The sequence below is a fragment of the Falco punctatus genome, assembly GCF_963210335.1.
Source record: "Falco punctatus genome assembly, chromosome: 2".
Lineage (NCBI taxonomy): Eukaryota > Metazoa > Chordata > Aves > Falconiformes > Falconidae > Falco > Falco punctatus.
The window spans coordinates 19,118,885-19,263,063 of NC_137581.1; the positions used below are offsets into that span (position 1 = coordinate 19,118,885).

The 144,179-nt window shown below is 40.5% G+C and overlaps 3 protein-coding genes and 1 long non-coding RNA gene across 10 annotated transcripts; 1 reads left to right on the top strand and 3 right to left on the bottom strand.

The window, feature by feature from the left end:
- Nucleotides 1–605: 605 nt before the first annotated feature.
- LOC308059609 (uncharacterized protein) lies at nt 606–26,764 on the bottom strand. The gene is made up of 5 exons (XM_080377208.1): nt 26,656–26,764; nt 24,737–24,829; nt 20,903–21,022; nt 20,685–20,762; nt 606–20,133 (listed from the first exon to the last, which is right to left on the bottom strand). The coding sequence occupies exons 1-5, from the start codon at nt 26,743–26,745 to the stop codon at nt 20,068–20,070; spliced, it is 447 nt and encodes a 148-aa protein (XP_080233334.1). The 5' UTR covers nt 26,746–26,764; the 3' UTR covers nt 606–20,067.
- On the top strand, nt 22,868–68,545 carry ZC3H12C (zinc finger CCCH-type containing 12C). Of its 6 annotated transcripts, none has more exons than XM_080377182.1 (6): nt 22,868–26,515; nt 48,011–48,777; nt 61,149–61,288; nt 64,098–64,332; nt 65,223–65,329; nt 66,088–68,545. In XM_080377182.1, the coding sequence occupies exons 1-6, from the start codon at nt 26,471–26,473 to the stop codon at nt 67,482–67,484; spliced, it is 2,691 nt and encodes an 896-aa protein (XP_080233308.1). In that variant the 5' UTR covers nt 22,868–26,470; the 3' UTR covers nt 67,485–68,545. The 6 variants fall into 6 exon arrangements, with proteins under 6 accessions (XP_080233308.1, XP_080233312.1, XP_080233311.1 ...); XM_080377186.1 differs by lacking the exon at nt 22,868–26,515 and adding an exon at nt 26,532–26,668; XM_080377185.1 differs by lacking the exon at nt 22,868–26,515 and adding an exon at nt 26,769–27,103.
- A 2,467-nt stretch (nt 68,546–71,012) lies between these two features.
- On the bottom strand, nt 71,013–79,792 carry LOC308059612. The gene is made up of 2 exons (XR_013926330.1): nt 78,979–79,792; nt 71,013–78,191 (listed from the first exon to the last, which is right to left on the bottom strand). It is a non-coding gene; the product is annotated as an uncharacterized lncRNA (long non-coding RNA).
- A 9,006-nt stretch (nt 79,793–88,798) lies between these two features.
- RDX (radixin) lies at nt 88,799–130,407 on the bottom strand. Of its 2 annotated transcripts, none has more exons than XM_080377195.1 (14): nt 130,120–130,407; nt 122,295–122,363; nt 111,962–112,045; nt 106,802–106,897; nt 104,348–104,622; nt 100,396–100,479; nt 99,776–99,922; nt 98,217–98,313; nt 97,409–97,572; nt 96,638–96,768; nt 94,341–94,501; nt 93,268–93,360; nt 92,192–92,434; nt 88,799–91,207 (listed from the first exon to the last, which is right to left on the bottom strand). In XM_080377195.1, exons 2-14 carry the CDS (start codon nt 122,304–122,306, stop codon nt 91,043–91,045), a joined length of 1,752 nt encoding a protein of 583 aa, XP_080233321.1. In that variant the 5' UTR covers nt 122,307–122,363; nt 130,120–130,407; the 3' UTR covers nt 88,799–91,042. The 2 variants fall into 2 exon arrangements, with proteins under 2 accessions (XP_080233321.1, XP_080233322.1); XM_080377196.1 differs by lacking the exon at nt 130,120–130,407 and adding an exon at nt 123,056–123,079.
- Between the last annotated feature and the right edge of the window lie 13,772 nt (nt 130,408–144,179).

Below are 144,179 nucleotides of genomic sequence, written 5' to 3' on the forward strand. Positions count from 1 at the left end.
AATCCACAAAGTCATCCCTTAAGCTCTTAATATTCATGTCTCTTCCACTGAATCTCAGTTGTGCATGCTCTGACCTCAGTGTGAAGCATTTAGGATTAATGTCCACATTTTAAAGAGCAGTCACTATTTTGGTGACCTATTCTTGCCCTACTGGAGGGCCAGCTTGAGAAAGTGGACCTGAAACTGGATACAAGGCCTGATTTTCAGGTGGCACAGAGCCTCCCTCTCCAAGAATCGGACAATTTTTTCTTGATTTTTCTGATGGAAGACTAATCCAAGAGTATCTGTTTCTGACTGACTGTTCCTGCATCCTCATTTTTATTCCAGGATGGGTTAGAGAGCAGTGGGAAAAAGCAGGAAAGCCTCAGAGGAGAAACTGAGTGGCTTGTTTTTACCCACCAGCCCATAAAGTCTCTCAAAATCTTCCAAATCTCATCAACTCTTTCAATCTCTGTTCACTCAGGAGACAGCAGAGTCCCTTCGTACCTGAGGGCAAGAACATTGCCTCATCTGCTCTCCCTGCCAAGCTGTTCTGCACCGAAAAGGCCCATCAGCCATCACCTCAGGTATGCAAGGGAATGGTATATTATGGGAATACTGCAGCTTATGGGAATGCTGCAGCTTTCAGTGTTACAGGAGTAGCGGCTCTCTACAGGCTTTGAGGCAGACAGCAAGCTGGCCAAGTCCTGAGCTGTCTGAGGCTATATATATATGTATATATATATACATATACTATAACCAAAGAGAAAAAAGCACTCCCCACCAAAAACTGAGCCTGGCATCAGAAAGGTGATGTTCCCATCAGCTACTAGCAGCAATGGGGGGGGGGGGGGGGGGGGGCGGGGGGCGGGGAGCGGGCAGAAAGATCATTGAAAAGAAGTGGTGTCTGATGGAGCTTTCAGACTTACACATTGAAATAATAAGACTAATAGGCTATACGTCTTTCCAAATACAGGTACTTCTGTTTAAGAGAGACTTTTTGGAATCATAGGTAGTAGGTTTCTCCTTCATCTCATTGAAGAAAATCTTAAGCCCTGGATATGAGACTATATCATAAGCAGCCTTAATCAACTTAGTAACACAATCCTATTCTCTGAACCTGATAAAACACAGTTAGTGAAGACAAGCCCCCTGTTGCTTCTGTTTTGAAATAATCAGACTTCTTAACATACCATTTGGAAAACTGGAATTGCTTTTGTTGTGGATCATAAGTGCAAAATTTTGTCACTACAGTTGGGATGTGAGGGCAAAATGATCAGAAGATATTGCAAATCCAGAAGATAATGTAAAAGATATACCTAGCAAAAGGGAGATCTCTCCCTGCCATAGGTAGAATTTTACATACTCATTGGAAAGGAGTCGAGAAATAATTCTGCAGTAAAAGACTTATTGGCACCAAATAAAAAAGGACAAATAGAAACACAAACTTTGAAACCCCAAGTATGTATATTTAAATTCTTAGAGGGGTTGCTTGCCAGAGCCAAATTTAATATTCAAGGTCAAAAGAAAACTTGTACAGAAAATCTCTATCTAAGCCAAGATTGCTCATTAATCTGATTGATAGGAAAAATAGCATGGGAAGGAAGAAGTATGCCCTTTTCCTCCTTAGCATAAGATCAGTACATTTAGCCATCAATGTTTCTGGAGTTTTAATTCAGCTGAATGAAAGGAATTGACTTTTAGAGGTTGGGAGTTGGCACAATCGTCAAATCCAGCAATTTTAGCCAAGGTGTCAAGGTGCATACTTAAGAAACAAGATGTCCCAAATCATTTGTCAGCTTTGAAAGGTGCTGGCGAAGATTTGCATTCTAGCATTTCATCATTCCAAAGACTCCTAAAATGCTTTGTAACCCTAATGAAATGTAGGGTACAGTTGGTAACCACTGCCCATTTCTTAGTACTTCTGTTATGTTTTTTTATTTAAACCAATAACCCTGGATTTGTAAAGGGAACCCTTTTTTTCCAAAGTGGAAAATTAAGGTTCTTGGTGCCATCAAAAAGAAGCTACAAGTTCGTATGACTGAAAAACAATGTCCTTTCAGGAGATTCACACCTCACTCTAAAATCTCTAAAATCAGAGGTGATAATCGAAATACAATCCATTACATATGGTTCATTGGACTGGAAAATAAATGTTAAAATCACACTTAGAGAAAAGTTAATAACTGATAGAAGAACAAATTGTAAGCTTTCTGCATTTGGCAAACTTGTTTCACTATTAAACAGTCTCCAGAGATGCTGAAGTCCAAACTAGCTGCTCCACTAGCACCTTTAAAACTAAGACCATTTTATTGAAGTCTTGAAATGCAAGATATTGATACAAGTAATGAAGTACAATTAAGACAACTGCAGAAAGAGTGGCAGTAATTGGTAACGATATGCGCAGTGGTACTTGTCAGTCTTGAGTTCTGCTCCAGATGAAATGAGTAAGATAATAGGCTGAGTACCCTGCTAAACTATGCAGAAATTAGTAACCAGACCAGCATTAGTTACTCAGCGCACAGATAGAAAGGCACGTAATTTTAAATGGTCTCTCCACGTCTTTCAATTCATTAATACAATTTTAAATGTCAGGCTTATTACTGAAGCCTCAATTTTGCTGACAATAGGCCTTTACTTAAAATCACAGCAGATGAACCAATTTTCTAAGTACAGACCAAAAGGCTCCAGAGCTGTTGCAAATGTTGCTACAGATTTTGGACTTTGGAAGTATTCATGTCACATAAGCTGTCTAAAAGCTAGGTGCCTAGCCTCGGTTAATGGTTAAGTTCCCTCCCTAGTCAATGGGGGAAGTGAATCACCCTTCGAAATGCCTTTCTCTGCCTCTCTGGCCATTGATGGAGGCTGTTTCATAAGCTTAGCCTGGTCCTTACTTCTAGATGACTGAAGGTAGGTGAAGCGAAGCCTGCCTGCCATGACTTCAGTGCCTCACAGACAGGTACAGGTCCCACAGGTGTGGAGAAAATGTCCCAGGTGACGTTGCGCCTGGTGACATGGATTTCTCCAGCATCCCTGCAGTATATGAAGGGAAACTGCCACTAATCAGTCAGCAGTTTTGAGTACCTCATCTCCTATATTTGGCACTTCACATGATACCATGTTGCCAACACTGACTTTTCAGCTGTAACCAGCACATGTGCAAAAAACAGATGGAATTAACTGCGTAATGGAAATACTGGGTTTAGAAATAACTGTTTGTTAGAAGAAGCCAGGTTTCGGAGTTAATAATATAACAGGAAATCAACCTAGCGAGATAGATGAGATACATAATCAGTGAAGCCGTGTTGATTGAAATAGTACTTTAATAACTTCCACTTTTTAAACGCTGTCACAAACAAATCAATGGATGTCAGTCAATTTATGATCCTTGTGGTTAGAAATTAGTTCCTGGGAAATGGCTGCAATGTCTTAGCATGAATACACAGTATTAAATAATTATTCAATGTGAAGGAATGCTCTTCACCAGTACTGCCAACAACCCTGAACATTGCTTTGCCTAAGTAAAGAATATAAGTTGTGGTCCATAATTATCTTATTTTTGCCGCCTTTGTTCAAATGTGAGGATGTACTCTGCAGTCACAACAGGGTTCATTTAGTGAAAGTGCCTCTGGGTTTACCAGCTGATGCCCCTTCTCAAGGTATGGTTAGCTAAGGCGATAAGGGTAGTTAACCCAAGGTAGCAAACAGTTGCAGATCATCCATGTACTTAAGAGATGCCTACACGTGAGTTAGACACCTAGGGCATACTGTGGTCAGCAGAGATACGGGACTCAGTTCAGACAGGTGTTTAGTGCCCTCTCTGGTCCCCAGCTTCTCTTACAGAAGTTCCTGTGCCACATGCACCAGCCCACATGGATGTCTTGGATACTCAAGGACAGGACATCTCAGTCAGCACTAGGCACCTATGTGCAGACAGCTGGATTGAATTCTGAGCAAGTGCAGACAGCAGACCCCAGAGAATAATTCTGTTCACCTTGATGTATTTACCCACTGCTCGGCTCTGTTTTCCATACATGAATGCTGTTTGGGATGCCATGGGACACCCAAGACATCCACATGCAGCTGGAAGATGCCCCCATGACCTACAAGGGACCATGGCCTGCTGGAGGCCAGGCAGCTTAAATGACATTATGTGCAGGCACACAACCAGGCATGCAAGTCTCTAGTGCCTGCTGCTGAGCAGCTCCCTCCGTCCCAGGGATGTTTCAGCTGGGATGCCATTACCCGTGATGGGGTCCTCAGCACTAGTGCTCTCAGCCCCTTATATTTAGATTTGATAATCTCAAACTGAGTCCTGTCCTGAATGCTGAACAGTTATGTCTTGTCTTTTACTATTTTGCTGAAGAAGCTGGAGTAGCCTCTGTGGAGTTTTATTTCTTAAGAGCTTAGCAATACTCATGGGTCTAAAAGGCCTGGAGAAGTTTTCTTTTCCACTCTTCGCATAGATGCAGGGAACATCAAGAGAAATGGATAGTGCCCGCAGCTCTCATGCAGAGGACTCTGAGGCTAACTCTCCATGATGTCACCTCTCCTCCCTGACCTACCCTCCTTTCCCCCAGCACGTTAATCAGATCAGCCTTCACTACCCTGTCCCAATCTCACCTGAAAGGCATCTGCCTCTTACTCCATGTGCTGCAAAATCAGGGTGCAGAAGAAGAACAGCAAAATACAAGGAGGGAAGGGACAGCACATCAAGGAGTTGTTTTGTGAGGTTGATGACTCTGCTAAATTCATTCTTGCTGTAATCCCACTACATGTAATAAACTGCAGAGACAAACTCACCCCAATGCCCATGGGCTCTCATAAGTTGCCTCCTACGGGCCCAACCCAAAGGCTATGGAAATCAATGCATCTCCTTCCTGTCACTTCAATGATCTTGAAATGACCTTGTCATCATTTCTTCTGCTTCCTGTCTTTTCTCCTCTGTTTTCCCTCTGCTGCAAAATTTTACTGCCTTAAATGTGTCGTGAATTATGGCAACCAGCTACTCAAATCTGATTCTTTCAGGAGTCTGTATTATGTTCTGCCAGATAATCCATCTGTGCAAATCAACCTGAAAACAGGAATTTAGCCCTGCAGAAATTAAGCTGAGAGAAAACAGAAAGAAACTACCATTTGAAATGTAGATCTGCTACTGAAATTTTAAAAAGGTGTGGCCATGATCTCAGTTAATCTGTTCCACCTGTGACACTCTCCTATAAATAATAGTATTCTCTCTGGGTTTGCATGTCTTCATAAATCTACTGCAAGTGGACTGTGTCAAAGTTTAGCTACAAATGCTAAAATTTGTTATTCATCTATTGAACCAGCCTCAAGTGACGCTTTCTCTTCTTATTTTGAACTTAAGGTGGCTGGACCAGTCTTATACCTGAGTAAAAGGCTAAGTCACATCCCGTGTTCCTCCTACCATGGGGGACATGCCAGCTGATGCATCCAGCCACAACACAGCCAGCTAATTTGTATTTTCCAGATAACCACAAGGCATGATAATGACTTTGAATTAGTACAGCTGGGGACTTAGCTATGATTTAGCCAAACCTAGATGAAAAGTGCTGCCCTTCTTTCCCAGCCTCCTGTGTTTAACCACATTTCAACTAAGACAACAAAAACAGAAACAGCAAAAAAACCCAACAAAATCAGAAAAATAATTTCTGTTTTTCCTTAGCATAATGGATATACTTCCAAATGTCCATAATTCCCATTTACAGATATACATATAAAGAAAATGATGCACTGCTCAGGAAAGGGTATGGATAGAGAGAAGGACAGCATGAAGAGAAGCCAGACTCTTGCAAAAAGACATAAATCATCCCGGGAGCAAATAAATGGTAAGTGAGCTGGCAGGAAAGCCGTGGAAGATAATCACAACCAGCTCAGAGCAGGTGAGGCCTCAGCTGACCCCTGCCCACTCCCATTGTCCTCAAAAACATATTGGAGAAACATGTTTGAGGGATGACACAGTTTACAGTTCATTTTCCCTTGGGTAAAAGGACAACTAGGTGACCTGCAAGGAGCCATCTAGCCCTTTTTTTCCCCAACTATAATTCTCAGCCATGTAGGAAACTGACACAAGAAAAGGGGCCAGTGCATCCAATATCACACCTGGGTTCCCATCTAGGAATCAGGAGTATGGCATGTCCCATGACGTCCACAGCTTTGACACTACTAGCAAAAACACCTGTTTAAAAGGATACTGATTCTGTTTCCATTTAAAACAAACAGCAGCTGGTTTCCTATGCTCTTTCATACAACCTAAAAAGTAATCGTTTAGTGGCTTCTTCAATAAAGGCATGGAAGATTTCTTTGGCTGAAAGCTGTTAAATATTGGAGTTGATTTACAATGAAAGCCACGAGTAGAAAGCAAGCTCTGTTGCACTGATTTCTCAGAACATAGCAAGGAGCATCTCCTATGACCAGGCTGAGAGTTTGCAGACTTGAGAACTAAGGTATGTTGCATAAATAACCTGGAGTTTCCTATGCTGCTATACCCAGGTAAATACTCAGTAATTTCACTGATTTCAACAGAGATCGAAGTTAATCTAACTAATCCATGTTAGAGCTTTATCTGTATTAGATGGAAGTCCACTACAGTAATTTTCTTGGAAGGACCATAGGATCAAGCCTTTGTACTCTTCCTGAGTCAGAATCTGTCCAGGACACTTAAACTTAGATTTTCGCTCAGGATGTTGCACATAGTACACATAACTGCACAATGGACACCTGGGATACAAGTCTCATTCTCTTAATGGTTAAAAACTGGCCTTTTACTGCCTCCTGTAAAAAATATTGACTCATTTATTAAATTACTGTTATTAGGGCTGTCAGATACCAGTAAATGACTGAGATGGTTTTTTTCACCTTTGCATCCTATTTCATTGCTGCCATGCAACACATGCCTTTGCATACCAACTGAATGAGGAAGCGTTGCACATTGTAGCAGCAAGGAATTGTTTCTTTGTTTAAGGGACACTGCTCAGTGAGGAGACCAGGAGTTTGTAAGGTAATTAATGACTATCCTTTACTTTGAGTCCTCAGCTTTACCTGATTAGCTTGGGGAGACAGTAAACAGGGCAGTGAGTGTTTCTCTGCTTTATCTCAACAAAAATGTAAGTGGGTTCACTGGAAGGCTTAACCAAAGGGGTTGAAGACTTTTTATCCCCCAAGATGCCCATTTATCTCAGTCCTCTCAAGACACAGTAATTTTAGAAATGACTAGGTTTCTGATCCCAGTTCCACTATTAATGGGAATTTGTCTGCATCTCAAAAGCTGCCAGCTTCAATCAGCAGGCTGGGACGAAGGGTGAAAGGGCAGCACCAGACAAGCATCATGGCTAGCCTGCTGCCAGTACGTGAGACGGCTGGCTAATGCTAGCTCACATATTCGCCCTGTACAGCCATCACTCCCAAAGCTGTTTGACAGACACATTTTCGGACAGACCAAAACCATCACAGCCCCTCCAGAAGGACTCTGTGAAATAAAAATTAAGCCCTATACATCATCTTGTCGACTACAAATTTATATTACTTGGGCTTTGTGAGTAAACAGAGCATCAACCACTGAGGTGTCATTCTGCATCAACTCCTGAGCAGTCAGTGCTTCACAGATTGCCACTCAGTAGGTGATACGATACTGTTCGTTATGTTCAGTGGGAAATGACAACACATTTTTCATAGTACTTGAATGTGATTTGTCCACAGTACAAGTACATGGTGAACACTGCAATTGCCATTTCTCACTAATTATGCGGAAAAATCCACCAAGGGAAAAATAAACTCCTGCAATAGCTTCTTAGCTAACAAGAAAAGGACATGAAAGGTAAATGTACATCTCTAGAAATAAATAGAATATTCCATCCATAAAGAAGCAGAACTACTACCAGCAAATTGTTTTTTACCCTCAAGGGCTTTGAAGAAAGAAAAGGGAAGGTTAGATTCACAGCAAAGTGCAGGGTACTGAGTCACTGCACAGAGCACAAGGAATTGTACCCAAGGCATTGCTGCTGAGGCAAAGCTACTTGTATTTAAGGTTGATTGAACAGGACAACAAACAAGGATATGTTCAGGTGCTCTGATTCCTACAACGGGGTATGCAAGCAAGGCTTTTGAGGGGTGGCATTCAGGTGGCACTACACCAGAGATGTCAATAGTTCTGGTTCAGAAAGAGGATTGAAAATAACATTAATTAAGGTCTTAGCTATGTTATTAACTTTGTGCCCGTAATTTCAAGGACAAAATGTTTGGACTGAATTTCCCTTCTCTTGCCTACTGTTTCTACAAATTAGGTCTGGTTATCACACAAGTACTGACCACAGGAGCATTCAGAGGTGTTAAATGCAAGCAGAGTTCAGATTTGCTGCTGGAACTGACCCACCTGGAGAGGAGTTCAGCTAATAGAAAAGCTATGTTTCATAATGGGGGAAAAAAAGATTATTATACAGCTTTTAGGGCTCACCCATTTTCCATTTCATTTTCACAATTTTCTTAGCCAAAAAACCCAAACACATAATAAATGACAATCCATTTTAAAAAAAAATGTACCATTTTTTGACATCTTTAAGTGGCATATTTTTAGAAGATGAGTGATTAGCACTAGTTTTATTCATTAATAGAGTTAGTGGAAAAGAAACAACCTGACGTCTTTGGCCCCAATCACCAGGGTCCTCTTCAGGGCATTGCACTCTCCTAAGTTAATTTGGAGTTTATCTGAAATGGTCTTTCAGGTCTAGCTAGCAGGATGCACTATAAAGTGGATTGGGACCAAGCCCGTGCAGGACACCAACTAACAGCAGGTCTAACCCTGACATATACAAGCCAAAATGTCTGCAACAGGCTAACAGTAATCATCAGCCAAGACATAAGAAAGAACATAATTTTCTGGGCATCTTAACTACTCTCAGGGGGGAAAAAAACCCTATCCTGGACCAATTTTAAATGTAAGGTGAGTACTTGCTATCAACATTGTTCTCACACCAAATCTAAAACACAGCACTGCACCGGCTACTAAGAAGAAAATTAACTCCATCCCAGCTGAAACTAGGACACACAAGCAATCCCACCAACGAGTCAGGAAGGAGGAGCTACCACAAACACCCTGATGCTCTTTAATGCCTCCTCAGATTTGCACAGAGCTACAAGACTGCTCCTTAAGTCCCTCATCCTCAGCCCTGCTTCTCTGAGCTTGCTAAAATAGACTTTGCTGCCTGTTTTTGCTTTTCCTCTCTGCTTTCCGAACTCACCTAAAGGTCTGGGAGTGGGGTCTCCACCCTCAATTGTGGCTGAAGTCCCTGGTGTCAGCTGCCACGCTGTTATCCCAGCTCCTGCCCATTCCCGGCTCAGAGCCCTGGGGTCAGCAGTCGGGTAAGAAGCTTGGTCTTTAGTGCAAATCAACCCCATTTCTAACTCTTGCCATGGGGGAATAAAGTATAGAGATGTGGGGAGGGAGGGCCAGAAAGGAAAATAAATGGGTATTTTAAAGAAAACAGCACCAATGGGCACAGGGTGCAGGGGGTGTGTGGTAGGGCACGGAATCTGAGTCACAACTTTTCAGCAACTGAATCTGGTAATTTTGTGAACATCCTTACCCTCACCTCACCTCTGTTGAGCTGCTGCCCTTCAAGATAATCACTTTAAAAGGGCTACTAGCAACTAGTCCCTGCTGAGTACGAGGGATGGGCAATCTGCTGCGCCAGAGACCAAGGAAGCTGATGAGCAGAGCCCCCATGGCACACAGAGAGCTGGAGCTCAGGGCCATGACATCCAGGAGCTCAGGGCTATGACATCTTGCAGAACAGAAGAGAGAGAGGCTTCAGACCCCTGTTCCTCCAGCCCATGCTTCAGCCTGAGCCAAGATGCTTCAGATACCTGATTAGCGGCATCTTGCTCTGGCTCCTGCAATTCTTTGCTGGCACATTTGACCTTTAATTTGGAAAGGAAACATTCAGTCTGGCCTTCTACCTTGGAAAGGATGCTGGCATCTGCCACATATTTTCACTTGGAAGAGAAAGTAATTCCTGGTCTCTTTAATACAGTAGATAGCTGGGGTGACCCATGGGACAAGCTAGATGGATATTTTAGGAATGGTGATTCTTAACTAAAAGCTCAGCTTGGAGGGGCTTTCCATGTTTGTGAGCCTGCAGGTAGTTTGGTATTTATTTAGCTGCTAGTATGTGTGAGTTCCTCTGACACTAAACAAGCTCCAGCACATTCAGGGCTTTAAATATTCCTCCCAGACCACGGTACCGCCTTTGACCTTAAGGGAGCTGGAGCATGCCTGCTTACAGCACGAGTCCAGAATGTCCTTCAGCAGAGGACATCTTCCATCACATAGCACCCAGGAGCAGCGAGGGCCCTGGAAGCTCATGCCAGGGTCACAAAAGGGCTTTGAGAGGACATTATCCATGAACCAGGCACTGTACTGGGAAGGGAGACAATACAGAGCAGAGCACGGCCACCAAGCAAACATACCGTCACTTGGCACAATCAAGTGTTGCTGGTTTTAAGCTGATTAAGACCTAATGAGTTATAATAATGAAGCCATAAAAGCTCTGGTGTATGGCACGTCACCGTTTGGTCTGTGCCTGCATGATCAGGGGCAGCCTTTGGGCCAGCAGAGATGGAACAGCGCGTTGTATTCTTCCAGTCAGGCTATGTGTTAAAAGTACTGCAGGAGATACCAAAAGGACTCCCTGGATGCAGAAGGAGCTGCTTTTTGGATGGCAGCACACTGCCTGTTTTTAAAGAGGGCCTTACAAATGCTTTTCCTGATGTCAAACAGGGAAACAAAGAACAACAACAGGTAGGAACAAGAGGCTCGCTCACTCCCAAAAGCAATTAAAACATTCATGTGCTTTGCAATATATTAATACATGCGCTGGATGGCACAGTTATTTTCCTCCTATCTTTGGGGAGGATGGCTTAGATGCATTTACTTCTCCATGCTTTTTGAGCATCACCTATGCTGAGCATGCAAGAACATTAAAGTAGGACAAGAAATGCAGAGATTCAATAAATACAGTGATACAGTGCTCCAGTTAAGAGTGCTTAAGTAGTCCTTGTAGCCACATTTTCTGAGCATCTCTCAGCCTTTTCTCAATGTGTTCATTCTCATAGCACTTCCGTAATACTTTCTAAACCTGTGTGACACAGGAATATATAAATACAGGTAGTAAGTCATTTGACTCTCTATCCATTACACCACATCTGTACAAGTAAATAAAACAGCTTCGGGACTATTATCTGACCAACTGGCACAGCACAGCCTACATCCATGTAGATACCCTCTATCCTAAAACAGAGCAGCCTCGTCCAAACTGCCTGCAGGGCACAGTCCCCAGCCTGTGCTAAACCAGGCTTTGTCTGACACAGCATGAGCTGGCCCAGGCCAGAACAATGCGGGAAGCGTGCCACAAACTTGGCACAAACAAAGGTGATGGTGGGATAGTCACTCTGAGCTGCCCTTTGGGAGCACTCAGTTCCCAGCTGGGGCTGTGCACGGAGCCAGGCACCCGCAGCTCTGCACAGCGGCTGCTTGGAGTGGTCACTTGTAGACAGCAATGCCACCAAAAGTGATAGTGGTTCATCCAAAAGCAACACACATGAGAGCTCCTGTGATCAACACCACCTGCCAGGTTAGAGCAACAGTTTTCTGCAATGAGTGCAGGTGCAGAATTAACAGAAACATGACCCTGGCTGGTTTGCAGGTTAGTGCAATAAGACCGCAATAACTTTGTTTTAGTTTACTGCAAAACCCATTAGCAGTTGCATTTGAAACAAACAGGGCTCTTCCCATAACCACTAGTGCGTAACCTGTGATCCGTCATTTTTCCCTTAAATGTTCATACCATCACTGAATGCTTTCTCTGGACAGAAAAACAGATCAAGATTTCATAAAGCCTGGCACAAGATCACTGAGCAGAGGGGAAAAATGACCCTCTAGCAAAATCTTTCCTGGTGAAACCACATTCATCAAATAGGGGGAAAATCTGGCAAAATAAAACAATTTTTCAATATATCTGTTAAGTACTGCACTTCTTGAGAATCAAAAGCAATAAATAGCACAAGCAACAGGTGCAGAACATCACATGGCATGGGTAATGTCACCCTCCCTGACAGTACACAGATGTCAGGATCCAGTGGGAAAAAAAAGGCTTTTAAAAACATACCTGATTTGATTGTTACTCCACGGATAAAACAAAGAGTTCACAGATGAATATGTAGAAAGTATTTAATTTTATATTTATATATAGAAATATATATAAAAAACCTCCCCCAAGCATTAGCTGAAGCTCTTAAAAATACATGGGCACACATAAAATATCTTTACTCCAGCACCAGCTGGAGTTATCGTAGTTTACACTAACAGAATTTTCGAAAAAAAAACCTTCCCAAAAGGCTCAGTTTCCTACACAACCCCCACAACAGAGTGGTGAAGTATGAGCACCAGCCAGCCAGGAATGCACAGTGAGAAGCTGCACCATGAAGCTGCTTTCCCAGCTGAACCAGGCACCTCCAAAGTAAAGGTTTTGCAGCTGCATCTGCTCAGAGTAAAATGTTATTTCACGTGCAATGGTCAGTGGAGTTGCCAACAGTACAGAACTAATTGTATGAGGTTTTATCAGCTTTCTAGCACACACCATAGTATCCCAGTGTCAGAAAGCCAGACCTGGGGGACCACAAGGAGAGAGAGGAGTCATTTACTACCAATACGCTATTGCTCCCAGATTCACTTCGGTATCTTCATAGCTATTATCTATAAAGTACCAGTAATCACTTATATTTTTCACCCTTTCATAAACATTCTCTCTCAGAAGGAATACTCAAATAATATGGTCACATAAAATTTCATTGTCAGTAGCTACTTCTTACAGTTATAATCTGTCCTCCAAAAGACAACAGACAGCTTTACAAAGGTCCACTTGAGGGCCTCCTTGAAGGCATCTGGAGAAAAATGATGACACAAGAATGGGCTTGAAACCAAAGCAGAAGACATTTCAAGAGAAGCAAATTTGAGAGCGAGACTCATCGAAGAACTGGATTCAGTGAGTAACCTGAGAGCCTTGTAGCTGAATAAGATAGAACGAACCTCACATATTTCTGTGTATTTGACCTTAAACAAAGCAATGACTTTCTCACATGTTCTGCTTTAGTGTAATATAGATTTTTTAGTTTTTATTTTTAAAAATACAGTTCTCATAATACTGAACTCTTAGTGCTATGAATGATTTTAGGGTAGCTGGAAAAGTAGAGGCAAAAATATACCAGGTTTAGGGGTGATCCTGAAGACCAATTCCCTCTCAGACTCCTCAGAGCCCTGGTAGATAATTTAGATATCCAGGAGTGGGCTGAGAAACATGCGTGAGCAGTCAGACTGACGCCGAGTGTTGGTGGCGTGCGACAGAGCAGTAGGGAAACTCTCTGAGTCACTAAAGCTTCCCCAAATTCATGCCATCACGTTTCACAGCTCATGTGAGGTACCACGCTGGCACATTGACACCGCCAGCAGTACTTAAGCAATTTTGTTTTAAACCTGCTCAGACACACTGTTAGCTACAGTGAAGTCATAGTATTAATCCAGTTAGAGAGCACTAAACTGGGTATCTTACGAATTTCTGCCCAATATGGATGAGAAGCAATTGACCAGCAGGCTGCATTTTTGCTTGTTGTTTTAAACTTTAGCCTTCTTCCAGACACATAATTCACCCAGCCAAACAATAAATTGCATTAAAGTAGGAATCATTCACCTACTCTCAGAGAGGGTTAACCCCAGAGTATGACATCATTTCAATCAAATGTAATTAATCCTCAAAATAAGGACTGATATGGGGAGAGTTGTTGCGACATCTCAGGCAGGGACCTGGCATTTTCCTAATATAGAAGATTGTCCCTTGTGTAAAAATGGTAGATTAATCATACTGATTAAGTGTGATGAAAATATACATGCAGTAATACTAGCAGATGATCCTGAAAATGTATTAACAGAAAATGAGACAGGAACTGCAGGTTTCATTCAGATTTGCTGCAAGCTCTGTTCAGATAACAGGATACAAACTCAACCTTATGCAGACTATTACTGGAGTATCGTCCTTCTGCAACCGCAGCCTTCACCAACACATTTGGAGAAGTGTACAAAGAGGCTTGGTTCTCACAGCGTTATGCCTAGAGCCAGTCCTGGTACATATCAAGCTAATATTTTGGCAAGATGCTTATAAACTGTTACCAAAATGGCTAAGCCAAGCCCAAGCTGAAAGGTTCTAATCTTCGGTTAGTAATGCCTCTTGCAGAAAGAGGCAAGACTAAATTCATGGCCTGACCGATGTCAAGCAACTCTTTCAAGTTAAAGACTCACTGCTACCTACTAAAAAGCAGCAAATACGAGAACAAGTGATGTGCTGTTGAGTAAGATCCAGAAAAGGCAAAGACAGCAGCCTTGTGATTTTTCAGTGCTTAGTTCCCTCTAACATGACATTAGATTGTCCCAAGAACACCCAGCTCTGTCTTTAACAGATTATAGCTCTAAGAAGCAGCCTGCGGATGTTTTCTCCATGGTAGGGAACCATTCCTCTGCTCAAGAAACTGGAAAAGTTTGGTTCTTTGCCAACCAAAATCCCAGTGGAGAGAAACTACCCAAGGATACAAAGTGGACACAAACCTCATGCAGAACACCTAGGCACCAGAACCCTGAACACACCCACCACGCAGGACTGTTAGCAGGGGCAAAACCCACAAATGGACATGAGCTAAAATCAAAGCTGCCTAATGTTGCCATCAAGCAATTCCTGCCATCCCCAACAAGAAGGATCCTACAGCATCACGTGGATGTGGGACACCCAGGAGCTCACTGTTTCTCCCATCTATCCCAGGAAGCAAGCGGCTCTGCACTCATCCTCTCAGCAAACACCAAGACAGATTTGCCTCCAGTAAGACAAATCCATTGAGGATTTTTCAATAACAGCCTGTCCCAAATTGGCCAGGATTTCATTAAAAGCAGAAACACGAGTGCTCTGGTACCAAGGCAGATACACAGCCAGCCTCTTCCCACCTCCGTACCTCCTGCTGGATTAGTAATTGTACTAATGGTGTTTCATTACTAACCTGTATCTCTCCCTAGGACACAGTATGGATGTTTCTGATACGCGGTAGAACCTCTACCACTAGCTGCTGAGTTCTTTCATGTATGATCAATAAACAATCCACTGAACTCCATAAACCTTAGAAGCTGATGATACACTTGTTGCCAGAATGTGTTGTGGCATACATCTAAGGTATATTGCTCCTGGGGCCGTTGGCACAGTGAGCAGCGTGGACTCTTAGCACTTCCCAGAATAGTACTCTTAACAAGTGTTCATTTTCATTTGAACAGTTGCTGCAAGCAGTGAGGCAGACAAGCCTCCCCCATGCTGTGCATGTTTATGTATAAATGTAAATCTTTCCTACCTTTCATCTGTGAAAGCTGAAACATCACCAAACGTCCTCGTTTACTGAAAACCCACATGCTGCTGCTGACAGAGAAGCAGCTTTCCATTTGGCATTATGTATCTTCCTCTAGACCTGCACTAAATTAATTTTGGATCGTAATAAATAATTGTAGCATTATTTTTACTTGAACCAGGATGGCAATCGTAATATATCGTAGTTAATCTTTTGTATAGACAGTGGAATGCAGGAATACTTTGGAGGACTTCAAGACATTTAAAAGATTAACCACCCCTTTTTCAGGGTAGGTCTAGCATTGGGCAAGTATATTTGGGTTTAGGAAAGCATTTCTGAGCTGTCTTTTCACCTCTGCCTAAGATGCCACCCTTTCAGAACGTGTTTTGCATAAGTAATTTTGGCAAATCGCACACACAGCAATCAAGCCCACAAATTTTGCAGCAGGACATATTAAAATATCAAATCGGAAATCATTAGGCCTCTCTAACATGTTAATCTTTTCACACTGTCACTTTTAAATAGATGGTGAGATTTCACTCTGCAAGTGTGTCTAAACAACAACACATCTGCTAACACAGAATCAACCCTACTTAATATCACTCTGCCTTAAGTTCAACAGTCTGCAACGCTCAAGCAAATTCAGACCAACTACAGACAGAACAAACACCAAGTAAAAGCAAGAGTGGTAACTAAAACTAACCTGACATTTGACGAGAGAAAAAGAGAACCAATGCCGGGGGCTTTTCCATAACCTACCTCTCACATGTTCAGCAGTGGGCCATGGTTTCATTTTGTTAATCACGTTGCTTCTCGAGGGAAGCTGCACTTTGACACAGCTTGCCTACAACATGGTTAACTCCAAATTCTGAAAAATCACTAGGTGGCATGCTTAGTAATTACTATTAAGTTTTACTTGAAGTCAAAATCAGGGAGATTGACTGTAAAACTTCTTAATGTTGATGGCAAGTGAGCTGTGTGCAACCTTGTGTTTGTGCAGGCTGTGCCACAAGACCCAAAGAGCTGTCCCTCATCCCACTGTCCTCTGGGGAAGAGGTAGATGGGAAATTGTTTTCCCACCTGGGGAAAATTTTCAAGAACTGAGAAAAGTTCTCCACCCCAAATCAGGGTAAGAAGTGTTCATGTCAATTGAAAAAAAAAAAAACAACTTGCGTTTAAAAGGAGATTTCAATTCAGTTTTGATGATTTTTATTTCTCCACCGTACAGTTTCAGTAGAAAATCACTTTCAAATGAGAAAAATATCATCGCCTGCACATAAATCTTGAAGTATCTCATTTCATACCTCCAAAAACAACGGTTGTTCAGACCACATGTCTCTGACTGTGGCATCTATCTTCTCTTGTCCTAGGTTAGGTACTATGGAGGGGACAGAGTTCCTCTTTCATTCTGTGTTTGCACAACGTCTAGAACAAATCCTTGGTCTACTAATAATAAGCCCTTAAGTGTAATAATAATACAACAAATAAATAATAATTGAATAACTGGAAGAAGCTGGTTGTCCTTTATGTCAGCAAGTCCTGAACAACGTAAAGATTTATAAAGATAAAACTCATACTCAAAAGACCATGGAGAAACTTAGAAGCAGTTAGTAGGTACATCACAATAAACTGATTCTGATTTACCAATAACTTAATTTTAAAACTATATCAAGTAGCTGCAATGATAGTAAGAGAATACTGCAGGAGAGATTTATTAATGAATAACAATACGAATTCAAAGCACTTTGCAACATGTGGTGCAAGTGGAAAATGTTACATATTATTGGACAATATCATAAAGCAGAGGGTATCCAATCAAGATGTTGATGGTCTCCAGTTTCAGAATCACAAACCCAACGAATTCTCACAAGGTTTTTAATGTAAAAGCCTTCAGTCCATGTGTCAGGTCACATGCCGTAGCTCAGACTCACCCAGGATATTGACTGCATCAAAACAACTGATCAAAAAGCCCACTGCAAGCCTCTCGTGGGCTCTGTCCTGAAGATCTGGAGATGCAAAAACTGTTCATCTCTGTCTCCACAGAGAAGATGATGTCCTGGCTCTCCTCTCAGATGATTTTGAACGCAGAACATCAAAGCAGAAGGAGCTAAATATAATGTTTCTATATGAGCAACCAGTGGCAACAGCGTATGAAGTAAATTTTCTATCTTCTACCTTGGTTTCTATCTTTCAAATTGTGATGATTTCTTTAAACCAATGGTATTCATGTGAAATTTAGAATCCCAGGTTACATGTTCATTATAGCCATTATTAGTTTCATAATGCAATTAAAATCAAGGTATGATCAAAGTGGTGTGGATTTACCACAACTGCTCTTTGCAGATACTCATGCATTCTCCCACAGCCCCACTATCAGTCTGGTAATTTGTATTTTCTCTGTATTTCCTTTGACCTCAGACAACTCTCTCCACTTTAAATTTGTTCCATTATTCTCACAAAACTCTTCTGAGCTTCTTATAAATTGATTGACACGTGAACAGTTAGAAGATTCAGGAACAATTATCCTCCATCATAAGATGTACTATAGTAATAAGGAATTTTTTTAAGGAACCATTATAAATCGTTTAAGCTGTTTATAAAAATAGAACTGAAAAGAGTAATATTTCTGAACAATGAGCTACAATGGAGCATATTTTTAGATCAACATGCTTTTTAGATATATGCAAAAAAAATCCTGTCAGCATTCCTCCTCCACACATGAACTTGAAAATCTACTCCACAACTTCAAGAATGAAGGCAATATCTTCTTAAACTAGCAATCAAGATAATAAAGTTAAGAGCACTTCTGGCATCTAGCTGATCTAGATTCTGGAACTAGATGATCTGTAAGGTCTCTTCCAACCCAACCCATGCTATAATTATACGATTCTACAATCTTGTTCTTGTGAGCATCTTTTTCAAAGCATTGTAGACATACATCATTAAGAAACAGCCATCACGCTTTTGCTGACGTGATGTTTGCTAATTTCAATACTCTCCTATCGGGCCTTGTGGCTCACTGGTATCCAGCACCCAGCTTTACCGTAACTACAGCCTGAATCGAGCACTACACAGCTGCATGTACTGCTTTTGCTTCAGTGGTGATGTAATGAAAGGGAGCTTTTCCTCTGATTAAGTTCCCCATTCACTGTCCTAAAAGATAAACTGGGGTTCACGCAGTATACATTTAATACCACATGGTCTCTCTTCCACCACGTTTAGTTTTGAGTTCCTTATTATGAGGACTACGTGAACCAGCTGGAAAGAGTCCAAAGAGGAACAAAACCAGATGATGTGAGAATAAACAGTGTTTAAAGAAAGAGTGAACTGCTTTAGCCTATCGAATATGACAGGCAACATGATAAGTAAGTGTAATGGGTACAACAAAGAGGAAAGGAATAAATTGCACTCCACACCTGTCCTATTGATGAGACAGAGTGAAATGGCTTTAAGTATAGGTGAGACATCAGCGGTGCTCTTTCCATCTCAGATGGCTCTGAACACCTATCTGTAGACAAATGAATCAAGATCCAGATCTCCACATCTTCCAGCAGAAACTTAGAAACCTGCAGTATTTGTAGATGTATACCTGTAGACATCTACACATAGAGAATTAATTGCATGATGATTATTTGAAAGACAGTTCCCAGGGAAATTATTCAAATAGTACAGACCAGTCAGTGCTGGAGCATTTTGCCTACAAAGTATATGGTGTCTCCATCACCAGGAATTCTCAAGAAGTAGGACAAACTCCTTCAGGACTAATTTAGGTGGAGATTAACCTGCTGTGGACTATAATGATGGGCCAAAATATGTCTCTTTTCATACTATTTTCTGTGTTTTATATGATTCTGCTTATAACGATGTACAAGGGTGGCCAAGAATGGGGGAAATAGACCCCAAGAGGTGCAAAGACCAAAGCAAATTAAAAAGTGAGTGTATAAAGTTGTTATTGCTCCTGACTAAAATATAGACACTGGAAACTGTTCTGTTAATTCAACACTTGAAAAAGAAATTAAAGTGAACCAAAAGCTGAGAACATGGATGCTCAGTCCCAACTATCACAGTGTGGTTATCTAAAATACAACGAATAAATAAATACTGAGATGATTTAATACTTGTTTGATTTCAGGGTTTTGCTCAAAAAAAGGGGACAGAAAAATTATATAAATATGCGGAATAAAGAAAGTAGAGATTCTGATCTCCCAGGAGATGAGGTATAAAGAACAGCAACCATTAGGAGAGAATATATTACTGCTATCTTATTAATGATATGCAAAACCACTAAGAAAATGGTAGCATACCGATGCATACCAGCTTTGGGCCAAGTTGCACAGTTCCTGAAAAAATGAATTCTCACTGCAGCTGAAAGCCATTTTGTTCATTTGTGCTAACTGTTGTGTTGTGTTCACTTCTGAGCCATCACGAAGCAGAACAACATATGAAATAACACAACCCCCACCCAGGAAAAAAAGCACAAGCATTGATTCTTTTTTTGCATCAGTAAGAACAGACTTTACCAAAACAAAGGAAATAAAATAGTAACACTTCACCTTACAGAAGCACCAACTACCCACAGTGTAGCTCTAAAACTTGTAATAAAAAATCCTTTCAGGTGATACAGCAGAATATGACTAAAAGTCATATTGGCTGCAGAAGGACAGAAGAGAGCTTGTTCCTGTGTAGTGCTCTGCCAATTTTTGACAGCTATGAAGAAAATAAAAGAGCTAAGGTCAACATTTGATTTTCAGAAAATTATCACCACAGTGCTCTTTCATTTTAATTTTTGGCATTTAAAATATTTTCAGACAAACTAAAGGAAATTTCAGACTGAAAATTTCTTTCAAATCAAGGTATCAAAAAAACCAACTAAGGATGGAAACATAAATTATTTTACTTAAAGAAAATTCTGTAAAGTTTATGCATGCAAAAGTGCTCAGTGTTTTAACATTTTTTACTCAAAATTTGGAATGCTGTAGCAACTACTTTTGCTTGAATTTTCATTGTTTCAAAATGCAAAAACCCAATAGTAAATAAATGGGATGAAGACATTTTACATTCCGTATCCTTCTCTCCCTTAGTCATTAAACCACAGCATGACAGTAGCAATAGATTAATGTGTGGGGTAATAACAACCTTCCTAAAACAGGGACAGGATTCTTTTTCTTATGCTAACATTGGGTTTCTCAATCACCTTCTCCCAGAACTCTCCCCAGCCTAAAGGAGATCATAGGTATGAACAATCTCTCAGCACTGACCTTCTTCCTCTGGCTATACAGTGTCTCAGTTCTCCAGACAGATGCAGCATGTTTGAGGTGACTTCTATCCTTCCTGGCCTGCAGAAGCCAACATGTATGCATCCTGCTAAGTGAAAGCCTGTTTAATATTCCTGTCAGTCAGACTTGATCAAACATCAAATTCTTGCTTTCTTGTGCTCTGCAGTGAAGAAAATTCCCGTGCTAGTTTTCAGTCATACCTCTGGATATGTTGACAGTGGATAATTCTCCTTCTTGCTGATGCTCTGGAAATTTTGAGAACAGCAAGCATGACCCCTGCCCTGACCCACTTCAGGGATCCCCCAGGTGATGTCTCCCAGCTGCAGAAAGTAGGTTTGCATTCGCTAGATTCATTCTCCAGCAGGCTCAGCAAGGAAATGTTCCTCACTGTTTCCCCCACCCCCAACATTATTGACCCATATCGTGGCCTTAAAGTGCCTTAGGATTTTGCTTGGCTGTTTCATGATGAAGGAGAAGGTGATAATGGAGTCAGGCATCTGTCCACGCTTGTCTGTGTGCATGGATGTGGAGGCAATCTTTTTTTCTAACTAAAAGAAAATAAAATTTAAAAAAGCTCTGACTTATCAAGGGCAGATTTCTGCCTCCTGCTTATTCTTTTGATCACTTCCCAGGCTAATTGTCTCCCGCAGTGCTGCAAGCTTGCAGAAGCACAGCCCCAGACAAGTCAAAGGATTTCAGAGCTTTCTCAGTGAGCAGGCTAATAAACTACAAAGTAAGAATGCTCACACTGGGACACGTGTCTCTGTCCAGTCCCAGACCTCTCCCTGACAGCAGCCAGCTGAAGACGTCCTCTGCCAAACACAAGAACTAAACAAATGTATAAAGGCTCCAGCAGGGCTGGAACCTGGGGCTTGGGGCTGCCTTTCTTGGGGACCTGCTGAAACAGAGTTCTCTATGCTTTGGTTTTTAACGGCTCTAGGATGGATTTTTATTCCACAAACATACTCACTTGCTTTCTGAAAACATTGGTAGTTTCAGGGAACTTCTGCTTTTGCGTCTCTGAAATCTGACATCTGACAACTTTATCTGATGCTCCCTAATTCCTACATTAAGAAAGACAGGTACTTTATTTATGGGGTTTGTGCCATCTGTGGTTTACAGATCATTCTCATACCCTGTCTTGGCTGTGTCCTTCTCTGGCTGAAAAGTGTCTATTCAGGCACACCTCATGGAGAAGCTGTCCCATATCCCTAATCATCCATATTACTCTTTTCTAGTTCTACTGTATCTCTTTTGAGATGTGAAGGCAAGAGCTGCTTGCAGCATTCAAAAAAACTGGAGCACCATAAACAGTGGCATAATGATGCTTTCTGTTTCCTATTCTTTTCTTAATATCTATTTCTTTCAGCCATGGCTGAACGCTGACATTGTCATTACAGCTCCAATGTCCTTAACTTTACATGAAGTCGATGATTCTTCATTGTTGAATGTTAGTTTTTATGACCCTGAGAAACAAAATATAACCATGAAATTTTGCCACTTTATTCCCCACCTCTTCCACATCACCTGTGAGCATGTTGATCAGTGCAGGTACACGGGCAATCCGTGTTCTGTGTAGCACACTATTTATCCTTAACAAGAAATCAGTACAGGACAAAATACCTCATTCTCAAAAAGGATAAAATGACTATACAAGTTTTCAAAGTTGTCCCTAAGGGGGAAAAGAGTAGCCTTAAACTCCTGATGGACACTGCCTTAAAAGATCAGTAAATAATGTATTCAGCACTGGCAATTATTGCAGTAGCTTTTTTTTATTCTAAGATGCCCAAAACATGCATGGTTTTGCTCTCACAAACATGTTGATTTAAGGCTATAACAGCAAAAGTTTGTGAAAGAAGTAATGCCTAATTAGAACAGATAACATGGTTGGAAAAATAGAAAACCTATCAGGAGTGCTGTCTGTTGATCCAATCTGCCAAGTAAACAAATGTCAATTGTTCTTGGTATAAGCTATTTATTTTAAACGGAAATGCAGAAGTAAATACTAAACTACTTTGTTTTTCTTTAATATACAAGACTTTGTATATTAAATCATGCAAAACAAATCATGCCTAGAAAATAAATAACATGGTACAGTTCACATTAAAAACTTCTATGGGTTCCTGGCAGTGAAGACTGGAGAACTGAGGATTGTGTGCATTAGGTAGGTCTAATATAATGAAAAAATATTTTATGAATTGAGCAATTTTATCTAGTATTTGTCTAACGCATCTCAGATTTATGTTAACATTATGTAGAGTTTATGTAGAATGTGTTTGAATGGACTGGCAACAGTCATCTAAATAATTTTTACTGCATGTTTGACTCCCATGAAATTATCATAGTTATCTCAGCAGCTCAGTGCAGTACAACTCACCAGTCTGTGTCTATTGCAGGCTGCCAGGAAAACGAGAAAGGCTTTGGTATTCGAATACACTCAGAGAAAAATGGGACAAAACATTTTTTGTCCTCCAAGGGACACAGGAATAACTAGGAATCCTAGTTGAAAAGAAAACAGAATGTACAATGGGACTGGATAAAGGAATGATGATTAATAAGAAGCCTCAGATTATACGTAATCACAGAGAAATAGGTCTGGAATGGACCTTGATTAGTCACCTAGTCCATCCTCCAATTCCAACGCCAGATCAATAGTACTTACTATTTGTCCAGTATGTACATATGACCTTTAGTAATGGAAACACTATTACACCCTCCGTAATATAAAGCTGTGCCTCACTAATGTTACCACTAAAAAAGCTTTTCCTCCTTGATGCAATTTAAGTCCATTACATCTTATCCTACCTACCAAGATTATTCCCCTACTCTTTGCAATGGCCTTTTAAGAATATGAAGACTCTTAGCATGTCTTTCTTCTGCCTTCTTTTCTTTAGCCTGAACAATTCCAGCTCCTTTAGTCTTCCCAGTCCACTGTTATTCTTGTTGCCACCTGCCCTGTCTCCTGTTGGTTCACATACTTCTTGAGCTATGGTGCATAAAACTAGCCCTTCCACTGAGGTCCTACCAATACTGACTGCATAGAGCCCACGGATCACTTCCCACGCATACATCTTCCTGGGATGTTTACTGGTTTTGTCATGAAAACACATTGCTGACTCATGTTCAGCTCGTGACTTACAGTAGACTCCAGATTCCTTTCTGGAAGATAGCTCTTCCACCAATTGTTTTTTTTCCCGAATTTCTGCTATTTTTTTATTCCTGCCTAGGCTCAGCAGCTTGCTTTTGTCCCCCCAGCCTGTGCCTTATGTTTACTAGATCAGTTCTGTATTTGTCAAGATCCAAATTCCCTCCTCCAACATGCCTGCAATTCTTCCCAGAGCTGAAAAGAACTGGATTTAGATTCCTAGGGGATTCCTACGTGGTAAACCCATTTAGACACCAGCAATTGATACCTTCTCTGTAGGCACAGTTCTCTACCTAGTTAAACCCCAGATCCATAGCCGCTCCAGGCAGACTACATTTCCCTAGCTTTTTATCAGAATACCAAGGTACAATACCAAACAATGCCACATTACATTTTCGCATGACTCAGTTGCTGTGGTAACATAAATTAACAAAATGTACGTTGTTGTAGCAGCTTTGTCATATGAAGTATGTAGGCTTTTCTACGCAAATAATGGCAGAAGCAGCACAAGGTTCTGAGATTAAAAAGTATCTGGACAAAATGCGGTGGCTGAAAAGGGAAAATAATGCCAGGTGGAGGCTAAACAAAGAACTGATAAATCATCTAGACATTTCAAGGATGTCAGTTTGGAACGAGGGACCGTAACTGTGCTTAAGTGGAAGGAAAGGATGAGGGTCTACCTGCAAAAGGTACTCAAATGACTGAAGCAGAAAGCCAGCAAGAAGCTGACTTAATGTTTAGGATCTTCAAGTCAAGCAGCAATTATTTAAGAAGACAAAAGCAACAGGTGCTAACAGTGACAATGTGCTGCTGAAATCAGTTATCTGCTCTGGCATATCTGCTAATGTCAAGAACAAGCTGGATCAAGTGAGTTTTGGGCAGGAGTTACCTGAGAAGTGGGCTGTTGTGGATGGAGGCACGAAGAGCGAGTTTCCCAGGCCGAGTAGGCACAATTACAGGGGCTGGCCAGCTCGTAGGACAACTGCAGGAATAAAACAGGCATTCTCTATGTCACAGGCAGAAAATATTCAAGTCATGGAAAACAGCTGTAGTTCATAAGAGGAGGGCAGAAATGGCAGATTAAATGCACAACGTAAGTGAGAAGGTAAAGAAATTTTGAAAATATGAATGTGCATTTTTTTAATTAAAAGAAGAGGTGACTGTGATGCAAAGTTGCTAAAGCAAGTCTGACTTGACAGAGATTCATAAAGAAGACAGAAGGGAAACCAGAGCTTCAGGGGGCCAGTTTTATAGAAAAGTATGGTTTATAAACTTTTGCTATTCTGTATTGTTACATTGTAGTTAAACAAATACAGATTCTGGAAATGAAGGCAGTTCTCTTTCAGAATGGGGCAGCTGACCCTGTTTCCCCTCTTCCTGCTTCTAAGTACTGATTAATCCCATGAGTGCATTCTCATTTATTAACAACATTTTCCTTCATTTGCTGACCAGGAAAGCATTGTGCAATGTGTGAAAGTCCCAGAGAAGCTACGGAAATCCTGAGTTTCGGCAAAACCTGAAGAACAGTGATGTGGGACTGCTAACATACAATGGGGAACCAAACTCAGAGGATGAGAGATGTCAAAATTTCTGCAGGCATGTGAATCCGCAGCCTCTGACTGCCCTACCCAGAGAAAGAAAAACTTTTAACACTTACAAGCCCCTTTCCAAGGTCCTACTGCTGTATTTGCGGTTTGTAGTCACAGGACAGAAAAGTCCCGGAATCTGACTCCCAAAGGTCTGTTTTAATTGTCTCGCTTCCCAAGGCAATAGAGAGGAAATGAGGTTTTACCAATGAGCAGTGCAGTGACATCAAGCAGCTCACTTCATTTTGAGTAAACCTCACTTTTGAACAGACTTAACTCGTGCTTGTAAAGACCATGTTTTAATCAATTACAAAGGTACTGTACGTTTAAAGAATTGCAATCTCTTCTAAAGAGGAGATGAGGTCAAAAAGATCTTTTAGACAAACTCAGCAGGAACTAGAGTATATTAAGGAAAAAAATGTTAATGTGAAACTCTTGTGACTTTAAGTAGTTTCAAAATCAATTCCACTCCATATTATTCTGTTCTGTCTTATTCTGATAATTGAGAATCATTTTCTCCAGCACTGCAGTGCTTTTAACTGACTCATATGCTCCTCAATCACTAGCAAAGGCTTCCATAATAAGCAGCAAAGTAGTACCGTCATGTGGCTAATTCTTTAGTCTTGCTTTCATCCATTTCCTCTATTAAATTAATATTCATAGTCCCATTTGGACACCACTCTGACTCTGGAACAGCATCAGTATGTCTGGAACCAAGGGAACAACTTTGGGTGTTGTGTTTGGTTTGGGGTTTTTTGGGTTGGTTTTTTTTTTTTAGTAGAGCTTTCAAACTCCTTCTGCACAGCTAAGTAACTAACCAGACCAGAGAGCCAGCCTCTTGCACCATGAGCTGAACCCCCCAAACTCATGCCTGGGGATGAGATACACTGGGAGATTGTACTGAATGAGCTGAACGGACAAAATCATGCCGTCGCTCTTAGAGATGATGTCAGCTCCGAGAGGGAGGGTTTAGTGAAACATATGTAGGAAAGCAGCATAGCCCCGTTCCTCTACAATCTTTTGTCCAGGCAGATCCTATGACATTTTCTTGGAAAAATAAACCTTGCGAAGCAGCCCTTCAGGCAAGTATTTCTGTGTACGATTTGCATAGATTCGATGAAAAACTTGAAAAAAATTAGCCCATTTTCTACTGGGTACCGGAAGAGGGTTTTTTTTTATGAACTTCAGTAGTAGAATAGGAGCGGATAACAATTGCACACACACGTTTCCAGCCGGTAAGGACCGCCGTGTGCCGTGCCTTGTGTGCGATGCCCGGCGCTCGCCAGCCGCCGTCCCCCCGGCGGAGCTTCATCCACGGCCCCGACCGCCCCGGCGGGAGGCAGGGTGGGACCGTGAGAGGTAGTTTGCTTCATCTGCATAAAAAGTAACCGCGGGGTGGGAGGAAACATCTCATAATTAGAACACGGGACAGAAATCCAGGTTTCTACCAACTCCGCCACAGAGCCAGTTTGTTATCCTTGGCGGAAAGGTCTCCCGCCTCCCCTGCGCCGCCTGCCCGGGCAGGGGCAGCGAGGCCCAGGGGACCCGCACAGTAAGCGGCCCTAAGCACCGGAGCTTCCTTCGGGTGGCGGCAGGATCCGTGCCAGGCCAGGAGGATCCGCTGCCCCGACCGGCCAGACCACTGCCTCCCGCCTAACTCGCCCCAGCCGGTAACGTTTCGGGGGTGGGGGTAGGGGGTGTAACTACGGCGGCCTTCGCCCCCCGCGGCGGGAAGCCGGGAGACGGGGGGGGGGGGGGGTGTGTGTGTGACCCACGTCCCCGGGGGCCGGGCCGGGCCCTCATGGCGCGGCGCCGAGCAGCCGCGGGCGGGCGGTTCCCCGCCAGGCTCCGTCGCGCCCCGGCAGCAGGTGCCGCCCGCCCGGCCCGGCCTGCGCGCCCCGGCCCGGCTGCCAGCGGCGCGGCGGGAGGCGGGGAGGGGGTGGCGGCGAGGGGCCCGCGGAGCGCCTGCCGCAGCACCGCGGGCATGAGGCGGGAGGCGGCGCGGCGGCGGGCGAGGTGAAGGCGACCTTGCCGCCGCCTCTCCCGCCCGCAGCGGCGGGGCGGGCCGGGCCAGGCCGCCCTCCCTTCGGCATGCGGCTGCTGGGAGGCTGCAGGTGGGTAGCTGCGGGGGCGCGGGAGACCCAGCCCCGGACGGGGCGGGGTGCGCGCCTGCTCCCGGCGATGGCGGCGCGGGAAGCGCCGCGCCGGGCCCGGCGGCCGCTGCCCCGCTCCGCGCTCCCGGCCCGGCGCCGCCCATTGCCGGGGCCGAGCCGGCGCGTGTCAACACGGGGCCGCGGCGCCGGCCCTGCCCCCGGCGCCTCCCCGAGGTCGCCCGGGCGGCGGAGGCCGCGGTGCGGCTGGGAGGAGCCGCCGCCGCCGCTGCAGCTCGGCGCTTCCCGGGGAGGTAGGAGACCGCCCCGCCGCTCCGGGGGGCCGGCGCCTCGGCAGGCCCCGTCCCTGCGGAAAGTTTCCCCCGGCCTGGCCGCCGCCGACCCCGGCGGGAGCCGCGGGCCGAGCCGGAGCGGCCGCTCCTCCCCACAGCGCCGGGCTGGCCCGCCCGGTGGGCTGCGCCCGGGGCCCGACCCGCGGCTGCTCGCCGCTGCCGCCGGCCCGGGGGACGCGCGTACCCGCGGGTGCCGCCCGTCTGAGAAGGAGCCGAAAAGTTATTTCAGGTACTCTACCAGCCGTGCCGTCCGCTGCTTGTAACTTTCGGGCTGTTTGGGGGCTTTGGGGTGTGTGTGTTTGGTTTTTTTTAATAATTCCGTGAGAACGGTGCGAGATTTATTCACCGCCCTTTGGGTAAGGGAACCGGCTGCCTAAGTTGGCTTGCTCTGTGTAGTCGAACCGTAACGGGCAGAAGCCTCTAAAATGCTGGCTGCGCCGTTCTCAGATGTACTTGTGGCTTTTATGTTAAAGGTTTTTCTTAAAAATTAATTTTCATTCACCTGTGTGTTTTGGACCGAATTCTGCAGGCGTGCCTGGGTAGCGCCGGGCATGTGCGCCTGTATTTGTGGAGCGGTGACGTTATTCCACGATGCCCCCGGGGAGGAAACTCCGCCGGGCTGTGTCTGAACAGCACCGCCGGCAGCCGGCCCCGTCCAGCCTGGTGCTCCCGTGCCACGGTCCGGTTTGGTGGCTTTGATGGGGCCAGGTAGCCCTTCTGCCATGGTGTTGCCGACAACTGGGCTCGGTAAGCTCTTCCAGCTGCACGGCAAACCACGTTTCTTTAACAGCAGATGTAGTGAAATGTGTTGTTTACTGTGTCTTCTCTTGGTCTGTGTTTGCACAGCAGAGGCATAAATCATAATTGCGGCTCTTATGTTATTAACTGCATAACCCTACTTAAGATAGCGGTAGCCTAGTCTTTTCATTTGGAAAGAAAGCATTCAAGCATGTCAGGTTTTCAAAGTAAGAGGGTACTTCCTCTTCCACTGCCTCCTCGCCGCTTCGAATTTAGCGACCCAGTGACTTCACAGTAACATTTTTTCCAGTGCTGTATTAGATAAATCTTAATTAACTACATTTTTTTTGTCTGGTTATGCTCTGGGGTGAGATTGCACTTCAACAGAGTGTACTGTAGTGAATGGATCAAAATTTAAGCATGTTGTCATTTTAAAGACAATTTGTTATGTCAGTATAAAACACATTTGCACCTCTTTTAGGAAGATAGGGAAAGGTGTGGGTTTTGTTTTCTCTCTTCCCTCTCCCCCTTCTTTTTTATTAATTAGACCAATTAGCCTTGAGAATTCAAAAGGTTTGGGGTCTTCTTTTCCTAATGGAGGTAGTTGAACCAATTCAAGGTATTTCATTTCTGCACAAACCTTGCTGTATTTATGGTTTTAGTCCAACGTAGTTATTACACCTTTGTTACTACCCTAGACTTCCATAGGGCAGCAGTCACTCTGGTCTTATAATTACCATTACCATTTGTGGTCCTTTTAGAAAGGCAGTTATTATTCATGAGGTCCTGATAGAGCTCCACTAACTTTTTAAGCATCTGCAAATCAAAACATGCTTTAAAAAAAGTCATCTTGTAATGTAAATGCAAAGAGAAGTGGAGTTTATTAAAGGTATGCAATTTAACAACAAATCCCATACTCTCAACCTGACAGAGCATGAAGGGATTATCCAGACTTGCCTCATCTATGTAGATTGTGCATTTCAAGCTGAGCTGAGCAACAGTCCACTGGAGTGATTTTACTGCCTGTTTCTCTGGGTTGTACCAACCTTTAAAAACACTATGGGTGTTCCAGAGCTGTTTATTTCTTTGAGGAAAAAAAACCCAAAACACCAGGCTTGCAGTCGATCAGACTTGAAAAGGCCAGAGACTCAGTTTGATTTTTGAAGAAATCTATTTGCTGTTCAATTTTACATAGGTAAGTTGAAAACTGTATGAGATTTTCTTCTGTGAGATCTTATACATCCTACGTACAGTGGAAAATACTTTTTAAGTGAGCTGAAAAAAGACAATTCAAACTTAGCATGAAGTGAAATGAGGAACTTGCTTGGCTCAGGTCAGTTTTTGTTGTACTAGGAAATGGCTATGGCTAAGCAATTCCATGTTTGGTAGAAAAGAGATGTGTGATTTAGTTTGACTTCTTTAATTACAGAAGCCATAAAATCTTGTTTGTTATTTTCTGCATTGGATCCATAACTTTGGGCTTGAACCAGTAATTTAAGAAAATGAAAAAAAATCTGCCCTTGAAAACTTAAGTGTGTGTAGTTTTTTCACTGATTGCACTTTTTAAATTAAAACTGCTCCTAATCTGAATTTTGCTAGCTTCAGCTGCCAGTCATGGATGTCATCATAGTCTGTATTTTAAATAATTCTTAAAAACTGCAGTGCTTGAAAGAAAGTGATAGTAATAAGAAAGGGGTGTTAGAGTATCGAAGAGGAAGGTTAGAAAATGTGTGATGCCTAAGGTTATGGTGTAGAACTTTTTTCTGTTACTCTTCTGCTGCTTTTGCTGTTCTGTGAAGCACTGTCCCAGGTGTAGTTAGGAAGTCATGGATAAGGGTTTTTTAAGTTAGTCAAGAGAGTCGTCATTGTTCGCTCATTTCCGTAGTGTTTGTTGCTATGGCAGCTAGCCAGCGGCCTTATTAGTGATCAAGGTGGTTACACTTCATTTTTTGTTGTGTGGTACTGGAAACTGTAAGAAACAGATGTTGTACAAAGACTGCAATGAGTTGTTTCTGTGGAGAGACTAAAATGTTTCTGTCCTCAGATTGAAGTTACTGTATAGTGATGCTTTATCGCTCTTATTATGCGTAGTTATGTTTAAAATGCCTCCTGTCTTCAGGCTTGCTCAATATTTACAATAAACATGCTACTTCTACCCTGTGTTTGAAGCGAGAAACCCATTAATTGAACAAGCCCGATTTTTATGCTTGAAAGAATTGACACTTAATTCATTTTAGTTACTAAATTACATGTTAAAGGTAGAATATAACAAAAGCAGAGGTGAGATGGTGTAACGAGAAGCAGAGTCATTTTTCTTACCTCTTTGTCTCAAACTGTAGTCATTTCCAGTTAGACATAGATAGAAAATCAATTGTAATCTGCTCATAATTGCCTTCCTGGTAGAGTTATGAGGCATTTCTTTCCCCACCCCCTTCTTTTTCTTCTTCTTTCTCCCTTTTTAAATTTTTTTCCCCTCTCTCTCCATATTTTTTTCCTCTGCATGTCTTATGGAATAGGCAGCTCTCCAGAGTCAGAAGAGAAAAATACTGTACAGATATTTTTCACTGTAAAGCTCTGCATCTTTAAATGTTTTTGTGTAACTGCTTGAGGCTCTGTCAAAAAGCATGTTCCTTACCATGTTGTTTACTGATGAGCAGAAACTGAGGGAGGTTTTCATAACCTTGGGGCTTTCTGCTTAGATGAACGAGGCATTTCTCTTTTACCTATCAGGATTGATTACTTCAGGCTAGATCACATTTCTTGTGTAAAAGGCTGAGCGTGCACTACCAAAAATCCAAACTGTATTTTGCTTAGTATGAGGTGCTGGGCTTATCACTTGACACTGACTTTCTCATTCTGCAAGGATATTCTGTCCCCCAGTTAAGGAATTACTTTAGTTTTTTGGTAAACTCAAACTCCATTCATTCTTGAATCATAGCTGCAGAATAAGAATGTTTTGAAAGAGTACTTTAATTGTAAGACTCGTATTTATGCTGTCCCGACTGGAAAGGTCTGGACAAGACCTTTTCAAAGTTTGCCCTGGGGAGTAACGAAGCTCACTCTCTGCAATTGCAAGATTCATCGTTCTTCCAGGCTTACCTCACAGTGTGTGCCAGACTACCTTTTCTGACTGCCTGGCCATTTTAAGGTTGTATTTTCATAATTTACAATACCAGTGTAACACTTCAAAATATGACGTATGTCCTCTTTCTCCCTGGGAGTGGAATGTCTGTTTACGTGTATATATGTACCTGTGTATGTGTGTGTATAGGTAGATAGATGCAGAATGGAATGCAAGACCATCCCAGGATCTGCGGTCCTTTAAATGTAGGAGGCGCCTATGTGCTCACAAATACAGCACCCAGTACCTCTTATTTTAGACCAAAGTGGTTTAGTTCTGAATCTTTTCAGGATAAATACGTCCTTAGCATAAAACTTCTGCAAGATTATACAAAGTATTTTAAATGTATTCTGTCTTAAAATTATAGTTTTGTTGAGGGTAAATAGCGAGGAAATTGAAGTTACGACCAGGAGTAAGGATTTTACTTAATAGGAAGTTGGTATTTTGAGAAAAGAGTGGGGAGAGAAGAGGGAGAGGCAAAGCAAGACAGTGGCTGGGAGTAGAGAGTTTAATGGACGTTAATAATCGTCCCAATGGAAGAAATACAGTAATTTCTTTTGGTATGAAAGGAATGTCTTGGGAGGTGGTTGAAAGTTGCAGAGGAGTGCCAGAGATTGGGGAAGTCAGTGAAGCTGGAGGTGTTCAGCAGTAAATGTGATGCAAGTTACTGAAAAATCCTTAAAAGCTGTCTGCTTGCTGTGAACAGGTAAAGTTCAGAGGCTGGGAAGAGTCTTTAAGTCATGGAGTCCTTTACTAATTTGCAAAAACTGTCATGATAATTCCTGAATGACTGTTTGTGTGAGCCATCCTCTCCTGTGAGCTGTAAAAAGAACGTGTTAAGTTGCAAAATCAGTGAATCAGTCCCATAAAACTTTGACGTTTTGCCGTGACTGAAAATTTTTACTGTGTTGTGACTTTAGACCTTTTATTTTAGGACTAATGAAATTTAGTAGTTTGACAGAGATTGGCTGGAAAAGGGACAGATTACATTTCCTTTAACAGAAGCTACTTTGCTAGTCTCCTTTTGTTCTTCAAACTGTTAATGTAAGTAGCTGGTACCTATAAACCCTCATCTCTGTGCTTTCCTAGTCACTGTTACCATTGGTGCCCTGACTCTGGACAGATCTCTTCAACCCTTCATCATCTGTAAAGCTGATGTTTGAATCACAGAGTTATCTAATCTTTCTAGCATCAATGCATGGCCTCGTCCTTGATAAGAAGCACTTCTCTTATAAAAAGTTCCATCAACACTTTCATGGAGATCTCTACTTTATCTAAGTGGAGGGTCTGAGAGCCTCATAATTTGCAGCAACATCCCCTAAGGCCTTTCCACCTTAAAGCATTCAACTGATTTGAAAACCTTAAATGATTTCTCCTTCAGCAATAATTCCAATACATACTATTTGTAATGCCAGATACACCTCTGGAAATGGTTTGTTCTGGCTAGGGAAGGACTATGATGCACAAGCGCCCAGGGCTGTGCACCTGGGTTCATGAGTCTCTGTAGCAGCTGCTTCTGGGGTTGCTGCTGCTGCTGCTGCCATTCTTGCTGGGCTGCCAACTGGGCTTTTGCTGCTCTTGCCGAGCTGTGAGTTGGACTCATTAGTGTTTCTGGAACTGTCACTGTTGGGATTACAGTCTGGGTTTCTTGAAGCTGGTGCTGAGCTACAGCCCATGCTTACTGGTGAAAGATTGAAGTCAAGAGTTTTCTGCTTCAGCTGCCGTTTCCCCAGCCACTTGTTCACTTGCCTGTTAATAGCTTTTTTTATTGTAGTTGTTGTGTGGAGGAAAATAACATCTGGTATCATGCATACATTGATGTGACTTTCATCTGGTTCCAGCAAAAGACTGCGTGGTCCATAAATGTGTTTAGGTGATGCCCACAAGGTCGAGTTTGACCTTATTACCAAGATTCATTCAGTCTTGCGACTTTCTTGTGAGCTCTCTTCTTCCTTCTCTGAATTGACCATCACTTGTTACAAGTGGAACTTGGTAAACCACACTTGCCTGATGAATTAGGAGAAATTAAACTACCAGTCTTCGCAGAGATAAAGCGTGTCTTTGCATTGTGGAATTACACAACCAGTCTTGTTTTCAAGACTCAAAATAATTGCTCTTTGACTTTGATAAGTTTAACTATGTTGGTTCCATGCATGGTCTCTCCATAAGTTTTTGTTCAGTATTTGGTGATGGTCTTCTATCTGATTTGTTTCATAAAACTGGCAGCTCCAGATTTTCTAAGGCAGTGTTAGCAGTCTGTAGTTTGCACAGGACACCTTATTAATTTCAGATATTAGTATGTTACAGATCAATTACCTTTTAATGTATACAGCTGTCACAAGAGAGACCTCAGATAAGCAAGCTCATTAGTGTGAAAACAAGCATCACTCTCTTAAGGCTGATCTTTTCTTGCTGTGCTCTGCATGTTTCTGTGAGCAAGAAGGACTGCAAGAAGGATGTTGAGGTGCTGTAGCGTGTCCCAAGAAAGGCAACGAAGCTGGTGATGGGTGTAGAAGGCAAGTCTTATGAGAAGCAGTTGAGGAACCTGGGGTTGTTTAGCCTTGAAAAGGGAGGCTGAGGGGAGACATTACTGCTCTCTACAACTGCCTGAAAGGTGGTTGCAGCAAGGTGGGTGTCCGTCTTTTTTTCCCAGGTAACAAGTCATAGAATGAGATGAAATGGCCTGAAGTGTTGCACCAAGGGAGGTTTAGATTGGATATTAGGAAAAATGTCACCATGAAGATAAACACTGGAACAGGTGCCTGGACAGGTTGTAGAATCTCCAGCCTTGGAGATGCTCAGAAGTTGATTTGGGAAATGCACTGAACAACCTACTGTGGTTGACCCTGTGTTGAGTGTGAGTTTGTTGGACTAGCTGACCTCCAGAGATCCCTTCCAAACTCAATTATTTAATTATAAATGTTAAATAGTATCACCAGTTCTGAATTAAATCTTCATATTTGCAGCTGTTGTCGTTAGATCTAACTCAATGATGTGGTAAGACTCTGAAAAGCAAAGTGTGAGCTCTGGAGACCAAAAAGGGCTTGAAATACTAACTTTAATGAAGGAATCTATGCAAGTTTCATAGGACTAAAATCTAGTTGCCTGTCTAACTTTAAAAAAAAAAAAAGGAGGGGGAAGCTTCATAAAGTGGAGACTAAACATAAGGAAGTTTGGTCTGCAATATTAATTTCTGCTTTAGAAGTTGAAATGTCTGAACTCAGAATGGAAAGACTCTGAAACTCTGAAGACCCCCTAAAATTATGTGAAATCACTAGCAGATTGTCTCTGTTTGATACGTTAGGTTATTAAACAAAAGTGAGCAAGCTGTTTTATTAACGTATAAAATACTAGGATTTCAAGGCCTGGTGTACATAGTTCAGTATGGGGACTTCCTGGTGGTTTGCCCTGAATTCAGGGATACAATAAATCTGAAGAACAGCCATACCTAAATGACAGATAGAGTTTATGTGTAGTTATTTTCTATTTATTTTTTAACTTGGATTTGCAGCTACAGTAGCCCACTTTCTATAAGATATGGCTGTTGTTGCTACATGTCAGCTCTAGTAAAAGCTTCCCCACAAATTAAGAAATAATTGTATACTAAGTGTGTCTTGACAAACCACATGACCATCTCTGTCTTCCCTGATTTTTAACTTACTAAATCTGGACAAAAAAACTGGACCGTAAGATACTCTCTGGCTCTTTCATTCCAATAGAGAGTAAATAGCAAGGCCGAAAGTCTTGCAGAAAATCTGCTGCTGGCAGCTCTCTCACAGAAGGCTCCAGTCCAAAATGACAACTGCAGCCCTGTGGTACAGGCACAGGAATTGTCTCTCAAATAAGCATAACCCTGTGAAGCCATTTAGGGTGATGCAGAGTCCAACTAACACCTTGAACTTCATCCAGGAACCCTGGAGATTATGGAGCTCTGTTGCCAACAGCATGACCTGAAACACAACCTGGCCATGTCACTAGACAGTTTGAGAGGCCTATTTTCCCCTGACGAGCCTTTCAAACTCTTAATAATAGTCTGTGGCACAGATAAAAGATGTTAGGTTGACTAGCTAAGTCTCTTAAATTTGTATTTAAATGAAGAGAATACTTTTTTATTTAACATAACCATGTTAGTTTTGTTAGAGGATTTTCTTCTGACAGAACAAATTTGAATAAAAGTACTTTGCTAAGCATGACGGCGTACACTTTGTACAGTTGTAGGCATTGTCTGGCTGCCCAATATTGTCACAGGGAAAGTTAATTAGTTCAAATTTTTATGCTCAGAAAGCATCCAGACAGCGTGACTCATTCTGGAAGTGGAAAGAGATCAAATCTAACATGTATTGCTGGAAACTTTTCCCTAAAGTCCTTTGTACCTCAGTGTCTCTGCTTCAATTCATAAGTAATAAAATTAAGAAAGAAATTAAGCAGAATGCCCTCCAGCAATAATCTTAAAATAAACACTCTTACCCCATTTGTTGCAGAAATCAGCAGCATGTTCCACACTGCCCTGGTGTTGATAGGAGTAGTTGCTCGACAGCCATCTTAGTGCATGGCAGGGGCTTTCAATGTTTTCTGGCTTGCAACCCCCTGAAATTTTTCCAGTAAAGCTGAAAGGCCCAGCATTGATGTAGCTGAACTGCAGGCTGGATTTTCTTGGGTTTCTTTGGCAAAGTGTGTAAAAATAGGATAGACCCTTCGGTGTCTGTAGATTGGAATCTGAAAACCAGTGGCAGGTGATTGATTTGGGGTTTTTTGCCTTTTATTTTTAAGGATTTTTAATCTGGGTAATTTTCTTAAAAGCTTAAGTGTTTTATGCTTTTGCATCCCCAAAAAGGGCAGAAAGAAGTACAAGATGTTAAGTGCAGTTTTAAAGAAAACTAAAGACTTTTAGACTTATGTCTTGGTGCTAGTGGCAGATGTTGTGCTTTTCCCTTACATTTGCGTTTTTAAATAAAAAGATTTTATTATTTTTTCAGACAGGAAACGGTAACTGAGGCCTTGTCCTAAAGGAAGACTCACAGAATGGGGTGGTTCTTACACATGGCTGTATCAGAGCAGGGAGTAAAGGGATCTACCCTTATGAGCACAGTCATTGTTGCAAAATTGAACCTTAACTGGCCAAACTGTGGAAATGGTCACATTGCTTATGTGAAGAAAAACATTTCCCCTACACATTTGGTGGAATGCTCTTGGGTGTCTGTTCCCCAAAAAACCCAAGAATTACTGCCCTTGGAAGCCAGGCTTCTGTGATCATGCTGTCTGTGTGCACACGCCCTTGTGCCCTTGTGCTGGTACGGTTATAGTGACTCATCTTTTGTGCCAGGTTTTAACCACACTTGAGTTGGAGCTTCCACTTAAAGATGGGAAGAATCCTTGAGCCTGTGGTGTGTCCTTGTGGCAGAGAAAGCCAGCGGTGTCCTGGGCTGCGTTATGTGGAGTTGTGCAGCATGTGAGGGGGGATCCTTCCCCTCTGCTCCGCACTGGTGAGGCACACCTGGAGTGTTGTGTCCAGCGCTGGGCTCTCCAGTACAAGAGAGACCTGGACATACTCAAGTGAGTCTAACAAAGGGCCACAAAGATGATTAAGGGAGCATCTCTCCTGTGAGGAAAGGCTGAGAGAGCTGGAACTGTTCAACCTGGAGAAGAGAAGGCTGAGGGGGATCTTACCAATGCGTATAAATAGCCAAAGGGAGGGTGCAATGAGGGCAGAGCCGGGCTCTTTTCAGTGGTGCCCAGGGACAGGACAAGAGGCAGTGAGCACAGACAGAAACACGAGAGGTTCCCTCTTCTCACCGGGAAATGTTGGTGTTTTTGTTTTTTTTTACTGTGAGGGTGACTGAGCACTGGCACAGGTTGCCCGGGAGGTGTGGGAGTCTCTGTCTTTGGAGATACTTGGATGCTGTCTGGACAGGGTCATGAGCAACTAGCTGTAGGTGGCCCTGCTTGAGCAGGGAGATTGGACCAGGTGACTTCCAGAGGTCTCTTCTAACCTCAGTGGTTCTGTGATACTATGGCAGGAGCATTGCTTAGGGATCCATGCCTACAATGGATATCTGCAGTTACGGTGCTGAGGCAGCTGCTTTTTCATTATCCTCTTAGGTAAGCATAATCAAAACTATTCACTTTCAAAATCAAAGTCTTTGCTTCAGAGAATGTCTCATTTTAGGAGCAACTTCTCAGTGTGGTACTGATGGGTGATACCAGTGTTTCCGCTGTTGCAGAATGCAGCTTTATGCCTTCTGTGTGGCTTGCTGGTATGGCTCATGCCTGTTGGGCTCCTCATGTAGGCAGACTGTGCAGTTAGGTGCAGCTACAGGCAGGCATCTTGTCATCTCATGGTCACAGCCTTCGTCTACCCACAGACAAGGAAAGGCTGGATCTGTTTATGCCCAAGGTTAGCAAAAAAGTAATCACTACTTGTGGTAAAACTTGCCCTCTTCTCTTCGAAAGGTAGTAGAGGATATCATGTTAAATGTTGCAGTGGTTTGCTCGAGTCTTCCATGCAGTCAATACTGACAATCTAATGGGATTATACTAGAGCCTGTAGACCTCCTAACCTTCTTTTAAGATGCTGGAAAATGCATCTCTGCTTTTTTAAATTTTAAGGGTAACTGCAGTCAAATGAGTCTTTTTTCAAAGAGTGAAAGAACTCTGCTACTTTGTTTTAGTGCATTTGAAAGTGCATGTTTTTCTACAGAGAAATTATGTTGCATTTAAAAATAGTTGATCCTTTTAAAATGTTATTTTTAAAGGCTAGTTATTCTCTAGCCAAAGCATTACTCATATTTATCAGTGTACCATTTGTGTTTTTCTGAATTCTAAGCACTTTTTACCGGTCATTTAATTCACTCTGTGTGACTGTAGAATGGTGGTGTTTGTTTTTATGACTGTGTGTAGATACAGTTTAGAGCACCACTTACTATTCCTCAAAACTAAATAGACTTTTTTTAAAGTGTTCTCCTTAAGATAGTTTGCATCTCTTAACATACTAACTGGAAAAGAAGAATTTCTGTTGTATTGCCACCTCATAATTTTAAAGATAAGCGTCTCCCTTGCAACTCCCAATTCCAACAGTAAATGTAGAATATTTTGCAATGGTACAGCAGTGAGTTTTGTCTGTAGCTTAAACTTTCATTTCTAATTCATAAATATGTGGTTGATTTAACTTGTGTACTGTATTCTTACAAATGCATCATTTGTTACTGGAGGCTTAGCATAAAGGTCTGCGATAAAAGATAATTAAATACTTTAATGGGACAAGTTGTCTAATTGCTGCAATAATACCACTTGAGTTACAGAATGACCATTTTGTATGCTTGCATAAAATAATATCTTGTTAAGTAGGGCTTTGTTTCCAATGTGTTTGAAACAACAGGAGTTGGCTGGAACTAGCAGCTTTTTATTTTAGGGTGGGTTCCCTCCCCCTTCCATAGAGTAGTGCTTCCCTAATATCTTCAGCCTACACTGTCTGAATTTCCCAGCTGCTCCAGCTCTCCCTCCTTTGGTCTTTCTGATCCTGCCATGTGTGCTTTTCATACCAAACTGGGCAGCGGGGGGGGGGGGGGGCATGGGCGGGGGCATGGGGGGAAACACATTCTCCATTCCCACCCCTTGCCCAGCTGAGAGATTCACCCTGGCTCCTGTCCCTCTGCAGTGCCCCGTCCCCTTGCTGTGGGCCATTTGGAAATCTTCTTCCACCATGGAGTCCCTGAGCCCATCATTTCCAGCCAGTTCAGGATTTTGTGCTGGCCTGCTGTTTAATGAAGTGGCATTAGGGACCCAGTGAGCCCTGCACACAATGTCCAGTCTCTAGGAGCCACAAAACTAGGTTTTCACAGCTTGCTGATCTTGCAAGACCAGAAATTTGAAGCGCTGCTAAGTTTGCTGTATTTTGGTGACTGGATTTAACTTACTGACACCATGTCTTTTTAGATGTGTTAATAGGAGACTACTAAACTGGTCAGGTTATTGGATTTGGAAGGATGAGCATAAGTAGAGCTTGCTTTGCCCATTTATGCTGTGTACCTTCTAGTGATGCTGTTACAGCCTCTCACAGATGTGATGGGAGAGCCATAGTGTTTCTTGCTAAGGTTTCTTTGCTGAGCTCATCGTTCCCACAAGGAAGCCTTGTGTACTGGTTAAACCTTAATACAAATGCTTTTCTGTCATCGCAAGTGTGATTTAATAGGATGATCTGACACCTTTTAAACCATGGACAGCCCAACTTTTACAGAAGAACTGAGAAGACGTTTCCAGAACAGCTGGTTTCAGTAACTGACATGGTCCACAAGGTGGAATTAGAAAATGTCTTCTTAATTCATGCAACTACAGCTTTGCTAGAATATTTTCTGTACATTAAATAATATAAGTCTTCAGATTGTATCTGTTCCAACTTTGGTCATAGTCAGCTGCAGCATGGCATTAGCATGAACATTAATCTGCAAGTAGACCTGGTTTCCTGAAGACATGCACTTGAAGTATGGAGAGTTGGTTTGGAGGTGTGGGGTACTCTTACTGTTACTGTAGAAGGCATTGGGGTGGCAGATATTTACGAGTAAATTTCTTACAGCCTTATTTTTAAGGCAGATCATACACTTGCCCTGGTTGTGCTTGTAGAGCCTGAAGTATGCCACTTCTGTGCTATGGAGTTCTTGATTTGTTACAGCTGTGCGTAAAGAGTGTCATACATGTCCTTTGCAAAACAAGCGTTTCTGGTATTGCAAAAGAAGTGCCTGATATTCAACAACTGACTAGCCAAGTGATCCTGCTTGCATTTAACTGCAGTTTTTGGGCATAGGTGAGTTGGACTGGCTTCCTATTTTGCCTACAGAAGTTTTAATATGCTTAACATTATCCAATACCGGCAACTGAGGTACTCTAAATACCACAGCAGGGTCTGATTAGCTTTTTCAGATCACTGCTTTTATTCGCTGTTTGCAAAGAGGCTTAATCCAGTGCTGGAGATCAGGCGTCCCACTGTGCTCGTGGGTAGCTTTCTCTCACTCTTTGTGTTCACAGTGGCAGAAATTAGTGAGGAGTCTCCTCCTGCCTCTGACTTAAAAGCTCCGAAATAGTGGTGTTAGTAGTTGTTCTGAGGCATGTTTAATGGACAGTGCAGAGAGACTATAGCTGGGGTTTTTGGTTTGCAGCTTAATATCTGGATATATGATAAATGCATCAGTGTAATAGCATTGTGATTTATTGTGAATAGACGGTATGTGATTTCGTTTTCTATCTTGAATCACTTTAATATCCACATAAAGCTTGGGAAATTACTCAAAACAGCTCTAACAAACCTATTCTAATTCCTTTCTTCTTTTAAATCACAGTAGGTGTTTCCCAGCAGATTGCCTGTCCTCTCAAAGCATAGGACAGCTGCCTCTGTAGTTCTCAGTATTGCTTTTAGTTATGTAATGATGCTGAAGTTCAGTAAATACTCTTTTCTAGTAGTCATTCAAATGAACACTTGCAAACGTAGAATCCCCTCCTCTGTGCTGGGCTGTCTTCACTGAAGTTGCCAGCAGTAGCAACTTTTTATGTGAAAGTCTACATTACTCCACCTTTTTTATCAAGCATCAAACCTTGCTGCTACTACTGCATCACTAAACGTATGTGTTACAGGGCTTGGTGATACTGGAAGTGTTGGGCAGGGAAGGGGAGGGAGGGGAGGGGAGGGTGTGGACTACAGTTAATGTTTCCATGTGGCTTACTTCAATAAAAATATAAACAACAAAAAGCTGGCTATGGCCTAGCTCCTGACTTTTGTTCAAATATTTTGTTACTGCAAAGAGACAGGAAGATCTTGGCATCTAGAACAGATCTGTGAAATAAAAGGGAAAGAAGTTCTGTTGCAAACAAATATGAGTGACTCCAGAACAAAAGAGTGGTTGTTAGTTCCTTTCTATCAAGTGCCCTAATGTTTCAATGCCAGTGCTTAAAAATATCCATTATTCCACATATTAATATTACATGGGTTTAGTGTAATCAGTTTCACCTTCCATTCAAATTATCCACAAGTACACTGTTAGTGTTGTGTGTAAACGCAAGTTTATTACGTTTATTGACTGATGTACAAAAGTGTCGGGAAATTCAGGAAGTGGTTTCTGAATACATTTCAGTGTTTAGTGTGGGCTCCTTTCATACCTCCTTGCACTTTATACCAATATGATTAATTTTGCTAACAAGAATAGGGGACTACAATAGCTACTGATAGATTTATTTCTCTTTAATATTTTTCCTCACAAAGAACTTTTTGTTTCCATAATAGAAGGGATTATATTCCTTAAGACTGATGTATTTTAATAGGAACTCACAACTTTTACTACTTAAAAATAATTCCTTTCTTTGTTTCATGAATTAGAAACAATGAGGAGAAGCTGAAGTCTGCCCAAGCCAGGTGTTTCTTGTTGGCAGCCTGCTCCCTAATGACTCTGGCTCTCATACAGCAGCTGCCTGCTAGTCTCTTTTGTATGGCCTATTGTTGCTGCACACCCCTCGTTAATACACATGCTGCCCGGGGCAGACCCTGAGAATGACATCAACTTGCTTATCTTAGAAACCTCCGAACCTGATGCAGGGTGGGGAGGTTGCCTTGCATCTGCCCGGCGTGCTAATTGTGAGCTCTACGGGTCGTGATTGGCTCTGCGGCCGCTCAGTAATAGGTTAAGCAAAGACATCGCGGGTCCATCTGTTCGTCCATTCATTGTTCTGCTTGCTTGCCTGAAGTCTGCAGCTGAAATCGTGTTAAGGAGTTGCTTCTGGAACAGCTACAAGAAACCAATGTCTGTGTGTTTTCCAGCTATCGTAAGTATATGGGCTTCTCTCTGCAGAAATGGGACATTTCACCTGTCTGGTGTTTCAGCATACCAGTTTGTGTTTGGACAGCATAGCTAGTGGGTGCATGTATCGGCTGAGATTTGCACACTTTGGGTGTCTCTTGGAAAAAGCGGGAAAGAAAAACAGTTTGTCTGAAGACCAAGTATATTAAAGAGCAATGATCTCACCCAGTGCATTCTATTAAGGAACTTTCAAAAGCATTGGTAATGATGTGTTTCCCAGAATTTGAAAATGGTAGGCAGTAGCCATCAACAGAACAAATTCTCCTCTAGCCCCCTGGGGGGGAGGTTTCAACTTTAAGTTATAGGTATTTACCCTTTTTTTTGCAAATAAGGTATTATTTACTTTAATTTGTGACTGGTAGAAAGAGCTTTTAAGAGAAAAAAAGAAACAAACACCTTTTTTCTATTATACCATACAATGGGTGATATTTCCTGTGTTTGTGAAAATAGGAAGAGCTCCATTGTGGGCTATATGAAGATGCCGTAGCGCAAGATAGAGCATTCAGATGCTGTCAGATGGGGACATGTTCCAGTCAAAGGTTTTGTGCTTTGAAAGCTATTCATGAGTGTGTCAGATCTAGCCTGGCTATTTTTATAAACTTTCTAATCTGTTTTGTTTTATGTTTTGAGTTCGAATGTTAGGCTGAAGAACAAACACTGTATACTCCATGAGCCTGTGTTCCAAGGATCCTGTAAAGAAAAAAAAAACCAAACCAAAACAAAGACCTTCATATATCAGTTGGGAGGGAAAGAGGGCATATAAAAGGGTTAAAAAGAGGTTTGCATTTCTACCACATGCTCTATTGTGTGAACATATGCATGAGTCTATTGAAAGTTTTCAGAAGATGGGCAGGCCACCAGTTGCTGGTCTCCTGCAGTTCCAGTAGACATCTGTTGCCCCAGAGCATTAACCAATCTGTTCAATGGGACATCCTTCCTTTGTTGGATAGAATGATGCAGACAACAGCACTCACTGAAATACAATGGTAATTAAATACATAGAAACTACAGCAGTAGGTATTTATTACATATTCATTATTTTATTTGCATTGTTGCTGTATCTTTATCATTTGGATAATAGATCCGTTCATTTTTTTCTTTTCTGATCAGTTCTGCACTTCTGTTTGTGACAAGTAATGACAGTGTTTCATCAAACTGTGATTTCAATATTTTCCATTTTGTGTTTAGAAGACTTAAAAAAAGTCTGCCTGTGTGAAAACATGCAGCTATTTCACTGTAGAATGTATCTTCAGAAACTTTTGACAGTCTTTTGAGAATACACCATTTCTGTTATACTGTGCCTACATGACACTATTTTACTCCTTGTTATTTTCCTCTGTGAATTAAATTTGCATTAATTGCTTTTCTTATGCTCAATTGTAAGTGGAAAGTATTCTGGATACACATTGAAAGATTAGGTGATCTACTTGCCCACATCCCTTTGAGAAATATTTCTGTTTTGTGTGAAGGTGAAATAATGGGCTGATTATTGTTAATGGTTAGTGGAAAACAGTGGTGTGACTTCTAAGAAATGGGAAAAGATTACACTTCTACAGTGTAGTAGCACAGTGCTCATCTATATTACATTTATACTTGATAAATGCCTTTGACTCAGTAGTACAATATTTTAGGCCTTTAACAGTGAACATAGTGTGAGATACTGTAGCTTTAAACAGGCTGTAGTTTAAAACTCTACGGTGTAGTATGTCCAAACTGGGCGTTACCCATTTTAATAACCTTTTCATAAATACAAATTCAGTTACTCAGCTGTGGTGAGCATAACCAAAAGCTGAATAATTTCTTGACAAGATTTTTTTGGCTGATTTTTTGTTTGGTTGGTTCTCAGTTGAGTCAGAATTCATAGCAGATATTTTTCTTAGCTATATTGCATTGTATCAGTAAGCATACTTTAAAACCGTATTGTGTAGTGAGGGTTTGTTGTAAATAAAGAGTGCAAGGAGTTGTTCTTAGCTGATGTTACTCCTTGGATAAATGTGACCTTTTCAGGTTTTCATGAGATTCACTGTCCTATATATAGGTACGCTAGTGTTTATTTGGAATACAAATTCATGCAAATAGGCTGACTGGCATGTTGCTCTTCACTGACCAAATCAAGATAAAATAATCAATTCAAGCAGCGTTCAACAGTGACATCTGATTTTCATGGTTCTAATCAATGAATCTCATAAAGGACATCATGTTGGGAGCTCCAAAGTGTTGTGTTTCTAAGAGGTGCTGCTGACCACAAATACAGTGTACAAAGTTCACAGACATTGTAAAAAATTGTGTGAAAATGAATGCAGTTTGCACGCAGGGGTTAAGCCAAATGCCAGGAATAGTGTACTGCTTATGCAGGAAGCTAAAGAGATCTTTAGCTTTGGATTTACAGTGTAAACATAATTTAACTACCCTTTTAAAGTAAAAGTATGGTGACTGTATGTTATCTGGTGTAGATTTGAAAGCTGCTGCTCTTATTACTCTATTCTTTAAATAGTTTCTGACAAACTAGACTAGAGTTCTATGCAAAAAAAACCCCAATTACATATTGGAGCAAGATGGAGATTGGCAGGAGACTTAAAGCAGATAGATGCAAGGCTGATTACGTATACATTCCCAACAACAGACAAAGCTCAGTTTATGGTCATTTTTCATATGCAGTTGATGTGCAGATCGTCTGAAGTATGTCTCATATAATGCCCGATCTTCAGACAAGTTCATATGCTGCTGACTTCTTTGAATCCCACTGGAGGGTGTTACGATTGCAGCTGCTGTAAAGCACTTAAACTTCAAGGAAGAAGTGATTGGAGAATGACTTAAGTATTATTTTAACTAATATTACCAAAAAAAAAATAATCCTCTTTCTGATCTAGGCATGCACTTCAAGCTTTGTTTATGCCACGTTGTTAATATGCAATCTCCTCTTCCCCCCTCCCAGAAAAAAACCTCCCTCTGCTTTTAGTTCAATACTAAAATGACATTTCACAGTACACGGATTTAGGCAGTGACCCATTATCTCCCTGTATGCTGTGGCGGCAGTACATGAGCCAGCTCAACTTTTCAGTCCAGCTTAAAAGTGTTGCCCATTAACTAGACTTCCTCGAGTCAGAGCAGATTGTGGGCTTGGTGGAACAATGATGTCGGGGCTTCCAGATCGGTTTGGCAGCTGCATTGTTCTCCAAGGGGAAACCAGACGCACTTCAGTCCCACTCTCTTTCATGGGCTTTTGTTCATACCAAATTATTCTTTGGCTGTGCTAGTATTCATGATGGTATGTTAAAGGAGCGCATCCTAGCAACTACAGGCTGGTTGCTAAGCAGCCTCACTTCCAATAGGGGTTTCTTGTTTGAGGGTGGGTGTGGTGGTGGGGTTTTTGTTGGTTTGGGGTTTTTTTGTTGGTTTTTTGTTGTCTTTTTTGTTTTTTGGTGTCAGTTCTGTGAAGGCCACAGTGTTTGTTTTTTTTATCCTTGTGATTTGTTGCTAGCACTGCGCTATCAAGTGCATTACCTTAGTTAATAAATCACAGTGTGAAAAGGTTCATTTCCTAAATTCTCGTTGTGTTTCATCTGTGGCGTTGCTTGAAAACCTAAAGCTTTTGAGTTGAGAGAGTAATATTCATTGATACGCTGCCTGAGAATTACAGCCCTACTGCCTTGTAACAAGATCAGATCTAAATAAAACTCTAGAGTATTTTCTTTCCTGTCAGTCTTGCCTGGATAAGGTGTTGGACATGAAAATGCTGATGATAGATTTATTTATTTGAACTAGAAATGCGTAGGTAAAGCAAGTTTTTGTGCCCCATAACCAAAAAGCTCCACAGCAGTGATGATGTCTTGTCTCTCAGTGCCTACAGAGTCTGCTTTTACTGAACCATGGATTGGATTTTTTTGCTTGATTCTCTCTAATCTTAAGCCTGGATGAATTTTTCTTGTGTGCACTCTCAGATCTTTATCCCAAGAAGAGGAAAGTATACCGTATTCTAAAAACACTGGGTTGTTCTTAAATCTAAAAACACTGGGTCGTTCTTAAATGCTAACCTGTAAGGGGATGGGAGAGTTAATGTATTTGCTGACAACGATTTTGGCTGCTCACAAGATAGAGCTGTAATTTGTGCTAGTATAGATCAAGAGATTGTTTGATGTAATGTTTTTTCTCAGTGTATCCTCCCTGATGAGATTTGTGTCTGTAATGTATCTGTCAAGTTCAAGTGAAGTCCTTTGCCTCTGTATCTGGCTTTTATGTTCTGCCTTGCAAGATGGAAGTGTGAAAGAACTCTTTGTTTCATAGTCTTCCCTTAATGTAAATTCTTCTTTTTCATGGTAACCTTGAGTACAATTGGTCCATATGGTCCATTTTTATCTATGAGAAATAATTTATCTTTTACTTTATTGAAGCAGTTAGCAAAGATTCCTGTTTAAAAGAATAAAATAAGTGAAGGAGGTAGCAATCTTGCCTTTAAACGTAGATTGTGGAAGTAATCCTGGTGTTGAAATGGGTAGTTAAGTTCTAAGTACTGTTATGCAAAATTTGTCCAGAAAAACCTATGTGGCAACTGTATGAAGTCCAGAAAACAGCAGCATTTCTTCTTCTGTTCTTCCTATGTTGCTTCTATCTATATATAGCTTTGATTCAGCAAAAGGTTTGCACTAGTCCAAGGGTTGAAATCAGCTTTTAATTTTATTGCCTCGTTGGCTTGATGAATGGTCTGTTGCAATCAGTGCAAAGACATCCATTGGCTTTATTGGCTGTGAGATCAATCCGTGTCTCTAAATGCTGTGTGTGTTAGTAATGCAGCACTCTGTTGAGAGCAATTAGTCTTTCTTGACTTAACTATCACTGTAAAAGGGAATTCAGAAATAGTTTGAGTGTATACAGTTGAACTGATAGTGTCTTTTAGGGCCAATAAGTTTTTACTGAATCATGTTTTCTGTTACTAATTCATTTTGTGTTATGATGTCTTATATTTGCATAATAAGCCAGATAATCTAGTATTATGCTAATTTCTTTCTATTCAACAGAGAGTTTAAAGTATTTAGTTTAAAAAGCTTTCCTAGCACTTGTATTTTATACCTGTTTTGGGTTGGTTGTTTTTTTTTATTGTCACAATACTGTCTTAAGCTAGAAGAAATATCTCTATTCCTTTAAATATTGTCAACTGTCTCTGCATTACAGTAGGTATACTTGCAGTGTGGTTTCTACTCTTTCATAAACCCGTTTTTAGAAATTCTTAAGTAAAAGCATTTTATACACTCCAAAAAGAGAGGGTGTTCCTTAGGAAAAGTTTTCCCCAAAAAAAGTTTTCAGTGTTTAAAAAAAACCCAACAAAAAAAAGTCCTTTTTCTCTCCGGGGGGAGAATAAATGCAGTTCTGAGGAAGCAGCAAGAAAATAGAAAACAAATAATATGTATAACCAGTTGCAACATTTTTGTTCTTTCTTTAGGAATACGGAACACTTTATATTCAAGAATACAAGAAAAACAACAAAGTGGAGTCAAGTACATGCAGCAGCTTCATGGGCTTGAAGGATCATCTGGGGCATGACTTAGGCCACCTTTATGTGGGGAGCACTGGCACACAAATAAATGCAATTGAACCTTGGTCAATGGCAGAGAAGCCAACGATGGATAAGGTTAATTCTAGGAAAGAAGATGTAGACAAAGAGGTATCTGAAGAGACTTCTGGAAGCTCTAGTTGTGACTCTGAAGAAAGCACAAATTCTGACAATGATTCAGAGAGACTGAATAATTCTGCATCAGAATCGCATTTACTGCCTAAGACTCACCGACAGCTGTGCCGGTCTCCTTGCTTAGAGCCTCACATACTAAAACGAAATGAAATCTTGCAAGACTTTAGGATAGAAGAGGCTCAGATAGTACCTAAGGAAGTAAAAAAGCCCCCTGATGTGGTGAAAGAATATCAAACCAAACTGGAGTTTGCACTTAAGTTGGGTTACTCTGAAGAGCAGGTTCAACTTGTACTAAATAAACTTGGTACTGATGCTTTAATAAATGATATTTTGGGAGAACTTGTCAAACTTGGGAATAAAACTGAGACTGATCAGACTGTAACTAATGCTAACACTAGTGTAATGCGTGAAGCGTCTTCCATAGAGTCTCAGAGGTCAGAATCTCCACTGCAGGAGGATGTGACGGAGGATGGTGACAACCTGAGGCCAATAGTTATTGATGGCAGCAATGTTGCAATGAGGTATGTGATCATGAAGCTTTTGCTTTTATGTTTAGGTGGAAACCGAAAGATTGTGTCCTGTTCAAGCACTGCTGTTTGGTATAATTGCTGAAGACTGTATGCTGGTTCCCTTGCAAGCATCTTCATCAACCACACAGTATGGCAATCTTTTAATCAGACTAGAGGTCTGTAAGAGTTCAGTGATTTGTACTCACTGTTAGAACAACTATAGGTTAATGTCAGTCTCCTCTTGTAGGCAGCTATCAAATCTCTTTCCCATTGCCGATCTAGTGTTTAATTCATTTTTGGTAGGCACCATTGCTATGGGTAATCGCTGTATCCAGTTAGATACAGGAGGTTAAAGCAAACGTGAGATTCTTCAGGGTTATGAAATAGTGATTTAGAATTAAGTGGTTTAAGGGATACTTTTTGGTAGGCTATTTTTTAATAACTGCTCTGTCTGTAAAATTGGTCTTGGTTATCAGATTTGGAGTTAGGTTTTATTGCCATCAGTTCCTGAGGTTACTGTGCTTTAGATTTTCACTTTAAATGCCCATAGATATACATTTACCTACAGCATTCACTCATCCTGACCCCAGTCATCTAGGTGCATAGCAACAAACTTGTCTGTGGGGAGGTGAGGGGTTCACGCTTCATCAGTGATGAGAGAGAGAGAAGGAAATGGCAGGCACATGCTGAGAGATGGGGGGTTTATGGCTCTGTAAATGATTAAGTGACAAATTGATTAGTAACTAATTGGGTAATTCATAAGGATTATCTGATTACAAGCACCATGGTTGAGAAGGTCAATTTTAGTTTTCTGACAGCTTGATGTGGTTTTCATTAGCTTAGTAATAAAAGTTCATGCAAGACATTTCTGGGCTAAAGGCCCAGGTTTTTTAGCTCCTAATCAAGTCAGTTACCTTTAAATGAGTCTCTTTAAAACTAATTTCAAATACAGCTCTTATTTACGCCAAAATGATAGTTTTTGTTTAAGTAAATGCAGTAGTTCATAAAGCAAGGATATTACTACTTTGTTAATGGGGTATTCCTGTGAGTTCCTTCTACCTGATGTGTCATTCCTAATCTTTTTGTTCAACTTGACCTGTAAAGGAAGTATGTCTATTTGAACAAACACTATTCTGGTACTCAAACAAGAAGCTATCCAGAGACTTCTAAAATGGGTTTGGATTGTATTTCACATAAATCTGAAACAGTTGTGTAAGTGTTAGCTAGTTAGCACAGCTCAGACTTGGTGGGTGGACTTAGGTTCAACTTCTCCCACAAACTGCACTGAGCACATTCCAGAAGTAGCTCCAGATCAGTCACTTTTCCTTAATGTTTATTCAGCTATTAGCATAAATATTTAGGAGCTGCCTTCCTATGCTCAATTTGCTTTCTTGACCACCTACAGAAAATGAGCCAAATGGGGAAGCATGCTACAGGGCCTTAGATTAAATCTATTAATATAACAATCTTTCTGTACCCAAGAATCAGATTAACAGTTCTTCATGTGTTTTCTGCCAAATTTAATCACAGAATCATTCCGTTTGGAAGGGACCTCTGGAGATCTTCTAGTCCAATCCCCTGCACAGAGGAGTGTCAATTCAAGGCCATGTCAAGTTGGGTTTTGAATGTCTCCACGGATGGAGACCCGACATATTCTCTGGGCCAGTGTTTGAATGCCCTCACTGTAAGAAAGTTTTATTTTTTTTCTGTTTAGATGACATTTCTTATATTCCAGTTTGTGCCCATTGCATCTTGTCCTATCACTGGACACCAATGAGAAGTCAGTTTCTGTCCTCTTTATTCCCTCACAATGGATATTTATACACATGAATAAGATCCCCCTGAACCTTCTCTTCTCCAGTCCCAGCTCTCTCGGCCCCACCTTGTGTGACAGGTGCTCCAGTCCCTTGATAATTTTGTTGTCCTTCAGTGTATTCTCTTCTGTATTGCCCATGCCTGTCTTACAGTGGGGAGCCTAGAACTGAACCCAGCTCTCCAGATGTGTCTTACCAAGGTTGAGCAGAGGGGAAGGATCAGCTCCTTTGACCTACTGGCAACACTTTTCCCAATGCAGCCCAGGAGGCTGTTGACCACCTCTGCTGCAAATGCACCTTTCTGGCTCATGGTCAGCTTCGTGTTCACCAGAAGCCCAAGAACCTTCTCTTCAGAATTGCCTTCAGTGGGTTGGCCCCCAGCCTGTACAGATGCCTGGTGATAGTCCTCCCCAGGTGCAGGATTGGCATTTCGCTCTGTTGAACTTGCTGGAGGGTGCCTGTTGGCCCATTTCTCTACGCTGCTGGGATCCCTCTGAATCTCGATACACCCACCTGGTGTACTCCTCCCAGCTATGGGTGCTCTGCAAACTTGCTGAGGGTGTACTCTGTCCTGTTATCTAAGTCATTAATGAAGATGTTAAGCAATGCTTGGCCCAGTAGCCATCCCTGAGGTGCAGCAATACTGACTGGCTTCCAGGTGGACCTTATGTCACTGACAATCCTTTTTGAGTGCAGCAGTTCAGCCAGAATTCAGTCTGCCTCTGTCTCCTTATTTTGCCGATATGTCATTAGTTTGTCAGTGAGGATGTTGTAAGAGACAGTGTCAAAAGACTTGTTAAAGCCACAATAGAGAGTATTAGGAGGCTATGAGGTTGGTAAGTTGTATTTTCCCTTCATAAATCCATGACTGTTGGATTTGGAACTGACTGTTCCAAATCACCCAATTTACATAATTTGTTGGGAAAGGGCTTCCAGGACCATTTGCTTCATCACATTTACAGGGATCAAGATGAGGCTGACCAGCCTGTAGGTTCCTGAATTATCGTCCTTGCCTCCCTTGAAGACAGAAGGGGTATTTGCTCTCTTTTAGCCCTTAGGAACATGCCCAGTCACCACTGCCTTTCAAAGGTTACCAGGATTGCCCTTGCAATGACATTAGCCAACTACCTCAACACCCTTGAGTGCATTCCATCGACACCCAGCAGCTTGGGATTGTCCCATTTCAGTGTTCCCTAACCTTTGCTGAAGGAAAGTCTTATCCTGTCACTTCTGCCCAACTTCTTGCACATCAGGGTGGGCCAACCTGGGTGGAGGTGATCCTTGAAAATCAGCCAGCTCTCCTGTGCCCCTCTTCTCTCCAGGGTCGTGTCACACAGGATTCTCCTGAACAGGCCAATATCTGCTCTCTTGAAGTCTGGGGTTGTGATCCTGCTTTTTGCCTTGCTCCTTCTTCACTTCCTAAATTCCACCACTCATGGTCAGCAGCCAAGGCTGCCTGTGACCCTGACCCTAACCTTCACATCTCTGACCAGTTCTTCCTTGTTTGTAAGTACGAGGTCCAGCAGGTTCCCTCGTTGGGTCCTCAGTATGCTGGGTCCTTACCCATGTTAAAAGAAGTTACCATCAATGCACTCCAGAAACCTCCTGGATTGCTCACGCCTTGCTGTGTTGGCCAGCCTGTTGGCAAAGATGCTTTTGTTCTGCTTGGTCAAGTGGATCCCACCTTTTCCTAGAAATCAGTCCTTGGTTGCCAAAGCTGGTCCTACGTTTGTAAAAGATGAGCCCCTATTGCTGATGCCAGCTGTGCAACCAGTTGTTCACTGACAGGATCTGTCCTTTCCCCTTCAAGAAAATAGGTAATAGTAAATAAGCACTTTAAATACTTAAAAGGAAAGATTTCAGAACAGTGGTCAAAGCAGTGGGAGAGACACAGGAATTCACCTGCAGTTTAGGCAATCTTGTTCAGATTTCTGTGTCTAAATATCTAAATTACAAGTAACTAACCTATATTGGCCCAGTCCATCCTTTTCTTTCCTCTTTGCATTTCTAAGCTGTGACGAGTGAGTTCACTTTGGAGTTGCTAAAGGGATACGGGCTTATTCCCTAAGCAAGACTGTAGATAGTCTTTTCAGGAATATTCTTGGGAACTCTCATATTCTCGCAGAAATGGGTAGACTGTGATCTGTATTCTTACTCCCATGTTGCTGTAATGCACTTACTTGATGATACCATTTACTGTTGGAATTATTCTAGATAATTGCTAATTTTCCTTTAAAGGATGTATTTGTTGGGGGGGGGAAGGCAGAAGTTTTGTGGAGAAGGTTGAGGTGAGTGATGTCCAATATTACAAGTAGGATGAGACAGCTGTCCTTCTCTGGAAGGATCAAACACTGAATGGTGCCCTGTCTTTCCATTGCATGACTAATTAAGGATGTGGTTTCACAAAACATCTGAGTGACAGAGTGACTTACTCTCAGCCACACATCTATCTCGCTGCCAGGGATGCTTTCCTACCTGCATGTCATCTAGTGGCTGCACAGCTGCAAAAGGAGTTGATTCAGCTTCCTAATCTGGGGGGGTGGTGGTGGGGTGGGGTGTCAGAAAGGGTTATTTTTCCATTAGACCTGTAAACAAAACCCAGTGTTTTTGTGGTTGGGAGAACAGCTAGGCTAAGTCTGACACAAAGGAGGAAGGATGTGTCTGATTATGTGACTGGATGTTCATGTTCGTGTATCTGGTGCATCTAGTCAACTGATGATGGGTGGATTTGTGAGTTCCTTGAGGGCAGAACAAAACAAGGCTTGGACTGGAGTAGCTTACTCTAGCCAGCATGTATACTGGTCTGGTCTGGTGATTACTGTTCCAGACAAGCTGCTTTAGCAAATTGTAGTTAAAACCACCAAAAAAAAAAAAACAACCCAAAAACTCAAAGCAAAACAACTCTCATTTTTTCTACCATTTGGTAATGCTTGGTAAGCTTTCCTTGTACTTTAAAATGGCATTGCTGAAAATGATTGATCATATGTATCTTGTGTACTTCAAGTGTAAAGCTTCGATATTGGTTGAAGAATATGAATTTGTTCAAGTTTTAAAACCAAGCAAACCCTGTTTTTCAACTGGATAGGAGAAAGGTGGCTTTTGTAGGGTATGATTTGAAGAATTGCTATTTAGTTTCTATGGGATACTTCAAATCTGATCTTGTTCTTTTGCTCTTCTAGGTTTCATGGTGTTGACTTAATCCTTTTCCAGAAGAGCAAAGATGACTACATGTTTAAGCCTAACACACACAAAATCTATTGTGAGAACGCTTTTACAGATGAGACGATTTTCCTGTGCATGCATATGTGTGTGTGTGTAAACTTAAAATATGAGCTGAACAGCAAATTAGATAATCCCCTAAGGCAGCTGTGAAGCTCTTGATAGACACTTCCCACAGCTGAGAGTGAGGCTGGACTAAGGGATAGGACCTGGGATTCAGTCGTGCTGTACCTGATCAGTGACCTATGTTGGCTTCCCAGAGAACTGTGTAGCTCTAACTCTTCTTCATAAGGCTGGGGGTTTCTTGCATGTAGGTAATGACGTTGTAATGCAAAAATCTTCATTTAGAACCTTAGTCCACATGAGTGAGAAAGGCATTTGTCTGTTGACATAAAAATGCATTCAGGACCTTATCTAGTGTAAACTGCATGACACAGATACTAGACAGGTAACACATTTCAGTCAATAGTGGTTCTGTATCCCTGTGTGATGAGATTTAAGCTATCCTAAATTTTCTCGTAACATCACTGAGGTGGACAAAAGAAGGTGATCTCTGCCCATCCAGAAACAGCAAATTGTCAACTTTCATCCCTACATCTGTCTGTTCTCCAGTGTGTTCTTGGACCTGCTCTTCATGCATTCCCAGCTTCCTCAGCTGAGCCTCTGCAGTTTGAGATGGAGGGGAGAAGGTCCGATTTCTCCACAAGGCAGCAGAGGCAAGGTTTTGAGGTTCTCTTTTGCCCCTTTGTCTTAAGACTTCCATTCACCGCTGAGGTTGAGAAAGAGGGAAGTCATTCTGAAGAGAGAAACGCACTGCAGCGTATTTGTACAGTCCTTTTCCTTTGCTTGTCCTTTTCAAAGTTGGGGTGCTGAAAATTGCCTAAAATTGGTTATTGTTGTGATACTTCTGTTTGCTGGAATCAAAGTCAGTCTTTTGCCACCAAGAAGTAAGGAATGAGGAACAGAGTTGTTAGTCACAAAGACAAGGGGAAAACTTTAACTGTTTAACTATTTTATTCATTTGCTTTTGTTCCATATTTGTTAGTTTTCCCTGACTACCCTGGGTGCCTTCAGACTTTGCTAACAGTGAAAAGAATGGGTTCTAAATTTTAGATGTATACAAACCTTTGTTGAAAACATGTAGGCAAAAAAGAAGTCTGCTGTGCTTACAGAGAGTGCAACATGAAGATGACACTGATAAGCAAATAATAGTTATAATACAGCAAGTAAAATATCTGATTAAGACAACCGCTTTCAGAATTACATAGACAGAAGAACTGAAGTATTTCGATCATGTGTCATCTGGGTTTGCAGGTTGAAATCAATTAACCTTGTTTTGAGCAATTAGATTCTTCTGCAAATGTCACCCTTAGGATCCCCAGGCCACAGAGGTGATGCATTTCAGTTTCCCCTTTTGGAAAACCTTGACCTGTATATTTCAATGATGCTTGACGGTACTTCATTGCACAAGGGAAAACACCACACGAGATAACCATTGCATACTTAATTTTTATTTGTAAGAGGTAGATGCTGATTTTGGGGGGGTTGTTTTTTAGTTAAATGTTTAGTTAAAAGTTGGCACGCGAAGACAGGTGCTTTACAAGTTTCTTACAGCTTTCATGCCCAGCCATCCCTCCAGCTGCAGATGTTTTAGGTGCTCGGTGGCATCAGAAACGGCCAGGCCTGGCAGATGTGACAGAGACCACAGTGCCATCCAGGAGTGGCATTCAGCTGGAGGAGGTGCGAGATAACCAAAGGTGCCTAACCAGCGTTAGACATTTCTGGGCAGGCAGCTGAGTCTTGTCCCAGTGCGTTAACCATGAGGCAGGTCATTTGGCCATAGTAAAAGGTTTGCGGATACCCGGTCTTGCATACAAGTTTTTGCACAACTGTCAACCAAAGGATGGTTTGGTTGTCTTATCTATGCCATACATAGTTTTCATATGGCAATTTAATTGCATATGTATTTTAACAAACAGTTTAGCTGCATTAGCCTCTTCTCAGATTGTGTGTTGTTGCGCTTGGTAGGCATGATTGTATCTGGGCACCTTGATTCAGACATCTGTCTTTCAGTGGCACCGGCTGCCTAGTTTCTGAGATTATTTTGAGAAATCCCTTTAAGGAATAGATAAAAATATTTTTCCAGCAAGTAACAGTCATGTGGATAGGAGCTCATCACTGGCAGCTTTGAGTGTAACTTCTCTTTGCCTGTTTTTGACCTCTGACTGCTGAGTGTGTGTCTGGTGACTTGCACTTGCCGTAGTCCATAGAGTGCCCCAGCACTGGAAGTCCTACAGGCAAAAGATGTTTTGAAAGACATTATAGTTTCCAAGGCACTTCTTCCTTCAAAGACCACAAAGCACTGGAGTAAGTTGTCATGGGCTAATGGAAAAAAAAATCTTTGGGAACTGTCGGCTTTGTGTCAGCACCAAAATATACATACATATATATATATAAAAAAAAGGAAGAAATACAGGACTGATAGAAGGCCCAGGTTACTGAGAAATACTTTGGGACAAATTGTTTCTGTGATTAGGAAATTAGTAGAGCTTTAAACAAAACAAAACAAAACAAAAAAAAAAAAACAAACGATGAGACTAGTGACAAAACCAGGCTGCCAGGCTAATGAGTCACTAATATGATACAGGGTGGAAATTCTAATATTTCTATGCTATGGACTGAACACTGTTTTCCTCCTATGACATGATAGAAGAAAATTGTTTTGTAACTCTAAATTTACCAAGCAGATCTGTGGTTTAGTTCTGTTCTTGCTTTCAATCAATATACTTTTACATGGGAAGTACCTTGATGTGTCCAGTTTTCAGTTTATATATGTATAAAAACCTGTATGTGTATCACAACACACACTGTAGATGTCAGCTAATAATGTGTATTGTCATCAATGTGTGTGTTTTCTGTAGTGCTCCGTGTTGGTTTGAGTATTGCATTAGAGCATGCCAGAAGTCTTGCAACGATTGTATGCAGTCAGTGTTTTAGGAATGTGTACAACAACTCTTTTCAAGACAGTCAGTTGAAAATCTAGTTTGGGGGCTAGGAAGCTAACAGAAAATGAAAATGTTCTCATCAGATGTTTTATCACTTTCTGCTAACTGTCCTAGCCTAGAAAATTCTTGATTGATTTTTTTTTTCTCAGGAAGTGTTATACTGGTTTTTGTTTTTTTTCTTTTTCATTCATTTAAGAATAAAACCACAGCTATCAACAGGCCTAATATTAAAGTGGTGATTAAAAGGATCGTTCATGCATGGTATAAAAGAGAAATAGGTACTTGTTAAGGAATATACTTTATTTTCCTTCAACTAAAGGACTGTAGATTAAACACAGTCAGCAAGCAGAACCAAAGCAGTATACAATGTCTCACCCAGGGCTACAGCTGTCATACTGACTGCTCTGAGCTTTCACATACTTCTGATAATTGGGAAGAGATTTTTAAAAGAAAGTTTCTTGACAAAGAAATACAAACAGTTACCCTCTTTTTTACAACTAATCAGAGGGGAAGAAAGTCAGAAGCAGCAGCATGATTTCAGTCTTTTCACCATATGATGTATCATAAAGCTGATAAAGCACAAAGATCACAAAAAGGAGAGCATCCAATCTGCATGACAACAAAACAGAAGAAAAGAACAAATTTTAATTGCACATCTTTTTCACAGACTTTCTCACTAGTCATTTAAATTTCTTGTAATTTGTATCCACTCAGATAGAAGCTTAGGCATGTGTCTGAAAAGGAGCGGAAAAAAAGTGAAGATTTATACGAGCTGTAAATCCACTTGCTCAGCAATGCAGAAAAGCTAGTACGCATTGTAATGCATTTCCGATTTCTGTTTTGTAGAGTTTAAATATATTTAAAATTTATGTTCTGGATGAAAGAACTTTAATAGTCTGTATTAGGCAAGAGCAAACTAAGGAGCTGAACTGCCTGGTCTTCCCTCTGCCTTTCAAAGTGTGACTTGAATTCCAGCCTGATGGAAAGAGATAGGCAGGAACATCCATTTCTTTCAGAGAGGCCAGGATTTCATTCCAGAAATGATTTCTCAGACTTAGGGGAAGAAACATACTGTTATTAAAATGTCTTAACAAAACACTTGTTCGCTGTCAGGAGTGAGAAGTGGTGTTATCCATTTGAAACCATGGAGATTGTTTAGAGTAATAACACTACAGTGATTTCAGTGGAATTTAGTAGCTGAAACAACCCTTCCCGATTGTTTTGAAAGGGATTGCAATATGGCTGCACATGACCTGCTGATAGCATGAACAGTAACTTCTTGTATCAGGCTTTGCAAAGGAGGCCTCATGGCTGCCCACAGGGTCCTAAATGCACACCAGGAGTCCTGGTTTTTTGTTGTTACAGGGAGATGTAATTAGACTTGCCACGGCTGGAAATGCTGTTGGGCTTTTCTTCTATGCATGTGTGCATTTTAGTGTGAGATATCGGTGTGTGGTTTCAGTTCCCGTTGCTGGGAAGTTATGAAATCCACAAAGATACTGCTTTTTCAGCCAAACAAGCACAAGAAAAATTGTGTAAAACAAAGCCCGGAAAAAATACTGCTATGTGTTTTATTATTATGGTGTTATTACAATGTAATAGTGTATTACATATTATCGTACAAAACAGGGAATGTATTATTGCAGAGGCCTATAACCATAGCTAAATAGCATATTGAAATACAGAGATGTCTTTCTCCTGACAGTGTTCCTAATATAGCCCTATAGGCACAGAGGATGGACTTAAGCTATCCTTGGAGTACCTCATGCGTGCTGAAATCTACAAACTTTGGTTATCATGGCCAGCAACAATTGCGATATCTTTAGTATATGATTGTTTCCAGGTCCTGTCTCCAGCACCATTAGAAGCAGTAGTACGGTTCCTCACTTAAATCCAGATGATAGTAGTGGGCTCATTTCCCCCTTTTCTTTTTCTTCTTTTTTTCCCTCTTTTTTTTTTTTTTTCCCCCTCGCTTTTTCTTTTCCGGCCCCTCTTTTTCCTTTTTTTCTTCATTTTCTTTTGTTAGGGGCCTGTGACCTTCAACACAGCCTCTGAGGATGATGCTTTGTGAGAGGTGTTAGCCATGACTCATTCTCTCTTGACACCTAGACACAGGTGAAGGCTTACACCACCCCCTTTGCAGGCTTCTGGAATCTGGACATTGTTCCAAAACTTTTCTCACTTCTACTGTGGCACTTCATCCATTGCACAATTACTCAAACTCCCTCAAAATACAAAGGACCATAAAACAGTGCTATGTTTTAGAAAGCTGGAAATAGTAGGTACTTTAAAATGGTCCTACTGAATGAAAAAAAAAAAAAGTTTTTTAATAACTTTCTGGTGGTTTTATTTGCCTCAAAAGCATGTTAGTTAAGTAGGAGGATCCCCATGAATATCCATTATCATATTGTTCCCTTCGCAAATCACTCCACAGTGAAAGAATTGTCTTTTACTTTTCTAGAAAGCAGATTGTGGCATACCTGCTATATACAACAAGTGACAGGCAATGGCTTGCTGCCATGCTGCTGTTGTTTCTTCCGCTACACAGAGCTGTAGGGTTGCAAGAGACCTTGCAAGAGTTGGTGGTCTCCTGTGCATGGAGAACCCAGACTGTCCCAGAGGAGCCATCTGACTTGTTTTGCAAAGTGTCTGGTGAGGAGGTCCCAAAACCCATGGGCAGACTGTCCCATTGATCAGTTAGAAAGTTTTTTCTAACATAGCTTAACTGTTCCTTACGCTAGTTAAAGACTTCTCTGTCCTTACCCAGTGGGACTATGGTGGGTCAGCCGCAGCTTGCCTCACCAGCAGAACAGGAGGAACAGGAGCAAGAAAACTCATGGGTCAAGATAACAGCGATATTGTTCACCAGTACTGTTGCATGCCAAACACTCAGCTAGGGGAATTTAACTTATAACCAGTTAACATAAATACTTAATTACTGATTCAGGTATTGGATGACAAAAAAGACAAACATTAAAATACTTAGGGGAAAAAATATCTTGCCTTTCTCCAGTCTTGCTTCGCTCCAAACACCTGTCCTCCCTGCCACAGCATCACTCTAGACACCCGTCCCTTGTCATGGCTGCAAGTGGCACTCAGTCCCTTCAGAGATGCAGTGAGCAGTGCGGGGTGTTGGGGTCGGGATGGCATGGTTTTTCTCTGCTGCTCCTTCCTTCTTGCACTTTTCCTGTTCTCCACCAGCTGCAGGTTGCTGTGGGGGTGTACCTGCTCCTCCTGGAACACCTTCTCTAGCCTTGATGTTCCCTCATTCCTTTCTCCTCTGCTGTGGAGCTGGCTAGAGCCGGCCATGCCGGGCATGGGGTGGCCCCTGACCTCTTCTCATGGAGGTCTCCCTGCAGCCCTTTGTTACCAAAACTTTTCCATAGACACCCAATGGTTGATCACTGTCCTCTTTTTTAATTACCACCTGTATACTGAAGATTGTTTTCTTCTTCTACAGACTGCCTTTTTTCTCCAGATGAACTAAATGCACTTCCTTCAGCCTTTCCCCATAGGTTTTGGTTCACTTTCTTTTGGATTCTTTCCAGTTCATCAGTGTCTTTTGTAATCCATCATACCCGAAACTGGATGTAGAAGTTGGCTGAGGACTCATCTGCCTGTAAAACATGACATAATTGCGTCTCTTGCTTTACCTCAGACAGTAATTGCCCAACAGACGCACATCTTTTGTTTTGCTTTATGTCTGATCAGTTTCTGCTTAAACCCTCTCCACAGCTTTTTTCATACGCAATATATTTCTCCTTCTGAAGTGCAGTACTAAGCAAATTCTTAGTTTTGTTGTGTTGATTTTGGACAGTCTCTCTGGTTTGCCTAATCTGTCCTGCAGAGTGCCTGCCATCCCCTTGGGCTTGGAGACCTCTCTTTGTTCAGATGGGACCTCACAGAGCTCCTGCGGCGGGAATTTGCTGTCTCTTCCCCTGCTGCCGTGCACGCTGGTGCTCAGTACTCGTCTGCAGCAGTTCCTAAACACACTGCACTCTTTCATGTTGGTATTTCAGGCCTCCTGCTTTCCCTCATCAGGTCTCTGTGGTGCCTGTTACACCCCATAATTTTGGTTGGGTTATGAGGGTATTTAACACTCCCTACTTAGATTTTTTCCCTTTCTTGTTGAATCTGTGTACAGATGCTAAAGATGTTCAGAAGATTTAGTATCCCTCTCCCACACCATTTTGCAAGTGATGGCAGTGTTTGGGCAAGGCTCAGTCTGACTCGCAGCTGCCTTTAGAAGCCAAGAGCACGGCTTTGAGAATGCATTTTACTGTGCTCAGTTTATAGTCATAGAAAAGCATAGTCATATAATAAGGAATTTTAATGTGTGTTTCAGCCACGGGAACAAAGAAGTGTTTTCTTGTCGAGGAATCAAATTGGCAGTAGACTGGTTTTTGGAAAGAGGCCACAAGGATGTTACTGTGTTTGTGCCAGCATGGAGGAAAGAACAGTCGAGACCTGATGCGCTTATCACAGGTAAGCTCTGTTCCACCTTTGCTGGTTGGTTTGATGCTTTGCACAGTATGAGTGCTACTGCTCAGATGAACAAATCTTTAGAAATAAAACACTATTATAGAAAGTATATTTGGCGTAATAACTTCATTATGGTCTTCCAGAGGGAAGCAGACAAAGCGATGCCCTCTCCCAGTCATCCTTTTCTGTTTCCCTGATAAGTTTTCCATTAACGTTGCTACTTAACTTCTTGAAGCATCTAATTGCTGTTTTTAAAATCTATTACATTCATGTAGTATTGGCAGCAAAGAGGTTTGAAATTACTGATTTTCTGGGTGATCTTTCTTGCGGTAAGCAGGTTCTGCCGGTCAGCTGTGGTGAGTCAGTGCCACACTTGGGGTTATGTGAATTATCCTGACAGAAGGGAAACAGTTCCTCTTTGCATCATTACTATGGACAAGTGAGACAGCTTTCAAAAAATTTAATTCTGAATGTGTTTATCTAGAAGAAGAATCTGGTGTAGAGTTATTTATTTCTTGATTGGACTAATTGATTCTGTGTGAAGGCTGGAGAGTCATCCTCCCTGTGCCCTAAAGTTGAAGCAGAGGAGAATTTGGAGTTAAAAAAAACCCTAGAATTTAGGGGAGAGGGGGGATTGAGTTTTGGGTTGGGTTTTTTTTGCATATTGGTTTGGTGTTTTGTTTTGTTTGTTTGGGTTTTTTTTTAACATGGCTACCTTTAAAAGGGGGGGAAGCTTTTGAGAGTAGTAGCTATAGTTTGTAAAAGAATATGGAAACATGTTTTGATTACCATGTGCGTTTTCAAATCTGGAAAGATCTTCACAACACTTAATTTCATTTGCTTCGTTGCTACTAGAATCTATCATGTTGATGCAGGAAAATGTTTGGAAAGTTGTTATCGTCCCCTCATCACAGGCAGCGTGAAGCCTTTCTCTTGATGCCATTCTCTTTCACTGTACTAGTATTTGAGGTATGAGAAGAGCATTGGCTAAATAATAAAGATTTGGCTATTTACATATAGATTGTGACATCTGCTAGAGCTGTGGATAGGGCTAGAAGCCCCAAAAGGAGTTTCAAGAAAGTAGCAAGACTTAGAATTGACCAGGTGTCTAGCAATGAAGAATCTGTTTGCCATGGGTCATCACAGACCCTGAAAATGGGGGGAAGATCAAAGTAAGTATCTTCTGTAAAGCAGAGGTTCTTCAGTTTTCTTACCAGGATGCAGGGAGCTTCTTTGCTACCAGTCTGGTGAAATATATTGCACTGACACTCCCTTTCCAGACACATGCACCTGGAATTTTGAAAAAGTCTTAGATGACTAACATGAGAATGGTTCTAGACTGTCAGTATTCTTGGACTATCAGAAGCTTCTTGGACTAAACAACAGCTGCATCTTTCTTATTATTACCTGCCAATCATCACATGGCAGATTTTTTTATTCTTTTTTAGTGGGGGGGGGGAAAAATCACCTTCCATCACACTCTTATTCATCATTTACCATATGACAGGAGGCAGGGGGTGAACCAGAAGGCTGGATTTCATGTAAAATCTTGTGCTTTTTCTATTAAGCAGATAAATGTTTGTATCAAGTATATTGCTTATATGTAATGTTAATTCTGTATTTCTTCTTGTTGGAGTCTTTTTTTTTTTTTTTTTTTTCCTAGATGGAACATGTTCCCTGTCAAGTTTCTTGTGCTACAAAACAGTTATTTGAGATCTCAACCATTATTAAGAGCCATGACTCGATCTTTGTGCAAGAATCTTGCGCCATTCTAGATGTTGCCTAGCTTTTTGTTTATTTTTCTTCCATAGCTTGTCTGCTCTGAGGAGAGTGATAGTTTGGAGAATCAACACAAGGGGTATGTGCCCCAGTGCTCTGTACAACCGCCTTAGTAGCCTGAGCGCATCTTTCAAAGCTCTTTGAGATGTCCAGTTTCCACACAGAGAAAGAGAAAATGCTTTTGGATAGGTGATTGGTAGACTGTGTAGGACAAGAAGGAATTACATAGAACATTAAGTGCTTACTTAGCCGGATTAAAGAAAAATCTGTTTGGATTTGATGAGACCTTATATACAAATTTGTAAACTTTTCAAGGAAAGATACATTCTGAACTATTACTGTAGGTAAAAGAACACCAAAACCACATTTGCTCTTGGTTATAGGATGACATCAGAGGTCTTTTTGGGGGTGCTGTTAATGTTTGTGAAGAGCCTGAGTGTTTGTATAGAACATGGGTTTTCTGGTCCTTGTGGGTACTAACAGTAACGCCTTCCCTTTGTAGCCAGAGACTTTAATGAGATGGTTCCATTAACATGAGCTACCGAAATTATTTCAGTTCTTGCTGGGTACCACAAAGAGATGGAAGAGGTCTGTCTTTACCAAGGAGCTCAGTTACAGGAAACCCTTGACTATACTTGGGTGTAGCCCTCCTAGTCACTGAAACATTCATTAATGTTTAAAACCACCCTTTCAACTGGAGGAGGTTTTTTCATAGATATTTTGATAAGTAGTGTTTCTTTTGAACCACAGCAACGTGAACAAGGTCTCCTGTGTTAGTCTTAGAGAAATGGTGTGGAGCAGGAGGTTTTGTTTTGTTTGTGGGTTTTTTTTTAAAAAGTATTGCTAGTTGACTGCTGACTGTGACTTCATCAGATGCTTTCTGCTGGACTGTAACCATTTAAGATATGTTTAGTCCTATATGCTTGGATTTTCTTCATCAAATCTAATGTATTTGGAGATTAAACAAACATCTTTTTCTTTTCTGTCTTTTTTGTCTTTTTCTTTTTTAACTTTCAATTCTTGTTGCTTGTAGATCAAGAAATCTTGCGTAAATTAGAAAAGGAGAAGATTCTTGTGTTCACACCATCCCGCCGAGTGCAAGGGAGAAGGGTGGTGTGCTATGATGACCGATTCATAGTGAAGTTGGCCTTTGAGTCAGATGGCATTATTGTTTCTAATGATAACTACAGGGATCTGGCCAATGAAAAGCCTGAATGGAAGAAGTTCATAGATGAACGCTTGCTGATGTATTCATTTGTTAACGACAAGTAAGTCATTCTTTCTTTATACATGCCACTAAAATAATTGAGGAAAGGACAGTTTGAACACTTGCATGAATTTCTTACCTTACACCCAAATCATTAGGTACATGTAGGAAAACAGGAGGAATAGTAATTAAAAGTACTCAAACTCTGGTTTTTGCTAGTGCTTTTTTGTAACAATATCTTTATATCTTTTTATGCTCTTTTTCTCCTGTGTTGGTGTATGCCAATGTATATTTGATGTATGCTATAGTATAATATTCCAGTTCTCTTTATATACTCCACCAGCATTTTTGAGTGCCCGTGGTTAGACCCCTAAAATCCTAGAGTCATAGAAAACCCATGCCAGAATGAACCTCAAGAGGTCTGTGGTTCAGCTGTCTGCTTCGATCCATCCATAGTATCTTCATACACTGGCATACGTACCAACTGCAATTACTATTAGTGGCTTCTTTTATTGGGAAAGACTTAGTACTCTGCCAAGCAGACACTTGTATTTGAGTGCCTAAATACTGATGCAAAAGTCCCAGACAATCATGATTTTGCAAAGTTAGTTGTGGCGTTTTGAGAAATTGCTGCCCTTACTTTGATTTAGGAATTGGTGGTGTGTAGCTCTGCTTTGCCACAGAGCGGTCAGCTGAGCTCAAGTAAAGGTGTCTGAAGCAGACTAGGGGTGTCCACACAGTCTATTTCTATGACTCATCTCTCAGGCAGTACCTGCAGCAGAAAGGTGGCCTTTCAAAACAGCTCTCAAACTACTCGGGCTCAAAAATGTCAGCATGGCAGGTTATGGTGTAGAACACAGACATGAGGTTCTTGCTCATTGCATGAGGAATATGAAGAGGCTCATTTGCTTCCATAATACTTTTTTTGTTTGTTTGTTTTATGCTCTATAGATTTATGCCTCCTGATGATCCTCTTGGCCGCCATGGTCCAAGTCTGGACAATTTTCTTAGGAAGAAGCCTATTGTACCAGAACACAAGAAGCAACCATGTCCATACGGTAATTTGGTTTAATTTACCAGTTTTCTGTACTGCTGGGACTGGAGACCAAGCTCCTGCTTTACTTTAATACTGCCAAAAATAAAAGCTTTTTCACAGAGGTTTTTACATTGTTGTGTTAGTCTGAGAATGGTTGAAATGCTGAGCTGATGATGGAAACTGAAGCGATTTTATTCATGTGCTATTTAGAGACATTTCTATCTACTAGTTGAACTAAAGGAACAAGTCTATTAATCATTCATAGGAATAGATCCAAAACAGCACCTAAATTTTGCAGGCTTCAGAAAACCCTTTTCTAATGTGATTTGGTCATAAGACATCCAAGTTTTCTTCCAAAAAATTGATGGAGCTGTCTCAAGTTTAGCTATTGAGTATCTCTATGGGAACACCACCATCTTGACTGAGCTGAAACCTGCTGGTCTTACGACTCTGTGGGACTTTCCTATTAAGTTTTCTGCTCTATATCTCCTTGGCCCAGTAGAGCAGGTGTGTACAGACATGCTGACAGTGTCACGTTCAGCTCAAAACGTGGCTGATGGTGTTGGTCTGCATTCCTAGAGTGCGACCTGCAGCACACTGCCACTGCCTCCTTTTCTCCACAATACAAGAGGAGATCTTAGATCTCACCCTGTCACACAAAACCATTTGCAAGATTTTTCAAATCATCAGTAAAACTTTAAATGATGAGCGTTTCCATTGTTTGATGATTAACAGATTTTGGTTGAAGGTTTTTTTATCTGATTCTGTTTGTATTCATAGGGAAGAAATGTACCTATGGGCACAAATGCAAATACTATCATCCAGAAAGAGGAAATCAGCCTCAGCGGTCTGTAGCTGATGAACTTCGTGCCATGTCTAGAAACACAGCTGCCAAAACTACAAGTGAAGGAGGACTGGTAAAAAGCAATAGTGTTCCCTGTAGCACTAAAAATGATGGCACTTCTGAGCTGAAGCGTGCTGCTCCAAAGAGGCAATCTGATCCTAGTATAAGGACTCAAGTCTATCAAGACTTAGAGGAAAAGCTTCCCACCAAAAACAAATTGGAAACCAGGTCTGTACCTTCTTTAGTTAGTATACCAAGTTCCTCTGCTGCAAAATCCCAAAGTACTGCACCTTTAACTAACGGCCTTCCATCTGGAGTTCACTTTCCACCTCAGGATCAAAGACCACAGGGACAGTATCCTGCAGTGATGATGGCAACCAAAAATCATGGAACGCCAATGCCTTATGACCAGTATCCAAAATGTGAGTCTCCTGTGGACGTAGGTTATTACTCTATGCTGAGTGCATATTCAAATCTAAGTATATCTGGTCCGCGTAGTCCTGAAAGGCGCTTCTCCCTGGACACAGATTATAGGATTAGCTCTGTAGCTTCTGATTGCAGCAGCGAAGGGAGCATTAGCTGTGGCAGTAGCGATTCGTATGTGGGTTACAGTGATCGCTCTTACATGAGTTCGCCGGACCCGCAGCTAGATGAGAATTTGAAGTGCCAACATATGCACTCCCATGGCCGCCTTAACACTCAGCCCTTCCTACAGAGCTACCACGAACCTCTCACACGAGTGCAGAGCTATAGTCACGAAGAACCAAAGCATCACCACAAACCTCCAGTTCCATACATGGCTGTGCATCTACAGCATCCCACAGTCGGTGCTCGTTCTAGTTGTCCAAATGACTACTCTACGTCTCAGAGTTCATCACATTCAAAGACCATGCATCTGGGGAGGGCCCTCGTGTCCACGAGAATAGACAGCATTTCAGACTCACGTTTATATGATAATTCTCCATTAAGACACAGAAAGCCTTATTCTGGCCAAGATGGGCTTGGAAGTTGGGATAGGCAGAGTTATGGGTTGGATGCATATGGCTACCGCCAGACCTACTCCTTGCCGAGTAACCCCACACAGCCGTGTTACGAGCAGTTTGCCTTCCAAAGCTTACCTGAACAGCAGGACCAGACCTGGCGCGTACCTTACTGTGGAATTCCTCAAGACCCTCCAAGGCACCAAGACACCCGGGAGAAGGTTTACATTAACCTCTGCAACATCTTCCCCCCTGATCTTGTGAGGATCGTTATGAAGAAGAACCCTCACGTGATGGACGCTCAGCAGCTCGCTGCAGCTATCTTAGTGGAAAAATCTCAGCTAGGTTATTGAGAGATGATGCATCTTTGTGGTGTCTAGTAGTTTTCAGCTCAGCTCTAACGCTGAGGGAGGTTTGCTACAATAGCATTTGGGATCTCCTTCTCAGCAAGGAGGTTATATAGTAATCCGTTTATGTGAAATACTGTATCATGGAGTCTGTGTGTATAGCCCCATGCATCAGAAGTACCAGATATGTTTTGTGTTCTAGTTTGAAAATTTTTAAATGGCTATTTTCACAGCTGGAGAATGTTCCAGTTTAAATTAATATATATATATATATATATAAAAAAATGTGGTCTCTGGTTATAATCTTTGGTGCATCAGGGGTTTATATGCAGCACTTTCTATCCTTGTTACATGTTGGGATTTTTGTTTTCGTTTTTAACTTGCTGGGTCTTTGTCCTTAGGCTGCGTGGTATTAAAACAACCTGCAGAAAGAGGATTTTGCTATTTCTGGCACGCAATTTTTCAAGCCAAGTTTTTGAACTTTTTACAACACCGTAAGTGTGTATGTTTGTTTTTTGTGAGCTTTTTTGTGCTATAATCATCTTTTTATAGGAAACAAAGATTTACTACAGCACTGACTTCATTTTTTTTTTAAACAAATAATTGAGTTACCAGTTAAACAGTGAAATGGGTAACGATATATTGGTAATTTATAGTATGGCACTTTTCATTGCTTGCTTTGTTTTGTTTAAATAGTTAATTGTATTGTTGATGCATTCGATTAGTAAAATCAAATGCAATCAGACAAGGAAAAAATTATTTTTTTTTCACTAATTTATGGGTAAGAGAAAAGCCTTATTGCCTGATTTTCAGAGGTGCTGAGAATTTGCAGCGCCTGTTGAACCGAAGAGAAGCTGCAAATGCTCAGAACCTCCCCAAACCAGGCCACCCTGTTTCAGTTCCCGTGTGTTGTTACCAAGCTGTGTGTATTTCTGGTCAGTAGAAGGGGGCCTGAAATTGTAGGGTCCTGCTTAGCTGTTTTATGTGGGGGTTTTTCTTTGTATTGCTGCACAAGTGTACTGGATAAAATATGCTTTTCATAAAATATTTACCTGTTTTTAAATGAATTTAATTATCTCAATGCAATTTTGTATTTAAGATACTGTTTTGATTTTTCTTGCTATTTATCAAGGCTGGCCTGAAAAGGTTTTGTGTGTTGAGGATATGCAACATTATTAACTGCACTATGGTAATGATATTGTAGCTCAAAATAATAACTTAAACTTTTTTTTTTTCTTTCTGTTTTGGCTGGGGAGGGGAGGGTTGCAGAGAGAGAAGATACTGTTATGTGTTCCTGAAGTTAGTTTTTGGTCTGTTGCATCATTTAGGCCTGATTCTTGCCACAAATAGTGTAGTTTTAGAAACAGACAAACCAAGTCTGTTTTAGTATTAGTAAGGGATATTTCTGGTTTTAAGTCATGGGTTTTACTAGCACCTCGTAAGCTTTTATATATATATATACATATAATAGAAATAGATTTTGCAATTGATGTCAGATATACTTGCCGACAGTTTTAGGTTTCCATCCATTGTAATGATGTTCAGCATTAAAAAAAAAAAAAATACCACAAGTTTACACTATTACTGCTGATAATTTTGGTACACTTGCTGGAATTTAAAGTAAGGCCCTGAAGAACCAGAAAGTACCTTTTACTGTTGATACAAATTGTATCTTTTTAACTGAGAACTATTTTGATTTGTAGATGTAGTAGAAACACAAATGTATAACTATAACTAGTCTTTTGGGCAACATTTTATCCCTTATTTAAAAATTAGAGATTTCAGATATAGAGTAGACTTAGGCAAGTAAAAGTAGATAGGTGTCTGTCTCAATTTCACATATTAAAAAGAAAAAAGAAACTATTGGCATCTTCTTCCTCCCTCTAAAATCTTTGTAGTGGGAACTCACTAAAATAAAGGTAAAATGCTGCCTGAAAATGATGTCCAAGCACCTTTGAATACGAAGACGTTTTCACTACTTGTGTGACACTGTGTGTTGCAGCGAGTAGGGTTTGGGTATACAGTAAATGCTTCTAAAGAGCATTGTGCTTATAGACATATCCAATAATCTGAACCATGTTCAGCAAACCAATTCAGGACGTAGTGTTCGTGCAGCTTCCACTGCTGATGTGCTGCGGGATCTGCCATTGCCTGTCCCAGCGGCGGTACCAGAGGGGCTCTATGCCATCTGTCCTGCTTTACCTGTTTAGGGAGAGGACCTCTTCACCTGTCGCAACAGTTTTTCCCTGGATTTGGATGGTCGTGATCTGTAGAGCGTGTTTTAATGTAGAGGTCGATGCAGCGCTGATGCTGAGGTTTGGACTGGGAAATGGGTCTCATCTTAGTTGTACACTAAGATTTTTTTAAATTGAATTACACTCAAGTACTACACCATAGTGTAGATGCATCTGTTTTAATAATGCAAGTATTATATTTGTGTTTTTTAATGGGTTTCTACGTTTATTTTTTATGTAGGAATTTACTTCTGCCGCAAGTTGAATTCCTTTAAGCATGAACAGAAACGTGTATGTAATCGAGGCATTTTGTCTTTTTCCCTATCGCATGAGCATCAGAATGCTTCCTACCACGTACATGAAGCTGTCTGGCCTAGAGTGTTGGATCAGCAGGCTTAGCCACGTTGTTAAAACGGTGTGAGGAGACGTGTGGGGCTGTGTGCTGCAGTGGCCAGGCCTGGGTTATCATGGCACTGATTGCCTCCACATACGTTTAATGCAGTATTGAATCCCTGAAAGTGTGGTGATTGCTAGAGAATTCTTGTAATAGGTTCTGTGCTTTGTACTCAAGCACTGAAAATTCTTTAAAAGTAGAAGTAAATTGGTGGGTTTTGATGTTGTGCAATGTTATGCTAGTTCCTCTTAGACTCTGTTACGTTGGGTAAAGCAAATTTACTGTGGACAAAACATTGGTGTTGGTATTTCCTTTGGTTTTGCTGTGATAATAGAGAGAATGAGGAGTTGTTTGTGAGCTCCTCCACACGGTGAAGAGATCAGTCTATGTATTTAACAGGCTTTGGAGAGGGCACCAGTAATAAACATGAACACAATGATACTGGTCAAATACTACATTTGTCAACGTAATTGCATTGATGCAAATAAGTGAACAATAACATCCCGTGTTACTTAAACAGTAGAGGTTGTTCAGTGATACTGTCTTTGCCCCAGCTGAGTGCTAGAATTGCAGTGAAGGATGAAGTACCTTTTAGGCCTGTCCCAACACTAAGAAGAGGGCAACACTTTCCCTTTTCTTCGGTACTTGAGAGCTGGTTTGATACTTAGCAGAAACTCCGTATTTTTAGATACAGTCTCAAGCTATTATAGCTACATCAGTAATAGTATATAGATACACAGTATTTTGAATGCACATTTACATTAGGCATCTGTCTACAAATGTTTTGTACACAATGTGTTGCCAATATTTAGAGTTCTAAAATATGTCCCATGGATACCTAACTTGGAGCTAAATATTCCCGGGCTATGACAGTATTAATGACTTCGTTGTCTCTTTTTAAAAAACAAAAAAAAAACAACCAAAAAAAAAAACAAAAACAAAAAACGTGTACATGTGCGTGTATCACACTCACAGGTACTTGGCAAGTGGGTTTAAGACTACTGTTAATAGTCTGAGGTAAGATAGGTATCTTTTCAGGTGTCCTGTTTTCTTTGGTATGTCTGAATTGTAGCCGGGTCCTCCACTGCAGAATAGCTCTGGGGAGAGCCAAAAGCCTGATGTGTTCGTGTGATGCCCCAAAAAGAAGGCGTGCCACTCTGGGGAAGCCCTTGAAGGAGACTTTTGTAGCCTTGGAGTATGTGGACTGTTGTTGAGCTGTTGATGATCTTCTGCTGTGAAAGTCATAGCTAACGGTGAACACTTTTCCAAAAATATCAAAGCTATCAGTGTAAACCAGAGTACCTCACTTGGAATGGAAAGCTGGGGGCACTCGCCCCGGCAAGGTGAGCACCAGAGGACTGAACGCCTAGGGTGAGAGAGAGCACAGCATCTTGCTGCAGTAAGAGACTACTGAAACATTTATCAGTTTCATCAGTTGATGGTTTGACCAAGGTGTTTTTGATGTGTAAAGCTTGAAAAATGAGACACAATGCTTTCATACTCTCTGGAGCATTTAGAAAAATACCCAACTGACTTTTCATTGCTACTGAAAATTTAAAATACTGTGCAATTAAAAAGAGACCATTTTTTTAAATAAAAATAATTTAGAAATTATTTATTTTGATTTACAGTGTGACTCTTGATAATTTATTCCATGCATTATAAGGCCTGGTGGAGTGCCATTTATATTTTTTATTTATCATAGGAACTAAAACTGCTGAAAAGAAAAAACAGTACATTTAAACTTAAAACAAAACAAAAGTCTATAGCCTTGTTTAGTTTTTTAGAAAAGGGCTGTGGTTTTATAAATGTGAAATCATGCATTTTATATACTTTGTAAACTTTAGAGAAGCATAGTTTAAGAATTTTGTTCAAATTAAATATGTATGTGCACATTGTTTAGACTAACCCTGTAACTAATCCTAAAATCATCTGTGTTAAATGATTGTTCCAGCTAACCTTTTGCTAGGTAACATGAGATGTTTAGACTTCATCTTTACATGTTCTAGAATACATTTCATATATCTTAACGCTTTGTCAGAAACTGGTGATCTAGTCACCTGATCACACATTAAATGTCTGTTTGCATGTGAATCATCGTACCGTGCGCTGGGTTTTCCTTGCAGTGCATTACAAGGTAATACACTAGTACACATGGAGTACAGAGTAGATGTTTATAAAGGCACTATATCAAATACAGCATGTTGCTCATGGTCATGGGTATGCTATAAATAATTTTCCAGCTTCCATTTTCAGGTCTTAAAGGGTTGGCATAACTTGCTCCCAGACGGAGGTGAGATTTCACTGGTGCTGGCAGGTCTTTCAGCCAGGATTGCATTTTGTGGTCCTTGGGAACACCTACAAACCAAATCTACTTGGATGCTTAAGCACATCCATCCTTGGTGTTCCAATCTACTCTTCACCTTGTAAAACAAAACCTCTCCGCTTTTTGTAGCTTTTTTCTTTTGGTCTCAGATGAAGTCTAATTTACCACATTAGGTTGGCTGGTTGGTTACTTTTTTTTATCTGAATGACATTCTTAATGAAACTGGTATTTAAAAAATGTTTTACCGGAGTATTACAGAACATCCTGCAAGGAAACAGAATTGCAGATACAGCAGCAATAATTGTGTTTTGTAGTTCTTTTTCCCCTCATTATCTCTGTACCTGTGTTGAGTAGGTGAGATTTTAATGCTGTCCTGAAGTCCTTTCTGGCAAAAAACCCCAAAACAATTAGTTAATAATGTTTGGGCTACTTGATAAAGCAATTGTCAAACTGGCTCTTCATTCCTTCACTGGTTGTTCTGTATTATTTCTGTGATGTGACTATTCACATCTTAAAACCACCTTCTAAACCATACAAAAAAACATGTACATGGATTCTGCTTTTAGAGAAAAAAAAATAAAGATTCATTTTCCTCATTGATGGGCTGCTTTTGTTTCATGAAAAAGAAAAAAGTCTCAAGAGCAGTTAGCAGTGAGTTATAGACAGCTCTGTGTTGCAACCTGCATGACAAAACTGCTCACTTTGAGTAAATTTAAACAGAGTTTAAAACCTATAAACAATGATAGATTGTCAGATTTTGTAATGTAGTAATTCATATTTAATAGACTCTTTCCCCTCATTTTGCTTACTAAGAAAACTAAAACTCTGGGGTTGAATAGCCACATAAGTCATGTAGTAGCAGAATTTGGATTTAGACCTTGTGCCAATGGACCTGGTCTCCTTTCAAGTACTGCTACACATCTGTTCGTCTTCCATCACACAATTATTAGTGGCCTAGCTCAGAATATTGTAGGGTAAATAGAACAGAATTCAGAATAGAATAGAAACCTATGCAATAGAATAGAAATAGAGTGCAAGGATATAGCAGAAGCTGCTACAGACTGTGACAAAACGACTGTTTGGAATACATGGAGCTGTTGAATTGTATTTTTGCACAATTGCATCACCTTCTAGGGCCAGCGTGCCAGACTTGCTGGGACCCCTTTTCTTTCCCCCCGTAGCCCCGTGTGCAGGTGCAAGAGCCGCCTGCCAGCCCTGCAGTGCGGAGCGATACAAATGCAGATGGAATGAGCAGTTGGCCTAAAGAAAAAAACAACCTAGCGTAGCGTTGCCCTTCATCAGTTGTGACCACTGGTGATTTGCTTCATGCATATGTTTCGCACAGCTGTGAACGTGCTGTTTTAGTGTGTCCCGCATGAGCATGTCCTATGACTGTGCCTCCTTCCAGGGCGAACAGAGGTGCTGGAGTGAAACAGGAAGGTCCCTCCCCAGCAGCTGGGTGGAAATATTACAGCAGTGTACCTCCAGGGATGCTGACCCCAAAAGTCGTCGTGGTGTGCGTGAGCCACGGCCGCGCACAGGGCAGCAGAGCGGAGGAGTGACGGGAGGCTGCGTGCATGTGATGTGAGGGGCAGGAGGTGCTTCCCATCCCAGGAAATACCAGTGCTGCCCGTGCCGCTGCTGATACGCTGTTCGGTGCCGGGTGGTGGCTCCTTTGCAAGCTCCGGCATGAGGCTGCCTGGTCTGTAACACACCATTTTCTGCGTGCATTGCGTTTTTCTGATCTGCTGCTGGACTCGGCCCCCTCGTGCCTCGTCGGAGGTCAGGTGGTGCTATTGCTGGCCCAGGTGCGCCCATTGCCATCAGCTCAGCTGAGCCTTCGCACTTGCTGCGTGGAAATACATCATTTTTTCTGAAGTGCTGTTTGAACTGTGGCAACTGCTTTTCAGTAAATCAATGCTTGGAGCTTGAGCAAAGAGCATGTATGTAAACAGGGGGAGGACTCGGGGTGGGTGAGCACGTCTCCAGAAAGAAAAAATGGATCGATGACCAGGGCCGAGATTTCTTTGGCTGCTGCTCTGCACAGTGCAGCGCTGTTGGTTTCTCTAGCAGCTGCTGAAAGTCTCTCTAAAGCATTTACATTGTGTTTCCACATGACAGATCCAGAAATCTTCTATTTTTAGTAGATGAGGAAATTAAATAGCATTATTTGCACACTTTTCAAAACAGTATCATATAATTCACCTGGCAAGAAAATGCAATTTTGGAGGGCAGAGGCTCCATCCCCCAAAGCACACATAAAGGACGGACTCACTTCATGGTCTGAGAGGTGCAAATTACTTCTGCTGTATTTATCAGGCTGAGTAGGGCTGGCTGAAGACCTTGTCCTGCTCTGCTTGACCTGCAGCCTCCACCCAGATGAGTTAAGATGACAGGTTGCTTTTCTTGCAAATTGCTGTTCTCTGGAAGGCGTTGCTTAGGGCAAGGGCAGAGAAAAAACACATTTCACGCATTTTAGATGCAGAAGCAAACCGCAGGTGGGAGACATGTTGATGCTATGCTGCTCCAAAGCTGAGAGCTGTAAATCCAGAGAGCTGAGGAGCAGAAGGTGGGGTTGAGCAGATGCCCAAGGCCCTGCCACGAGCATCAGCTTGTTGTCCCTGCAAAGAGTAAGAGTAACGGGGCCTGGGGCACATCCAGAGCACGGGTTGTAAGCCCAGTCAGTACAAGATCTAATTAACAGGTTATAACTTTTCTCTGTTATTTAGTTGTTTAGTACACTGAAGTTGGTTCTTGTAAAAAAAAAAAATAGTTGCTGCTTCCCTGGTTGCATTGCTTGCTTCCCTATTTGACTCCCGACCGTAGGATGCTCCAGCTCTTGGTCTTAAGCTGCAGGATGGTACCTGGTGGGGGATGCCGGGTGACCATCCTGCTCTTCTCTCCCCTGAGGGGGCCAAGCACCCCCAGAGCCCCACTGGCAGCCAGCTTTCAGCCACAAGTGCCCTAAAAATTACTTCATTACTGAACTCATTGGCTTATGTTTGTGGTTGTGATGCTGCACGCAGCTCACTGCAGCACACAAGAGTGCAGATCCACCCGCTCTGTCCCATACCGTGCATACAGCATGTCACTGGCCACATTAAACACTGAGGGAAGCACGGTAGAAGCGCTGAAGCTGATCCTGACTGAGGAACTGGTTTAAACAGTACCCCCAGCTGTAACTCCTTGTTTAGCGAGACCTCACAGCCGCTACCACAGTCATGCTTATTCTTTATTTTTTTGAGGAAACCGGTATGCTGGATGATTCAGAGGAGTTGCAAAGAGGCAAGTGTGATTTGGGATGTCCCTGGACACCTTGGTTTCTTCAGTGGTTTGCCAGCTCAGGTTGGATTTCATTTTGTGACATTGCTTCAAGAATGCCAACCAAACCCAGGCTTTTTCTGCTCAAGACACCAATGGTGCTTATGTTGTCTGGTTTGGTCTCTTCGGATGGCAGTTGCACCGCTGCCCAAGCCTCTGCACAGCTCTGAGTTCTCCTTTGGGCTGATCAAGGAAAGTGAGTTTCCCCAGTTCGGTCAAGTCTTCTAGTCCCACGCGGACCTGCTTGCCTGCATCATACAAGACAGGCTTGGCGAGTTGAGTCATTATCAGGTTACAAATGTCTCTTGAAACTGCTTCCATGTGAGCTTGACAGGCATCACAGCAGCTCCTGATGCAGGTTGATGCGTTGTTACCTCAGAGGTGAAGGACTTCTGTCAGTCATCCTGGAGCTGAAACCTGAACTAGACAACCTGCATGACCTTGTCTAGAGGAGCTACAAGAGAGGCTGCTGTACAACCGCACAGGGAGGCTCCTTGCTAGACCATTTCTGAGCAGGACAAAGCATCTCTTTGGCTGGTCTGGGCACCGTCCTTCAGCCTCACAGGATCTTTGAGCTCATTCTGCACTGAAGAAAGGGATGAGAGATTTTCTGCTCCGGTGCACGAACTGTCCCCTTCACTCCAAAGGTTTGCTGTGGCTGTAGAGAAAAAGCTGGCAAGGAGCTGGGCACGTCAAGAGCACATGCATTAAATGCCACCATCATCCTGCTCTCAGTGCAACAACAGAGGACCTGTGCTCGGTAACCCCAGCACCCACTCCTGAGACACCCAGCATGGCAGAAGGAGCAGCAGAAGTGTTGAAAATGATTGAAATTTCCTCTGCTGAGCGGGTTTGTCACACAGCCTGTTTCACCATGCCTTCCCAACCACACGGCAGGCTCCTGGAGTCCTTCAGCCACCACCAGGGAGGAGTTGCTGCCCTGTATTTCTCTGCCCATCCCTGGGGGTGTGAAATTCCTGCCCCTCCGAGGAGAGCTTGGAAGAGGCTCCAGGCTCAGGAGGACTTGCCTAAAACCAGCTTGTAGGAGACCCAGGAGACCAGTTCTCATGGGAGTCCTGCCCTGCAGAGGGGTGGGTTGAGGAGCAGGGGTGCCCCACTCTCACCGCAGCCAACAGCCGTGCTGGGACATACATGTGTGCACCCTGTGTGTGTAGATCTGCAGATGTTCCTGGTATCCCTCTGTTTAATGGCCTCCATAGTAAGAGTTGGTGTTGTGGTTTTTTTTTTTTCTTGCCCCACTCCCCCCCTCCCCCCCCAGCTGAACTTCCCAAGAGCAGCTGGTAGGTACGATGGAAATTAAAAGCCACTATTAATTTACATGAGCTGGGCAAAGCATAAGCCAGAGGAGCATGGGGGATGAGGAGCTGGTGATGGATGTTCGCCAGGCAGGTTCCTTATGTCAGGTGGACTCATCTTACAGAGATCCCCGACTGCACCCTGGAACTGGAGCTGGAGCTGCAGCTTTGGTGACTGGATATTCCGCCCCTCGGCCAACAGCCTGATAAGGGGAAAATTGCGTTGGGGTCTTGCCAGGGGTGCTTGGGAGGCAGGGAGAAGGAATTTGGTTTTCATCCACCTATACAAAGCATTCAGGCACGCACAAACCTGGATTTAAAATTACAGAATCATTTAGGTTGGAAAAGAACTTTGAGATAATCAGAACCAACCGTTAATCTGCCAGCACTGCCAGGTCCATCACTAAACCACGTCCCTAACCACTGCATCTACATGTTTTTCAAACACCTCCAGGGATGGTGATTCCACCCCCTCGCTGGGCAGCCTGTTCCAGTGCTTCACCACCCTTTCTGTGAAGAAATTTTTCCTAACATCCAATCTAAACCTCCCCTGGCAGAACTTGACACCATTTCCTCTTGTCCTGTCACTTGTTACTTGGGAGAAGAGACCGACCCCCCCTGCCTACACCCCCCTTTCAGGTAACTGCAGAGAGCGATAAGGTCTCCCCTCAGCCTCCTCCTCTCCAGGCTGAACACCCCCAGCTCCCCCAGCTGCTCCTCACAGGACTTGTGCTCCAGCCCCCTCCCCAGCTTCACTGCCCTAACTTTAATTTTAAACTGATTTTAATCTGTATTTTGCTAATTTCAGAAATTAGAAATGCTGTTTCAGCAGGAAAACTCCCCGTCTGGGGCAGTGTGCTTTCTTAGCTGCCCCGCTGCTAGAGCCACCTCACGGACCACAGCAGCACCTCTTGCTGCTCCAGCAGATGTCGGTGACTCTGGCATGAGCCACACAGAGTGCCTACAACCACTGACCTGCTGGGGTAAGCCCCAGTGAAATGTTTTTTTGGGAGGGTGCAGACCACGGTGGTTCTCAGCACTGACCTGCACCAGCATCCACGGGCTGAGCCTCTGCATGGTCTCGTCATGGCCACCACGGCTGAGAGCCAGATGCTCCAGGAACTGCAGAGAGGGATGATGTCGTGTTTGTTTATCCATTTTTTGTATACAAGAGGAAATCAATTTCTCTTGGTGCCTTCTGCTACAAAGTCATTTAATTAACACTGAAACGCCACGCACAGGGGACACAGCAGAGCTGCTCACGGTTGGCATGGGCTGCATCTATACAATTGTTTCAGAGAAAGGAAAACGTCAGCACGGTAAAAACGGGAAGTGTTAGCGTGCCACATGCTGCCAGGAAATCGGGCTGCTACCCTATTCTAAACCTGGATCAGACTCCATGAAAGTTAACTTGTTCACCCCCCCCCCCCCCCCCTTTCCTTTTGACCTTTAATGCAGTGGGACAACCCCCTCCCGGCAAGCACCACCGCAGGAGCGGCCAGGGCCGGGGAGGCACGCAGGCTGTCATCCACCAACTTGCCAGTGCACATCCACTATGGAAAACAAAGCGGGAGCAGAACTTGAGTCATGCCACTGCAGAAACCGGGCAAAAAAATGTAAACTGTGTGTAGGCTCCTGCTCTTGCCCCCTGCAGCTGGGGCTGCACACACCCCAGCCACCACGTGCCCACCTGCCACCTGCAGCCCGGCTGCTTCACACCCAGACCCTGCTGCCGCCGCAAATGTGAAGAGCACTTGTGAAATTAGCGGAAAGACCCATGATGAACTTCTGCAAGGACCAGCAAAACCAGTGGCCAGCCACCAAGTATGAAAATAGCATGGAGGTGACAGGGACAAGGAAGGAAAAAACCACTTCAAGTGGTGACCAAGTTGCTTTCCACCTTACAGACCTGGCACTGCTCTTTCACGCTGGGTATTCACAGGCATGATTGAGTTCACACTGTCCTTCCCTGCAGGACAGCGTTTTTCATCATACAACTCTGCTGCAACAATACTTCACCTATGGGTAAATACCAGGCTGCTATTTCCACATCATCATCATCCTCACCAGAGCAAAATCCAGCCCCCCCGCCAAGGTGACTGACTGAGAAACCTCCTGTGGTCATCCCAGAGGCACGATTGCCACCCCGTGTGGAAGACAGTGACAATTTTCAGCCATCAAGGCTTACAGAAAGCAGCTGCTGCAGTGGATGAGGCAATGGCCCTGGGCTGGGTCCTGCTGCAGCCACCGGTGGGGACCTGCCACCCCCTCCTGGGCCAGCTCAGGCCAGGGACCAGCAGTGGGGTGAACCTGCCCCTTCCAGCTAACGAGCAGCCGTTATAATGATGGGGTGCTATAGCTGGGCGGGAGCAGCTACAGTTTGAACAAAGCTACGATCGGCAGCAAGAGCGAGCCCAAAGCTTTCACGGCACCAAAATCACTTTCTGTTATGTTTTTGTTTTTAAATCTGGCTGCTAAGCTCCATCACACTTCATCTTGCCCAACTCCCCCTCTGCAGGGCATCCTCCAGAGAACTTTGACACTGACAAGAGAAGCCAAAACACATCGCAGGCAGATATTAGCAAAGGCACCAAACAGTAAATAAAATCCTGGGGAACATTTCACAGTTGCACTGAACGTGGATTTCCATGAAAGGGTCTTACTACCTTCCACTGTTAGTACCTGAAGCAAACACAAACTTAGAGAAGGCTGCTTCAAGTGGCAGTTATCTGGCTAGAAGTAAAATTCACAGAGGTCACAATGCCTTGGCTCCCCTGAGCACCAGGAACATCTCTAACCCCCACCACGGGTCAGGGAGAGGGGGCCTGCAGAAACTGTTTTAGAAGAATCACTCAAATGCTGAGCAAGCCAGTCCCCCAGTCCCGGTGCTGGCCTAGACACGCAAAGCAGCCCCTGAAATCCCACAGCTCTGGATTTTATGTTCCTCTTGAGCATCTGGAACCCAAAACCTCATCCACCAGGGGCTGAGCCAGGGTCTCGCTTCAACTGGTGGTGCCCTAGTGTAACCCACCACCAGCTAGAGGCAGGGGAGGCTTCCTTCTGCACAGGCCCCCGGCTCTGCAGGGCTTTCAGCAGGAGGCTGGCCGTGACCCACAGCCCGCCCTGCCCACCTGCAGTCCTGAAGGATCCAAACCCTGCCAGGATGGAAAGCCCACAGCCCCTCCTCCACCAGCCCAGGTGGAGGGCTGTTCCCCACCAGGGCAGGAGGCACAGCAGCGAGCGCTCAGGCAGCACCCCCGTTCAATGGGAGGCTTGTGGAGCCCAGCAGTTAGCAGCTAACGATCCTGCTCATGTGCCATAACGCTTCGGCAGCCGTTGCTTCACATCTAAGTCCTCTGACTGATCTGCCTGCACAGTTCCCAATGCAGGAGGCCATCGTGCAAGAAGGCACCGCAAGGGACACAAGTGTTTCCAAGGTTTGGTATATTCCCAGGGGATGCTAGCTGAATTTGGGAATAATTCAGGTGTCCACCTACTCAAGTACCAGATTCCTTAATTACCATCTCCCATCTTTTCCTTGAAGAGCGATCCATTCTTTGCAAATAAAGCCTCCCATGGCTTATCTGATCGCAGCACAAGACGTTTACCCGGAAACTCCCCTTTGGATTGGTGCCACATAATGAACTTCTCAGAGAAGTGAAAAGCTATTTCACTAGCAACAAGCAACACCGATCATCAAATGAATAGTGATTCTTTGGATTAACGTTAAAACCCATTTATTCAGGCTTTTGTGCAGGGTGCACAACTCAATGCAGTTACGTATACACAGTATGCACATCCCAATAGCATACAAAAAGGCAAGTAGCAACGGGTGCTTACACTCGAAATGTATGTACAGACATTAAATTGGGAGTTTTACATTAGAAAATTGTCTGACACTATTCATGTATCATCAAAGCTATTAGAAATTGTGTAGAAAACCAATAAAACTTGGAAAGTATCTACTCTTACTTCACTTTACCCAGGCTGGATATAGAGTCAGGCTTCCCACACCACATCATTTCAGGCCAAAGTCTGCAAGATCCCCAAGCACTTTGAAGAGTCACACCACCTTTCACTCTAGCACATCCCATTACGTGTTAAAGATTAACATATTAGTATTATTTCCTGTTTTTTTCTGAGAAGAACAACAGCTCAAACACTTCAAAAAAGCTAATTTTCTCCTGGGGAAAGACAACAGAGGAATGATTTAGAGAGACCATGACAGAACGAAACATTAACAAAATGTTGTAACGGCACTTCCTGGTCCTTCCAAAAAAAACTCTTCGCGGACCAGGCAGCACCTAATTTAAAGCACTGTAAACTGTCCAGATTTACAGAAGCGCAATAGCAGGCCTTGGCAGACCCCAGGTCTTCTGCTGATCTTTACCTTGTTCCTATCCTAAGGGCTGCAAGAGATCGTACTTTTGTAACCTGCACAAAAAGACACAGAGAGATCAAGTAGATTTAGCAAAAGGATACTACACAGAAACAATAAATAGAAATATGCAGCAACATCATGAGAGCTACACTTCACTCCCTGTAACTATTCTGAATTTCATTTCTGACTGAATTTCATTTCTAAGACATTGGCAGAATGAGGGAGCGTGAGAAAAAGAACGATTTAAGAAACATGTGGTTCTTGTGAACAAGGCCTCCAAGGAAACCCAGAACCCGTCTCCATTGACTTACAACTTGAAGAGCAGGTCCAACTCTCTTTAACTACTCTTCTATGCCAGAGTCAAATTCTTGCACATACCAGTACAGTTGTGATGCTAAATTTTATCATTATAAAGAACCTAACCTACAATCCACCCAGGGAGTAATTTTAAAGGACTAATTTGCTAATGCAGGCAACGTAAACCACAGCCGAGTACGACACTGGTAAGACTGTGTTAAAACTGCTCCCAAAGGTGGCTGAAAGAAGATGTCTTGTGCATAAATACAAACAATATAGGACGTATTTGTAGAACATTCAATCACAGCCAATATGACTTCAGCCAGCTCTTCTTTTTAGCACAGCACATGTGCTGATTGCTGTATTAAGCTCTGGGGGTTAATTTATTCAGTTTGTTGCCTTGCATGAGCCTTTTGGAGAAAAAGGTGAGGACAGCACAAAGAATCTCTCTAAAATTTATCTATCTCCTAAAGTTTAAAGTTCTCTGGTGGAAGTTTTAACAATGAGTCAAAATTTACTTCAGTGAAAATATGTTTCAAAAATCCGTATTTTCCATGTTGATTTTTATGAAAATTCATTGTTGAAGTGGCTTGAAAAATATTTTCCTTTTGCAGAATTACTTCCTTAAATATATTTTGAGTAGGCAAAAAATAATCAGTATTTTAAAATCAGCCTTCCTACGGTGTGAACCTCTCTCATTCCGATTGTTTTAGAGAAACACTTCAGCTGTCAGTATTAATCAATCAGAATTTTATTCAAAAGGAAACAGGAAAAAGACTTAATAACGAGATTCTCTTTGTCATTCAATAAGCATAGGGAATTAGCTCCCATTTGAAAGAAACAAGCCCTCAACAGCACTTTTTTACATTTAGGAGTGCAGCTACAGCCCGTCACGCATAGGAACACTACGTCAAATTTTATACCACAGCTCGTGACCCACACAAATCATTTTCTGGCACAGAGAGTCAGTAGAAACTGCCAGGGCTTGAGCATAACCAAATAAGCCGTGTGGTTAAGATTTAGGAGCACTCAAACCCACTCATGTCTTAAAAGTCTGACAGCAATTCCAGGCCAGGGGCGGGGAGGAAAAACAGGCTTCTGGCAGCAAGTAAAGCTGTAGACTGGGAAGGTACCACTGAAACCAGTAAAATGCTTCCTGGTACTGAGAGATCCCCAAAATAAGTTTGCAGGAGGATAAAAGCAAACATGCAGGTAAATAGATCCAATTTTGATATCAAGGACAAAACTGAATCATACTTACTGTGCATGCTGTAATATTTTTTTTAAAAAATTTTAAACGCAGTTAGCTTTCAAAGGCCTTATTTCTAAAAAAAATATTCAATGTCAAAGTTTATATAAAAACAAGTAGTGACTTGTGCATTTCGCTTTAATACAGCCATTGCAAGACCCAATGCCACATACTGTATTAGAAATCTCCAGTTTACCCATGCTATATAAGAACGTTTTTATATACACGTGTGTGTATATACGTATATCAATTATCAAGCTCAGTTAAATGCAAAGCTAATTATAATACTTTTCCCCTCAGAAAACAGTTTCATCCACTAAACTCCAGACTGCAAAGCTAGTTGCAGTGTCACAGGCAAAACACAATTTTACCAAATCACTGGGGAGAAAAAAAAAAAAAAAAAAAAAAAAGGCATTTTAACCCTTAAATTGACAGAATAAGCCACAACAGAAGTAATTAAAGGAAACATGACTGAACAAAGAAATACACGGTATTCTCTTCTCCAGTGGTCGCTAAAGAATCCAGCAAATGTCAGTCAATAAATAATGAAAAGCCTGGTGAATTTTACTTTGCTACCATAAATTTACTTTGAGCAAAAGCCTGCGTTGCCATACGTAGCTGCCTGCCTCTTGTTTTCACCCTGTAGTCTTAAGTAGTCCACTAATGCAACCTATTTCTTTTGGTAAGTCTTAAGGCTTAGACTTTTTTCCCCACAATGTTTTAAAACTAATAATTATGCAACATTTTCCTTCCTTGTGTTAATTTGCATTCTCATACTGAAACAAAGTTATTTAATTGCATTAAAGCTCTCAGTGATCTAAGCTGAAATCTATTTTTCAGATTAAATACATGGCATGACACACTAGGCAAGGACAAAAAAAGGCCAAACAAAAACCAAAAGCAAAAAAACGCCAGCAGCAGTAAAGCAAGGTGAGACGTAAGAACGCGTTCAGAGACTGGGAAAAACACGCATGAAAAGGGCCACCCAAAGCATACAGAAGCCACTGCTAGAAAGAAGATTCTGCAGACTTTCTTTTCATGGCTGTGTATGAACAGAGACTGATAGGAGATCTTTTCCCCCCTCACACCTGCTTCTCGAAGTCCGGATGGGCTAAAGAGCCACTGGACACCTAACTCCTTCAAGATACCCGCGATTACGCTATGGAGGAGTTAAGCTTCTGCCAGGGTGATCTGCAGACAAGGTTCAAAGCCAGGCAGAAATATAACCGTAACTCTTTTAAGTAAGAGTCCACATGAAAAAGTCAACTATTTCATGGTTTTTCCTCTTTTCAGTACTTGTACATCCAGGACAACTGCTGTGCAGAAGGGCAAAGCCATAGCACCATGCAGTGGTGCTCAGCTGCTCTGCCGTCTGAGCAGGCGTAACCACCCTGATCCAGCGCTTTCTCTTGCATAGTCCAGGCAGACAGACAAGCTGCACAATGAAAGTGCAGAATTTCTCTCCCACGTGCTTCCATGGGTGTGTGACCCGGGCTAGGCTCAAAGTTGAGCCTCGTGGGTGTAAACACTGATTCAGATCTCCCCCAGTTTCCTGCATGCATTAACAGATCTGCTTTCTGACATTTCCTGTCCTCCAGAATGCTCATAGCAATTATTAACTGCTAAATACAGTTATTTCCTCTATAAGCTGGCATATACTATGCATGCCCGATAAGAAAGCGTGTAGCCAAAATTAATCCAAAGATTATTCTAAAAAGTAGCAGTATTCATTCTAAGTTTAAATATGGTCAGTTAGCTGGCTTTGCTGAAAACAACAATGTAAGATCCCAAACGCAAAAGAAAGAAGAGCAGCTGTGTTTTCAAACGGTTCAGAGAAATACAACAAGTGGCACTGAGCCACAAGATGGATGCCCAAAACACCGTTTGCAAGAGAAGAGATTCAAGAATTCAAAACGTGAATTAAATTGAAGAACTATCAAGGACAGGAAACATGCACCAGAAGTGCCAATTAATGATACAAAGATTTCTCAGTATTTTTAGAGATTTTTCTGATGTGTGAACAAGCTTGCTGTCCTGTCTCAAGTCCCGAAACACTGAACCTGCTCACTCAAATGTAAACAAATTTGTTCCCAGTAATAAAGGCAGCAGCGGCAGCATCAACTGGTCTGTGTATTCTGGATGTAACCCTACACGTTCTCAGCTTACTTTGGTAAAGATCTAAGTGCACTCAGCAGAAAAGTTTTCAGCCTCAGACCCGATGCAAATGAATCTATTTCTGGCAATACAACTGTAATTACCATATTCATAGAGATAATTAATTAATCAGAAGTGCTGCTTAAATAAAGGTAAAGTGCAATTATTTCAACTCATCAGCATGATGTATTCTAAGAAAACATTTGAGACAGTAGTTAACCATGTACTGGAAGCTTGGTTTAGCAGAATATTACTGAAGTTATAGGTTAAGAAGTTAAATACCGTATCAAGTTTAACGAAGAAATCAAGGGTGAATAAGAAGCATGAAAGCTGAGGCCGCGGGGAGCTGCAGACTTGATAAGAGATCCAGCAGAGTTCAGTGTACATGGTCATGGAGCCCTCTATGCAGTTACTGTTTCACATGGGTTTCGCGTTGCTGGAACAAGCAGCCGGCAGCTAGAACCTCGCCTGTACAACTCTCATCAATGCCGAGATGCTCTTGGGCAAAACTATCAGACTCCAGAGGATGTCTTCTGCTGAAGTTTAGTAAGAGTTTAGTAAGTTTAATACAGAGGCCAGGCTGGGTCCGCATGGCCTTAAGAACTCCAAGACCTTTCACTATTGAGCAGCAGGCTTTCTAAAAGCCTTCAGCTAAATATTCAGATAGTAGCAACTCTTGCATAAATAAGAGTTTAAAAGCAAACAAAACAAAACAAAACCCTGAAAAAACAGGCAAAAAAAAAAAAAAAAAAAAGAGAAAAGAAGCAGCAATGCAATTGTCCTACCTCTGACCTCGATCTCTTTTCACCTGATCCACTTATCCAGAGCACAGGGAACATTAACTCTTACACACATGTGCATTAGGAATATTTGCACCAACCAGGCCGCCTCCTTTGATGTGCATTTCCATCTCCCCTCATTTCTTCCGCTGCCTAAAGCCTACTGCTGCGAACAGAAACTCTTTGACACGTCATTTACAAAAGCCAATAAAAACAACCAATGGAGGAATCCCAACAATTCGAAATGCTCCGTTTCCCTTCGCTAACTTAAACTTTGTCTTTCCCTGAACTATGAGCTGTGTGGGCATAATCTACCTCTTCCTGAATATCTATAGAGTATTGCAGCCACTGCTGCAAATACAGCGGTCCCTTCTTGTGAATAGATGTGATGGTTTGGGACTGGAGGTTGGGGGGCAGCAGAGCAGGCAGGCTCTTTGGGCTTTGGTGAGTCCAATTTATTCACGTAAACGAAACACATACATTTGACATGTCAGCAGCCTCTTCGCATGGAAGGAAGAAAAAGCAAAACAAGTTGAAGTTTCTTTAACTGCACTCCAAAGGAGCAGTTTATCAGCTCGGAGTCTGCAGGTAGTAAAGTGAACACAAGTGACAGACACCGTGAATCAAACCAAAATCAGGTAACTGGCCTACACCTATAAAACAGGGCTCACCTCTGTGAAATGAAAAGCACAACTCCCTCCAGCAAACTGACTGCTCAATTTGCTGAACGAATTACTGGTCACACACAGTGAATTTACGGATGCTGCAACAGTACACTGAACAGGAGTTCTCAACACAAGTGAATAAATGGGCCAGTTAAGGATTCTAGCTCACCACATCTGTGTTTTTTGTTTCGCTTGGGTTTGGGGTTTTTTTCTTCCTCCTTACAGCCTTCTACCATTACTTTTCACCATTACGCCATCCCTTTCAGCCCTGAGCCCCTCTCGCTGCTGACTGGGTCCCCAACCTGGGAAAAGGACCTGTCACGTAAAACTCACATGCTTGCAGACCAGTTTGGTTGAGGCAAGAATCGGCACTGGCCTGCTCAGCAGAGCAGAGGGACACACCACCTGGCAGATGCCCACGGTGGCCAGCCAGAGCCATCTCCTAGCCACCCACACAGCTGACCAGGCAGCCTGGGATTTCAGCTGGGAGGCAGGTACTCTCCATCTCTAAGCACAAACAACGGAACGTGCTCTGAGGGAGGACAAAGAAATTGCCACAGCTTGTATGCTGATCCATTGACACTTACTACATTTTCCAAGAAAATCTTATCACCTGGCCGAGATACATTAAGTTGTGTGTATGAGACAACTTCTATTAGTAAGTGAACTTTGCTCTTTGGCAAGGAAGCTTTCAAATTTCTTCTGTTGATATTTTTACTCAGTACATTTATAAGCACTAGCATCAACAACCTCATCCCACTGAGATACATCTTTGTTACAATCCCCAATTCTTGAAACTAATCTGATGTCTTGGAGAACAACTTTTTAGATTATCCACGTGGAAACAGATATAGAAAATGCTTGCATAAAGTTCCTTCTCAAAAACAAAAGGTTTTAAAATACAGATCTAAATGATTAGTTCTTTTAAAAACTTAAGAAAACATAACTGAGGTACTTTCTCCATAGAAGTTTAAAATGTTTCATTTAGAACAAACCTCCTTTTTCCTCAGAGGTGCTTAAGCAGGAACAGCCCTAGAGAACATGTTTTAAGAAAGAGGCAAAAAGCACAATAACGCTTTCCAAACTGCATTAAAAAAGTCAGACATTAATTTCTTTCCATTTTGGAAAAAATAATCTCAGTATACAAGAAACATACTCGAAGAGTACAACCAACAGAAAAATGTAGGTTTTGATGTGCAGAGGGGACTACTTCAATGAGACAGAACATCTTGTTTCACATCGAGGCATGTTGGGTGATTATATTAGTGCCACTGTTTACAAGCCGGAATTATTTTGCATCCTTTTCTCTCCACCTCAAGAGCACATTTTATATAAATCTTTCAAAAGCACTTACCTCGCCTTTTAAGCACAATATCCTGAAATTACATACCTACACAGACGCTCTCTAACAAGTGAGAAACCTCAAATCTACTGCTTCAGCAGGAGGGACTCCAAGAAAGTATAAACTAGAAATATGAATTAAAACATGTACTTGATACTTTTAACGATGCATCACAGCAATTCTGCCATATGGAGTAACAAAAAGGGTCATGTGCTTGTATTGAGTGAAAGGCCAAACAAATACAAGACAGAATGGAATGTCACCTGAGAGGAGATCTAATTTCTGAGAGCTGCTTAGCGCATTAGTTTGTATACCTATTTACACAGGACTGTTCCTGCCTTCTCCAAGTGTACTAGACAGGTGAAAAAGCCCATAAACTTGCCATTACCTAAAACATACGGCCATGCATGTATTTGACAGCACGATCCACTATAACGTGCAGCATCAAAAAAACACGTCAAGGTTTCTCGATGCTTTAGGCATTGACCTGTTAAACTAAACTTCACTTAACCAGGGGCTAAGCAATATGTAGCAAGTGATTGAAAGTTCTTACATTACCAATAGAGCCCTTACATGGCCGAATTACCCTCTGTTCTCAAGAGAGACAATTTGCTCTGATGATTCACATCCTGTTTTGAATCAACAATCAATCACCAGTGCTTCCTCCCAGCTGTATGTGGTAATTTCTTAAGCAGAGTACCACCTCTAGGGATACAATTCGAGTATTTTTTTTATTTCATTCTGACCAGAGCATGAAACAAAAGATGATCAAAATTTGTGTATACTGCTCTGGAAAAAGGCTATTACAGTGTGTTTAGTAAAGCTGTCAGAAATAAAGGGCATTAAATAACAACAATGGACCTCAGAGAAATTAACTGTATCTCTTTATTGTTAACCAATGAATGTTATCCAAAATAGTAGATGTAATCGTAGCTTAATTGTACAACACAAAACATGATGCTAAAGGAAAAAGCATGTGGAAAATTACTTCACCAAGTAATCATTAAATGTATTCTTAGTATTTCTGCACCAGTAAGTGTTCCCAACAGCTGGTGACAGTAGCTATTACCACTTTGTTCATCATGAAAATCCATATTACAAATGGTTGTTCCTGGTTGTTTAGAAAAAAAAAAAAAAATCACACAGCTTTATAAATGGATCTAATCCATTTAGCCCTAATCTAGATATTGTAGATTTATGAACAACAAACTTTACTGCTATTTTTTCCCAACACTGAAACTGATGTATCAGTGTTAGTGCACACTTTCCAGGGAAAAATGAAAACTCACTGGAAGCACAGTATTTCACCTGCCATGGCAAACTGTTCAAATACTTTAGAAATTTGCTTAAGCTTCAGTGTATGAAGCCTATGAAACAAAACCTGTTCTTACAATGCACTGCAAGTAGAAACACTAGCTTCCACCAAGCAGCATTTTGAAGCATGTGCACACCATCCGCACATCAGTCTTCAAGGTCAACCAGATATGTTTAGCCCCACAAACCAAAAATATATTAACACATCTTTATTTTATTTTCATGATGTCACCCCACATAGCCAATCTTTAACTCTGCAAAATAAAATAAAAAAAAATTGAATTGTTGAATTGTTCATAAGAAATTTAAACCTATTGTGCATGAAAAAAATGTTTAATAAAATGGCAAATTTTAATAGATAAGTGTAAATTTATGAGTGCATAATATCAAACAGAAGAGAGCTGAACCATCCTCAGAGAAAGCAGGGTTCTTCCACTGTAGACATTTACTAGAGTACTGTAACAAAAGTAATAACTGCAGTCCACATTAACTGTAAATCTAAAGTTCAATTTCTAAGTAAATTTCTCAAAAAAGTATTTTTTTTTTCCAAGAGGGAAAGGACTTATTAAACAATGATCTGATATCATTATGACAATTACAATACTAGCTTCACTGAAAATTGAAGTTATGAACACTTTTACTTCAATTCTGGGAACTTTCGTTTTGTATTTGGAAACTTAAAACCAAATTAACTGACATCCACATCTGCACCCCTCCCAGGAGATAGTATACCAGTGACACATTACAGCTTTAAAACACAAAAGATGCTTTTACAATTTAAATTCATAAGGCAGTTAAGACAGTATTTAGCACTATAAATCCATCTTAAAGTAAAACAAAATCCTAGGAATAAAGGCTCCTAGCATTCTGTGATATCACTGTGTAGCGATAAGTCAATTTCAAACAGTTTTTTTCATGGTGTTTGAAGGACCAGTCATCATGTACATAGTAGTGAGGTAGGATACTGTCCCCTCCCTGGGACTGATGTTTTCATATGCTCCCTTGCCAGAAAGGTCCAGGTCTCTCTACTGCAAATAAAATAATTACAAGCAAATAGCACATGAAGTTTTGCATTTTTGTTTTCCTTTGCTGCATTAGAACGTTTTGCACATCTGTAAAGGATCACCTAGGAAAAGCAATACTTACTCAAGCCTATCGGCAGCCATGCACTGCCCACAGGTAGTGTTCCATTTAAAAATATTTCCTGGAACTACCACCTGCCATCCAGACCTTTGTGAACAGGCAGGCAAAGAAAACCATCAATGATGACAGGACATGAAACACCAAAGAATTTCACTTGGGAGGAAAAAAACCATAACCCACAAAACCACCAAACCTGAAAGTCAGCAATATCAAACTCTTAATGGTGTAGCTACATCAAAAAATGTAGTTTTAAACTTCATACTAAAATAGCACCTATCCAGTTTAGGTTCAGTTCCATTCTTCTATTTCTTAATTTTTAAGCAATATATACACTTGTCAGTCATTATATACTTCACATCAGTTTCCAAAGGGAAAAAAAGAAAAAAAAAGGAAACAATGAAACTGAAAACATGATTGGGAAAAAACTGCTATCATTCTCCACACCCTCCTCCCCCCCAAGAAACCTAGGGATGACAGACTGCCTTATGGTTGAATAGCTTCCCCTAAATTTGTCTTCTAGCCACTGTAGTCAAACTGGTATTAAGTGCTTTGGCAAAATGGGGTGCAATCCATCAAATCTGCAAAGGCCTGCTTTTTTCTCTGTTGGTGGTTCAGCTTTACGAGGAACATATATGCAAAGTAACAGCTCTCACATTGCTTCAAACTCATCAATACGCTGCTTTGTATTGCCTTGTCGGATTTGTCGAAGAGTCTTGTACTTATCACGGCCTGCTTTAACATTCTCAGCATGAAGGACATCATTTTGTGTTTTCTTGGTTTCATCTCTGGCTTGAGCCAACTCAGAACTTAAAGCCTGTTGAATAAAATATTTACATTTAAGTGCTTTGACTAATCTTCTAATGGTTCTGGAATTTCTGATAACAACTGTTCTGCAACTTGGATAAGGATTTCTTGAATGCCAACCTATGAAATGCTTGTTGTGCTGTTCAGTAACTCAAGTTGTGAGGTGTATCAGAAAGACTGCAGAGGGAAAGAGAAAACAGGATTCTTTCCTTACGCAAGCGTGGGCATCAAACTAAGAAAAAAACGGCCTCATGCCATAACATCCAAGAAGAAAGGGACTAGCAGGATAAAGCAGGAGAATGAACTTGTTTTTCAATTTCTGCTTGAGTAAAGACAGCTCTTGTTTATCTCCCTTATCCTGTTCAGAAACTGACTTAGCAAAAAGGATATTACACATACACTCTACTAAGATATTGCTGCCAGAAAAAGAAGCAGCTTTCCATTTCTTTTATTCCTTCCCAAACAGACATTTCATAACAAAGCAAAGGGTTGCAACTAACATAGATTATTATACTTTGAGGGGTAAAACTAGTCTAGGAGGAAATGCTCTGTTTCAAGGAAATAAGATTAATCCAAAATGGGCATAATTCAGTTTTTGCATTTACAACAGTTGTGAATGATTGCAAACACAACAAATACTATTAAGCAAGCACCTGTTCATACCACTTCACAAAGTTAAGTATTGAGAAAGAAAGGCATTATGTGTTAAAATTTAGTGTCCTGGACATTAAATAATTATTAGAAATGTTTACTGTCCAATGTGACAACATTCTAGTACTTTTAAGCTGTAAAGCACAATCTTACATCCAATCTTTTTATCTGTTCTGCTTCTAGAACACTATGAATGATATTCGTTGGTAAATTAGTAATAAACCTAGTAAATTATAAAAAGGTTGTTCCCTTGGCACACTGTAATTTCAATGAGACTTTTGACAAATAATGAATGAAAACCCAAAGCCTGAATTAGGTGGATACAGCTATGAATCTTCATTACCTGGAGCTGTTTCTTAACACGTTCATTTTTCTGTGTTTCTGTTACCCGTTCTTCCTCACTCCTGTGATTCATGACACCATCAGAAGACAGTTCTGCACTGGCTTCAGCATTGTTCTCATCATGTTCATCATGTTCATTCTCTGTTGGAGGAATAACTGGCGGGGGAGGAGGTGGAGGAGGAGCAGACATCACAGATTTCAGTTCTTCTTTGGTTTTTTCCAAGTCCTCTTGTGCTGCAAAAGCCTAAATATAGTAAAGAGTATTTAGCATTTTAAAAAATTAATTATGAATTTTCAGAAAAATGATGTTTTCTGACACACAGAAACTGTCCTTTATAAATGACACTACAAGCTTAAGCACTGAAAATTGTTAAATAGGAATGCAGGGTAAAAAAAGACATGACTCAAAACCAGCTGTACTGCCAGCTATTTCCAGCAGTAGACAAGAGAAGGATGAGAGAGTAGGGCAGTTATACTGATTGCTTTAGAGCTCTCCTAGCCTCCTGAAATTTGAGGCTCAGGGACTTCCTAAATCAAAGGTAATGTCTCCAAATTTCATATTCAACCAGAATGTTAATATAAGAATTTGTTCATCACTTTTTAAATCTGTCCACACAAGTAGTATTCACATCCCACAGCTAATTGCAGATTTGGGGAAAAAAAATACTATTTTGCTTTAAACTGTTGTCCAGTTGCCTTTGATGTGCCTTTGTTACTGTTCTGGTTTGTCTTTTCACCACCACTCATGATTTTATACACCTCCCCCCTGAGGTGTTTTCTTTTCCAACACAAAGCTCCAACCAATTTCATCGCCATACATAAGGAAACCATTTCAAATCTTTGACCATACCTTTGATGAGAATTTCCCCCCATCATGACTATTTAATATGAAGAAATTAGCTAAATAGAAGTATAGGCTGGTTTCAGTAGACTGGAGAACAAAAACCTTTAAGAAAGGCTTCTCTGAAGCCTACGGGAAAGGGAGAGATTCAACCCCATGGACTTCCAGTGGGATTTCCATGCTCATTTCCCTTAGTTTCTTTGAAGTTCTGACTTCACACAGCATGAGCTCATTACTTTGTGCTGCCATTCTGAGGCTTCCTCTTCTTTTTTTTTCTTGGCCTCCTCTAGAAGTGCAATCTTGGCAGTGAATTCAGCAAGTTCTGCTGCCTGAAACAAACAAATCAAATAGAAGTTTTAATTTGGCATCATTTTGGCTGTGCAGTGGAAGAAAGCAGAGCCTTTGCTGTGATTCGACTTGAAAAGAGTACCATCCATCACTTCTCTGCTAAAAACCAAAATTTTAAGCGTACATGACAGAGGGAATGAGTCTATACTCTTGCCAGATGGAAATAAGTCCAAAAAAAAAAAAAAAATTGTCTTTGCACTTCCAAAGCCTGGTGGAAAAGAGCAAGCTGTAGTTACAAACCAGCATTTAGGGCTATTTCAGTTTAATACAATTTTAATAGTTCCACCAATAAGATTATAATTCTGGACCACATTCTCAGTATTATTAAGCTAAATCTTGCCTTCAGAATTGTGTCCTAAGTTTACAGAAAATTGAAAGCTGTTTTACAGTTGAGAAATCATTTATTCTATTTTCATGCCTTTCTCAGTTATTACATGCAAATCTTGATTTAGAAGTAGTCTAGCACAGAATTTGAGAAGATATTGTAAATGCTGGAAACAGAGGCAAAAAACCCCACCCACTGACCCAAAAAAAAACCCTTCAAAACCCCAAACTACAGTGTCACCAACTCACCACCACCACCATCAAGCTTCAGAACAGACCTGCCTCAGAGAACAGGCTTCCCAGTGGACTGCAGAAGGAAGCTACTCTTGTTCTTAGCTGAATAAGCCTGACACTATTAGAAGGAGAATGTAATAAGTGTTGTCACTCTGAAATGTCCACTTCATTTAATTTCCTACAGCTCTGGGGTTCTATTTTTTACTTGCAAAAACTGGCAAATCCAATGCAGTTTCTAAAAAAGTTCTCATGACAATCCGTAACAGTATTTTCCATACTTTTACATGTGTTTCAATATGCTTATCCATTTGACAAAACAGATATAATCAAGAATAAAGGCTAAATTCTCAATTATCTTTTCTAACTTGTTTCAAAAGGTTTAAATAGGGTTAAAGCTTCTTACTAGCTGCTCCTGGTTCTTCATCTGATCAGCTGCCTGCTTGGCTAGAGCAGCTTTAGCTTCCTCAGCTGCTCGACGCTCTTTTTCCAGCCGCTCTGCTTCCTCTTTTGCACGCTTTCGTTCTTGATCCAGTTCTAGAGCTCTCCTAGTCTGCTCCTCTAGCTCTGCCAAAAGGAACGTTTGCAGATAAGGTATTACTACCTAGCTCTTCCTCATACATAACACAGATAACTGTAACACACTTAAAATAACGTAGAAAGATGACAAAGACTTACAAGGCTGCCTCAAGCTATGAAGAGCTGTTGAGCATGTTACCTGAAGCTATGCTCTGTGCTTGATTCCCTCCACCCCCAGCAAGACATACTTTGGATATACTTCATCTCACCTGACAGTTATCACAGCCCAGCATTTCAGAAAATTAATCACCTCACTGATAAAAGTAAACACCCAAATACGTGTACATGTATTTGTACGTATATGCACATATGCCCTCACTCTTACTACTAAGGAGATTTTATATACATTGAATCATACTCTTTCAGTAAAAGAGCAAGCCCCTGTTCTATTCTATTGAAATGCCTGACAAAGACTCCTTAATGCAACTTAGGCAATTTAGGCACGTGCCTCCAGCACAATGGTCTGAGACCCATTGGAAGGGTCAGAAAAACTCTGTAGAACAGAGCCAAAAAGATGCAAACAGGAAAATTTCAGATCAAGGGAGCGATAATATTTGTCTAGCTGCCTGGTTAGCAAAATACTGCAATCTGAAGGGCAGAACAACCTTGAGCGAAATAGGAAGTAGTAATAATCTACCAGTTCTGCAAGGTAAGATTTGCACAGGCAAAATACATTCCTCTGATGTGCAAAATGAAGTGACTATGAAAAAAACTCCTCCTGAAGTTCCTTGCTGACTTTAATGACAAATTTTCCACTATGTTTTTGTCTAGGCACAGCTGCCATAGATTCCTTCACCAGAAAACCTAAACAACTGCTCAGTTAATGGAACGATCCATTTACCCTTCACCACAGGCTTTAATACCATAAAAGCTCCTCCCCAGGTATGCTGACACATGCTTAATCTTTACACTTGTAGTTTTAAGTACGTCTCGTGTAATCAATATTCTTCCATTTGTTTCTGAGGTCTATGACTTCAGTTACAAAATTAAACGAACAGTATTACAAGTAAGTGGAGTTGTACTAATGCAGTACTTAGCAAATGAAATAAAATGCATAAATGTTTAAAAATGCTACTCAAAATCTTTCTGTGAAGATGGAGAACACGTAACTACCAAGTCAACTAAAGAATGCAGACATCATTTATATAAACACTTTTCCATATGTGAATAGAAAGCTAAAAAGACCAGCAACACATAAACATTATATATTGAATCAGAAGTTACGCTATATCGCTTACAGAAGTTATGAGAAAGCATATATATCATTAAACCTTTAGAATCACCCTGACACTGTTTTGTGCTGAACTAAATAGCTCTCACTTAAACAATTCCAAGGCACAGTTCACGTGTTACCTGTCTGGATGTGTCCAACCTGTTCTGCACTGCAAGACTGAAAAATGCAGGGGCAGAGCTGGAGAACAGTGCCAGGCACATGTTACTTATGTGCACAGGTTTAGTCAGTAATTCTCTCTATAATGCCTGAAGCCAACAGTTATGAACATGAGAGGAAAAAAACTTTTATGAAGGTGAACCAAACCTGAAGCAAAACAAGAACATGGAGAGGAGCGACTGGGAAGGAGCAGCAGCAGGGACTCTATGGGGTGGTTCAACACAGAGCTGTGATTGGTGAAACCACATTAATTCACTAAAAACTGACAAGATTTTAGTTTTAAAATTCTCAAGACTTATAAGGGAATAGGAAAATGAAGGAACAACCCAAATGAAAAGTTAAATTCAACAAAATCCTAAAAGGAAATACTTTGAATTTTCCTCTCCAATTTCCCTGTTCCCTCCAGCTCCAGGTTTTCAGCACTTCAAGCACTTCATAATTCTGAGTTGAACTGTGTAAACATTAATTTCCTTTTTATTAGAGTGAAACTTTTGCTATATTTGTAATATAAAACCAATTCCTAATATACACACATATACATGCATACCATCTCATAACTCTTAACACTGAAAAATAATCTCTCAAATAATACACCACTAAATTCTTGTTATTAGTAGTAAAATAAATAAATAAAACACAAAAAGCAACAAAAACCCACACATACCAGCAGAACTGTGGAACTGAACTAAATATTGTCATCAGATATAAGAAATCCAGGACCAGTAAGAGCTCACCTTTCTGAGCTTTCATTGTTTGTTCCTCGATTTGTCTTAAGCGTTCCATTAATTCTTCCTTTTCACGCTCTATTCTTTCCTTTTCTTTTTCTGCCATCTCCCTCTTTTTCTTCTCATTTTCTAATTGTGCCCTGAAAAAAAAAATAGTAAAAGTTTTTCTAACCTCAGATTAAATTCTAGTCTAAGGATGCTAGTAGCCTGTTTTTCAGTTTACTCAGCTAGAGCAGAAGCACATTATTTTAAGTGTTTCAAATTCTGTTTACAATGCAAGAACCACCAAATTTCTGCTTCAAAATACTTTGCATAAAACCAATTTATGAACAGAATTGATTAGCAACATTGGTTATGGTTCGACCAGGTAAATCCACAATTACACCTGCATTTTAGACATGATGTTCCATCTGGACTAGAAATGGTAACAGTATTTTTTAAAATATACAAAAGGTAAGCCATGACATTCTTCACTGAAGTTGCTTTAAACGTTCACCCGTAGAGTATAAATGTCCCTAAGGATCAAGCAACAGAGTTAAGCCCGTTTCACAAAAACATGAGAAACAAGGGTACAGCTACTATTACTATGCTGAAAGCTCAAAAACGATACCGCTTTCTATTAAGACAGGTGAGCCAAGCCACTCCACAAGCCTGCTCACATATTACAGAAAGAAAAGCAGCTCTTTTTTCTAGAATGCCAAGATGTCTGATATTCTATGACTTAGTTTTCTTAAAAGGGTAGAAGAATTTTTTTCTCTTTCACGGAAGTTTGTTAATTACCTTTCCAATTGTTTCTGATGTTTCTCCTCTCTAGCTTGGGCCTTCATCTGTTGCACTTCAATTGTATCAGGTTTCCTCCTCCTCATGTACAATTCATGATTTCCCATACACAGTGCCAAAATTCGCTTGTTAATTCTCAGACGGGGTGCATAAAAAACAAAATCCTAGCAAAAATAATTTCAGCAAATCCATTAATCTAAAAATACAGTTGTGACAAGATTCAAACCATTACTGCATGCTTGCATTTTTTAAATTTAAACTTAACAAGTATTTTGACATTCATCCTCTGAGCAATCCAACACCATAATCTATACATCTAGTTACTGTCAGGAACTTGCAAGATAAATTCAAAATTACACCTGGATGCCTCCTTGTGGAGGTTAAATAAAAATTATTTTTTGTAAACTAGCTACACTTCTGAAAAAGTGAGACTGTTCTCTACTCTTACTTCTGAAGAGTTTTGACCTAGAAAGTCTCATGAAATGTGCCCCTGTAATACAAAAAAAAAGAAAAATATAGGTGGGAGGCCAGAGAATTTAGCATCTTTTCAACACAACACAAAATATTAGTTTACTTAAATTTTTAAAAAAAGCAGCAATCTTAAAAGTATCAACCAGAATGAAGAGAGAAAATAAACATGACATGACAATACTTCGAAAATAAAAATTTCCTTTTGCTTTCTGACTATTCTACCAATTAGAATAATAAATGGCACAAAAAAATATACTCATGCCATAATACCAGAGCAAGTCCCTGCAGGCTTAAATCTTTTCATATACAAAGGCATACTATTCTACACACTACTTACAGGGGCCTTTTTGTCAATTGGCTTTATGACAAATTTTTTGTCGTTAAAAGAGATGTTTCTTATTTCACTCCAAGGGAAACCAATCTTGGGTGTCAGCCTTCAAAGAGAAAAAGTTCTCATTAGAAGCACTGAAGATATGCATTTTATTTACATCTACTAAATCTTAACTCTGCACCATTTTCACTATCACCCTCAGTTACATTTACAAAACTTAACAACCATTCAAGCATATTTTGCTAGACTTTTTTCTTGTTGTTTTTACACATTATTCCATCAAACGAATATAAACTACATGGCGCTGTAACAGAACAAACTTTTATTTGTGACTTATTTTACTACCATTTAATAGATGCAAAACATCATAATCATGTACTGATTCTTTATAAGCTATTGATAATTCTGTTTTCAATTAAAATATTTAAATTTGAGAAAATTTACAACATTTCAAAGACTAAATTAAATTAGCCTTCAGCAATGTTGTACTTTATTTAAACTCAGATGCAAGATATGTGTTATTACATTTCTAAAGTTCAAGCTAAATTTGTTTCCCCTGCATCTCAAATAAAATAAATTCAGTTCAGAAACTATTACAGTGTTACACAACAACTGCATAACTGTAAATATTTCTCTCTATGAGCACAGAAAGTTTTTTCAATTCATATTATCTTAATTGCAAGCATTAGGAAAAGTTTAAGTATTTAATTGCTAACTATCAGGAGTTAAAGAATACTAAAATTGGTTGATTGTTCATCTGATCTGAATGCTTTCTGAATATTTCCTTTTTTCAGGAGTTATATTGCCATCTAATGGCAATTAAGGTTTAGAGAATTTTGTTACAGAGTATATATACATTGAAGAACATTAAGTTTCAGTTCAGTTGACAGGTGTTATCTGGGTTTTGACATATCATGTTTTAACTTCAAATCACTGTGAAAGGACTGTTGATATCAGATGTTATTAACAAGTGTTTGGAAAGAAACAAAAGAATAAGTTTGTTGTTCTGTTCTCAGATTCTTCAGATTTTGTACATTTCACCTTTACCTCTCTTCAAGTAGCACAGAATGTTTGATCTCTTTATCAGGACACAAGATTAATCTATTTTCTTTGATGTCTAAAAGCTTTCACCTCATAGGTTTTCATGCTCTAACAGCTATAACTCTATTTACTGCTTTTACAAAATGTTTCTCATTAAATATGTTGCTCAGCTTCTCAATGTCCTTTTCATCGTGACTGAAAAGAAAGTCTTGAGGGAAGGAAAGGTACAGAAAGAAGCCATATAAAGATGGTCTAGCTACCATATAGCCATATTAAGCAACATAAAATTAAGTTTACACAGAACTGCTCTTCCTTTCCCTTCTTTTGCATCTGTATTTAATATTCAAGATTCAAATACTCTGGCAGTTAACATCTATCTCTCTTTTTGTATTTTTTACGTAGATTAGAAGGTCTTTGAGAACCTGTTTTGCTAGATGTTATTTAACACACAATAGGGTCGTTTTTCTGTAATCTCAGATAGAACCTCCTAGGACAGAACTGCAAAATTAGTATTAGCCACTTACTTATCATCATGCTCATAAATATTCAGACCCAAAGCATCAACTCCTAGCCACAATTCAGTTCCTTTTTTATTCTTTATTTCAAAATAGTTGACTCCATACATTTCCAAGTCTTGTGCTATCTTAAGGTATTCCATCATAGAATCTTCCCTGATGAAAGAAGAAAAAAATGGCATAGTGTAGAAAAATCAAAAGTACATTGCAGGAATAAGGGAACTGCAGAATAACTAGTGTAAAATTTGGTTTGTAATTACATCTCTCTTTGAAATTCACATGTACATTGACTCAAGATACTTATAGAGCTCTACAGTGTAACACCAAAGTACAGTCCAATCATCACACTTTGTCTTTTCACCTTGTGAGCAAAGGAAATACTAAATATGTTTTAAAGGCAGACGACTGGTCAAAGGCACTTGACAACCTTACCAGAAATCATGTAAGTAAGCCAATAACCTAACTGGAATCTCAAACCTCACTGAAGCTTTCATGGAAGTTTTTGATAACCGCCTACCCCGGTCAAAGTAAAAGCAAGCAGTTGCCAAATAAAATATGCCACCTCCCCAAATACATCCTAATAATAATAAAAACCCTTAAAGGTCTTGGAACATTTTTTACATAATTACCTTAACATTCCTCTGTGCTCTTCATGCCAGTTTTGTATCCTTTCTTCCCACTGTTCTTTTGTCAGTTTGTGCTGTTCTAACACCCTGTGAATAGAAGTTGTTGCTATTAAATGACAATGACAACAAATTTAGTATCTTAAAGTTACAAAGAGAAGTTTGGTTATGCAGCATAACACATGCTTTAATGGAATAAACTTGAACATGTCTTCCTATATGCTGCTCATCTTTTTAACCCAGACAAACAGAAACTTTGAATATCAACAAATACACGCTTACAATTGTGTGAAATCACTTCTTTTTTCATGGTATTCTGAACTCTTTGTAATGTAGAAGTCATACCATGGTGTATATCAACTCTCAGTTAAGTCATGAAATCTAGTATGTTTGGAACACCTGAAAATGCAGGCCTATAAAATCCTTATAAGACAATGGTGCATATTAATCTCTAGGTATGCATAGATACACTCAAGCTTGAAAGATAAAGTAACATATCAAGACAAGTTAGCAGACTAGTTTGTTGAGTTTACAGTTTGGATTCATTTTTTAATAAATAAAATCAATAGCGAAGCAGTTTCAGAAAACTATTTGAAGTTTACATTCAGCAGGCTGCAATGATGGAATTGTATTTTGACTGACTAGAACTTTCAATGTAGTACTACAGTAAGAAATCAAATGCATATGACAACTTTATTATGCTTTTATTCCAGGCACCTAGCATTTCAAGCATTCCTAGAAAAACTGTTTTAAATGACAATTTAAAAAAAAAGAAAGACTACAAGATAATCTTATTCTAAAAGTCAGAACAGTTGTTTTCCTTCCTTTTTCTTTACTCATGAAAGTAAGGATTTACTACTTCTCCCTGCACTTTTTAGCAAAGTACAATAAGGAATAGACTAAGTGATGCAGAAGATACTAATGCAGTATTTCATCTGTTATAGCATCTTTCTGCCACTCTATTTCCTACTTTGCCCCATATCTAGTGAAGTGCACTTTTCACTGGTAGCCATTATCACATTTTGATTTGCCTAGTGTGCATGCCTGTCAAGGCTCTCCTCCTCAAAACCGAGGCAGGCGTTTTAGGTTTTGTACCTGCACCAAGTTTACATGTTCACAGATAAATGACACAAGAACATGCAATGACAGGACATACTTTTTGTTTCTTTTCTCATCTTTAGCCTTGCATGTAAGTATAAGCCCTAAATGTAATACTTACAGAAGCCTCACAATACACAAAGAACAACTTGCTCTGTCTGTAATAACCAAAAAGCATCCTGGCAATCTTTTACAAGTTTTATTACATAAAAAAATTAATTCCAAGTCTTCTAGGACAATGTTAATTTATTAAAGAAATTCTGTAATTAAATGAGGCCTGATTTTTACATTGTGGTATCTACACTATGAGCTGCTTTCCACCATTATTTCTTCTACTCCTCCAGCAGACATTCACAAAATGTTCAAAAGCTTTCACAGTGGTATAGCATAAAGTTAACAAAAAAAAAAAAAAAGGGACAAAACAGGATATTGCAAAGTACACTATCCCAGCACTATGCCACACAAGTGCCCACCTGAAAATAAAAGCCCTGCTCCCAAGCTCTTCTTCACAGAATCACAGAATGGTTGAGGTTGGAAGTGACCTCTGTCCACCTTGTCCACCCCTCTGCTCAAGCAGAGTCACGCACAGCCAGTTGCCCAGGACCATGTCTATACAGCTTTTGGATATCTCTAAGGAGGGAGACTCCACAAGCTCTCCAGGCAACCTGTGCCAGCTACTCACTCACCCTCATGGTGACTTGAGCTTTCCAAATGGAAATTTCCAAAATTTCCAAGAAAGTATCTACTTCTACAGAAATTCTATGCACTTTCCTCTTTTAGAATTGAGTTTGAGTAGAAAGACACAAGACAATGCCTACAGGTGAAATACACATGCACAGTGTTTTATTTTTTTACTGCGAAGGTGGTCAAACACTAGAACAGGTTGCCCAGAGAGGCAGCAGCATCCTTGGAAATATTCAAAACCCAACTGGAAAAGGCCTTGAACAACCTGCTGTAATTAGAATAGACTATTTCAGTTGGAAGGGACCTACACTGATTATCTAGTCCAACTGCCTGACCAATTCAGGGCTGACCCAAAGTTAAAGCATATTATTAAGGGCACTGTCCAAACGCCTCTTAAACACTAACCGTATGGAGCATCGATCACCTCTCCAGGTGACTAACTTTGAGGAGGCGGACTGGACTAGATGATCTTCAGAGCTCCCTTTCCAACCTCAAATGATTCTGTGTTCCTATGATATCCTCAAAGCTGGCAGTATCTTTGGCAATAGCCACGTTGTCATTTGGTTCCCTCCATCCCCTCTTCACATGCTATTGATGAAACATCACTAGCAGATATGCCAGGACTATTGCAACAGAGTAACTCAGCAAGGACTTGATGCCTTGTGCTACCCAGCTCAGTTTTGAGCCAAGAAATATGGAGTAATTTGACAAGTGAACATTATGACTCTACAATTAATGGGAACTGCAAATCTTCTCACCCTTTTCAGTAAAATTTTGAAAGCTAGTCTACTTTGGGAAACAAGTATTTTTGACATAATATTGTTCTGAAATATTTTTATGATGCATTTGCTGGTTTTCTGGAAATCTCATGGTAACAGGACACAAAACTTGAATAGTTGTGTTAGAATGAATACAAAAGCAACATGCTCACTCAGCACAGACTGGCACACGACTGGTTGAAAGCATATGCTCGGAGATCATCTGAACATTTGTCTACTGAAAAGGAGCATCTTAAGTATTTGAATTTGTGTTGTACACAAGTACTCCAGTGTTGACAGGTTGTCATCATAACTGAGCAAAACCCAAGATTTGTGAACTAACATATTCAGTAATGACAGTTTTACTGGTTCTGCATCTCCCTGCTTTCCTAACAAAGAGTACTTTTCTCGAAAGTGGTATAGACTTCACCGTCACAAGAAGGCAGTACACAGCCAAAAACAAATTCTTAGCCAGGATTTTTTAAAATCTCAAGCATTTTCAGAAATATTTTTTTCAGTACTTTACCACAATCCTTCAAAAGGCTTTTTTGCTTGCTAGAAAATTCTCAAGCTTAGTTACAACTAATGATTGAGTTTCCACTTTTAGTTTTCAAACCAAGGAGACAAAGCATATGATTTTTTAAAGAAACCTCAAATTATTCCATGGCTCTAATTTCTTTGAAGATGCATTAATGTTATGCATTTATTAATCACACATTTGTCCACAATACATCACTATGGATTCATCTACACACATAAAAAAATTGTCTAACTCTATACATTTTTGTTGCAATACTTCTCTTGCTGCCAAAACACACCAGGAGCATGGTTTCAGTTGCATAAAGAAACAGAACTATAATCTCAGTGCTTACTTTTCCTAACCAACTAGATAATCAGCTGACACAAAATGAGTTTATACTCAACAACAGTGGCAACAATTTAGTTTCTAACTTCTGTCCAGGCTAGCATTTTTATGCAATATATTTTATTTGCAATGCACTTTATAATTATTTTCAGGAAATTATTATAATTTAATGTACAAAACCATCAAGAACTGAAGAAAAGGAGTATCGAATGAATCTTATTGACTTCTATATTAGATTATTTTTATTGTAATTTAGCAGAAGCAAGCCTCCAGGAACATTAGATAATTTTGTACTGATTTGAAAATTTCTTCAACTAAATATCCATGCAGATGGTTGTGGATGGGACAGGAAACAGGTCTCAAGAACCACATGGTTGAGATGCTTCTTTGTTATTTAAGAGTCTAAATTAGGATCTCTAAATTCTACTAGCAAGACATGCACTCTTAAGGAAGCTACCATTAAATGCACATCATCACTTAATATTTAAATTATCAAAAAATGTGCTGTAATCAAGTTTATATAAGCAGATGATGCAAAAACTGTTTCACTCACCGCTGAGGGAGAAGTCTGTCATTCGCTAGGTAGCCTAGTTTATGTATCTCCTTACTGTAATCTCCATACTTGGACTGGACAGCATAAGAAGCCAGAAGAACTGCGGTTTCTGGTGGGCAATATATTTCATCATTTAAGATCGCTTCTTTGACTTGCAGGAAGAAAAGTCTCTGAGTTATTTCCTGAATTAACTCTTCAGATACATCCTCTGGAAAAAACTTGGCCCTGAATTTAAACTGCAAAGGGTTTTCTTTCCTTACATCTTGCTGTGTTACCTGATAGAGAGGAATAAAGAAAAATAAAAAGAGCACTAAATGGTATATTAATATATAATTAACTCAGTAGTAATGAACTCTTTAGCTCCTCTACTCTGAAATCCAGTGCTTCCTGACAAGCCCACAGTGGAACTCACTAAATGCTCATGTGGCACTGAATCAAGTACACCAATTTGGATAAATCAGACAATTTTTAAATATTACTCAAAGGCTGGTTTAAGAGGTTTTTTGTGGGCTTATGTGAATTTGTATTTATCACAGTAAAGATCTGGGAAAAAAAAGAAGTTGTAACACAATTTTTTTAATCAAAACTATATCCAAGGATGAACTGCAGGAAGTAACAAACTAGAGTCTAACAAGGTTTCTTTAGCAGGAACTACAGTACATTAAGTGTAAAGCGGATTCTTTTAAAAGTCTTTGAACTATTGAACTAAATACATGTGCTCTGTTCCTATGCAAAAATCATACCTGCATTAATCACATTTTTTTCCTAGAATGCATAAGCCTTATAATCATGATTTCTGTGAAGAAATCTGATGTGGTCATCTTAAGTAAATGTCTACTTCAAATTTCAACAAAACCTCATTTTTATGTAGAATTTTCCATTTCATTTGGGCTTAGCTTTCAGCCCCGATTATGACTAAAGCAAAAACATTCACAATGAAACTAAATTTAACATCAAATAAAATGATTATTTAAAAGTACATTCATAGTAAATCTCATAAATTCCAATTCCTCAAGCACTTTATTACATGTAATTTTATGCGCACTTAGTAGTCCCTCTAGAACTTCTTCACTATGCATGAAATGATCCGTTTGCTTGACTCGTAGGAAACAGCAAAAATTGTAAATATAATGCAGCCATTTAAATACATAAATAAGGCAGCGTAAGTATCATATTCAACACTTCATATGTCAATTTTAAGTTTTGCTTGCTTTTCATTATTGTCCATCTGCCTCTGATTTACACACACAGCATTCAATTTAATCTCACCAATGAACAATTAGTTGTGCTGTTGCCATAATAAAACCTTATTTCCACATCTATTCTGTGATTTATCGGATCTTACCTGTATTTACCACAAATATTTACAAGTTAGAGCCAGTTTATGATGCACTTAATGAAATGTTACAAGCTTTTTAAAAAAAAACAACAAAAAACCAAAAAACTTGCCTTAGTCAAAACTAAAGAAATCAGTACACTCTTGTTGCTCCTGAACTGCACCAGCAACTTAAGTTGCTAAAGGCTTTCATAGAGCAACGTCTTCTGTATTTTTCATAAGTGATGTGCTAAATCCTGTAAGTCTCCAACCACTGGAGGCAAGCCATTAGGGCTAACAAAATATCTGTAGCACTACAATGTATATTGCATATGAAACAAGACACACATGAAATTCTAGGAGACAGCTTTGGTGGTTAGCAGGTTTAACTTGCTAGATTTACCACAGAGGAGAAGGAAAGATTATATAAATGCAGGCAGTGGGACTTGCTCCTAAAAACCTCTCAATTTACCCCCAAAATACTGAAGACAAAAAAGGTACTCTTGATTAAGTTGAACTCAAAAGTCTCTTTATTCTATATAGTTCCATTAATAACATGACAGCCAATTTTAAAATGAAAAGTGACCATTCAAATTCATAAATAGAATTCCAAGTCAAATGGCCTGGTTGCCAAAAGCTGAGAGATACAAGGTGCTCAGAGCTGATGGGAAAAAACAAAACATAAATTATCCTACAATCTACTTATTAGATAGGTACCTAAATAGAACTTTAGGAGCCTATTATTGGTGCCTCGTTTAAAGATCTATAGCTGTATTCATGCAAATTCCCAAAGCTCAAATACTTCACACACACCCGTCCCCCACTGTAAAACATTCTATTATATTTTACTACATGAAAACAGGACTATCATATGAATTTAAGTTTTCCTCATGCACGTATCACCATGGTACTGGAAATACAGGAAATGGTATCTCCTTCTCAAATTAAATGTTGATACAGCTTTACATATTCTTGTATAACTAACCAAACTTAATGTATTTTGTCATTTAAAGCAAATAAAAAGCAACTTGTCAACTAAATTTGAAGTCAGCTACATCTCACCTACAACATTAAAGCAGCAAGCCTTATAAAAGTATATCTCAAACCGTAGACTTGCCTAAATATTAGGGAATTGTTACCTTTTTATTTAGCTTCAGCCAAGTTGAGTAGCCTTTGCTGTCCACATACTGTAGCCCAAAAAACCAGACCTCACGTAGACCAACAGTTTTCACCACCTGAAGATAAAATGATCCATAACCATCAGCACTTTGTTAATGGTAACTAAGCTACAGAAACCATCTCAAATTGAAATGTAATCAGGTTTTACAAGAACAAAAAAAATGAAAATAGTAGCAAAATATCAAGTTCAGGGAAGCATTCACCTCAGAGCTCTAAAACTCGAACACAGTGTTGCCAAACTACCAACTGGAGTGTGCAGCTTACTGCATACATCAAACTCAGCACCTGAGGAACACAACGTAGTAAACAGGACTCTGATATTTGACAGCACATATGGGAAGTCATCTGCAGACCTACAGACAAGTCCACCTCAACAGAAGACAACTGGTGAAACAGTAATAACAGATAATACTTGTGGAAAAGTATGAGGTAATGAGGATGAATTGCTTTCTCAAAGTATTTCTGAGATCTTAGAAGAGTTAATGATAAAAGGAATAAGGATGATTTGGCTGATAAATCATACGTGGATTTCCTGTAAGATTTCTGATCAGTCTATCACCAAAGGCTACTAAAGAAACAAAATTTTCCCTGAATAGAGGGAAGGTCTTCTTATGGACATACTAGTTGGAGAGAAAAAAAAAAAAACAAACTCTTTTCACAACAGACTTGTAGAGTAACCACTAGGGAAGTCCTCCAGGACTTCATATGTAATCTGCAAAAAAAAGAATGAAACTGACACGACAAAATCTGCTGTAGAAAACTTTCCATAAAGATCTGTGTATGAGCAGTAAAAAGGAAGATGAACCTCAATAAAAGATGGTATTTAATAAAAACAAAATACTGTATGTAAAGGACAACAATTTTAATTATGCAAAGCTCTTATTATAAAGCAAAAAAGCAACAAAGCTGTTATATTACCATACATATCTACGGTATTCCTTGGAGACGTTTAAAATTTAAACACATAGATGCGATGCTTAGGGACATGGTTTAGTGATGGACTTGGCAGTCCTGGGTTAATTGTTGGACTTGATGATCCCAAGGGTCTTTTCTAATCTAAATGATTCTATGATTCTATTCCCAAATCTCTGATACTACATATGGACTGGTCACATCAACTTAAAACGGGATGCTGCAGCACTGAAGATGTTTCAGAAATGTTGAAAAGAATGATCATTGACATGGAACATTTTCTGCATGATGAGATGAGAACTAAGGCTACTGACAGAGAAATGAAGAAAGGAAAAATACAATACAGGTCTATAAAACCTGCATGGCATGTAGAAGAAAAAGGGAGAATAATATTCATTATTTCCTCATTAATTTAAGACTTAAGAGAATCAACAGAAATCATTCAATAGCAGGTTGAAAGCAAACAAAAAGAAGCACTTTTACTACACAGAGTATTAATGAAGCTTTGGAACTACCTTACAAGCCTTTTGCATAGTAAAAGTACACGTTCATTCAATAAGCAATCAATCAGAAAGGTCCAGCAAAGATTATTAAATAACTAAACTCTGGCTCCAAAAGATCCAGTATGGGAGTACTTACATATGTTCTCAGGTTGGACCATGCTGGCAAGCTGGTTTACTGAAGGCTGTTTTATGGAAGCATTCAGATGCATGTGAAGTAAATAGAATTTTACACATAGATCCTCCTCCATTTTAAAGTAGTACTATCGGGTTGCAAAATTAAGATTTTGAAAATTAGAAAATGTCACAAGATAGCTGTGCAAACTTACTTCTGTTGCCTTGCATTTGTATTATTATTTAACAATCATTCAAGAGTGCACCTTTTTTTCTTCCTCTACCCTTTCACCTTTCCAGCTCCAAAGCACAGAATGAAGAATGTTCATTGATCTAACCCGATTCCTTTAGTGAGCTCAGTTATCTTCTCTAGAATTCCTACATCATTTACCTTAGAACATCAGAAATGTTCAAAACAAATTTATGTTATAGTATAGACCTGAGTAACATTGAATTTGGTGTCCCAACACAGAAACTTCAGACCTGCTACTACTTTTGGCACAATCCATACAATGCTGATCAAACTACTTATGGCTTTATCAGATGATTGAGAATGCTCTTTACTTTGCAGCTGTCCAAGCTGAGCCTTTGTACCTCATCATCTCTCCAAGATGCAAAAGTAGTAAGAACTGCAGATGCTCAACAACTCTGCCCATAAGGCACAAGGAGACAAGTGCTTGTGGTCACGTCAAAACATTTTGCTCTCACCTGCTAACTACAGCCCTTCCACTGAGAAGCACACTGCACATTTAATACAGACAACTTGTCTACTGCAATGCAGTTACACATGCTTGCAAATCAACACTAAAACCAGCTTATACATTAGCCTTTTTTACTTCAGACTCCACAAATAAGGAAAGAGTATAATCTATCACCGCCTCTCAGCTCAAAGGAAAGAGAAACAAATTCTCTGCAACTTTATATCAAGATAATATAAGCACTTATGTGCTGCAGTAGCATGACATGAAAAGTTAAGTACAGAATGAGAAACTTATGAGTTTGATTCTGACTCTTCATTAAGTGGCTTAAGGCAAGTCTTCATTGCATTTGTAAACCAGATTTATCCACCATCACATCCTACAATTTGATTATATAAGTCAATAAAAACTTCTTGGAGAAGAAAAGCAACTAGAGAAAGAGACATGTTTTGGCAAATTACAACAGACACACAAAGACAACCTAGCAAGAATTTCATTGAGTCAGCTTCTGAAGATCATAAGGGAGGCTTCTGAGATACCTGGAAAGGACAGTGGAGTACAACCCGAAATAGGAGACAACCTTCTCATTCTTTCTGAATGGCAACTACAGTAAACCAGAGGCACTGATGCTCAGTGCTAACATCTTATTGAAAACAAAACAAAACAACCCCCACCGTTACCAGCCGTGTGTGGAAACATACCTCAGGGTTCTTCCTCTCCTAGGAAAGTTAGAGGTGCTAAATTGGTTGACTAAAAGAGGACAGATCTCCTCTTGCCTATTCTAACCACTGACAGGATAGACAGAAGGACTAATGATAAGTATGTTAAGACACCTTCTGAAATACGAGTAATTAAAAAAAAGGGTTTATGCAATTAGTAAGAACTTTACCGACTTTCACAACAGCAAAAGGGAACGCCATAGATGTCATATCCTGAATTCATGTCTGCTAGCAGATGAAGATGATGAAAATATACTTACGGAATGGGAAACAAATCAACAACTCCAGAAAACACCAATTAAAAGCTTGAAAGAACCACTGACAGAAAAAAAGGACAAGTTGTTCACCAAAACCATAGGGGAACACTAGACAACAGCTAAATTCACAGAGAGGTTATTTTCTGAGAGCAATAATCAAGAAGTCTGCTGTCACGTCCACCATTTCTGCATAAACTTTGAAGACAAATCCCCTCAATAACAGTGCTATTCAATCCTCTTTCTACAGAGGAACAGCATAATTTTTGTCCAAAAATTTAACGCTGATTTTGCAATACAGTTCAGCTCTTGACATTACTCTATCAAACTCATATAATGATTTTAACATCATGCTCAAAATCCTTCGCACACAACTATGCTGGTTGATTTTGCATGACCTAACAATTCTTCAATTTAACCTTGCAGAAGCTGATTGCAAGAGCTGGTGAGACCGGTCAAACGCGACACAGTGAACTGAGGAACAAAGCTGAAGAGAGCATGAAAAAGCGTTCTGACCTGTATCTTTGTTCCCCGTTTGTGAATGTCCAAGAACCCGATTACCTGGGCACAAGAGGTTACACAGCAGAATGTCACCCCACCCAATACTGCATGGCAGATGATAGCAAAGGTTGGCAAAAGACAAGTTAACAGCTTCAGGTTTCTGTGCCACAGAATGCTGGACTTTTTATTTGATGATAGTATGGGTTAGGCAAAAAGCAGGACAGCCCCTCTCTAAGTTTTTGTAAGAATCATTAAGTCTATTCCTATGTAGAAACTGAAGATACATTGCTACCGATGTTAAGAGAATGGGGCAAGAGGTAAGAGCACTGAAGGTCAGTCAGTCATTTCAAACAAAACCAGCAAATTATCTAAAAGAAAAAGCTCAGTGTTACAAACCAATAAACATTATCCTCCTTTCAACTTATATACTAACACATTTAATAGACTCTTAAAGGTCAATTAAAAGTTTTAAGAGTTCTTGAAAAACTCTTTCAATGCATTACTTTCTCTTAATACCCAATCATTACATACTTTATGCATCTATAGTGGACAGACACAACAGTTCTACCAGACATAACTGCTGATACAGTTAAAGTGTTTTTGAAGAGTAATTTAAAATACATCTGCATTTTTATCTAAATGCATACATCTTGGATTTAGATATATATTTATTGGTTTCTTGAGAAAAAACAAAAAAGCACATTAACAAGCTCCTATTCTTAACATTTTCTACAAAACACCACAACCTAGATCAAAAAATTGTTTTCAAGATTCTGATGGCTAACATCACATGAAATAAATATGAGAACAGTCCTTTTTAAGAAATCATTCATTTAGCCCATTTGGTGTACAACAGACAAGTGAGAATCTGTAGTTCTGATGGGTCTGCAATCCATAAGCACATTAAAGCCATCGTTTTAACTTTTCCACTTACAGAGTTTTTTAACTTAAATTTCAAACTGAATCATAGGAAAACATTACTTTTCTAATATTTGGGAAGTGAAAAAAGTATCTACAGCTTCTGTTCTTGGAAAAAAAGAAAATATGTTAGTTTTCCTTAAACTTTAATTGTTACATTAATTATTCAATAGTAAAGGCTATATAAATTTCTTATATGTGTAGTTCTATTATATTGCAGCTACAACTATAACATTAGACATAAAAAAAATTAATTTCAAAGCAGTTCTATTCACCATTCAGTTGAAGCCTCACTGTTAATCTGTTTACACAGAGTAGTCTTTGAATTTAATACATTCCATGAGAAGTAATGAGGAAGTTTAAACTGAGACCACAGCTTAGGTAACATAAGGAAAAACATAATCTATACAGAAGAATACTTCCACTTTCTTAAACTATGCCTTAATAACCAGAATAGTTTTATGTGTCTGTACACATACATACACAGAAATATATATAAGTTACCTGATCAAAGAGCTGCTTGCCTGTTGTATTGGGCTGGATGGCAAATTCCAACTCTGCATCCATTGTGGTTACTCTGACATTGATCTACAGAAAATAAAGCATCATTTAAATCATACTGTAATAGTGTCACGCTTCTATATTCTGTGATTAGCCTGTAAGAAACAATATATGGTAAGTAAATTCAGCAATTTTAATCATGTTGTATACACAGAGAACACAGAAGATATAAAAATGGAAAATTTGAATCATAAAAATTTCATCTTTCATTTAGTATAAAAAGCGTATTCAGGATAATATTTAAGACTAGGTTTGAAAGTCAAACCAGGGAAGAAAGCGCAAAATCAATTTAACGTGATAGCTGACTGACTACTGAACACTCAGAGAACACTGGAACATTCAGCTACTGGGCATTATCATTCAGAGGGCTTCCCAAATGTGTATGAAAGAGTAAGTTCCTAGTCATAGACATATCATTTAAAGGTATTTATACTTGGCAATATAAAAAGACAAGCAGTCTCCTGCCTTGCAATTTCTAAAATTAAGAGAATTGGCAGTCTTAAAGTATATAGGACTAGAGCTTGTGTGCCTCAGGACAGACTAATAGCAGAGTTTTCATCAATGGAAGGAGGAACAATAGAAGTTAGATTCCCTTAACACTTAATAATTGAATGATCCCATTCAATTCCCTTACTACAAGACCGAAAATCACTATTCCATGAACTTCTTCCTTCCCCTGAGAGGGCCATTTTCCAGATGACTCCTGACAGTCACTGTTTTCATTTGTTCTAAAACAAGCAGTCAAATATTCCAGAAAATATCTGGAAGCCTACCTTACTTGGAAGTACAACAGTGTCTCAATTTCTCTTCGACTGGTACACAGAGAAGTGAAAATTTTCATGAAACAGAATGAAGTACTATATGCACAGTACTGTCCTCTCATTCTAACAATGTCCTCCATTCCTACTGCCCTGCCAGAGGATCACATTTTATTTATCTTTAGTGAATACAAATATAAAGTGTTAAATCAAATCTTCTTCACTAGAAATGCAAAATCCAGAAACATGAAACTTAAGGCACACAAATATATTCTAATTTTTCTCTCTCTACCATAAAATATGGAACAGGAATAACTTCGGACTTGTATTACAGGTTCTTGCACTACTTGATCTGTGCCTGTGTAAACCATTTCCATTAACTATTTCCCTGATTTTGCCACCAGGTGGAATACTTTGAGAAGTAAGAGTCTGGAAAAAGTCTCAAGACAACACAGAAGGGAGATCTAAAGTGTGAAAGAGAAAAGTGGATAAAGTTTGTCCCCATACAACAGATAAAGCTTGTTCACTCCTTTCTTTAGTGTCACGGTAAACAACTTAGGCAGGAGCTGGATACACAAGACAACAGTAGCCAGTAGCGGGAGTTTGAAGACCTCTAGGCTATAGTCCTGCAAACAAGGAAGGTATCAAGGGGTTAGCACACTTTTTTGTGTGTGCAAGCACTGATAAAAAAACAAGAGTTGAAAGCTTTGGAGTAAAAGATAGTAAGTTTTTACTGAAAAAAATTCAGAGGGTGTGTGTCAAGAGGAGGGAAAAGAAGAGGTGTTTTCTGTATATTGCACCACTTTGCCTGTTTCAAAAGGAAAAAAAAAATTTGCTTATTCTCCAACAGAACAACCCATTTTAAATGGTAGCTCTAACTCACTTCCAGTTGCAGTGGTTTAAGTGTGGGGGGTTGACCCTTAAGCAGAAGTTAATTTTTTTAAAGCAGTTCTTCAGTTTTGAAAATGAAGGCTGCTTCAGGGCAGCTACAAGTAAGCAAGTTACAAAGGATAAATGTAAAAGCTAAAATGCAACTTTATTAAATGCCACAGCACTCTGTTATGTAACAGCAGCACTGCCAAGGCAAGAAGTGTCACAGAAGATCTACAAAGCACAGCAAGTTCAGCTAATTGCAGCAGACTTAAGAGTTGCAGCAGAAACTTCTTACATAAATATCCTTGTAACAAATGTCATCTACTACAAATGCAAGAATTACTACCTGAAAGTCTATATCCCTCACAAGAACTAAAATAGTCAAATAGGAAAATAATAGATGTAATACAGAGGCAAACTCAACACAGCTGACAGATTCTGTTCGCATCTAGATGTTACCACCTCAAATAAGTACACAGCTGCTACATCTGTGATAAATACAAACACACATTAGGAGTACCTGGTCACCTACACGCATTACAGTAACCATTTAAGTCTTCAGAAGTTTTCTTTTTCTCTGAATTTCTGATTATCAGATCACTCAACTGCTAATTAAAATTTACACTTTCAGTCCTACTAGAAGTTGCAAATTATAGTAATATTAAAATGTTACCTTTTATGATATGCGATACTTCAGACTTTCAAAGCTAACACTACACTTGATCATTTTACCTCTGAAGGCATTTGAACTGACTTAGATTTTTGGCATACAAGTACCAAGCTTATAACACTGTTTCACAGCTTCAGTTATTTCTAGGCATGGAAAATAATGTTACTTTTGGCAAAACCTGAGACTGAGCCTAGAAGGTTTACGTATCTAATCCAAACCTCTGCCACACAGCATGCTCTCAACAAAAATCAAACCTCTGGTGTCAGTTGCATTGTCTGGAAAACACAGCTAACCAACACATCAAGAAGAGTCATGGGGGAAGTTTCCACATTATAAATAACACTGGGAAAACACAAGCAGAGAAAGAAGGCCCAGTAAACTCAGCAACAGACTTCCACTCACGTCATCTGCTGTTGGGAATCCAGCTACTTTGAAGCAACACTCATAACATGGCACTGGTGACAGAGGAAAATTACATGAACCAAAAATTATGAAGACAGACACTAATCTGAACAAAATTACTCTGAACTGACTTTACCACAGAAATACAGAAACAGGAAGGAGCTCTGGCAATGGTGACAAGAGAAATGTATGAAGGTTTCCTGCAGCAAGTGTTGGAAGGCAACCACTCACTACTCATACCACAGGACCCATTGAATGCCTGCTTTTCAGTCTTGCCCTCACCAGGATTACACCTTTTCCTGCAAACTTCAGAACCTATGACAAAGCACTACACAAGACTTAACCAATTACTTGAGCTGCTCAGTTGTGAGACTTAGACAAATCCTGTTCTGCTGTGCACAGGCTCAGGGTAAGAGCTACGGCAAGTCTATTTTGGTTCGTTCATATGTGATTTTGACTGAACTCTGAGTAGATGCTTTCTAAGGTGGTTCTGCAATTCATAGGAGTATGCCTTAGCAAACATTTTTTTTTTTTAAAAAAAAGGTTAAAAAGCCTCTATATACAAACATTATTTTTGGTGCCATAATTTATATCACTTATTACTGACTCTGAGATCTCCACACAAATACCAAATACTAAAATATCATGGTGGTCATGTCTGGGAAATACTTTAAAAATGCTATTCTAGTCTTAGCAACTGGGTAACTGAAGACTTTGTGGCAAGGTCCATGTGGTGAAAGATACTCCCCCCCTCCTCCTCCACAGATCAGGCACCATCATACCTGAATGGCAGCTCTGCAATGACAGAATTGACACTCGGCAATACAGCACTCCTAGACCAGCCCCCACACATCAACACCAGAAATCACCGACTTAGGCCACTGCAATGTACACAGTAAAAAAACCAACCAAACAAACCAAAACAACATACCACCAAAAACCCCTCAACAACCAACCAAAAAAAAACTCCAATGCTTCCAACACCTAACCCACAGAGCTATAGGAGGTTTTAATGCAGGGGACATAGGACAGCTTCTCAGGTCCCAATTTAGATATATGCCTATACTGATGTTCATCCAGTAAAACCAGGACAAGGGCACTCATATGCTGGAAAGAAGGTGGCATTTAAAAAGGAAACTCACAACCTATAGGCAAAATGCAAACACCTTTAGGGCTCGCTTCTTTCTGGCAGAATTTCATCCTGAATATATTGCCTTTATGCAACTATACATTAAAGTACATAAGCCAAGCATCTAGATAAGCACAGCCTGTATATAAAATGCCATAATGGACAAGATACAATGGCAGGTTAATCAGTTATTTGAATTTTTTTAAGTCTAAGAGGAAGAATATGCTTAGCACAAAGTTTTCTTCATCTGGCTACCTTTAGGAGTGCATTTTATAAATAAAGCTGCTGTAAGAGTGTATAAAGAACACAGTGAAGTTTAGCAAAGCACAGAAAAAAGTATGCTGGACATTTAGGAAAATGCCACTGCAAAAGCTGTGTTCTAGAGCACCAAATCTCTGTGTAGAATACCAAAACCTACCTCACAGCATTTAAAGTGATTATTTAGCTTGACTGATTTACCTATGGTAGCCAGGGACAGAAACCTTCTACCATAAAAGGATCACCAAACATTTAGGGAACACTGCTACATAAACTACGGGTTTTCCTCATTTCTGACAAAACCACTTTGTCCCAGTATCTGGGTGCACCTACATAGCTTTTTAATCTATTTGTAAACTTTTCTCAGATAAAAATGCTTCAAACCGTGCACTGCAGAAGTCACCTTCTTCACTTCATAGAATCATAGAATAGTTGGGGTTAGAAGGCACCATTAACGGTCATCGCCTCCAACCCCCCAGCCCCACAATGAGCAGGGACGTCTTCAACTAGATCAGGTTGCTCAAAGCCCCATCCAGCCTGAACTTCAATGTTTCCATGGATGGGGCATCTACCAGCTCTCCGGGCAACCTGTGCCAGTGGTTCACCACCCTCACTGTAAAAAATGTCTTCCTTACATCTAGTCTAAATCTACACTCTTTAAATTTAAAACCATTACTCCTTGTTCTATCACAACAGGCCCTACTAAAAAGTCTGTCCCCATCTTTCCTGTAAGCCCCCTTTAGGTACCAAAAGGCTGCAACAAGGTCTCCCCGGAACCTTCTCTTCTCCACACTGAACCACCCCAACTCTCTCTGCCTTTCTTCATTGGAGAGCTGCTCCAGCCCTCTGATCATTCCTGTGACCCTGCTCTGGAGCTGCTCCAACAGGTCTACATCTTTCCTGTGCTGCGGACTCCAGAGCTGGATGCAGCACTCCAGGTGGGGTCTCACCAGAGTGGAGTAGAGGAGCAGAATCCCCTCCCTCGACCTGCTGGCCACACTTCATTTGATGCAGCCCAGGACACGGTTGGCTTTCTGGGCTCCAAGCACACATTGCCTGGTCACGTCCAGCTTCTCATCCACCGGTACCCCCAGGTCCTTCTCTGCAGGGCTGCTCTCAAGCCCTTCATCCCCAGCCTGTGTTGATACCAGGGGTTGCCCAGCCCAGGTGCAGGACCCTGCACTTGGCCTGGTTGAACTTCATGAGGTTCACATGGGCCCACTTCTTGAGCTTTTCCAGGTCCTTGGCATCAGAACTAGCAGACTAGTTCATCCATATTTTACCAGACAGGCTCCAAAATGAATTGAACAGTCAAGGGAAAGGTAAGAACATATAGATACATACAATAGATACAAGTGTTGCTAATGGGTTATGAAGAGAATTGCTTTTTGTAAGAACTATTTTGCAAGCTGTGGCAATCTAAAGCAATGCGTATATGAAAGAATTTATCAAAACCAATACAGAACACAGTCAATGAACATACCTGGAACAACCATGTGCACATATTAAAAGCATGCATTTCATATGGGAATTACATTTGTTGTTGTATTCCTTCACTACTTTAAGGACACAGCAAATATATTTCTGTACTTCCTTTGTAGTATCTCACTTCAATCCTCCAGTTTATTGGGATATTACAGTTACCACGTTAATCTTTGGACCTCTCCTCAAACACAGACAGTCCACAGAATATGCACAACACTTGTCAGCTTAATAGTCTTAATACTTCTTATTACTGTACTTGAGCCATAATTTACAGATAATTAGTCGTAGCACTTCAGCTTTCATCAGGAACCCCGAAACTGAGTAGGTACCAATATTTAGCAAGAAAGCCATTTAAAATTACATTAAAAAGGCTGCAATAGTTTTGCTTTGTTTTAATAAATGCAATATGAATTAATCACATGTAAAAGCCAAGAAATCAGTTCAAATCTTATAAATAAAGAATATTGCATATAGTAAAAACGGTTTTTTCACACTAGTTTGGTCAATTACTATATTAAGTTTGCATATTAAATTATTTGTGTTAAGGAATAGCAGTATTAGTCCCACTACAAATATACACAGCACACTCTCCATATCAACCTCAAAGCAGGCACAGGAAGAGATGCAAGATGAATAAGGTAAAAAGGTAAGAGTTAAACAGCATTAGGAACAGGAGGGTACAGAAAAAATGGTAAATAGATTTTACTAACAGACAAATAAAAAGAAAGCAGTCCCCCAAACTGATATCAGTTATCTATTTCTGCTGCAGAAATAAATCACATATTCAAACCATAATTAAAATACTGCACTAGACATCTCAAAGATTTTCCTGTAAAAGAACACTCTAGTCAACAATGAATTTATAGACTATTTCCATTCAACCACTTTGCAGAAATTAACTTGATCTTATAAATATTCAAATTCTAAACATCCATATTATTCCAGAATCTGTTATCGACTCCTTTTGAATACACAATATTGTAAAATGTTGAAGTTTAAAAACAGAATTCTTTTTTTAATCTTAGTAATTTTGACATCTACCCCATTTCTATCTAGCATGCTTTCTCCTTCATGCCTTGTCTTGTACAGAAAGACAAAGATAGTCTTATATAGAAATGCTGCAAAGTACCAACAAAAAAAGCTGATAGTTTTAATTCCTCTTACACCCGATACATGAAACTAATATTTCAGTCAATTAAATCTAATCTTCTTAGCCTATGAAATGATTAACAGTTATGTAACTAATGATGTCTAATTTTAGTTTCTATGTTTCTATTTTTGGTAAAGATCTGGGAGAATCTGAGAAACATTTTGAATCTGTTCCTTTAGGAAGAAAGCACTGAAAATAAGATTCAACAAATATTCTGTTCTTTAGTAAGCAAGAGAACTAAGCACGCTGAAAACAGCCTATTAACAGCTCCAATTTTGATTACGGCAGCAAAGACCTAATTAAATGAAGTCACTCACCATTTATTTTTTTTTTTAGATGGATCACAACAGAAGCTAAGTGAAACTTAATTTTTCACTGCTAGGCAGAACTGAGAATATTAAGTCTCAGAACTATTTTGTTTTAAAAGTAGAGGAGATCCCGAGTGAACTGCTTGAAAGAATGGAAAGCCACTTTGTTACAAAGTGAACAGAGAAGCAATCAAACAAGGAAGTGTTTCAATAATGTGTATTTTCCAGACACATATTACCTTCATACCTCAGGACATTATATTAAAGTCAAAGTAGCCTTTTCACTCAAGCTATTTAACCTAGTAGCCCAAGACAGAAAATCCCAAACACCTAAGAACAATGACCTTTTACTACCACATGTAAGAAGATCATTCACAGTGGCACGAACCTTATTTTACACTGAGACTTCTAGGAAAAATGAAAGATCTTTGCTTTGAAATTCAATTATGCCAAGACCATTCACTGGTCTTCATTTACTTAATTTTGCCTGGAATACTACAAAACTTTTCAATGTGAAAGCAGAAGTGAAACTGAAATCTATTCCATTGTATTTTCTGTGATTTAGTGTTTACTGATTGCATTTAAACAAATCTATAGCTTAATTATTTGTTATACCTAAGAAAAAAATGTAATTCATTCAAAAAAACATGGAGAAAATTTACTTGTACTGCACTGGTTCACATATTTAGAAGATGACCAGGTTTTCTGAAAAGTATCAATTGGATCACTACAGCAGAATCTGGAAATAAAAATATGCCTAAATAGGTCACAATAATACAGAGAAGAGAGCTATAAAATAACATTTTATATATATATAATGTCAACATTTTTCATTCTCACCGATTATGTTAACTGGATTTCTTAGTTTTATCCATGATTACTTCATTAGTTGTCAGGTTAAAAGACCTCCAATAATAAAACTACTGAACACTGACAGTCTTACTGCAACAACTGTCAAAAATAAAGAACAAGGAGTTGAAGCACAAATAGTTTGCAGGCTAGAAGTACATTTGATTATTGTGGATTGTCTTTAAAAGACAACTGGTAAGAGCTACAGTGAATGTTCAGAGCAAGGGACCTTCTACAGTCCAGTACTATCAAACCCTAGCTGAACAGCAAGACTCTTCAAAGAACAATGTCGTATTCATTAAACATAACCAATGATCAGGCTCTTATAGTCTCCAAAGAAGGAGGGGGGGGGGGGGGGCAGGGAAAGAGAAGAAGAAGAAAAAACATGAAGCGCTCCAAAGCAATCTATCACTTAAGCAGCAACCAGGGCAAAATCTGAGGTCTGATTTTTATAGGTAAAATTACTTAATCTTTGGCATGTGTGCTACTTCTTCATCCACTGATTACTAATTACAATTACAGCAACCTACAGTTCACAGGAAGAAATCCATAAGACATTTTTCAAGAAATCTAATAAATTTCATTTCATTTCTGAACAGCTCCTCTCACTTGGCTTCCTTCTAAGATCTCACATGTGCCTGCATCGTCAGGAGACCAAAGAGAATATCCCAGCATATGAGAACTCTTTATATAAAGCCCCTCATCAAAGGGAAAAAAAAAAATCTCATCTTTGGCATGAGTCCAGCTTCTTTCCTAAGATCTGGTAGCTAATTTCCATTCCTAGGGTGGATAGTGAGCTCTTCTAACACCTCTGCAATCTCACTTCTAAAGATAACTGCTTTTCTTGTGAACAACCCTGTAACTGTATTTCCTACAATTTTCTCAGGCCCTTAAAATAGTGGGAACCCAGCCTGCCTAAATTTCATGGTTCCAATACCACTCACTCAGGCTGTCTTTTTTTTTGTAGTCATCACTTCTATGACTTCATTCCTCTGTAGCTGCATGGAGTTGGGGGTCTCAGGAACCACATGAGCTCACAGTGACTTTTTGTCTCATTCTTAAAATACCGTTTTCCAATTGAGAACTCTGTCAACGCACTACTACATTATCACAGCCAGGACTCACAAAGGTCAGAAAACAGTATGCTACTAATTCATTTGCCAGCCTATAATAGTGCAGCTTTCTGTAAGAAAGGGGTAGGATATGAGTAACAACTTTCAACTTCAGAAAGTGCTAAAATACAATCCCCAATCCACAGCAGGGAAAAGAAGAAATTACAGAAATAATATGATATGGCCAGTTGGTCATTAGACCAACAGCAAAGCTCAGAACAGAACTTCTAGCCCTTGGACATTCCCACGCTCACACTATTCATTAAGCTGTACCAGTTCCAAATACTGGCATGCAATATAGACTGTTTACACTGGTAACTTCTGATAAATAGCAAAAACCTTTCATAGATCTATGTATAGGTATGTATATATGTACATGCATGCACACAGACATATTTATTCTTAGTAATATATCTGCCCTGCTCCTAATCTACTACTTCAATGAAACATCAGTAAACAAAGAAAGCCTGAAGGCTATTACATAAACCAATTGAGTTTAATAGAAATAATCTCCCCTGACAATTCAGCTCCCTTTATGAATGCTTTGCTCACTGGATATAAGGGGAAGAGACAACCAAAAGTCATTTAACACAAGGCGGAGGAAATCCTAAGCAAATAGTATTACATCAGTAGCAAAAGAATCAAGCTGCTGAATAATTATCTCCTCAAAGAATTCTAGAACTATTATCGAAACTAAAGTTGGAGATTTTTTCTCTTCCCCTGAACAGAAAATGGATGAACCCTTTTCTCAGCTGAGCCAAGATGAGTAGGAGACAACAAACATTGCTTCTTCCCTCCCTTCAACACTTACCTTCTAGGTTATATCCTCTACCATGGTAAAACTACCACCTAACCTAGTGCTGTTGCTGTCACAGACACATTTTCTGTCTTCCCTGCCAAAACCTGCAGCAAATCCTTCCACAGATTCTCAGACGTTGGACAAGGCTCAAATTATGCCTCCATTAACTACTGTATGTCATCTCATCCCAAAGTCAACAATTCCTGAGAAGTCATTCCTCCTGCCAGCCAAATGGACTCTTAAGTTCCTTGTGGTTTCTAAGTACTGACCCGATCTCCAAGCATGCTTCATGCAACTTGCAGTACCGAGCTTTCTTGATCTTTTTTCCTGTTATTATTAAACTATCTCAACTCCAATGGCACATTATCAGATCTTAGGAAATCTAGAAAGAGCAGAGTCAAAACAGCTAGAACTGTTACAAGACCACCACTCAAACGTGAAAACCCTATTGGATTTTAGATGAGTAAGAAAACAGCTACTTACTGGTTTCGGCATTTTTCTTGTTTTCTTTAGTCTCCTGTTCACTTAGATCTTCTACAAACTCTTTCTCTCCTGTCAACAACAAAATTAAAGGGGTTGTTTTTTTAATTAATCAAAACAGAGCTCATGTATGTCACAGCAAATAGTACAAATTCCAAAGCAGGTAAACAAGTGCTCTACATGTACAAAATACACTTTTCAATAGTTTATAAAAATAAAAAGCAATTAAGTTAGCCGGAACCAGAATCTACAGATCTCTAAGTAGTAACCTCTTTTCCAGTTTTTGTAGAATGTTAATCCACTAATGTTAGAATAAAGAGACAACAGCTCCACGAGTGCTACAAATTCTTTTTAAAATTTTTGATATCAGACACCTTCTAGTATTAAAAGCTTTAACATTATTTACGAGGAAGTAGAATTTGTACAAGGAACTCCAAAGCTGCAATTTAATCTGTCAACTCTCGTCAAACTTGAAACACCATGAAAAAACAAACTAACATAATTTTAAAGCATCAAAACTCCATTTCATCTCTATAACAGCATCCATTTCTCTCAGTGAAGGAATGACATGGTCATTTTTCCCACAAGAAATGAAATGCAAGTATACCACCACAGTAAAAAAAGGAAGAAAATCTGCTCTGCTTAAAAAAGGGCTTTTTTTACTTTAAGCAGAAAGGCTGTAAGTTATGACTATGTGGTAATGAAAATATTCACTATTGTGTTCTGTTCAAAAAAAGTTTTTATGCCTTGAAAAATATACTTGCAATGTTATTTGTAGACAGCATCCTGCAGCCTTTTCGATTCATTCTAGCTCAGAATGATCAAGCAGCTAGTCACCTTCTCACACACATTTAAAGTAATGACTTCCATGAATCAGTCCTGCTGCTGGTCTCCAAAGAGTACCGAAGATGGCACTGCCTTCAAAAATAATATTAACTGGAATTACATTTACACTAATAAAAGTGAAAGTGACATACTACTCAGAATAATTCAAGATTCCAGTATTATAACTCCATGCCTGCATCAGAAGAACAAAATTTTCAGAAGTGCTAAAAAAACAAAGGAAAAACCCAAAATGTTTGGAGTAATTAATTTATCAAAAACAATCTTTTGCATAAATGATTTTTCATTCATAAACAGAAAAGGCAAATATAAAGTGCTGTTACATATATTTATAAAAGAACTTATTTTTTTCTTGCCTCTTGGCAATAAAAAAATACAGTAAATACTAGAAACATTTGAACAGCAACCTAAGGTGCACCAGCAGTTCATTTTTATTTCTTTTTCTAATCTGTGGAGATACATTTCAAAAGTGGGACTGGAAAGAGAGATAAAGGATGAAAACAGGATTCAAGAAGCATCAATGTTGATAGCTGGTAAAGAAAAGTTAATCTCAAGACTAATGATTACAGAAAGAGGGATCTAATGGTATAATGCAGATATGGAGCAAATTTTGTTTGGCAAAATTAAAACAGAATCTTTAAGTTATATTCATTATGATATAATTAATGTAGCACAGCTATAAATGTATAATACTACATTTACCTAGCATAAAGACAATTACATTCCAGTAGATTTATTTTTTTTTAATCGCAGAGAATATTATGAAGTATTAGACAGTATCAGTAAGACTAATGTTCTAAGATATTATTCAATATATTCCTGAAAAGAATGAATATACTTTTACACAATTTCCTACACACACACACACACCCCCCTTTTCTTTTAGCCACAAAAGCTTTCAGAGGAAAAATAAAATAAAATGGGGTTTTGGGTGCTTACAGCACTGGCTTTTGATAAAATTCAACAGCATGCTTCCAGTTCACAGAAGAGATTACCTTGTCTTCCTCCCCCCTTTCCCTAATATACTCCTCAGAAAAATTCAAGAGTAGCAAAAAGCAAAATAAGCTTGGCTCTAAGACCTGCTAACAGTAGGCAGGATTCCAAGGTGTACTAATACCTGCGTTCACCTTCCTGCCTGCAGAGGCTCATTGCTTGCAAAACTGAAGGTAGACAGAAGCCCTAAACTCAGTTAATTAACAATGCAAAAACTAAATTAGATTCTCATCTACCATTTTATAAGTGTGCCAACTCAACAGTACTAAAAGTAATAGAAAGTAGCACAACCATTTTTATGTGCCTATCATTACATTAGCATTGAAAAGGAGGAGTATGGTAAGATGACTGATAAGTCCAGTCTCCAGGAGACAAATGAGAACACATGGCAAGAGGCCGAGATCTGTGTTATCAACTTTCTATCAAGAGGTCTTGCTAAGAGAGACCATGTCTATCACCTGAAATGACTGTCATACCCTCACACATTTTATCATTGCAAATTCTGCCATAAACATGTCCTGACTTTTTGCTTTTGGTTTTACCCAAACATTTTTCTGAATTACTTCTTTGGAAACATATTTGAAAATCTCAATGTAATTTTTAAAATCAGAAACATGACTACAAAGTTTTAGAGGATAATTCTATGTCATCAAATCACAATTGGTAGACATGCAATTTAAGTGAGTTTACAGAATTAACATTTATTGTTCACACGCAAGAAAACAAAGCTATCAGAAAGCTCTTGCGCAAAACTCAATACAAATGAAGTCTCACTGTCAAGAGTCACAGATCTCATGGGCCTGACTTTCACAATACACACGCAGCAGAAAAAAAAATAATCTATGCAAAACAAATAACACCCAGGTATTTTTTGTTGAAGTGTTTGCTGTAGTATCTTTTACTAGAGTAAAAAAAATAACCTATCATTTCTTAAAAAAAAAAAGAATGAAATTTAATAAATTTACAGCCAACTATGCTGGACTTGTTTCTATTTCAGATCATAAAGACTTGTGCCATATAATAAGGGGGGAAGAGAATAATCAAACTTGAGTGATAGGGTCTACAACTTAAATTCATGGACCATTGTTTCCATTTTATACACAAATGCAAAAAACAGCCTGTGTCTATACTTTCATACTCAATATCATATCATTTCAAATCAGTTTGTTGACACAAAAGCATTGCAACTAAATATTATACATATGTAAAAATAAAGAAGTTCATAGATCTTAAAACTGCAAAAAATAAAATCAAATAAACACTGAACAGAAAAATATCGCCCTATCTTTCCCAATTATTGGCACCATATAACATTAAAACCAAATTAAATACAAGGAAAATATTTGGCCAAAAGAAACCAAAAATCACTGCCAGGCAAAATATTCTACTATTATTACTGGAGTGGTAATACACTTGTGCTGCTTAGGAGTTTCCAATGAATTTACATTTAGTGGATGCAATTATTATCAGTTTTACTAAATCTTTATCTTTGAAACAACTGATTACTTCTATGTGGTTTTATCTTAACACTCATGTGACATGGAATTGCAAATAAGAGGAAAAAAGCTAGCCACCTGGGATTGGGAATGATATATTCCTGTCATTTCCTGCATTCTGAAATGAGCTTGTGACCTACTGGACATAAAGGCTCATCACTTTGGCATTCCAATTCACAAAGGTGCTTCTTTCAAGTCAGTATTAGCAGCGCTGTAACTTTGCAGAGCTTCTACTGCCACAACATCCAGCGCTCAAGACCTTCACAGCATACACAGTAATGTGGACCCTGGACTAAACCACCAAAGTATCAGCAGGCTCCACACCATAAACAAGCAAAAAAATCGTCCAAAACTTCAAGAATTCTCTTGAAACGAAGAGCTGTGATTTCAATTAATTTCACAACAAAGCAGTTAGTATTTTTAAATCAGTATCATCCATGTTTCCAGTTATGCCACAGAAACCAACAAATAAAGCAATTGTTGAAAGATGACAAAGAAAGCGTTCTTCAGAAAATGATGGTGCACAAAATGCTTGATGCCAAAATTCTGTCAAATAATTCATGCAGCAGCTGCTTTCAAAAGAAACATTCATACATACAGCCATGGGTCTGAGGTCAGGTGAGGATGGGATAGGAGGCAGAAGGCTTGAGCAGGACGCCTGGCTGGCAGAGAACTAGCCCTCAAAAGCAGGACCCTTATCTGACAGCTTAGGACCTTCTCTCAGAAGCAGTCTCTTCAGCAGTGTGCCTCCTAAGCTCTAGCAAGAGGTTCACCATCTGTTTTCCTACATACAGATGGCAAGGACCACAGAGCTTTAGCCACAGCAATATAATTAACTCACTTATTTACAGGAACTTACTTAAAATTTACATACCTTTTTTCTTTTCAAAGTCTTACTCCGTTCCATTTTTTGTGATACCTAAAAGTTTTACATCTTTGGGGAGGCAGCAACAGGGAACTTACAGGCCACGGTACCTGACTAACTGGTCTCAGCTTTCTACAGAAACACCTCCCTACTCCAAAGCAGCTTGTGAATGCCTGCAGGGCAGGTAATCTTTTACACTAACAGCTCCCTAACGACACACTTGCTGCAGTCCAATAAAGAAGTTCATTCGCCACAGACTTTACTTCTGCATACATCTTTTTCAGACAGACAGAGAAGTCACTACACAACTGTCTGCGATGTAAGCAAGCCAAGGGGGAAAACAAAACAAGCCATCTATCTCACAAGAAAAGGCAAGTAAGAAAAATAAAGAGCTGAATTCTACAGCCAAAGTAATAATTGAGACTTGACCAGCACTAGGTATCGCATGCAGAGTTTTACATACCAACTTTTTTTATTTTAGTACTGTATCTTTACCTTCTTAAAACCACCACTTTCCCCAACCCTACCTTCCCTGAAATACTTGAGATGGGCTTGCTGCCGCCATGAAAAATAATTGCAATATAACCAGCACAATCGTTATGCATTAAATGTATTTACAATTCAATATATTTTGAAGAGTGAAGTGTTTCTTCTAAACTGCAGTTCCTGAGAACTCCAAAAGTAAAAATGAAAACTTGGCAGTTGCCAAGACAGTAGTTAAATAAAAAGCAACACAGACCAGCCAAAGAATACTCGTGCAATACTTGCAGTTTGACAGTTAATAAACTGGTATGCTATAGGTGTATTACGTAATTTATGTACTGTTAATAGTTTAGTAACCTTAACTTCAAAATTTAGCTTCAAAGTACTCACAACTGCACTATTTGAAAAAACGTGAAGATTTTGAAGATCCTGGCCTACTCTGCCAGGATGGCTAGTCTTCCCATGTACATCTGACGTACCAGCAAAAATGGAATTTAACAAGTGTGACTGATGCAGGTACTCTGTTGTTTCAAAGTGAAATAAACCCTTCTCTAGAAATACAGTTAGCAAGAATTTTAACATAACTGAAATTCTGGGTATAGCCCATTTCAAAACCAGGTATTATATTTTTTGAATGATGCTGTTAAGTCTTTTAGAATGAGTTCCATAAAATAAACTTATGAATATGAACTGGCCACTTGCATCAGTCTCCATACACACTACCTAGGGTTCTTAAATTGAAATGTTCCAGAGTAAAGATTATTAAATCCCTTTTTGGGCCAACGTAATATTTGGTTTTCCTTATATTATATGACTTGAAAGTTTCATTTCACAGAGTGATTGATAAATGTCTAAAACAGAAAGGAAAAAAGGTTGTTTAAATTCAAAGCACAGCTGAGAATCAGTCTACTGGTAAAGCTAGCCCCCAGATGCAGTCCTTCAGTGTTGAAAGGAAAGAGTTTACCTAGGCCCCTTCAGCTCTGGAGTAAACTCGCTGAGCATGCAAGATACATTGAGTGCTGCTTTAATAGATCAATATCTCTCAACAATCAGGACTTTCTTCAGAAGTTTGTATAAAGCTTTGTTTACATTTACAGACTTGAAAATCCTCCCCTTCCTCTACTCCCACAGACTTCTAAATGCAATACAAAGAGACAAGACAGCTTTGATGTATTTAACACATCCCATAGAATAAAGTAATACCTTCAACAACTTCCTTCTTCACCTTTGCCAACAGAGGTACCCTTTCTCAAAAATCAGGGCAAGACTGTCGAAGAAGAAAGGCCATATACCTATTCTGGCAACAGCTAAAGTAACTTTCTTTACCAATAACTGCCTTCTAGTATCATAACCTCTGCACTTCTTACCCCCCTAATTCTGCATCTTGTAGATGGATCCATATTCTCACTCTCTTTATGGCTTTACCTGATTTTCTGTGAACCAACATTTTTCCGGCAGTTCTATTATCATCAAACCCCGCAATGCTCTCTACTGCAATGGCAGAAATAGTCAGACCAGAATTCTTTTTGTCACCTCTACGAACACTTTTACACTGTTTCTTTCAGTCAGCACTGAAGGAAAAGTCTCTGGACAGCTCCTGACATGTCACATTATGTCATTTTCCATGTGTTTTCTAAAGCTGTTTGTTGCACTTTTGCTCTCTAGTCTCCCTCCCCGATAGAAGAGCAGTGTCACTTTGGCACAAAGCTTGGAAATGCGCCACTGCCTTGCAATTGCCATTTGCTGGAAGGCTGCTTATCTGGGAACATTGCACAGGCTTGTAGTTTATTTTTCTCACAGCCCATCTTATGCTAAATCGATAAATCAATAGAGGTAAGTCTTATAATCTAACACACAGTTACTACCTGTCTCTTATCTTTAACGATCAAAAAACTACCTCATCGCAGTAGCCATAACGTTACTATATACCAGCTCCACATCTTCCCTCTCAACACACACTGCCCAGCAGCATTGTGCCAATGCACTATATAAGAACTGACAGCAACAACAGTATTTCTATGATCTTCTGAATATGCGAAGTGCTGTGCAGGCAGATGAGCTCTCAAAACGCTTCTGCAACATATACACGATGACAAGCATCCCTGATGAAAACAAAACAGGGTAAAAGATGCAGGCAGATGTCTGAGGCCTGACAAAAACCAGGCACAAAGGCAGAATTAATTAAAACTCAGAACTGCCACTCCCATAACTCGGTTAAAAAAAAATGGAATCTTTTAAAAGCCTGCACCAGAAAGAACATGAAATACTTGTCTAGGGTGTTACACTGACTGCAAAATACAGCTTAATAGCACCTTACAACTAATGTGATTAGTTGCGTTGGCCTAGAGTCCAAAGAGTTGGGCTTTTTTTTCACGTTCAACTTAAGAAAACTGACAAGAGACACGAATTCCAAAAAGTTGAAACTAAAACCTCCTTATCTGAGCTCGACGTTAAGCAGCAAGGTTAATCACAAATGCCCACGACTTGCACAAAACATTAACCCATTCAAAAAAGAAACAATGCACAAAGGCTCATTCAGGGCCGCTGTGCCCATTACGTCGCTCAGTATTTAAGGACTCTCAAAATGTGCGTTTGTTGAAAACAATAGACAGCAACAGATGCTTCACAGCACTCGTTTATGAAGTAATTCCTTATTATTCTTCCACACCGCCACAGTCAGCTGGCCGACCCGACTGCCACATGTCTACGGTAACCTCAAGAGCCGCGGCGCCGGGGGACATGAATAATGCAGAGGGGGCTGCGCGGCACGGGCACGCCGAGGGCGCGCTCCCGGGGCTTCCCCAACAAAGCGCCCGCCGCCCCCTCAGCGGCGGCGGGGTGGGCGAGCCGGGCCCCCCGGGCGGCGGCGGCGCCCCGCACACGAGCGGCGCGTTGCAGTGCCGCCGCAACAAGTCGCCCCGCTGCGCGCCGGTGCCCCCCGCCACCCCGGCCCCGGGCTGCGGGCGGGCTCCCGCCTCAGAGCCCGGCGGGGGAACCGGCCCCCACGGCCGCGGCCTGCCGCCCCCGCACTGCCCTCCGGGGCAGGGGAGACCCCGCCCCCGCGCCGGCTGACAGCCGCCCGCGCTCCCCTCGCCTCAGCGCCCCGCGGGGCCGGCGCAGCCCGGCCCGCTCCGCTCCCCCGCCTCACCTGCGCCTCTGCTCCCCCGCGCTCCCGGTGCCGGGCGGAGGGGGGGAACGGGACCCCGGGGTAGGGCGCTGGGCGCGGCGGTGTCCGCTCCTCGCGGGGCAGGGCGGTGTGTGTCCCCCCCGCCACCGCGCAGCCTCCCGCTGGCAGCGGGGCAGGAGGCGCTGCGGGGCCGCCCCGCGCTGCTCGCGGCGCCGCCGGGGACGAGGTGCCAAGCGCGGCCGCCGCTGACAGCTCCGCAATATGGCGGAGGCCGCCGCCGTTCGGATTTTCCCCCCTATCAGATGTTGCTCCTGCGCCCGCTCTGGGCATGCGCGGCGCGGCCGGGCATGCGCAACAGGCGGCGCGAAGCCGCTGCCCGTAGTGCCGGGGCTGGCGGAGGGGCGCGGGGGCTGGCGGTGCGCGAGCGGCCCGCGGGCGCGGAAGGGGCCGTGCGTGGCCGCGGTGAGGCGGTGCCGGCCGGGGCTCCCACTGCGGGAACGGGGAGGGCGAGGGGCCGGGGCGGTCACGGGGGGGACGGCGCGGGCGAGAGTTGTAGCTCTCGTGAGGGGATGGTGGCGAGCACCCACCGCGTGAGGCAGCCCCGAGGGCCGCTACCGCGCTGCGGCTTCTCTGCGGGGACTCCGCGGCGCCCTGCGGGCTGGGGCTCAGCCGGCTCCGGGAGACGCGAGTGCCCCGCGGACACCGCCCGAGCCCGGCTCTGCCCGCGCGGTTGCTCCTAACGGGCGCTTAGCGGTAAAGCCGCCCTCCTGAAACTCCGCTGGAGTAAGCGAGGGGAAGATGAGCAGAGAGCGAGCGCTTCCAGCTGGGCGGCCGGGGACGGAAAACGCCAGTGAGGCGGGCGGCGTGGATGTCTCCCGTTCGAAGCCCCGCGAGGAAGCCCGTCGCGCTGGGGAGGAGGCGGCAGGCGCGTGGTGCGGGGGAGCCCGGGTGCCCGGGAAGGCCGGCGGGTGGCACGGGGCCGGCGGCGCCAGCGGCCGCGGCGGGCGGGAGCGGGGCCCCTCAGGCAGGGGGAGCCTTCAGGGAAGCAGCGCAGAATGCAGCTTGAGTGCAGAGCGCGGACCCCGTGCCCCTTGTTCGTCTCGCTGCAGGGATGGGACCCTCGCTCCTTTATCATCCCTCGGGTGGAGGAAGGAGTCACACTGGGGGATGAGATCACCCTTCTTTTCTTTTTTTTTCATATACATATTTTCGTTTTTTCGCATACAATCCCAACAGGAATGGACAAGACAGCAGTAGAGAGAATCCTGCTAAGGACAGAAGGGTTGAGGCAGTCCCAGCCCCCCCCCTGCGCTTTTGCAGTTTATTTTTGTTTGCAAGAAAGTGAAGGTGCACCCTGAGCTTGGTGGCACCATAGCCAAGGAGGTCAAGCAGCGAAGCTCGGTGCAAAGGGATCCACTTGAGCTACCCTCTGAGTCATGCAGCTGCTATTAATACACCTCGCCCTCTGGCTGTCTGATAAAGAAAGAAAGGTTGGGGGAAAAGCTAAGAGGAATTCTCAATTAAAGCTGCTTCAAAAAGAATAATAAGAACATTTTAGGATGAATCAGAGGTAGGGAGAAGGGGAGGAAGAGGAGAGCAGCCTGGCAAACAACAAGGAATCATGTCCCAGAGAATCTGTGGGAGCCTTAATGACTAAATCTTTTTTAATTTGTTTGGACAAAACTTTAAGAATATTCCAATAAAGTAGATGACTACATAAGACAAACTATGAAGAAATTAAATTGAATTGTACAAGCTTGAGTTTAATTGCTGCTTCTAGAGGCATTTAATGAGTTTAATCTGTGATGATTTTATGCATTTCATTGTATGTTTCAAAGAGGCATCTCTCTCGCAGTCATCACCACAGAACCTGAACATCTCAGTCTGTTAAAAGTACATTCAGTTTTCTCCCATGGTCTAAAACTTGAGTTCCAGCTTTGTTTATAACATTTTGCTCCAAGGAAAAAGTGATGGCAGCTAATTCTTCCTCTCCATTCTGGCTTGAAACAGGGTATTTTGCAGTACATTAAACTTTTGAAGTGTCTTGCAGTCTCTGCAGATAACATAGTCCCACTGACCAGCTGCCATGAGTATTGCAACATGCTCTTCCCTGTTCAGCTTTTTCCTGCAGATGTAAGATCCAAGGGAAATGAAAAACAAAGCAAAAAAACAGCCACGGAAAATCAAACCCGGTTTCATTCAGTCACCTAAATAAATTGTCTACATATCAGTGCACCACACAGATAAAATGTGTTTACTTCAGTTGACTGACTGAATTAGAGTCTCGCTTTTCTTCCCGAATAGTCCATTGTGAACTGGTTCAAATATAGGATTATTGTACTAAGGCATAGTTTGTGTTGATAGTGTGTGGAAGAAAGTTCCTTTCAATTTGTGCATTATCACTGTCAGGATATGCTTTATCTCTTACCCTGTTACATGAAAAATATTATTGCTTAAAAATGTCAAGGTAAATAATAGTCTTATCTTCCTTGTCAACAGTATAATGTGGTTTTCTTCTCACCTTGCTTCCTTAACAAGGAGTAAAATGGCAGTTTGTCTGATAAAACAGGGCAGTAAAAACAAAAGTGTAGTTAAGAGATCATTTTCTTTTCAGCTGTGAAACTGAAACTACAGAAAGAACTTAGAGGCAATAAAGAGAGCTTTCAGATAGCCATATCAACTTGAATTACACAGTTCTTTAAGAGGTAGATTATAAAGATAAAGTTAATGATAAGAATACCATAACTGCAAGATATGGAAGTTTGTCTTCCTGCAGTAATGCCGAAATACAGCTCTTCATTAAAAAACATATTTTTAAACTTTCATTCCCCAATCTGAGGAATCCATCCTAGATTTGCTTTTGAAAGTAAAGAATTCTGGGCCAATGCTTCTCTTCTTTTTCAGTGCACCTGCAAAGGCATAAACTATTAGCCAGTGAAGACCCAGTTGTGGGTTAGCACCCACTTTTATTAAAGCTAAATGTACAATCCAAGAGGCATTTACTGGAGAAAACATTTTGGAAAGGAGAACTAAAAAAAAAAAACCAAAAAACAACCTTGAGGAATTTCTGGGTTTTTCGGCATCTTAAATGATATGTAACACACCTTTACTTTATCCTGTAATTCAATGAAGATTGATGCCATCAGCTAGGATAGAAGTGTAGTCGTGCCTATACCATGCCCTTAATATGAAGAATTATAGATGGAGTTAGTCTACAAGCCTGGAAGCTAGCCACTCTGCCTGGGAATATTTATGCATATGACTCAACACAGACATATAATCTATTAATATGTTTACAGAAGCAGACCTCACATAGTCTAAAATTATTGCAGGGTAATCTTACTATTAATAATTATATGGTCTAAAACCAAATTGTTTGTTCTTTTGTTAGTATTTAAATAACAATAATAGGATAAGTTGCCTTAATGAACACTAATCACATTGATTTTTCCAACAAGTATGTTAGATTGCCTTTTAAAGCCTTCGCTAGAAACAAATGGAATTGAAAGAATTTTGTGGTCATTAGATGAATCCAGTTCACAGATATTTTAAATATTTGGTGAAATTACAATAAGCGTCTAAAGTAACAGGTTTTGTGTAGTCTCAGCTTTGATTAAGTTCAATAGGCAAAATATGGTACAACACTGCACGGATTTGTCCTTTTCTGTTCTGAAATACCGTAGTTCTGTGAAGCTCGCTGGGGTGTCCTTCAGTGCCATGATCCTGCAATTGGCAGCACTTCCACAAGCCTCAGCTCCAGGGAAGATGTCAGGGAGTCCAGGTCCAGGATTCTTCAGCTGGATATTCCCCTGCACAAGCGTTGTGATGAGGGAGGACAGACCCAGCCTGCAAAAGATTGTATGGAAGGGGGATTCTCCCTTCTCTTCAGGAACATGCAGGAAACAGAAAGGATAAATCAGCACCCAAAAGCCTGATCAAAACATCTGAAAAACAGCAGTCAGGATAATCTGCTAATGAACTGCTGTGTTGGCAGCTGGCTTGGTGTCAGGCCATTCTACCTTTTGTTTTAGTAACCTAGCTGAAGAGGCTTAGCCTCAAACACTGACAATTGAAACTTGGCTGGCCAGGAGACACCTTCACTATCTGTAAGGTTCTTTGCAAAAGTTTTGCCCTGAGGCCCAATGAATTCCTGGTGAAAGACTTAAGGACAATATTGCTCCTTTTGGTGACTGTGCCCACCAGAAGCAAACATGTCACACTGGCCTAGGGCCTGGGTGAGGGACAAGCCTGAAGGCTATACCGCTGACCATCTCTCATACATGATGACCTCGTGCAATGACACATCTTTGTTTTTCTCTTAGGTGTTTAGTCTCTGGTACTACAGCAAAGATATCACAGTGGTGTCAGCTGTTCCCAGGGCCAAATTTTAATACCTTTTCTGCTCAGCGTGGGAAGTAGCAAAATCGCTTGTAGAGGAGTGTGGTTATTTAGCAGTGTCAAATATGGTTCTTAACAATTCAGGCTAAGTGAATCAGTATTTGCATCTCTGTGGTAATAATTCACCAATTTAATTTTTGTACACTATTATGTAGTCCTTATGTTCCATCTATTACTTCAACCACCATTATCATTTTATGATTATTTTTGTAACTGTTGGTAATTACACAAGGGGCAAGTGAACAAATCAAGCTACTTTGCAATTAAGGCTGGGGCAAGCTGTCTGATTTCCTGTACCCAAGATAGGACATAACCTGCTCATGTCACTGCTCTTGTGTCATGTCACCCTAACGTGCCTTCACTAATACATAAGGTTGTCATGTAACAGCTGACATTTAGCTGCAGTTTTGGCTTCTGGCCACTTAATGTTTTTATCTCATTCATAGTTATAATTATTATGACAAGTGCGAGTTGTTCCACAGTGACAGCATTGTTTCTTTAGTGACCGCATTTATCTTAGTTTTCATGTGGCTGTGGCTGGGTCATGTCCACGGCACTGGAAATCAAAGTCATTGATAATCATGGAGGCATTCACTTCAGCGAAATACTGTTAAGTATTTATAATAAAATAAAATAGGATGTAGGGTACTAGGCAGAGTTAAAGGTACCAATCCAGACAACTTTTTTTATGAAACTATTTCGGGGGGGGGGGGGGGGTGGGGTGGGGGGGGTGGGGAAGGAATATGGTTACCAAGGAATTGGATACAAGTGTTTGCAAGCTTGAAAAATACATACAACTGTTAAAGCGAAAGCAAATGATTTGGGTTGTTTTTTTTTTTCATAAGGCACATATACACTCTTCTGAGATTCAGCCATACAACTTCATGAATAAACAAAATCATATTAAAAAGTAGAGCTTTTTACTAGGAATCAGTCACTGAAATATTTTTAGGTCCTGACTCCCTCTAATTTTACTGCATTTACTTGCTTCCTTATTAACAACCAGGAAAACTGTGGAAGGAAGAGTTACAACTTTTCAGGCAAAATATATTCTCAAGACTTTGTGTCATCTCCCTATTCTACCAAAATGGACATGTCAAAACCTCAAAACAGAAATCTGCCTTCCCCCTGAACTCTAGCCAAATAGGGTGGCTAAGACTCCTTTTTTTAACATGGGAATTTCCTGGAATATTTGTATATATTTAGGAAAAAAAAGAGTGAAAATTGATTGAAGTAGACTGTTCAGTTTTGTGTTTTTCAGGTATGGGACATTTTTGATAGCATGCCAGCAGCATCGCAAAAGGTGAAAAAATGCCTGCAGACCCAAAGGAAACGCCCCATCACCTCTTTAAAGGGGTATTCTACAGCAGTCTCCCCAACCGACTTTTATTAAGAAAATGTTTTAGTTAGAAGAAAACAGATGGCAATTTTTGGTAAAGTTGTTTTAAGCTAAATCCTGTGTAGCCCTTAATCATGAAACTACTGAAAAAATAGAAAAAAAAAATTGTCCCAGCATTAACATTCTGTAAAGAGGTAGAGACTGGATACAGTTGCTTTCTGATTTTAAATGTTGTGCCTCCACTGAAATCACTGGCTCGTTTCAGAGTTAATCTGCTAGTACTGAGTACAAGGTCATAAGTCACATACACTGGGGTTCTGAAGGAATTTAAGAACAAAAAGGCTGAGCTGGTAGTAGCAAAGGCATGTGTCATTAAAGCCAGCTACAGCTCTATTGCTGAAGTGGATACCCCCACAGATTCTTTTTTTTTTTTTTTTCATCTCAAACATAGCAAGCGAGGAATGTATTAAGGCACTTCATTTACAGAACTAGATTAATATCAAGGCTTTATCATCAGTACACATAGATAGAAAGATGCAAATTTGAGTCTGGTAGGTAATTTAGCCCTGAAAGGCTTCTGTAGCAGTTATTATGTTGCAATATGAACCTTATCAGAACAAGTCACCCTCCATTAAAGCTCAGCAAAGAGAAATGTAAGGCAGGAAGGGGAGAAAGGCAAGATAATTCTAGGATGCTAAGAACTTCAGTGTGCTATGTCTCCAAGTATATTTTTAAAGGCTGCTCCTTTTTCATTTCACTGTGTATGAAGAAGGTCTGAAAGATTTGAGACTATTTATTTCCTTTTAGAAAAAATACTTAAAAAGACACAGTCTGGCTACCCGTAAGGATACCTCAAAGGCAGTTGAACAAGGTGGGATAGAATATACAAGAGTACCAAAGCAGTGAAATATGATTAAATTGAATGGGAAATTAGTTTGAGTTAGTCCCCTTAAGGGCCTAAATTCTGTTAATGGTTTTGTATTACATGCCATTCATGAAGTTCACTGGTGAACAGAGATTGGAAGGATGGCACATAAAGACAGTCTTAATATTTCAGATGCTGCTGAAAATGAAATTACAAAATGCTTCATGGAACTAGATTGACTGAGGTTATGTGTGCTTGGAAACAGAGCCCTGTAACTGCCTGCCTTGGTGTAGCTGTAATTCTTTCCCGTGACTGAGGCTAACTTGAGAGCTCTGCCTGGTGTGGATTCCCTATTAACCAAGAAGTTAGATCACTCAGTTAATCTTTCCCAGCTGGGGATGCCTCAGGTTTTTTTTTTCTTCTTTCCTGATGGCTACTTACATTAAATTTGTAGGATATTATTTTCTTCCGAGGCTTCTATTTTTGTTGCATTTGGTGGAAGTTGGCTAATAGGTTTTAAAGTTACCAAGTAAACTTGCAGAGGGACCTAGTTTGATGACAAAAGCTGGGCTGAAAATAGTTATAAAACTGTGTACCACTATTAAAGCAGAAGTACCAGTCCAAGTTATTTATCTTGTTAAACAATTTTTTTTTTCCTATAACCTGAAGTAATGTTCAGATTAGACTGCAGACTGCATTTTTAAGTTCAACATTTGGCATTAAATGCTACTCACAGCCTACGCTGAAGCCAGCAGGTTTGCTTACTACTTTTTCCATCTGAAAGTTCAAAATTTTGTTACGTCCTGAAGTTGATGAATTCTGGGAGTAGTTTGAACATCTGTCTACTGCATGCATCTCCATAGCTCATCTTCTGAGTTTAGTTAGATGGGATGAAGCATTCTTTCTGCTAAGACCTCTGATTTAATAATTTTTTGGTTTTTTTAAACAAAGTATGTTCCTTGCTCCCGCTTAACAGATCAAGAGGAGGATTACTCTGGTTGTCCTGCTGATTGCTCATCATCTTCCGTATGGAGTTTCTTCTACATGGAGCCAGACAAAACCACTGAGGCTTTGCATGGAAACAGAGCTTGAAGATCTGCCCTTTCTTGCTTATTTACATAATTTCCTATCGTGTAAGTACAGCTGAGAATATTTTTCCTCATTGCTTCAGCTGAGCCCTGCAAACTGCATTTCTATTTTCAACTTACAAAAGACCGGGGGAATTTCATCAGTGTTGGTGTACAGGGAGCACAATGGCAAATGAAGTTTGCACAAGGTAGAGAAAGTAAAAAATGTATCTGGCATATTATATGTTAACAATGCTGTTTCCAGAAAAAGACAGAGCTGTCAATGTAGACAGTACAGTATGTGGCTATGTTCAACAAAATATTTTAAGATTCATTTATGTACAGATCATACAATTTCAGCTGAAATCTGTGTACAGTTCTGATTGTTGCAGCCTAAAAGACTACAGAATTAAGAGACATTTGGAGACACTGAAGGGGCATGAAAAAAAGGCCTCTAACTGAATTAGAACTTTTTGCTTAAAAAATGAAATAAACAAGAAGAGATTCAAATATGTAAGCCTGAGGCTTAGGAGGGGGGAAAAAAACCCAAACCAACAGCCCTTTCCTGAGCATTATAGAGGAATAAAAAACCAAGCAGGGGTCAGTGCTCCATTGGCATCTTGTTGATAGAAAAGGAGCTGGACAGAAATGGGCAGGCTTGAAACTTTCTGTTGGAAGTTCATGCTTTGTTGTATTTTTGTTAACAAGTCAGCCACTGAGAAAAAGCATAGCATAAATTTGAAACAGTGATGTAATTACAATAATATGAGAAAAGCCTGGGCAAACTAACTCAGCATAAATGTGCTCAGCTCTAGCAGTCACCCTAATCTAAAACTTCCTTTTCAGCCTGGGGTTGCAGCAGCTCCTAGAAGGGAAACAAAAAGCTCTGTAAAAAAACAATCTTCCTGGGGCAATGAGGATTACTTGTCTTTTTATATGTGATCTCCTATGAAAAAGCACAGCATCACTAAGGAGTGACTAACAAAAAAACCAGCCAGCAGGATGGTCAGTAGGGAAGAACAGCAGGTGATTGGGACTGACTAACCCAAATTAGATGGTGACACTGCAGCATTCAGCAGCCTAACCTGAGGCAAGTGGTCAATCCACTGGATTTGACACTAAGTACCAGTGAATACAGTACTGCCTAAGGAGGTAAGTATCTGTCACCTGCCCTAAGAAATCAAAGGACAACTCTAAATTATAACTACTGTCCTTTAGGAAAAGTGCAGTTGCTGTCCCATTTCCCTTCCTTTACTTTCCTCCTTTCTAAGTTCTGTTTTCTTAAGCTATTTGTAAATGGGAAGTACAGTATTATTTAGGTCACTTTTTAGTAAATATTCCCTAGAAATTCTGGGTCAAGATCTAGCAAAAGGCTTGCAAACATAAAAGTAGAATAGAGAATGTGGTTTGTTAGCTTTCATTTTCCCGTCTTGCAGTACAAGAGGAGGCAGACTGTGTAGCTGACAACTCACATATTTGGAACCAAGTGTTGTCTTTTCATCAAAGAACAAAATAGACTGTGAAACTCACTGCTCCAGAATGTTATTGAAGACAAAACACGCCAAAAGAGTATAAGAGGGAGGGCAATATTATCTTGTCCTCAATTACTGTATTTCTGGATATTCTTGTTATTTATATAAGAGGTATTAAAAGAAAAAAACAGCTTGAAACACAGAATTTAAACAAGTTAGTAATTAGGATGAAGTCTTCATCACCCCAATTCTGTCGAAAATATGTTTGGGTTTGTTTTGGTTTTGCATCTTCTCAGAAGCATGGGGAATCAACAACAGTTATATATACACAACTGGGCTAAATGAACATAATGCGTTATGGCACGTTATATGCTCCAGTGAGCTCAACATTTTCTTAGAAATAAAACTAGGTTTAGCCCACAGAGAGAGCATGTCAGTGATCAAACTACACATGCCTTGAGGAAAAACAGGGGAAGGAATCTCTAAGGTTTAATTCTGTAAAGGAAAGTTTCAAAGAGACTACAGAAAAGCAAGCGATTGCTCCAAACTCCCTCTTTTTGAAAGGTCAATTTTTAGTTCTCTTTATGAGAATGTAAGAAATACATGTTACACAACTGTTCAGAAAATCCTTCGTTACTGTAGGAAGTCAGTTGTTCTAGGCAACTTAGGCTTTAAGGAAATTCATTTATGCAGAGATCCATTTCAGATGTTACTGCGCAACTGCTGGGGCTCTGAAACCCTTCTTCACAAATGCAACACACCATGAAAATGGTGAGTTAGATTCCTGTTTATACCTCTGCTTAGCAATTAAAATTTCTAACTTAAAATGCAATTGCCAACTGTTAAGATCCTCGGAAGCGCTACCTTTCCCTATGGAAGGGTCTGTCACGGTTCCACCCAAGATTCTTTAAAGTTCACTGTATTTGCAAAGGCTTGTTTTGATATTCATTCTCACACATATACAAAATCTGATGGCAGTAGTCCCACTATGCAACTCTGTATGGAAGAAGAGAATCCAGCTCTCACTGGAACCTGCTTACCTTTCAATAGCAGAGTAGTCACACACTACTACCTTTAATGGTAGTAGAGCAGAATACATTTTTGCTTGTGTGTCTTTTTCATTAGCAGTTTTATGATAACACTGAAACACCACATCCTGGAAAACACAGCAAGGGAGGCTGTATTGTTAAGGTGGTTTTACAAGAAAAATCAAGATATACCCGAAGTCTGCATAGGGGCTTTTAATTCAGATATTTTGAGTAAAACCAGCAACTGCATTGCCACCTGGGCAGTGATGTAGGTGCATTCTATGTTCACTTCTTCACCTTGCCACATGAGAACTGCTGCTGAAATTTCTTCATCAAAACTAGAGCCTTCAGAGCAATGCTATATAGAAAGTTCAGGCCTTCTTCAAGATGTTAGTATAACCAGATGACATTTGCTTCTCATCAGGTTTTAAAAACCTATGAAAGAGATTTTTAATTGCTAACATTTTTCTTCATCAGTTTAAGACACTCTACCTGCTAACCTGCTTCTTAATATATTCAGAAATCAGTTACAAAACTATTTGTGTAGTACCTAATATAATCTATTTACTCAAAGGCTTAGTACATTCTATTGCAGTAAGTTGAAATACAGAGTAAAGTCAGTCTCACAAGACTTATGAGTCTCATTAGTAGTCTTGATCATCTTAGTCAAAGAACTTCTCATATGCATTTTAGTTTGCAGAACTGGCAATCTAACTTTTTCCAGATTCAGTGAAATCTAAACCACTGGCCTGGTATTTTTCCTATACAGTAGGCAAGGCCACTAACAAGAAAGTGGGACAAGAAAGATGATATAGCATATCAAGCAAAGATGGATTACAAGATACTGTTTAGCCTAAATTAAGCTGGGACCATTATACATCTTCACACAAGATGTCAGAGCTCTAAGAAAAATCTAGGAAGAGAACACAGGATTTCCCCCGGATTTTTTTCTTGTGAAGCAGAGGAAGATGTGCTTGAGACATTGATACTGCAGAGAAAGATGTGGGTAATCCTGATTTCGTATTTGGTCTAAGTGGGTGTATCTCAGCTGCTTTCCAAGGGATGCTCCACACTCTTCCTCTAGAATAGATGCACTCTGTCAAGCATAAATCTAGTTGTGCAACATCAAGCCACCTGCTAGAGCATGGGGATCTGAGAGCAACTAAGCACACCTCAGAGGCTGGTTTACAGTAAGTACAGCTCAGTTTTGGGCACCACACTACATCAGTATAAAGACAGGATGCCCATGGGCTGCCTGTTAGCATTTCTGCAGGTGTCACATGGGCTGCTTGAAAGGCTGACATCTGCATGAGGGACAGGCACACCCTGACACAGGTTGTGCTCTGGAATATGATGGCATCATGCTGTTACAACTACTAACTTCTGTTGTACATCTATTAAAAAATAATACACTCAAATAAAAGCATGGAACTCTTTGACCTTGTGTTTTAACTGGAGTATTTTTGCTTCAGTAAAATATGAGCATTTTGTAATAATACAGATGTAAAAAGTCAAGTATTTTTGCTTTAGCTGCTGTGTGATGACATCTTGGTCTTTCACACAGTGAGACTAGTCTTTTGAATAAAACTATTCATATGTTTGCAGTGCCAGGAACTTCAGTCTTTTATACACATTCTCTAAACTATTAACCCAGGATGGGTAGATACAAAAGGAAACAAGTTCAGTCTAATTAATTGGATGTCCCAGCTAGCAAATGGCAAAGACACAAGCAGGTCTGCAAGGACTGCAACAATGGTGGCTCAGGAAACAGCCCCCACACCCCCATCCTCCCTTGATAAACAAACAGTAATTTCTGGAAAAGCATTTGCTTTTCTGTTATATAACTGAATAGTTCAAGTTTCTTCCACCTTAGTAAGACACCAGCCTACAGATAAAAGCCGTCAAGCACAACAAATACCAGCCCTGAAATCCCAACTGCAGGCAAGTCAGTGAGACCATGATGTTACAAGGACACTTTAAAAGACATTTGCTTTCAAGGTTTCTAAAAGAAGTATCATGCTTAATCACATAGGGCATAAACACTGGAGCTAGACATTCATTTAGTTGTCTTTGCACAGGCCTCTGCACAGTGACAGCCCAGCTCTGTGCTGGTGTAATGCAGCAGGACTCTGCTAACTTCACAGCTGTGCCAGTTTAAAACAAAGAATTTGGCCTGTTTTAAGACCTGAGAGCTGCATGATTCTGTTTCCCTTGTTTCTCTACAGAAAACAGAAGTGCATTAAAAAAAAAGCAATAGTGTAGAGCGCTACCTCAGCAGTTTGGAACGACCGTGGTTCTACTGTGGGTTACTAACTCCAGCCTTGTGCCAGTAGTTTGGCTAAGAGTCCTAGGAGCAGTGCAAGAGAAATGTACTATATGATATATATACACCAGCAGAGTGCTCTGCCTTGAAATAAGAGCCGACACACAAAGCCAGTGCAATACATTGGAAGCATTGTTTTATTGCTGCCTTACTGCTGAAAGTGCTGAACAGTCACAAAAATGCCTGGCGCTGGTGCTGCACTGTTCCAGCAGGACATGACCTGCTGCCGGAGATGGCCGCGCACTGTGTCTGTTTGGTGTGCAGCAGCAGCGTGTGTAAATGCTGAAAAACTGGAAATGTCAGATGCGTTTTCTCTACACAGCTGAGTTTCCAGCAGCTGGATTATTGCCAGCTAAACTAGCAAAATGTAAAAGTAAACCAGAATTTCTACACCAGTCAGAGTCTGTCAGCTGCACTAAACCCATGTAGAAGCTGGTCCCAGGGAGGCAGAGTGGGCCCTTGGCTCCTCACCTCAGCCCCACAGCCCACACCACCAGCTGGGTCCCATGGCTTTGGGTCACTTTTTTCATTTCCCATGCTTAAGGGTTCTTGACTGCACACAGCAATCTTGGATTATGAAGGAGCATAGGCTACATCTCAACTGTTTTAAGTGCTGCCAAGAAGAAAGGGGACTTGGGTCAAGCCCAAGCTAGCCAAGCACAGAATTGCCAAAGCAAGGCTTTCAATAAATTAGTTCCCAGAAAGTCATGAGACTGGCATTAAAAAAAACCCAAAACTCATGAGGCCTTAATAATAGTTTGGGGCTCTCTTTATTTCCTTTTTGTGCTCTTATATTCAGGTTTGTCTTCAAGCGTGGGAAGATAACTTTTTGTTTGCTTGGGTTTAGATTTTAAATTCCTAGCTGACTACCTGATTTTGAAATGACAGAAAAGAAGGCTTTGATTCCAATACTTCAGAATTTACAAAATTTAGCAGCTTTTAAAACACCACTGTTCACATTAAAAACATATATAGTTTATGTAGAGTGAGATATATATATATATGTATATATGATATATATAGAGAGAGAGTGATATACCTGCTCCTGGGGTGTCAAAGAGAAAGATCATTGTTTCTAACTCCAGTTACGCTGTCAGAGGACATGCATAACCAATAAGCTTATTACAGCCTGAATTCCCATGGAGTCCCAAATATGCAAGTACTTATTGGTAAGCCTCTGGCTGTTTTTTAATCTCTTTTATATTGTTAAGATACAACAGATATGATCACTGACATGCATAAATGTTTGCAGCATTAAAACGTTGTCCTTTTCCATATGTACATGGAGGTATCTAATTTGGCCTTTTAAACAACTGCTGATGTATACCTTAAGAAGCTGAGCCCCAGTATTTCTTTGTATGCTGATTAGCATTTTTATTTTCAGTCATATAAAGTATTACTTCCAATGACTCTGAACAACATCAACAAAATTTATTTGAAACTATAGCCTTTTACCAGAGGACATTTTGACATCTACGCATTTTATTACTTCTTGCCAGTTCTCCACTTTTTATTCTTATTCTAGAAATAGGTGAAAACTTTTTCCTCCGTTCACTTGCCGGTACGTGCAGGGTGTTGGGGCCTGAGCA

Coding starts and splice junctions, on each gene's coding strand:
- RDX (XM_080377195.1), bottom strand. Junction 104,623..106,801: donor GGCTGAAGCTAAATAAAAAG/GTAACAATTCCC, acceptor CCTCTCTATCAG/GTAACACAGCAAGATGTAAG. Junction 94,502..96,637: donor AACAATGAAAGCTCAGAAAG/GTGAGCTCTTAC, acceptor TCCTTTTGGCAG/AGCTAGAGGAGCAGACTAGG.
- ZC3H12C (XM_080377182.1), top strand. CDS start 26,471: ATGACATTTTCTTGGAAAAATAAACCTTGCGAAGCAGCCCTTCAG. Junction 64,333..65,222: donor TATTCATTTGTTAACGACAA/GTAAGTCATTCT, acceptor TATGCTCTATAG/ATTTATGCCTCCTGATGATC. Junction 65,330..66,087: donor GAAGCAACCATGTCCATACG/GTAATTTGGTTT, acceptor TTGTATTCATAG/GGAAGAAATGTACCTATGGG.
- LOC308059609 (XM_080377208.1), bottom strand. CDS start 26,745: ATGAAGCTCCGCCGGGGGGACGGCGGCTGGCGAGCGCCGGGCATCGCA. Junction 21,023..24,736: donor CACAACAGCCCACTTCTCAG/GTAACTCCTGCC, acceptor TACTTTCTGCAG/CTGGGAGACATCACCTGGGG. Junction 20,763..20,902: donor CACTGTCAACATATCCAGAG/GTATGACTGAAA, acceptor TGGCTTCTGCAG/GCCAGGAAGGATAGAAGTCA.